Below are 121,428 nucleotides of genomic sequence, written 5' to 3'. Positions count from 1 at the left end.
ATGAGCTCAAAGGTCTGAAACATTTAGTCTGAAAGATGTACTAACATGTTGGCTGTTTCCCCTTTGTGTAGGGGCAGGTAGAGCTCTCATAGCTGCACAGACCCAGGCCCTGCAGGCTTGCTGACTGACCACAGGCTGTTTCTGTGTTTGTACTGTTCCTGTCCCTGCTTGGAAATGAGTCATCTCTCCAGAGCACCTGCTTTTTGTCAGAATAATTTAGAAACCAAAATCTGGGCACTAAACCATTTTATCAGTGAGTTATTGAGTGTGTAACTTCGACTCCTGTTTTTCACTTATGCCAAGAGCACATTGGAAACAGCTGCACTTCATAGCGCACTGGCATAGAGGGGGACAGTGACGACTGCCAAGTGTGATCCTTGTTAATGCGCTCTTAAAGGGATACGGTGTAGTTTAGCAGCATACTAAATTTAAGGGAAAACATGGGTTTTGTTTTTATCCTTTTAAGAGTTTACGAAGCAACTTCTAAATATTGTCAGTGGTTGTGAAATTTAGTACAGAACCAAATGAATGAACAATGACTCAACATACTTCTGAAAAAACTGCAGATTTTTTTTTAAGGGAGATGTCATCCTAATATAATGGCTTCCTACTGTCATTAGCTAATATGCCAGGGTTAATGTTAACACAGGAAGAAGTGACAGGTCAATGACAAAGGTTGGTGTATTTTGCAGGTACTCTTTGTGGTGACTTTTTTTTTCCTGATCAGATTCTCACTGTCTTTTACATTTCCTGTGTTACAATAGAAGGGCCAATTGTGCTATTAACAGTGTTTTCTTTAATTTTCAGTTTATTTGCAGAAATCTTGTCTGTTGCATGAGCATTAAATTAGCCACAAATAGTGAACTTATAGAAAGCCATCTGCTGAAGTAAATGGGTAGACACTGCAAGAGGCTGTGAAGGAGAACAGGCAGAAAGCTGGTCACAGTTCCACCCAGAGGGCTTCCCCCCCGTGGGTGTGTCACACATCGCTGAGTGGGTACTCGATGACTTGAAACCCGATGACATTTGGGACTGAGCGAGAGTGCAGGTGCGAGTCCATATGTCAAATATTAAGAAGGCTTCATGTATTTCTCACTAACGATGCAAGTCATTTTATTTCGACAGAAATTCTCCCCTGTGTGCACCTCATTTAGAAGCCATGGCTCTAGGACCTTCCTAGACAGACAGACAGACAGACAGACAAGCCCTCCCTTCCTTCTGAACAAACAGAAAGGAACTATGTCCCGGATGATGAGAGCCACTTGAGCAGATCTATTCTGCAACGTCCAGGGTTCATTTCCCATGGTGCTCTTTCCTCAGGCCGGATGTTAATGGCAGCCAAGAGTGGTAGTGGGGGAGCAGACCCATTCAGTTCCTTTACAACAGGGAGAGTGAAGGGATTAAGGTGGAGTATGGACCGGGAAAAGGCAAGGTTCCTGTTGCGCATACCGTGAACAGCATGTCTGAAAGCCTGTTTCCAGGGTGGCTTGAAGAGAGCTCGCAGCTGGGCTGAGTACTGGCTGTAGACAGGCAAAATGGTGGTTTTCACGTGTGGACAGCTGTATGTCTTTCCAACTGGAAAACGTGGATCCTAACACAGACACCAGGCCCACTGGTTAAGAATGTGCTCTGAAGTCAGCTTGGGTTGGTGGGTATTCCCGCCCCGTAAGCCTGTAGGCAAATTATTCAGCCTTATTTATAAGACCCAAGCAGCATCTACGTCACAGTGGTGTGGTAAGGCCTAAAGTAAGGCCTGCGAAGAGCTGAGACAGTGCTTGGCCCTCCATGAACACTGGTTCCCGCTGCCCTGGACGCCATGAGTGTTGTTTTTCTGCTGAGAGGGCACAGGTGAGACCCGGTTCTGCTGCAGAGAGCCTGAAGGATACTACATACCCGGGAGAAAATCTTGGGTTTCCACCTCGGATGGGCTGGAAGCTTCTGGATGCTCCTCACTCCTAACCATCCCTCTCTCTTCCCCACTTTTCAGAGTGCCTACAGCTGATCCTTGAGATCATTGCTGGTTTTTCTCTGCACTATCTCATAAGAGACCCTAATCTGATGAATGATTTTTTCATTTTACATATTGAAGATATTATACTTTCCATGTTTAGAATTTTGATTGAGTCATTTTGTCTTTCACATTTTAATATATTTTCGTTCTTTCTGTGACAAAGTTTTTTTGTGTAACCTTGGCTGTCCTGGAATTCACTCTGTCAACTGCCTCTGCCTCTCGAGAGCTGGGATTAAAGGTGTGTGCCACCGCCACCTAGCTTTATATATTTTTTTCTGTCTTTTTGAGCATATGAAATATATTTTAACTATTTGATTTCTTTTACATGCATGCCATGTGTATTGCATGTGTGTACACATCCAGTGTGTGAACCTAAGTGTGTGGTATGGTTCAAGTATATGTGTGTGTGCACCCAAAGTTGAGGGCAGATGTCTTCCTCAATCCATCTCCATTTGTGGAGGCAGAGTCTCTTATTTAACCTGGAGCGCACCAGTTCTGGCTAGTCTAGCTAGCCAGCTTACTACAAGGATTCCGTCTCTCCTTACCAAGTGCTGGGATTCCAGGAAGCCACTCAACCTGCCCAGCATTTATGTAGGTCCTGGGGATTTGAATTCTGGCCCTCACGTTTGCATAGCAAGTAGACTACCCACTAAACCGTCTCTCCAGCCTTTATTAATTATTCCCGTGTCCCAGGCTAGTAATTCTAATAACTTCTCATAATACACTTCATTTTCTGACTCTCAGAATGCTTGGCAATTACTGAGTGACTCCCAAGCTTTATAATATTTGCTTTGTTGAGAGCTGGGAGTTTTTGCATTCCTATAAACAGGCTAGAGCTTTGTTTTAGGGCATGCTTAGGTGTACATAGGATTAGCCATTTGAAGACTCCCCTTTGTTGGGTAGAATTAGAGAAGGGTTTAGTGTAAGCCATCCTGCTGTGGCAGTGGGGTAGCATCTCTTCATTACCCAAAGATCAGTGAGTTCTGAGCCCTCTGCCCAGGCTCAGCCCTGTCTGGGCCTAGGGATAGACCACTCAGTGCTTGATTTGCATGTAGCTGAATGGTTCTGAAGGCCCTTTCTAGCTCTCTAGAGCTCTCTCTCTACGTAGCTCTCTTCTCTTCTAGTTCTGTGCTCTGTTTTTCTAACCCTCATGGCCTCCTATCTCTCTCTTTCAATTCTTCCTCAGCCCCAACCCAACCTTGGGTTTTTCTTCTTCCCTGGGCCAAGGCTAGACATTCTCTGGAGTTAGCATGAACAGTTGTGGAGTTTTAAAAAATAATTTATTTCCTCCTGTCAAGAGTCACTGTCACACTTGCCATGTCTGGTATCTGAAATCAACTTAGCTCCCCACCGGTCATTCTAAAGTGTATTAGCAGCTGAAACAAGAGGATGCATCAGGCCTGATATCATGGCCACAAGCAGAAGTCTAATTGTTGCACTGTTTTAAGTTCTTGTTCCTCTTAACTTTCTTTACTTTGTTATTTTTTACTTTTATTTTATTATTATTTCTTTCTGAGATAGGGTTTCTCTGTATAGTTCTGGCTATCCTGGAACTTGCTCTGTAGACTAGGCTAGCCTGATAGAGATCCACCTGCCTCTACCTCCTAAGTGCTGAGATTAAAGCCTCCTGACTCTTACTCTGCTATTCTTCCTAACAGAAAAACTGTACTTCTTGGATTGACCACTGATGGCTCATATTTTGTCCTCTTTAGTTTTTATTTCTAGGTGATTTATTGAAAACTTTTTTTATATCTAGAATTATGTGTTTAATTTTAAACTTCTCTTGTATTTTTATACACATGCATATGCATGTAGATTTCCCCATTTATTTATGCACTAATATAACATATTTTAAGATTCGTTTTCATGACATTTTCTTCTGTTTCAATAATCTATTTCTTTGAAAGCCAATGGCTCTCTCTCTCTGTCTCTCTCTCTATATATGTGTATATATATATTAATGTGGGCTGTCTCTCTCTTCTTTCTTGTAATCTTTGGGTTCTGATTTGTATTTAAAAGGAGAAGTTTATTTTCATAAGGACAACAATAGCATCATTTTTTGAGGCAGACCTTTTCTCTCCATGTCCCTGGAAGGAGGTAAATGGGTCAGTACCAGAGCTGCACAGTACTGAGACCTGCTGGCACCAGTCCCAGATCAGTTTTTTGTTGTTGTTTTGGAGACAGGGTCTTTCTTGCTTTGTAGCCCAAGCTAGCCTTGAACTTGTGATCTTTTTGTCTCAGCCTTCCTGGTGCTGGGATTAGTATAATTATTTTTTGTGGGGGGAGTAGTTGAGATAGGGCTTCTCTGTGTAGCCCTGACTTCCTGGAACTCTCTCTGTAGACCAGGGTGGCTTTGAACTCAGAGATTTACCTGCCTCTGCCTCCCAAGTGCTGGGATTAAGGGCATTGCCAGCACTGACTGGCTAGAATTAGCTCAATTTTTAAAAAGAACAGATATCACATAAATTTCTTTTTGGACTAAATGTGAAAAACATGAATCCTAATAGAAGAGCAAGGAGTGCAGAAAGCAGAGAGAGAAACAGGAGAACAGTGGCTTCCTGGCATTACCATTCATCTGACAGATAAAACAAACAAACAAACAAACAAACAAAAACAACAAAAAGAAACCTTTAGTTTTTAGGCCTCCATATTCAGCCCTCATCTTTGCACCACTTCAGAGCTGAGAGAAGTTGCTTTTACATATTTTTAGTTACATAGATCTAACAGGGAAGGGGCTTTGATAATGTATTTGAAAGTATGTTTTCAATATATTCATTGATATTTATAATTGAAACATGCATACTAGAACATTATCTTTTGCATGCCACAACTCAGCAAAAATGACAGTTGAAATGGAGCCTTTAAATAGACACCTTACAGCGTTTTTCAAAAGGCATCTAGAAAATACAATTCCTAGTATTTGTTTCCAGGGCATGCCAGTTGCAGCTGGCTTGGAATCCTGGGGTTCCAACAGGCGGGCCCCCTTTGCTCCTGGAAGCACAGCTGACCAGAGACTCCGACTTGCTGTGCTGTCTGTCTCATTTACCGGGTACTGGAGAATCCTTGTGCAGAAACCAGTGGGGAACTCCTGTCCCTGGACCACGGAGCAGAGAGAAGCAGCCTTCCATTCGGGCTCACGAGGAAGCTTAAGCTGAGATCTGTATGTGGATTTGTGATGATCCTCCTTTGAGCTACTATACCTGAATGTGAATGACAATATTAAATTTTACTAAATGAGATATTTTAGTAGAGTTTACAAAAAAATATTAAAATACCTTAGAAACTTAAGTTTTCAAACTAGGATGCATCTTGCAAGATATGTTTGAGAGACTTTGATATGCTCGCCAAGTAGGCGTGGCTTCTATAGCCTCAGGTTGTCTGACAAAATACCACAGACCACAAAACAATAGGAATTTTTTTGTTTTGTTTTGTTTTAATAATTTCTAGTCCAAGATCAAGGCAATAGATTACTCAGTTCCCTGTGAGGCTTTTTCCTGGCTCTCAGATGGCTGCCTTGTTGCTCAGTCCTCACATGGTGGAGGGAGTAAGCTCTCTGATGACTCCCCCAAGTTAACCAATTTTACCAGCCTTATCTCCAAGTGCAGTCGTGCTGAGAATTAGGGTTCGGTACACAGATCTGAGATGGAAGCAGTTCAGTCCACAGTGCTATTCCTTCATGTTTTGTATGGTCCTGAGAATGAGATATGTAGTCATACTTTCGGTTTTGAATGAATAAGCTTGTTAGAAAAGGCAAAGTAAAAGAATGGATAGTAAGAGGGAGGGAGGAAGATAGATGGATAGATGGATAAATAGACAGATGATAGGTAGATAGCTTAGATAGATAGACAAGCAGACAGACAGACATACACACATGCATACATAGCAAAACATCATCTCTCTACTTGGGCATTGAAAAAATCTGCTAGAAATTAACTTGGAAAAGCCCCTGAAGGCAGCCAGCTGGACTTCCGGAGTCCCAGGCAGAGCAGCATGTCCCCATGGGCAAGGCTTCCAAGCAAAAGAACAAACAGCAACAATTAGAAGTGACATCATCAAATTGGGCTCTCACAACATTCAGCAGGAACTGGGAAAGCTGAGGCAGTGCCTGGAATTCTCAAATGAGCTTTCTCTCTGGATTTGCTCCCCAGGGATGACTGTCTTTGCAGATATTCTTTCTGTAGGTGTTTTTATGTCATGGAACGAACAATAGTAACTGCTATTGGAAATGGCTGACCTAGCTGCTCCCAAGGGCAGGGTGCTGTAATCACATCCGCAGAACTTCTTTGCTGCTTCAGGAAGAAAAGAAAATAAACTTTCCACTAAGCAGGGCCTGAATCTTCATTTGCCAATCTGAGGCCCTGGACGAGACACGGTTCCCTGTTCTTGAGTACACCAGCACGGCTGGTGAGCGGCCGATGACTCTGCGATCCTTCATGTCTGTGCGTGTATGATAACTTTTGGTAGGTGCAGGCCAGAAGTTCTTGGAATTGTTATCACCCAGGCCATCCTGTAAGCAGTGACTAACCAGTGGAGGGGAGAAATTCTCTGCCTCATCCTTGGCCAGGATGGCCGAGTCATGTGCTCTGCACGAGCTTCAGGATGTTGCTCACAGGGTTATGAGCTGGCAAGCTCAAGGCCAGGCTTACTGGAGGACTTCCCTTCCCACGTCACCTCCCCTCTGCTCTGCCGCTGTCCCTTCTCCAGGGAAAGCCAGCATTCAGCCCCATCTCAGGAAGGGGGAGTGACACCCTTTTCCCCACTTCCTCACAAAAAGGTCAAGAAGAGGCTCTGGCGAGGAGACACAGATTTCCTCTCTGAGCTTTCTCTAAGGTGCTTTATCCTGCCAACTTGGGTGGCACCCAAAGATTTAGGATGCGGCAGGTCTGTCCTAAGACTGTCGGGCCACAACCCTCACGAGCAGGTGGAGCGCACACACTGCAGCTTCGGTGACAGCTCCTGCCAATGGCTTCACATCTGCTTATCTCTCCCACAACAGGGCGTTTTTATACTACAAAAATAGAGCCCCGGAGGCTCTAACAGACTCAGAATGCACATTTGTCTTCTGCATTCACCAAGGCTGCGGTTCTCATTTATACTCACTAAAACACAGACTAAAATGCAGACCCAGGGTCTTAAGCCAGTCGGTCTGGGATGGAGCCAGAGGGAGCATTTCTAATACAGTTCTGATGGTTCAGAGTTTTCTGGACCAAGGAGCACACTACGAGAAACATCAGTTCAGAGAACCTTGGTCTTTTTCTCACTTAGGTAATTATAATGTGCGTGTGCTCATGTCTATATGCATTCGCATGGGTGCACATGTGTGTTTGGAGGTCAGAAGACACTCTCATGTGCCATTCCTCAGGAGGCAATGTCTACCTTAATTTTTGGGACAGTGTTTCATTGGCCTCGGGCTTGTGAGGTAGGCGAGGCTGCTCATCCAGCACAGCAGAGGAATCAGCCCTCTCCACTTCCCCAGGGCTGAACTTTCTGGCGCGTACTGCCTCACCTGGCATTTTTCTTTTTAGACATGCCTTCTAGAGGTTGAGCTGAGAGCCTCATGCTTCTACAGCAAGGCCCTTTACAGACTGAACCCTCTCTCCAGCCCACACAACTGCGACTCTTGAAGTCACTGCTCCTTTCTTATGTTCTGATGTGACTTACAGTTTTCTAAAATTTATTTAATTTTTATTTTAATGTACATTAGTGTGAAGGTGTCAGATCCCTTGGAATTGGCATTACAGACAGTTGTGAGCTGCCATGTGGGTGCTGGGAATTGAACCCAGGTTCTTTGAAAGAGCAGGTGGTGCTTTTAACCACTGAGCCATCTCTCCAGCCCCTGACACATAGTTTTTGGGTGTCATTCCATTGTAACTTGTAGCTGTCGAACTTTCTCATTAGTGGGGGCTGGAGTTCAATGCCCAGCATCCACAAGGAGGCCTCACAACACCATCTGAAACTCCAGTTCCAGGGAATCCAGTGCCCTCTTCTGGCCACCATGGGCACCAGGCACACACATGGCACACATACATACATGCAGGCAAACCTCTTATACACACAAAATAAATCTCTATATATTAATTCTCATTAGTGCTGGTAGGATATTTAGAATTTTCTTCCTAATTAGGGGACCTAACAAATGGTGGTCACATGAACAACTTCTTTACCTAGTCATAAAATATTTTAACTTTTTCACTTTAAGCAGAAACAGCCATCTTATTCTTTTTAGAAAAACAACAACAAAAAAAAAAACAAAAAAACAACCCACTATGTATCCAAGTGTATGGCGAATACAATGCAGTTCTGTCAAGAGTGGCAAGGCTTGGACTCTTGCAGGATGCTTTAGTGCTGCTCTTACGGCTTGGATGTGGTTTGTGCCCTCAAAGTTCACGTGTTGGAGACATTAGCCTCAATGTGGTGTGGACCTTTAAGAGGCGGGGCCTACTGAAGAAAGCTGTCCTCAGAGGGGTTAGGCTAGTCCTCCTGGGTCCCTGAGCAGGTCTTCTCAGGACAGAGACCTGAATTTGAATCAGAACCCATGGGGAACACCAGGCACAGCTGTGTTTGCCTGGCACTCCAGCCCAGGGAGAGATACAGGCAGGCCCCAAGAGCTCACTGGCCCAGCCAGCTCTGCTGTTAACAGCTCTAACATCTGGCTTCAGGAAAACACCTCCACTCAAGGCAGTAGGGAGAAAGAGGAGGACACTGGATGTCTTAGTTAGGGTTTCTGTTGCTGCAACCATACACCATGACCAAAAGCAAGCTGGGGAGGAAAGGGTTTATTCAGCTTACGCTTCCACATTGCTCTTCATCACCGAAGGCAGTCAGGACAGGCACTCAAGCTGGGCAGGAACCTGGAGGCAGGAGCTGGTGCAGAGCCAATGGAGGGTGCTACTTACTGGCTTGCTCCCCAAGGCTTGCTCAGCCTGCTCTCTTATAGATCTAGGACCACCAGCCCAGGGATGGCACCACCCACAATGGGCTGGGCCCTTCGCCATCAATCACTAATTACAAAAAACGCCTACAGCTGGATCTCATGGAGGCATTTCCTCAACTGAGGTCCTTCTTCTCTAATGACTCTCGCTTACGTCAAGTTGACATAGAACCAGCCAGTACACATAATGTCCTGTTCTGGCCTCCTCCTGTGGGTGCATGGGTGTATACACTCATACAATCACATGAATGCAACACACACACACACACACACACACACACACACACAATCCCCCTTCCCCCCAAAAAATTTGGGCATATGGCTCCCGGGGCATGCACACTAGCAGTGTGAAATTAACATTACTTTGGTAAAGTGTCATGTGCTATTTAAAGTCACTGAGAAGTTGGCTTTGGTAGTGAGCTGCCCCCCATTTCAGACTAAAGCATGTTCGTCTCAAAGTGTCCTATAAGTGTCCTATAAGGCCCTTTGTCTGTGGCTGGGCTGCCTCCACCTTCCCAGGCTTCCTTTACACAGAGCAAAGAGAACAGAAAAAAAAAAAAAAAAAAAGAACAAAAACCAAGAAACTCTCGTGCCTTTGAGAATGGCTAGAGGTTACTATCACTTATCCTATAATACGAAAGTTCTGCAGTGAGAAGGAGAAGCCAGAAGCTGAGCCATGGAGAGAAAGCTCAATGGAGAACTCCAGGTGGCTGCCTCAATTTCCCCAGCCAGTTTCTGAAGAGACAGCTGGCTCTGCCTGAGCTGCTGTCCACCAGGCACTGCAGCTGGCGCTTACATGGGGCTTCCTCTTCCTTGAGTGGTTTCTGATGGACGTCTTGGAGGCTCCCTATGGGATGACATTGACTTCCTGATGTTGTTTGTTTTTGGAGACAGGGTTTCTCTGTGTAGCCCTGGCTGTCCTGGAACCCACTCTGTAGACTAGGCTTGCCTTGAACTCAGAGGTCCACCTGCCTCTGCCTCCTAAGTGCTAGGATTAGAGGCGTGTGCCCCCACCGGCTTCTTATTTGTGCTTCTACTTGGTAGCCTATTTAGGTGGGACACTACCTGCCCAGGACTTTCTCCTGGAAACCCCAGCTGGCTGTCTCCGTGTGACCTTCATGTGACTTTCTCCTGGAAGCCCCAGCTGGCTGTCTCCGTGTGACCTTCCCAGCTAGTTTCTGCAGGGTGCTTTGAACACTGACTTTGATCATAGTTTGCTCTCTCTTGCTCTCTATTTATTTTTAATTTAGTTTGATTTCTTTCCTTGTGACAGGGTCTCACTATGTAGCCCTGGCTTGTGTACAGCTCTCTGTGTAGACCAGGCTGGTCTTGAATTCACAGAGATCCACCTGCTTCTGCCTCCCAAATTCTGGAATTAAAGGCGTATGGCAGCACATGTGGCTCTTGTTATTTTTTCACTGTGGCTTGTTGCCCATTTAATAGTCTCAGCTGTGAAAACTGAAACTGTGGCTACCAGATTGTTCACTGGTCTCCACAGAACATGCAGCCTCAGTGTGTCAGTGGTCGGGGCTGGCTATATGTGCAATTGTGGTGGCGTGGCTTGGCTTTGCCGGGGTTGGGCCACTGTGTGTTTGGCAGCAGGACCAGAACAGGTGTCTGTGGATACTATCAGTTACCAGATGTACAGCAGGTTCCAGGGTGGATGGGGCCAATATCCAAGTTACCGTTGGGCTGGACTTGGGTGTGCCTGGGTGCTGTGGACTGTATACCTCTGTAGCAGGCTCACAAGGGCACTGAGCTGCTATCTGGCTGGCTGTTAGACTAGGTGAAAGTGTGTGACAAGGTTGGCTATTCAGCAAGCTCTCCAAAAAAATAGGGAAGGTTGCCATTTTGCAGGCTGTTGGGCCTCATTTGGGTGTGGTGGGCACTGTGGTTTGGTCAGGTGTGGGATGGTCTTGTTGGTTGGGAGGCAGTGACTTCTGGCTAGCTGTTGGGCTGGCCACAGACACACATGGGCGCGTCAGGCTGCTGGCTGCGTGTCAGCTTCCCCTCTGTGCACATCTGCTGGAGCATAGGAGGTCATACTGGCCGAGCCTGAGGCTTCCCTCTTCCTGCTGGACTTGAGCTCTGAGCAGCTGGGATTGTGGTATTCTGGGCACCTGTATAACATGGTAGAAGAACTGTGGAGTCTCAAGAAGAGAAAGCTACCGTGGATGCCAGCCCCCAGGGCAAGAGACAGTCTAGCAATGGAACTGTTTTCAAGATGGCACCAAGCCATAGTGGCTTAGATCCCAGCGGGAAAGGTGTCTAGTGTGGGCTTCAATGCTGTGGCAGTTCAGCTGTGGCCTCTGGGCTGCTCTGTCAAGTGTGAGGCCTGTGAGGACAATAGGGGTTCCTTTGTAATGGTCTCAAGTGGTAATGGAGACCATTTGGGACTGCCGATGTCTTCAGCCTACCTTTTCCTTGGAAGATGTTTGGCTCAGTGCTGAGCCACCCTGGCAGGAAGCCACCTAGGTGAGACACAGTGGCCTGCACTCTCTGTGGTGCTGCCTTGGGGGTTTTGTGTCTTACAGGGATCCTGCCACCCCTTGCCGCTCTCCAGCTTTGTTCCTCGGTCAGTGGAGCTGGGTGGAGCTGTTTATGGGATTTCATACTTCCTTCGCTGCTGGGGAAGATGACTCTAATCAGATATCTTGCTGGCGTCACTCCTTTGGATTCCCCCATCGTGCCACAGAAGAAAAAAACTTTATCTTAAAGCCATTTAGGAGACCACACTGACACCGGTAGGAGGGTCACATAGACACAGGTCCACCTTGTAGGTCTTAGTAGAGTGTCACAGTTCCTGCCTAGAGCACAGCACTGCTCAGCGGTTTTCTTCAGGTTGAAAATAAGAGGTAGTCTTGAAGATGCCTTCTGGTGAACACAGGCCCGTTCACGAAATGGATCCCCCAGATCAGCATACTGAGGGGACTGTTTAATGACCAGAACCATGTTTACATTGTGAATACCATCCCCTTAGTAGCTTTCTCTACATTTTCACGATTTCAAAAGAACCACAAATGTTTTGCTCACCATCTGAGTAACTGAACGGTAAAGAACCCTCTCGCAGTCTCTCTGTTCACAGGCTGCAGGTTGCACTCACTCACTCCTCACAAGAGATGCCTGGAGGACTGCTTCATTCCTTCTGAAGTACAGTTTGGGCTAGTGTGTGTGATGGTGGCTGAATGAGGGAGATTTCTGCATGCAGGTGCTGAGGGAACTCATTCCCCCTGCCCTGTTCAGATGGTCAATAACACAGCAGATCTCCATCCTCCAGAAGATGCTGGGTGCTCTCTTGACTTAGATCTGCCTGCCCCTCTGAGCGCTCAGTGCTAAGAACTAAGGATGTTGTTTTGAAACCTGCAGATGGAGTCATGTAGAAGTTTGAGTGCCTCTCCAGCCCTCCGTGCTGGAGACCTTCGTCACTGCAAACCTACTGTTTGTAAGGCGCTGTCTTGAGCTACCCTCGGGAACATAATGGCATGATTAAGTCTGGACTCTGGGTTCAGATTCAGCTAGGGTTCAATTCACTTCCTGTTGACTGCAGACTTTGAAGACTTTCTACGTCTCCTTTCCCTCTGCCCCTGAGTGTGTCTACTGTAGCCACCACAGACCCTTTGCTGATCTGGGAGCATTGCAAAGGTTGTTTCCAGAGTGTTTTGGAACCTGTTGTTCCACCTGAGAACGAAGTCCCTTGGATTCACAAATTGTTTTCTTTCACCTCCTTCTGGCCTTTGCTCAAATGTGCCATTCTGACCATGAATGAGAACTCCTGGAAGGAAGCTGTGTCTGCCACGAATAACTGAGTGATGAGAACTAGAGAACTAGAAAGTACTAGAGAGACTGGAATGTTCCAGGCCCAAAGGCTAATTACCTTATCTTCAGCTAGTTTTAGGCAGCCACCTCCCGGTAACCATTCCTTGCTCACCTCTGTGTTGGAGCTAAGATCCTGTGACTAATCAATGGAAAGCCTTTGGAATCTATTAACTTAGCATCTGATGACCTATGAAAACTCATCTCCATCTTGCTGTAACTGCCTCTCTGGTACCCACCAAAATTTTAAAAAGTTGTCTTGATTTATGACTTTCTTTGTTTTGTAATCGGTAAAACCTCATGAAACCGCTTCCACATCAGAATAAGAAATTTGGGGTAACTGAAATCTGTGTTCCTGGGCCACGGTCACTCAAACTGCCTCCAGAATAAACTCTCTTTTTCCCTTTAAGAGGAGAGCCATTGTTTTTGAGTCAATAATACTAAGTCTGCCACCGGTGCTTGCTGCCTTCAGAGTATTAATTTTGTTCTGTTCCATCTTGTCTACATGCAATAAGCATGCTTGTACATGTATGAGCATGTGCCAGAGGAGGACTCAGCGGATGCTTTTCACAGAGAGCACCCTGCAGGCAGTCATTCTGAGAACACATGTTTGGGTCCCATAGCTCTTCAGAAGATCCGTCACCACTGTGATCACAAGTGGAGCTCATCAGCCATCACACATTCTCCCTCTGGCTCTGTCAGCCTTGTCTCGTTCAACCTTAGGTGACCTCCATTCAGTGGGGGACATCTAAATACTTGTTACATAGTCCCCACAGCCACCCAAACTAAAGATAACAAAGAATTAAACATGTTGCTTTGTTTGTTTTTTTGCTCTTATCCTCCCTTCCTTGCTTTATCTATCTATCTATCTATCTATCTATCTATCTATCTATCTATCTATCTATCTATCTATCTATCTATCTATCTATCGAGACAGAGTCTCACTCTAGCCAAGGCTAGCCTTGAACTCCCCACAAACACATCCTCAGCTTCCTCAGTGCTCAGATTAACAGGCATGTGCCACCAGATCTAGTCTAAAACATTTTCCCTCAACAGTATTTGTAAGCATTTCTCAGAGAAGACCCATCCCAGGGATGGGAAGTGAACAACGGCAGTTGTTGCTGAGCATCTAGAATGTTCTAAAAAGGATGCAGCCCATAATGAGCCGATTGTGTATTATTTTGTTGACAGGTATTCATTGCACACAGGAATGGGGCTCGGTATGAGGTCTCCAAACGTGCACACATCTCCAAATGTGTAGAGTCTGACTTACAGCTAGAGGAAGAAAGGTGGCAGGCCTTTTGTTTTGAGAAGGTATTTCGAGAACTGGGAGCCAGTAGGAAACTCTTGACCTGGTGGTTTTGCTTCTGGCTTCCTCTTCAAAGACACTAGTCAGATGGAAACAGACAGGTAGGATAATCATGCTGCTGGGGAAATCAAAGCCGAGACAGGAGAGTGACAGTGGCCACTGTGGGAAGAGCCAGCTGGGCCAGAAGACCTGGTGATACCTGGGTGCCAAGCCACCCAAGGCCCAGAAAGGCCGGGAGAGGAGCTACCTTAGCACCACATTTCCTAGTTTGACTCCTCATGTTTAGACTGCACTAGCCAAAGCTCAGAGAATACTTTTAAATTTAGAGATACTGGAGGGAGGGGGAGATGTGGGTTGAAAACCTACACAGAACTTTATTGCACATGGGTATTCTGAGGCTTCTATCATGCTACTCTGTTCTTTGGATATTTCTTTGATGCCTTTTAAAGGAAAATCAGGTTCACTCTCTCTCTCTCCTTCCCTCCCCTGTCTCTCTCAGATCTCACACTTAGATATACAGATACACTTCCGAGTCACTACATTCAGCTGTGGAAGTATGTAGCTCTTGAATCAGCCTACTTCAGCCCTTGGCAGTTCCCTCCCAGCTTTCTCTCCCATCTCCCTCAGGAAGTTTGGACACAGATATGATGAGTTCGGATCTGCTTGTTTCTTATAGTCCCATGTGTTGGCCTTGGCTCTACCTTGGCATTTTTGGGCATGGTGGGGTTAGTGACAGGCCTTTGAGTGACAATGAGTTGCTCTCAAAATGGATCGAGTCTCTTCATTTTCACTCCTCCTCCCAAACCCAACATGACATGAGCATCTTGGCACACCACACATTTCTACCCTGCTGCTTTTGTAATGGTCCCTAAAACATCGCAACCAAACTGATCATGGGCCAGATGGACGGAAGTCTCCAGAACTGTAAGCCAAAACCATTTTTTCTCTTTCATGTTAATTGTCTCGGGCATTTGTGACAGTCCTTGAAAGCTGACGGGTATATAGGCCTCATCTCCCAGCACTCCACTCCTCTGATGTAAAGCAGGCAGGTGAGCACGCACTCCCGGGCAGGAAGCTCCTGACGCCTGAGGTCTGCCGGCAGAGGTGGCTCACTGAAGAACCGGTAACACAGCCTGGCGAGGGTAGAAGGATTATAGTTCCTTAAACCTTGACAAGAAGCGCCCCTCTGTTTGCCACGAGCACCAAGGTCACCAGCAGGCTGAGGAAGAATGGTAAACCCGAAAGCGGAAGGAGTCTCAGTAAGTAACATCTGGGCACCTTTGTTGTCTCAAGCACTGAGGAGACCAGGGCGAGACTGACCTGGGATCTGACTGCTCTGAGAAATAACCAAGGGGTGAAGGGCTTCGAAAAGATAGCATGTGAAGGGCACTTCAGAAACAGCTGTTGAAAGTCTTAAATGGCTAAGCATACAATTACCACACCAGTCACACATTGAGCTCCTGGATACATGTTTAAGAGAAATGAAAACACGTATCTGCACACAGACCTATCTATGGCATGCTGGGGTGTAGCTCAGTGGTACAGCATTTGCCCAGTATGGACTGACTGAGCCTCCAGGGCTCCTCCCTAGCTCAGAAAAACCAGTGGAGTGTCATGGTAAAGTTACTCATTATGATCTTTTTTTTATAGATTACAAAAAAATCTATCAAGATAAAAAAGGCTGTTGTAAACATTTATGTACTGGTCTTTGTGTACATGCACATTCTAATTTCTTCAGGCCTGGGATCAAAATTAGCCTTTTAATTTGTCCCTTTTTTCCTGTTTAAAAAATTTTTATTAATTACAGTTTATTCACTTTGTATCTCCCCTGTGCCTCCCTCCCTTCTCTCCTCCCACCCTCCCTCTTCCCCACCTGTGTCCCTCTCCCAGTCCACAGATAAGGGGGGTCCTCCTCCCCTTCCCTCTGATCCTAGTCTATCAGGTATCATTAGGACTGGCTGCATTGTCTATAGGAGCCTACCAGAGGGCCTCTGAAAGGCTCTACCCTGCAGGGTATCGAGGCAGATGCTGAGACTCATAGCCAAACTTTGGGCAGAGTGCAGGGAATCTTATGAAAGAAGTGGGAGATAATAAGACCTGGAGAGGACAGGAGCTCCACAAGGAGAGCAACAGATCCAAAAAGTCTGGGCACAGGGGTCTTTTCTGAGACCAATACTTCAGCCAAGGACCACTCATGGAGATGTCCTGGGACCCCTGCACAGAGGTAGCCTATGGCAGTTCAGTATCCAAGTGGGTTCCATAGTAATGGGAACAGGGACTGTCTCTGACATGAACTGATTGGCCTGCTCTTTAATTACCTCCCCCTGAGGGGGGAGCAGCCTTACCAGGCCACAGAAGAAGACAATGCAGCCACTCCTGATGAGGCCTCATCATGATCTTAATCAACAAATGAAAAGAACACCTCCTAGTGAGTCCATAATCAAAAGGAGGTTTTTAAATTTTTTAATTTATTTTTATTTTTTGTGCGTTGCTGTTTTGCCTGCAAGTCTGTCTGTGTGAGGGTATCAGATCTTGGAGTCACAGACCACTGTGAGCTGCCATGTGGGTGCTGGAACCTGGGTCCTCTGGGAGAGCAGCCAGTGCTCTTAACCATTGAGCAGTTTTCAAAAGGAGGTTTATCCGCAAACTGTAATAGTATGCAGCAATGAAGACAAACGAATCATTTGAGACACATTACCGTATAAAGGGCTATAAAAGCCATCTATGGAGGGCTGTCTTTGCTCTATTTACATGAGCTTTCCAGAAGAAGCAAAATCACCAGTGCAGGAAGCAGCTTGGGGTTGCTGCAGTTGAGAAGGGCTGTCAGGGTGTACAGAGCGGTTGCTGAGGGCGAGGGAGCTTCTTCCGGAGGCGGGGGGCTCTGCCATGGGATGGTGGCAGGGGATCCAAACTGACTAAGAACTCTGCACCGCTGAGTCATGTGGCTTTCCAATGATTTCCCAATAAAATAGTGTTGTTTTTTTTCTTTTTCTTTCAAACAATGAAACTGTATTTGTCACAAGCTGCCCAGGCAGGTGTGAGGATGTGACTATTGTAGCTTGAGGGTTGGCAGCAAGCTTCCTCTGTTTAGGCTCCCCAGAGACGGCGGTGTCTGTCATGTGAGGCTGTGACATCATGGTCGGCTGGCTGAAGGCAGGAACCATGTGAAGACAAGGTTTAACAAAAGCAATCTGTTATTTTAAATGGTGTTTTCTAGCCACGAGTTCTATGGATCTCCATGAAGAAAAGGAACAGACTGATTTAAAAAAGAAAAACAAAACACATGATATTCTATAGGAGTTAATCTACCTTTTTTGTAGCTTGTTTTCTTCTTTATCACCTTTGGTGGGAATGAAGTGGCAACAAACGGCTTTGCTGGGTCTCACACAGTAGCTCCTGGTGACCACCTTGGCATTGGCACACCATCTATACCAGAACTCTGAACACTGATCTTTGGGCACAGATCATACCTGGGTACACAGTAACTCCTTAGTTTTAGAAGACATGGTCTCAAGAAGTTTAGACCCAGGTAGTTGGGGATGGCCCTGAACCTCTGACCCTCCTGCCTCTACCTCCAAGAGCTGGGATGACAAGCATACACACCATGCCCAGTGCAGTGCGGGGGGTTGCTAGGAATCAAAGCCAGGGCCTGGTGGGGGTCATGGTGGGAGGGCGCTCTGCCAGGGGAGCTGCATCCCTGATTCCTACATCTGCCTCTGAGGATGGGCAGAGACTGCAAACATCAGATCAAACACCGAATCTAGACTCAGTCTGGAATTATCTAAAGGGACCAAATGCTAAGGGTTTGAAGTTTACTTTTATTACTTTAATAATAAAATAAAGTATTTTATTATTGGTCTTTAAGCTCCAAGATGGCTTCTAAGGATAAAAGAAAAGTTTTCCACTAAGGGCATAATTTTAAAGCCATTTTTCTGCTAGCTAAAACAAAGACTATATTTTAGCAATATGAAAAATAATAAAATATTTTTTTATATTTTTATATGTAAAAATGCTGTAAAATTCTGGGTAACTTGTTACACACAACTGAAATTGAAAAGAAGCTTTAACTCCCCTTTAAGAAGTCAGGGGTCAGCCGGTCTTGGTGGCACACGCCTATAATCCCAGCACTTGGGAAGCAGAGGCAGGAATCTCTGTGAATTGGAGGCCAGCCTGGTCTACAGAGCAAGTTCCAGGACAGCTAGCGCTACACAGAGAAACCTTGTCTCCTCGCCCCCCCTACCCCCAAAGAAAGGAAGTCAGGGCTCCACATGCCCAGGCTATTCTAACAAAACTCTGTAGACTGGGTGATTCTAAACAGAGAAATTTATGGATCTCAGCTCTGCAAGGGAGCATCCAAAATTGAGGTGCAAGCGGACTGGGTGTCCGGCCAGGACCTGTTCTCACTGTTTGTTCTGGGATGGTTAGAGGAGGTTACAGTGACTGTTACAGAGAGACTGGTTCCCGCCACAGCGTTCCGTCTTCCTGACTTAGTCACAGCCTGCAGCAAGCACACTGGGCCTGGATGTCAGCACACGCGCTTTAGAGTGGCAGCAACACGGAGGCCTTGGCATCAAGAGAACCTGTGCCCAGACATCTCTTCTGTTTTATCTGGAGTAGTTTCGCTGCATGTTTTCTTGCCTGTGTATTTTGGTTAACTACATTGTTTTTTTATTCATTCTGCATGTATCAGTCACTTTACTCTGTATGTTTCCTGGCACATACAACGTTGTGCCACGAAGGCTTTAGTTTGCAGCTTTTAAAGACATTGCTCAGAGATGATCAGAGGCCTCTGAAAGGAAGCAGGGTTAACTTCTGATTTCCTGAGCCAGTTCTGAGTACTGAGTGAATCCAGCTAGCTGAGAATTAAAAGCAAAAGTCACCATTTCCCAGAAAAATGCCTGCCCAAGCCCACTGGAGCCAGCCTGAGGCTCCATGGAATGAAAGAAAGAGGCAGCTAGCTAAGGCTGCTTCCGGTGCCATTTATTGGGGGATTTCTGACAAGAATGTGGTCCTGGGTGACAGCAGATTCTCAATTTTGGTTTGCAGGGGTGGGGGTGGGGGTGTTATTTAAAAGTGTCCCAAACTGACTTCATCCAAACCAGACTGTGTCTGGCTTATTGTGAGGCAATACCAAAGGTGAGAAGCACATTCCCGGGATTGACATCACTGACCTGGCCCAAAGGGCAAGCTCCTGGTTAAGTGAGAGACCCTGTGTCAAAGCAGTAAGGCAAAGAGTGACAGACGGCCCCTGCCAGCACCCTGCTGTGGCCTTCACAGAGGTGTGCCCAAGCACACACCCCACTCCAGTGCATACATCACACATACACACACACACACACACACACACACACACACACTTCAGAGCATACATCACACACACACACACACACACACACACACACACACGCACTCCAGTGCACACCTCTCTACACATACTCCACTGTATACATCACACATAGACACACATACACAGGCACACATGAATACAGACACAGGCACACATGCCACACACATGCACACATCATACATACATACACAGGCACTCATGCACACAGACACATGCACACAACATACATGCATGCACACATATACACACATACACACTCCAACGTATACACTACAATACATACACAGACACAGATATGCACACAACACCCCGTGTTTATATCACGAATACACACTCAACACACACGTGAGCGCGCACACACACACACAGGACCACCAAACAGAACAAAACCAAAACAGAACAGAACTATTATTCCCACCGCAGCGACCAGAATAAGCTGGCCACGGTAAGGCAGGGCATTTCCACAACCCACCCCGTGGCTGCGAGGCTGAGACCTCTAGCTGCAGAAGAACAGGCTGCTTTGAAGTGAGTGAAACCAGGAGCAGGCCCCTGTGAGGAAGCGCAGTGAGACCCTGTCAACAAGCCTGGGCTGCCAGGAAGAGGCAGCAACAGAGGTGGGGGGCAGACATGGAGGGGCAGGCTCTCACTGGCCTCGCCGAGGGTCTGTAACCAGGACACACGATTTCGGCTAGGACATCTAACTGCCCAGAAGACACCCTGCTCTGAAGGCCCTCCGGCGCTCAGACAGTCTTTTGCTGATGGGGTTCTTTCTTCCTTCACTTCCTGGCTATGAAGTTAGCGGTTTTGACACCTGATTGCCCACATCCCCTTGGCACAGTCTGCACCAGGCCACCACAAACTCTTTGTGGGGCTGCAAGGGTCCCTTGTCTGGTTGTTACACCATGTGGGGGATTCCTGTAGCAGGGTAAGTGAGGGGAGATGTGGGGCACATTTCCCTCGAGGCCCAGCAAATAACAAGCACTTACTACGTGGCACTGTTAGCAACATCATTTAAAAATATTCAGTCAGGGTGTGACGGGGCACGCCTCTTATTCCTGTTTGGGAGGCTGAGGCAAGGAGACCGAGAGTTCAGGCCAACCTGCGCTACATGAGGAGACTCTACCTCGAAAAGAAAAGGAGTCTTGTGACACCTAACTGCACCTTCCTGTCAGCCTGCACAGGAAATGTTACCCATCAGGAAAACACTGAGATGAGTAGAATGTTAAAACCAAATAGCAGCATCAGCTTGCAAAGCCTGAACAAACTTTTAAAGAGAGTCATTTACCCTTATTTTAACAGCGTTTGCCTGGATGTATGTGTGTACACGTGTGCCTAGTGCCCAAGGAGTCAGAGAAGGTGCTGGACCCCTGGGAGCAAGCAGTTGTGAGCTGCCATGTGGTTGTTGAGAAATGAGCCCAGGTCTTCTGCAAGAGCTGCCGGTGCTCTTGACTGCTGAGCCAGCTCTCTAACCCCAAAAGCCATAAGACGACCATTATTGATTACACACACACACACACATACACACACACACACACCAAAAACAAAAAACAAAAAACAAAAAACAAAAACCACCACCACCGCCATCAAAGACCCACTGCATGTTTAGAATCTATAGGAATCAGATGTGTGTTGGAATGACCATGACCTGTCAACATTTGTGTCTTTTCCCCCTTTATTTTATTATTATTTACATTTTATTAACTCTGTATCCCAGTTGTATCCTGTTCCTGTTCCCTCATTCCCTCCCATACCCTCCCTCCCTCCCTCTCTCATCTCCTCCCAGCCCCTTTCCAAGTCCACTGATTGGGGAGGACCTCCTCCCCTTTCATCCGACCCTGTTTTATCAGGTATCTTCAGGACTGGCTGCAAAGTCCTCCTCTGTGGCCTAGCAGGACTGCTCCTCCCTTGAGGGGGTGGGGAGGTCAAAGAGCCTGCCATTGAGTCCCTGTCAGAAATAGTCCCTGTTCCCCTTACTATGGGAAACCTATTGGTTACTGAGCTACCACGGGCTTCATCCGAGCAAAGGTTCTAGGTTATATCCATACATGGTCTTTGGTTGAATGTCAGTCTCAGAAAAGACCCCTGTGCCCAGATATATTTGGTCCTTGTGGAGCTCCTATCCTTTCCATGTCATACTAACTCCCCTTCTTTCATATGATTCCCTGCACTCTGCCGAAGGTTTGGTTATGAGTCTTAGAATCTGCTTTGATACACTGCTAGGTAGAGTCTTTCAGAGGCCCTCTGCAGTAGACTCCTGTCCTGTTATTTGTTTTCTTCTATGTCAAATGCACATCCTATTTGTCTTTCTAAATGAGGATTGATCATCTTACCCCGGGTCTTCTTTCTTGTTTATCTCCTTTAGGTGTATAGATTTCAGCATGTTTATCATATCTTGTAGGTCTATATAAGCGAGTATATATCATGTGTGTCTTACTCCTTCTGGGATACCTCACTCAGAATGATCTTTTCTAGATCCCACCATTTGCCTGCAAATTTCATGATTTCCTCGTTTTTGATTGCTGAGTAGTATTCCATTGTGTAAAAATACCACAATTTCTGTATCCATTCCTCCGTTGAGGGACATCTGGGTTGTAACATTTGTGTCTTAATTATAGTTTTTCTCCCAACTTTCATTTTGAAAACATTTAAATCTTTAATAGGAGACTCTAATCAACATTGTTGCATGCCCTCATGTACACACACACACGTAGAGGAATTTTAGTTCAGAAATGGCTGCTCTGGCAAGAGATCACATCCACAGACATTTTCTAGGTCTGTGTGATCCGGCTGGAATATAAACAGGCCTTTAATCCAGGAGGCAGAGGCAAGCAGATCTGAGTTCAAGGCCAGCCTGGTATAGGGCGAGTTTCAGGTAAAGAAAAACTTAGATCCAAGTGTGATGGTGGGATGGTACACACCTTTAACCCCAAACAATGAAGTTTGTAGAAGGAAGCACCTGTGTTTGAAAGTGATGTCTAATTGAGTGGCAGAAAAGGTGATGAATCAGAGAAAGACTTGACAGAATAGGATACGCCCAACTCTCACGAGAAGAGAGGAAGGGGAAGCTACTTAAGGGGCAATGCAGAGAGAGGGAGGAGTTTTACCAGTGCAGAAATAGAGAGAAAGGTTGCAGAGAGAGAACTCAGGTGAAGACAGAATGAGCCAGAGAATGATAAGGGGCCGGGAGATTAGAAAAGCTTGCTGAGTTAGTTTAAGGCCAAGCAGAGCAATTCAGGGGCTGAGAGAGAAGCCAGACTGAATAAGTCAAGCTGGGAGAGGAGTTTGAGTCAGAACAGCTGAGTTGAGCCATCCCAGAGCTCAGAAAAAACAAGAAAGGGTGAACTTATTCAGCAGTAAGTCTCAGAGGCTGAAGATATTCCAGGCCTACGTTAGATTGTACGGACGGAGGCCAGAAGCTTCCAGGACTAGGCCTAGGTCAGCAGACGGAGGCAATAAGCCTCCGAGACAACAATTGAACCAGGCCAATAAAAGTTACTTTTACACCACACACACACACACGTGTATTTCCCTGCTGGTAGTGAGGAGTATCTTAGTAGCAACATTTTCTCTCTCCCCAGTTGTTGAAACACTAGTTATTTTATCGCTGATAGGTTTTTCAATAGCCATCAGAATGCTACTGTGTTAGCGCAGGGCTCATCGTCAATGCCACACACAGTTCAGTTATTATCTCCGCAGCAATTAATGTTTTCTTATGACCTTTTATCCCCTTTTATTTTCATCTTTTCTGTATCTTTTTGTATTACATGGGTCTTTTGAAAATGGTTAAAACTTTACCAACATTTAAAAACCAGGGTCTTGCCAAGCAGTGGTGGTATATGTCTTTACCCCTAGCACTTGGGAGGCAGAAGTGGGTGGATCTCTGTAAGTTCTAGGCCAGCCTAGTGTACAGAGCTAGTTCCAGGACAGCCAGGGCTACATAGAGAAATCCTGTCTCAAAAAAAGTATAAGCAAGCAAGCAAGCAAGCAAGCATAAAAACCATGGTCTTTCTGCTGGAGAGATGGCCCAGTGGTTGAGAGCACTGGCTGCTCTTCCAGAGGACCCAGGTTCAATTCCCAGCACCCACACAGTGGCTCACAACTGTCTAGTTCCAGGCCCTCCTCAGAGGCCTCTGCAAGCACCCTGCATGGAGTTGGTGCACATACATGCATGCAGGCAAAACAGCCAAACACATTAAAACAAACATGGTCTGACTATCGTGTCTCTTGTTGGATCATGTAGTCATTTTATTTTTGGATTTATTTACATTTGTTCTGCCTTTTGAGAAAAAAGTCTTCCTTTTCTTCTGTACTGAGTGGTCTCTTCACTGAATAATTGTTTTCAGTCCACTTCCCCCTCTAGAGCGTGGTTTCAACAACCTCCACACTACGGCCATCTCGGACCTGGTGCCTTGTGTGTGTGTGGGCTGCCTTGCATAGTTAGGTAACTAACTGTGAGTGGTGGGCTGCCTTGCAGAGTTAGGTAACTGTGAGTGGTGGGCTGCCTTGCAGAGTTAGGTAACTAACTGTGAGTGGTGGGCTGCCTTGCATAATTGGGGTACTTGGCAGCATCACCAGTTCTGCTCACCAGGTGCCACTAACACCTGTTCAGCTGAGACAGCCAAGTATGTTTCCAGGCATTGCCTGATGTCCCGTGGGGACAAAGCCTCCTCCCACTGAGGAACGCTTCCCTGGTAACAAGGATGCTCCAGAAATTTTACCATATTTAATTCATGTGTGTTTCAGAGAGATCACTTGTAATTATTCTTTTCCTCCCAAACAGCAAGAATTCGGGGATACTTGGGTTTGAATGTTCCCCTTCTGAAAGCCCAAGGGCCTAGAACCGAGACCAAGCACCACAGGCAACTAAGAAATGCTGACAGTGGGAGAACTATTCTTCTCCGTGAACGAGCACAGCACCCGGTTATGCCATACCAAACAGTCAGCTCAGAAAACGCTCAGACAAATAAAATTACACAAACTGAGCAGGTCATATTTAGGAACATATGCATATAAACATATAATGTACATATACACATGTTACATATATATATACATATATAAATACATATATACATGTAACAACAATTTTTTTTAATTTGAAAGAAAGCAAGGCGAGTTATATAGAAGGTTTAGAAAGATGAAAGGAAAGGGAGAAATTATGTAATTGTGTTATAATCTCAAAAAATTTAAAAAGAAAATGATAATATGCAAAATTCCTTTCTTTTAATTTAGTTACTTTAAAAAACTATAATTGTTTGAACTTTTAAAAAATGAACTATTTTTTTAGACAAGTGTTATTATGTAGCCCAGGCTGACCTTTTCCTGAGTGTCTCCTGGGTGGGATTAGACATGGGCTATCATGCCTGAATTTTATTTATCTTTAGTTGCCAAACTTATCTCTATTTATTGCATAAAACATGTTTTTGAAATATGTTTTATTGTGAAAAGCCTAACTCAATTAAATAGGTATTACAAGATAGATTTTTTTTCAGTGTTGAGATGGCTTAAAATTTATTTTCTTAGTGGTTTGCCAAGGTTAGCTCAGGTTTCATAGTCCTCGTTCATGGGAATGTGAAGGTTCCCACTCCATGGCCGCCCTACAGAGGGCGTGTTTGAACCATTGCTGTTTGATATAATAAATCAGATTCTGTTTTGATTGACTAATGCCCTTCCCAGGCTTTTCCTACCCTTTAAACTAGCACCACTCCCATCTGAGGTCAGTTTCCTTCTTCCTAAAATAACCCCTAAGATCTTTAATAAAGGTCTTTTGATATCAAACTCTCTCACCTTTCTTGTCTGAGCCCCTATTGTGTCTCTTTTCCTGGTGTTTTTTTGCTGTGAGTTTCCTGAAAGACAAACATGTATTGGTGTAAACAAGCCCAGGGAGACTGGGTTTGGCGCGTTCGGGTCTTTTGCCCTCCTGGCACTGGTAAGATGATGTTTCCTTTCACGAGAATCTGCTGCCTCTGTTCTCCACGTCCTGCTGTTTCTCTCTCATGTGTTTTCTCCAGTTTTTGCATCTTGGACAGGTCAAGGTTTGAGATTTCTAAGTTGTGGATGGGCCTCTTATTGGCCATTCTCTTTTTGGACATTCACATGCTGCCTTTGCTGACTTCTTTGTCCTCTGTTCCTCTCGACTCTGGTTAGATAGATAACAAAGCTCCTCTCTCTTTTGTTGTCCTGTATCGCAACTGCCTGTAGTTTTCGTCTTTCTGCTCTTCTCCACTGGGCTCTGGAAAGTAAGACACTCTGTGGACAGACAAGGTGCTTTGCCTAGAACACTGCGCATTCTACAATAAAGCTATGCGGTTAAGCTGGGTCTTGCAGTGGGTCCATGCTGACTCCCACAAAGGCGTGAGCCAATTTCCTAAAACAAATGTCCCTGTTTCTTTGGGAAACACTGACTGATGCCTTCCTCTTCCTGCTGGGTTCACAGTTCTCTCTGTTTCTGTCATGAGGTCGATCCTCTGGCCATCTAAACGTAAACTTTTTTAGATTTTTTATTTCTGGATGTCTTCAGGAGGTCTCAATCTCTGATTGTGGTCTGTTCTCACGGCTTTTATGAGAGGTTAAAACCGGAAACACCTTTGAGGTGGAAGGTGGCACTGACAACCTCATTGGGTTTTGTTGGTCTCTGAGTTTGCTTTCTGTCCTAGCTAGGAAACATTGTGAAGGTTGTCTGATAGGCTGGGGTACTAGCTTAACTGGTAGCTGCTTGCCTTGGAAGCACCAGGGACCTGAGTCACCAGAACCCATGTAAACATGCTGGGTGTGGTGGCCAAATGATCAGTGTCCTCTTGCCCAATCACACTGGAGGACTGTCAGATTGTCACTGAAGCGCTGGTACCAAGCTGGATTCTTAAGGAGATGCTATGGTCTGCATGTGCTGGAATCTTCCCCTCAACACGCATTGCAGGAGCGACCTTAGAGAAGTGGAGTCTAAAGGAGCTAACTGGGTCACTGGGGCTCCTCTCTGATTAGACGTTGGCTAAGGTTTTGTGGAAACAGGTCAAGATTTGGGGGACTAAATTACACTGGTGTGGGTTCTTTTAAACCAGGCCAGCACCTCCCCCAAATCTCTCTTCTTCCTGTCCCCCAAACAGTTTTTTTCTACCTCCCATCCTGCCAATAAGATGAAGGAGCCATGACTTGAACTACCAGATCATCAAGCTAAATAGACTCTCTCCCTCCCCCTCCCCCCCTTAAAGGATCCGGCTTTGAACATTTTGTTAGAGTGAGATAGGAGATGTTAAGACAGATGGGGAACATGTTTTTCAGCACTCTGCGTGTGCCCATCCGTGACGGGAGATATGTGATTGTGCAGAATGGAGGTGAGTGGACAAGAACCAGCCTCCCTTTCATGTGGGCAGCCTGCACTTATCCCCTCCTCCCTTTCCCCACAGCGTCTCTGCCGTTCTTGACTGGGCTGTTTGTTCCTAGCCCAGGCTAGCCCATTTCTTGTGCCTCCTCCGTCCCACCAAAGGAAGATGCTTGTCCTTGGTGACTCCCTCGCACTGGGCTGGACTGAGTTTTAGGAATGAGCACTCCCCCAACCCCCCCCACCTCTGAGACCTCACAGACCTAGCTGCAAACACAGACACCAGCTTTAGCTTCCAGAAGCAGATATGCAGAATCTTACTTCAAAATGTATTTTTTTTAATTTATTTTAGGCGTATGGGTGTTTTTGCCTGCATACAGCATGCATTGTAACATCCACAGAGGCCAGAAGCAAGACTCAGAGTCCCCTGGAACTGAGTTATGGCTATGAACTGTCATGTGCATGCTAGGAACCCAACCTGGGTTCTCTTCAAGAACAAGTGCACCCAACGGCCAAGCCTTCTCTCCAGGCCCCAGGGGCAGGCTGTTGATCTGATGGTGGGGTGCTCCCAGAGGCACCCATGGGTGGGAGAAATAATCTTGGGGGTCAAGAGCATGTCCGGACAGGACAGTCTGTTCTGATGCAGTTGCTGAGTCCCCTGGCTGCTTCCTCTTCCCGCTTAAAGCTGGGAAAATGAGCGTGTGGCATTCCAGGCTGTGAAGTGTTCACAGGTGGGAGGAGGAGAGCCTTCACACACGTGAAAGGGCCCAGGCACAAGGTCTCTCCTTTCTCAGACCATGTGCTTCCTCAGAGCATAGGACTTGAGAAAGATCTGGGCAACCCCACACACAGCAGGAGGAGTCTAACAGGAAAGACACGGAATTTCCTCTGCTCTTAGACCAGCTCCAGCTCCAGCGAGCCCTTTAGGGCAATGTCATTCTACTTTTTATTGCTATGACTAAATACCCATCAAAAACTCCCTAGGCTGATTTTGGACCATGGTTTCAAGGGAGTTTCAGCCTATCATGGGGCGGAAGTCATGGCATTGGAGTGTCTTTGTCCGCAGCAGGCCTCTTAGGCAGAGATCAGCAGGCAGAGACTTCAAACTAAAATCACTTAGGTTCCTACCTGACGACTTAACTCTGACAGAGCTCTCCAGCCTCCCAAACTGCACCATCATCTGGGGACCCAAGTGTTGAAACACAGGAGCCTTGGGAGACATTTCACACAAGAACATACCAAGCACTAAAAACGAGAAACACTAAAAATGAGAAACCTTCTCAATCTGGTTGAAAATAACTTTAAAATCCTACGCTGGGTCTGGGGAGAGGGCTCAGGGGTAGGAGAGTTTGCTGCATGAGGCTCTGCTGCCAATTCCCCAGACACAGAAAGAAATCCAGGTATGGCCACACGGGCCTGGGACCACCGTGGGGGTGAAGGACAGGGGGACCATGGGCTTTGCTGGATCAAGCCTAGCTCCGGGTTCAGTGAGAGCTTCAAGGGAATAAGACAGCAAGTGATAGACCAGGAGGGCAGGCACCCCCTTTATCCTCCACATGTGCTCCCAAGAGTGAGCGCCCCATTTATGCACACATCTCACATAGTCACCCACAAAATCATTTTTTAAAAATCCACCAAACTGTTCACTGGATATCAAAAAGTCCAATAAATTCTGACTCCCTGCTCCCCACTTCTCATAAGGCATTATTTTATAGTCTCTAAGAAACATATCTCCCAAATAAAACATTAAAACAGAAAAGTCCCTGATACAAAACATCCAAGAAATCAAGGATACCATGAAAAGAGAAAATCTAACAATAACAGAAACAGAGAAAAAAGAAGATTCTAGGCTCCAAGGTCCAGAAAATATTTTCAAGAAATTCTAAAGAAAGAGATGCCCTTAAACATACAAGAGACTTACAGAGGGCTGGAGAGATGGCTCAGTGGTTAAGAGCATATGTCTGCTCTTCCAAAGGACCTGGGTTCAATTCCCAGCACCCACATGGCAGCCCACAACTATCTGTAGCCCCAATCCCAAGGGATCTGACACCTTCACACTAATGCATATAAAATAAAATTAAATAAATTTAAAAAGAGGTTTACAGAACACCAAACAGGCCAGGCCAGAAAAGAAATTCCTCCTGCCACATAATAATCAAAATACTAAATCTACAGAACAAAGAAAAAAAAATATTAAAAGCAGCAAGGGAAAAAGGCCAAGTATATCTATCAGAATCACACCTGACTTCTCAACAGAAACTATGGAAGCCAGAAGGGCCTGGGCATAAGTCATGCAGATACTAAGAGACCACAGATGGCAACTCAGACTGTTATACCCAGCATAACTTCCAATCACCACAGAGGGAGAAAACAAAGATATTCTATGACAAAACCAAATAAACAATATCTATGCACTCACCCAGCCCCACAGAAGATACTAGAAGGAGAACTCCAACTCAACGAGGTCAACTATACCCAAGAAAACACAACAGTAAAACCAAAAGAAAACAAGCACACAAACACACTATCACCACCAACTCCACAATAAAAGGAACTAACAATCATTGGTCACTACTAATATCTATCAACATGAATAGATTCAACTCTCCAATAAAAAGACAGGCTAACAGAATGGCTGCAGAAACAGTATTCAACATTCTGCTGCATTTAGCAGCATAGACACTACCTCACAGTAAAGGGCTGGAAAAAGGTTTTCTAAGCAAGTGGACCCAAGAAGCAAGCTGGAGTAGACATCCTAATATCTAATAAAATAGACTTTCAACCAAAATTAATCAAAAGAGATAGCGAAGGACACTTTATTCTCATCAAGGAAAAATCCACCAAGAGGACATCACAATCCTGCTTCAATCTATGCCTCAAATACAAGGTCACCTGCATTCTTAAAAGAAACATTATTAAAGCTTAAATCACACATCCATCTCAGCACATTAATAGTGGGAGACTTCAACACTCCACTCTCCCCAATGGACAGATCATTGAGACAGAAACTAAATAAAGAAATAAAGAAGCCAACAGAGGTCATGAATCAAATGGACCTAATAGAACATTTCATCCAAACACAAATGAATATACTTTTTTCTCAGCACCACGTGGAACCTTCTCCAAAACTGACCATATAGTCCAAAGAAAACTTCAACCAATACATGAAAATCGAATTAACCCATTGTTTATCAGATCACCATGGGTTCAAGCTAGACCTCAACAGCATCAGAGACAACAAAAAGTCTACACACTCATGGAAACTGAACAAATCCCTGCTTAATGATCACTGGGGGAGGAAAGAAATAAAGAAGCAAAGACTTCCTAGAATTCAATGAAAATGAGGGCACAATTTACCCAAACTTATGGGACACCATGAAAGCAGTGCTAAGAGGAAAGTTCATAGCACTAAGTTCCTTTGTAAAGAAAGTAGAGAGATCCCATATTAGCAACTTAACAGATCACCTGAAAGCTTTAGAAAAAACAGAAGTAAATACACCTAAGAGGAGTAGATGGCAGGAAAAAATAAAAATCAGGGCTGAAATCAATAAATTAGAAACAAAGAGAGTAAGACAAAAAAAAAAAATCAATGAAACCAAGAGTTGGGTCTTTGGGAAAAATCAACAAAATAGACAAACCCCTAACCAAACTAACTAAAAGATAGAAAAACAGAATCCAAATTAACAAAATCAGAAATGAAAAGGGTGCTATAACAACAGATACTGAGGAAATCCAAAGAATCATTAGGTCTTACCTCAAAAGCCTGTATTTCACCTATCAAAGATAAATCAAGAGCAAGTAAATAGTTTAAACAGCCCTATAACCCCTAAGGAAATAGAAGCTGCCATCAAAAGTCTCCCAAAAAAAAAAAAAAAAAAAAAAAAAAAAAAAGCCCAGGGCCAGATGGTTTTAGCACTTTCAAAGAAAAGCTAACACCAATAGTTCTCAAACGATTCTACAAAATAGAAACAGAAGGAATATTACCAAACTCATTCTATGAAGCCACAGTCCAGACTTTCAAAGAAGAGCTAATACCAATACTCTTCAAACTATTCCACAAAATAGAAACAGAAGCAACAGAAGCCACAGTCACCTTGATACCTACTCCACACAAAGACTCAACAAAGAAAATTTCAGACCAATCTCCCTTATGAACATTAATGCAAAAATACTCAGTAAGATACTTGCAAACCGAATTCAAGAACACATCAAGCACATCATCCACCATGATCAAGCAGGCTTCATCTCAGGGATACAATGCACAGACCCCAAGACGATAAGCCCCATGGGCATCTTAGGCTTCAGGTGGGCCCACTAGTCAGGGCAGTGACCAGTGAGGATGTGTGGAAATCTGTATGGCTTCTGTGATGGCTCTTCTTGGTTGTCAGCTTAACTACTTCTGGAATTAACTAAAATCCAAGCAGCTGGGTACAACCTGTGAGTTTTTTTTTTTTTTTAAAATTAAATCATTTGAGGTGGGAAGACTCACCTGTAATCCAGATCTTTTGTAGTGGGAAGATCCACCTCAAATCTGGGCCACACCTTCTTCTGGAAGCCTAGAGAAGGGGCACAGAAGAAGGAAGCTCTTTGCCTGCTTGTCCTTGCTCTCACTGGCAAGACTATTCCTTCAGTGGCACTGGCAGAGGTTCTGCATGGGGCGTGCCGAATGTGTTCCCCACCGGCGGAAACACCCCTTCCTTATGACACACTCGGGAGGCGAGCCACGCAGAAGCACCAGGGCGCTCCAGGTGGATCTGAATGTTGCAGAGATGTCTCTGCTTGCAGCCCTGAGGGAAAGCGTTCCCTGAGGAGTTAGCTGTCCGTCTGGCCAGACCCTCGGGATGATGCTCTTCCCGAGGCTCTGTTACCCCTTACAGTAAGGGACCTCACCATGTGCACTGAGCTACATGGACTCATGTTCATTAGAGTGAGATGGCAGACCGGAGTAAAATCGCTGTGGATCCTGCAGAGCCCTGACAAGCCTGATGGCATACCCAGACTTGTAGCTACCTTGAGTAATTTCTGCTTTTTGACTCTTGTATGGGGTCTCCAAGGGGCTTGGGTTGACCCTTTTTATGATAGCTGTACAAAAGCTATCAGTCTCTAGTGGTTATAGTATTGATGGTGAAGTCACCAAAATTGGCCAAGCCAAAAAGAGGCCTTACTTCAGTAAGGCCTATGTATTGAGAACTTTAATATGAGGTGATTTCCCTGCAAATAAGAAAGACATTAATTAGGGAAAGATTTACTTTCAAAACCAGGGCATATAGAGGGAATACTATTTTAAGGAGAGGGAAAGAGAAACTCCTCTAAAGAAAAAAGATGTTATAGGAATGGGTTAAAGACACTAGGCAAATATATGGACCTATTCCCAAACTCAGAGGTGGGCAAGGGCCTGCAATTTCAGCAAGGACTGTTGGAGTGTTGATAAGATGGAGTCTGGGTCGTTAAGGGGCACCAGCCAACAGTGCAGAGGCTAACGAGCTATGGAAATTGTGTAGAAAATCTCAATTGTGGGAAACAGTTAGATGGGATTGTGATTTAAGTCCCAGTACTTTAAGAGCTGTCTGCTTACATGCATCTTCAAGGTGTTCCACAGCACCGTTAGCTGGCATGGGGAAGACCCTGAAGAACGTTTGCATTCTCCCAGCGGAAACACATGGAAAATATTACTATAACACCCACAGCAGCCCCATCTCCACCTCTGACTGTGACTGAGAACAGAGATGTGGTTGCAACCACAAACCCTACAGACTCTGTCTTCTGATGGGTTTTGCCTCATTTCTACCCCTGTCATAAAGAATATTTTGTATGTGGGGAAATGATGATTCTGTTGGGAAGGAATTAAAAATGACTCCGTACTGTCATCTGATTTCTTCTGTGATATGACTGTCCATTTACTTCCTCAAACTGGAACTTGGTAGAATCAAGATAATAGGGAAAGTCAAGTGTTTCTGTTTAGGACATTGTCACCATCGGGTTTACTTTGAATCTAACGTTTTCCTTCCTTCCTTCCTCTCTTCCTCCCTCCATCCTTCCTCTCTTCTTCCCTCCCTTCCTTCTTCCTTTGCTCCACATTTCCTTCCTCTCTTCCTGCTCTTTTTCCTTCCCTCCTTTCTTCCTCTTCCTCTTCTTGACAACGTCTCATGTAGCCTAGGCTGGACTTGAACACCTGATGTGTAGTCAAGGCTGGCCTTAACTTCTGGTCCTTTTGCTTCTCCCTTCTGAGAGTTGAGGTTACAGACATGTGCTACTACGTCCACTGGACATTTCTGGGGCTTTCATTTTATGTATTTCTTTGAGGCAAAGTCTTGCTATGTAAGGCTGGTCTTGGACTTGCCATGCTTTCCTGCTCTGGGTGCCGGGACTCCAGGCATGCAGTACCCGTCCCAGCTCTCTGCTGGACCTTTCTGAACATGAAAGTATCTCTGGCGGTCAGGAACCTGCCAAAGTGTTGTGCTCACAGTCCCTAGGGCTGTAGGTCAGCCAGGACAGGGGTTTCTGAATCCCACCCTTGCTCTAGACGGGAACTCCTGAAAGGAGGCTCCCTATGAAGGCTGAGTAAAACTTCTTCTGATTATGGAGTGCTCCAGGCTGACAGTCTAATTAAGATTTCTCTCGGGCTGGGCTGTTTTTGCCCCCAGCAGCCATTCCTTGTCCACAAGTGTGTCAGGCCTAACATCCCGACATGCAGATAAAATCTTAGAGTGCACTATCTTAACAAAACCCTATTTTCCACCAACAGAAAGGCTACGAGCATTATCAGACAGCAAGAGTGACCCACGGGTGAGGGTCACACTTCACATTTTTAAATGTATTGATTTATAACTTTCTTTGTTCTGTTACATCAAAATCTCCATGAAACCGCTCCCACATGTATTTGGAGAGAACTCTGTATCTTGAGTCCTGGTTACTAATATTTTAGCTCAAGAAATAAACTCTCTTTTATTCCTTTTGAGATGGACATTGTGGCTTTTTGAGAGGAACAGCTTTGGGTCTCTGGAATAGAGAGCCAGAGGCGGCCTAATCACTGGCAGATCAGCAGGGCAGGGCGGCCCAGCCAAGAGCCGGAGCCCACTGGCTTCTTCTGAGAGACTGTTTGGCTCTTAAAACAGGCTCTCTTTTCGGGTTTTGTTTTTAAAACAGTGTGTGCGCGTGCATGTGTGAGTGTGTGTTGGTTACTTTTTTGTCAACTTGATGCAAACTAGAGTCATCTGTCAGAATGCCAGAGAAAATGCCCCCATCTGTGGACAAGCCTTCAGACTCCTGCCCTGGCTCCCCCAATGACGGACTGTCACCTGCTGTGAGCCAAATAAACTCTTCCCTTCCCATGTTGCTTTTGGTCATGGCCTGACCACAGACTCCTAGGGTTGTCGGTGGTGGTCAGGGCTTTGCTTGTTGGAGGCAGGTGCACTCACCTGAGCTCCACCCCTGCTCAGTCTCTGCTTTATTGGTGAATACAGTTGGTTATGAAGTGCTGCTGTCTATTATGTGCTGGCCTGGGGGCAGTCACTCTTTACAGTTGTGTCTTTAATCCTCTTGCCCTTTTCACTTCGCAGACAGGTCAAACTGAGAGTCAACGGCTAGCAAAGGTCTGAACAAAGTGCAGAGCTTTTCTGTCCTTGGAGGCATCTTACCACGAGACTAGGAACTCAGCCTTGACAAGCGCTAGCTGCGTGGACAGGGACAAAGAGGAGCCTTTCTCGTGCAGATTTTAACAATTACGCTAGAGCAGTTGTATTAATTCTTGTACGGCGTACATCGGCAATGTCCCCAAATCCCATATGCTAAGCAGTGAGCTAGGGGACAGTAGTGGCCAGCTTGTGGTGCTGTTGGGAGCAGTGCAACCAGACAAAAACAAAGCAAAGCAAAAACACCCCACTCTTGTTTCTTGTAAATTGTTTGTGTCAGGTATTCTTTACAACAGAGGAAAGCTAGCTAACGCAATATACAAATACAGAATATTTACAGAACACCACCAACATACAAAACACAGGCAGGAAAGGACATTTCTTTGATCCTTGAGTATCTGAAATGTTCACGAGTGTCCAGCATGGGGAGTGGGTGGGGAGGGACCACTTTGTGATGAGGGTGATTTACGGGCATTCTTATGATTTTATGGTGTTTCCACTTTTTCTCCCTATTTAAAACACTTCTGCTTCTTACAATTTAAATTGGCTTTTATTTTAGTGAGTGCAAAGGGTTCAAATTACATTCAGTGGTCATTAAAAAAAATAATCATTAAAGTCTCTCTCTCTCTAGACAGGGTCTTTAGTCCAGCTTGGCCCTGAACTCCCTGTGTCCCTTGAGCTTCTGATCCTCCTGCCTCTACCTCCCAAGTGTGGGGCTTCTAGGCAGACAGCACCACCCACCCTGCTTCTGAGGTGCAGGAGATCAAAGCTCATACCTCATGTGTGCCTGGTCAGTCCGAGGGGCTGCACCCTCCGGCCCTCCTTATCAAAGTCTTCATATAGCAGTTCTCCCAAGCAGAGAACTCTGCAGCTGGAGTCTCTGGTCCTGGCTCTCTGGTTGTCTCTACCAGGCCAGCTTCAGGAAGCTCAAGGCTTGGAGTTTTCTGATCACACTTCTGAGGCCGACCTGAGCAGTAAGGGGTCACCAAGCGCAGGCTCGGGGCTTTTATCCTTGGACTCCAGCTCCTGATGTCCTGGTTCACACAGGGTCCCCAGGGCACAGCTGTCTGCGAGAGTCTGCTTGCTGCCTTCGGTGGCTTCTGTGACGACACTCAGTTTGTCAAACACTTCAGGCTCCTCAGTGAGAGGGAAGGAGAAGAGCAGAAGCGTGCTGTGATGGGAGTGGCCCAGAAACTGCAGGGAAATGAGAGGGCTGTTACTCAAACCACCCTGTTCTCCCCTTTTCTGGGCTGACAAGGATTTTATGCAAAACCTTTAGGGGTAGAAAAATGCAACAGTAATGTTATGGTGCCTCCTTGAAAAGGAGTTATCACATGACCACGCACAGGAACAGTCTCACGGGAAGTGAGCAGGCGGCTGAAGAGGATCACACTTCGTGTCAGGAGCATTGCTAACAGCAACCGGACAGCAGGACAAGGGTAAATACGCAAATGTGCTGACACTTCAGTGGAATATTATTCTGTTTTTTTTTTTTTAAAAAGATGCTGGTCCGGCAAAATGGCTCAGCAGGGAAAGGTGCTCCCCACGCACACCTGATTACCCAAGTGTGATCCCCTAACCCCAAGGAGGACAGAGCTAACTCCTGAAAGGTTGTCCTCTGGCCGCCCCTCCCCTACCCACAGTGGCATTGCACACACTGTCACTCACACACAAGCACACACACACACACGAATGTACACATGCACACACATACACACAGACACACCACACACGTGCACAGATGTACACATGCACACACACACACTAATATTTTTAAAGAAAAAAATTCTGACACATTCTACATGGAAGAGCACTGAAGACATTATGTTAAGTGAAATACGCTAGCCACACACACAAAAAAAAATGACAAGGAGGGCCTGGGGATGCAGCTCAGTCGGTGCACTGACTGCCTAGCACACACAAAACCTTGCGTTCTACCCCCAGCACAGTATGTATGTGTACACACACACACACACACACACACACATTACCACACTCTAAAGAGGCAGGACAAGCACTGGCAGTTTCTCTACAGAACGCTCACTGTCACTCCTGTCTTCCTAAGAAACAAGATGGCCGCTTAGCCTGACCTTTAGCTGAGGCACACTCCTGGCTGCCATTTCCTCTGGGAAGCAGGTGTGTAGGGATACGAGGGGGGTGATGCACAGGCTGTAGGTAAATGTGTCATGAGCCTACACGTGATATCTCTCATGTGTCTTGGGCTAAGCTCACCAGCGTCCTCTGTGACCTTTAACCTTGTAATCTCCAGTACAGTGGCCCCAAGCTGCATGTGGCTACTAGCCGCTTAACATGCGGCTGGTTAGAACAGAGGTGTGTTGTGAAACAGACACGTGATGTTGAAGATTTTGTATGAAAAAATGTAAAATATCTTAATAACTTAAAAACACTGGGTTGGATATTGGTTGAGTATTGAAATGGTGGTATTTCAGGTGTTCTGGGTTTCATAAAGTACTGCAAAACTGAAACAGGTGCCAGCCCATCAGCACCATGCTGGGGAGCTCTATCTGGCTTCCGGAGTTCAGTTTACATGTGCCCTGCACCATGAGTCCACCTGGAGAGTGGTTGCCTTTTTAAACAAAATCCCAAATGTTTGATTTTACCACTAAAGACTCGAGAGCCAGATGCTGGGGTGAAAGCCTGATAGCTCAGAGAGACAGAGAGAACACCCAGCTGACCCTCCTACTCAGCCAAACCCATGAAGCTGCCAGGCCCATCCTGCCCTTACTGAGGTCCGAGGATGCCAGGCAGCCACACACCGGCAGGCTCAGCCCACTGTACCTGTCCTGTCTCTGTTCATGCAGTGACCCCATCAGTAGACACAGTGTCATGCCAGATGTGGAAGGCCAGCATTGCTAAAGGGCAAGGAGGCCATGGTATACGAGGATCCTATCGTGGGAGCAAGCCCTTCCCAGACTGCACCTCAGCCTGTGCCTGTGCTCCGGCTTAGTGTGTAAATAAGAAGCCTTACAGTCTTCAGCTGGATGCATTCCCTCTTCTCTCGAAACCTTCAGAAAACAGCCTCCCCCGTTGCCCCCCTTTCCCCCCCGCATCCACGATACACACCCCAGAGCATCAATCACCGTCATATTCCCAAACTGGAAACATACTACACCTCTCCCTCCCTTGACTGTCCCTTTGCCAGCATTCAGTGTGGAGTGTTCTTTCCCATCTCTGTACTAAATTCAGCTCTCTCTCTTCTGCCAGAACCATTACCTTTGAACCCAAGGACTTGATGCTCTGGACAGTGGAGAAGGTGCTAGCCAGGTCCAGGGTGGGGGTAGGGGTGAGGTTGTGGCTTCCTTGGTGCATGGGAATGGGCAGTGCATGAACTTGTACATACTCTTGAAGAACATGCTGCCCGGCACTGGACGGCCTTGACCTTAGAGAAGTCTCTCCTCATTCCACCCCACCTACCTCCTTCAGGTGCTGTGGAAGAGACGTCCCAGAGCAGAAGGTGTACTTGGCCTTCTTGTAAATGAACCACAGCAAGCCAAAGCAGCCAAGGAGAAAGAGGACGACCACAAAGACAGAGGTTATGAGGACAGCGGCCACCATCCAGGAAGGGGTCATTTCTGCTGGGGACAACGGGGCCAGTCAGACTCTTGGCTTGTGCACACAAACAGGTTGAGTCACAGGGTTCATGCGCCCACTGTGATCCAAAACAATTCCTTCAACCAGGCCCATCCGGTCACAGTGGCCCAGGAGCATGGCGGCTGGCTGGAGGGAGGTCCTCCGTGTCTTCCTTGAGTTCCACCCCATTCCTGAATCCTCTTTGCAGTGTGGTTTCCGGCAGGGATGATGGTAAAGGGAAGATTGGTGAGCAAGGACCCCAGTCCACCTGCCTGTCTGTAGAGTGGCAGAGCCTGCCTGCTCTAGGCCTTGCGCTTTGACACTGAGAACAGGGCACAGGGGAGGCACAGGCCTGGGCACCTGTGTTTGGTAATGAGAAGCAGAGCCAGCTTTACACCAGGGAGCACACACAAATCCTTGGGCCTAGGGGCCTGAGTGACCATCACTGACGCCTTGCCCCTGAGGCCATGTTTCCTGGAGGTTCTGACCAGAGCCTGCAGAGTGTGTGCTGCCAACGCATGCCTCTGGTTAGCTTTTCCAGAAAGGCCTGTTCACCTGAGCCCCTCTCTGGCCATCTGGACACACCCATGGTGCTGTGACCCAGGAGTGTCTTCCACAAGGCCCAGTAACCACTCTGTGAAGCTGACAGGAAGGCTGTCTCCATAGATCAGCAGGTTTTGATAACTCAGTTGGCAGAGGGAGAGTGGTAATGGCACTGAACTCAGTTTACTCATCTTCTACTCCCCTGACTCTGTCTATTCTGGCTCCCTCTCTCTCCACTTTCTCCCTTTCAGACATTCAGCTCCTTCCCATTTGAGGTCAGTAGTCACCAAATAAAATCCAGCATTTCCTCTTTAACCAACCTGCTTGGTTTCTGTGGGAGCATCCAGGTCACCTGGTCAGCTATGGCCCCAGCTCCCCTCACTCACAACAGGTCCTTCTCCTGCTGACCTGGCCACTCCCTCCACCCAACCGTTGCCCACAGCACCACCTTCATGACCAAGGGTGGATGGCACCTGATGGGGCTGAGAGAATGCACCCCTGGGAAGAGCCAGTCATCTGAAAAGAAACTGCTGTGCGGAGAAGGCCAAATGTCACATCAGACCAGAGAACCCTGACCAGTATGCCGGGCCTGGCATCCCACTGAGCAGAGACTCTGCTGCTACATGAGTCAACTTGTCATGGTGCCTGGCTCTAACTGTTCGTGGGTAAATGGACGGATGGATGGACAGATAGACAGATGGAGTATTTGTATGGGTGAGAGACTAGGAAGAAACTGTCACAACTCCCTCCCTCCCTCTCTCTCTCCTTCCCTCCCAATCTCCCTTTTCTGTCTCCTTGTGTTAGCGTTCCTCACACACCAATTTCCTCAGCCCACTGAACTAGCTGAGCCGGGTTCTTAAGAATGGGGCATCTCATCTTTTACCCTGAAGCAGACCGGTCAGGTTCGGGGGACCATGCTGAGGAGGGTGAGGCTGATTTCTGTGCTGTGGTAGAGTTTGAGCTGACCGCCACGGTATGCAGGACCTACAGCAGGGGCCACGCAGTCCCGAGAGGGCAGTTACTCACCGTCACTGGTCGCCCGCTCACACACAGGTTTGCTCCATTCTCCGGTTCTGTTCTGGCCTTGAAGAAACCCTTGAACTTGAACGCAGTAAGTTGTCCACGGCTCCAGGCCTCTGATGACCTCAAAGTCATATGGAGAAGTGACTTGAACCTACAAGGGGGACACAGCAGTGTGAAGGGACGTCACCTCTCCTTTATTCCCTGTTCCTGCATGCTACACAACTGTGCTCCAGACTCCTCAGGAAGAGCCACTGGCTAGAACACCTTCCAGCTCCCCACACATGCTGCGTCCTAAGGATGGGACAAGACCAACTGCGAGGCTGCCAAACCATCTCACTGCCTCCATCCTGGAGCATGGGAGACATCTAAACCATCACACTCCCCTTTAAAAAACTACCACAGCCAAACAAGACGGCCAGGCTCCTTTCCTCATGGGGGCCCAGTGTGCAGTGCCTACAAAGAGCAGGTCCCTGGTGGTGGTGGTGTGTGTGTGTGTCTGTGTGTGTGCATCCTGCTGCCTGTACAGATTGCTCCCCTCTATGACTATCTATGCTATTCATTCCCTTTCTGTCATGTTATCCCTACTCGAGGTTCCACACAGGTATGTGAGGTGCCTTTGGGTGCCTCAGGGCACACTGGTCAGGATTCATGTGGTCAGGTCATCATGTACGCTGCAGAGGAGAGCACATGTGGCTGATACTCTCTATAGGACCAGGTTTAAGTTCCACAGATCAAAAAGTGGTGCTTTGCCAAGATGAATACAGACAAACTGAAGACACAGCAGCAGAGGAGCAGCTGATCCTGATGGCTGAGGGCTAAATAATCTCCAGTCTCAGGCCCCGTACGAGTGGCGGGCCATGCCCTCATTTGGGTTTCCACAGTGCTGTTCACTAATGAATACACTCAGAGAGAGAGAGAGAGAGAGAGAGAGAGAGAGAGCGCACCATTAATGGGTTGAACTACATCCCACAAAACTGTATGTATTTGTACCTGTAAGTGTGACCTTATTTTGGAGGAAGGCTCTTTTAAAATTTAAATTTATTTTTGGGCATGGTGGTGCATGCATTTAATCTGAACACACACACACACACACACACACACACATGCACACACATACAAACACTAAAATAAATCTTTAAATATAATATTTTTTAAAAGACTAGAAATTTGGACGTACAGATAGGAACCCAGGGAGAAAGCCATGCAAAGAAAATGGCCAAGTCTGTAGGCTGTCACTTTGTTCTGACAACACTGTTCTTTGCTGGACAGAAACTTTCAGTTTCATGAGGTCCCATTTATTGATTGTTGATTTTAGAGCCTGTGTTATTGGTGTTCTGTTCAGGAAGTTGTCTCCTGTGTCAATGAGTTCAAGGCTCTCTCCCACTTTTCTAACATATTTAGAAAAGTGTGTCTGGTTTTATGTTAAGGTCTTTGATCCACTTGGACTTAACTTTTGTGCAGGGTGATAAATATGGGTCTATTTGCATTTTTTTACATGTAGACATCCAGTTAGACCAACACCATTTGTTGAAGATGCTATCTTTTTTCCATTGTATGGTATTGGCTTCTTTTTCAAAAATCGTGTATCCATAGATGTGTGGGTTTAATTCTGGGTCTTCTATTCAATTCCATTGATCCTCGAGTCTGTTTCTATGACAGTGCCATGCAGTGTTCTTTCAAGTTCTGTAAAGAATTGTGTGGGAATTGCATTGAATCTGTAGGTTGCTTTTGGCAGGATGGCCATTTTTACTATGTTAATCCTACTGATCCATAAGCATGGGAGATCTTTCCATCTTCTGATATTTTCTTCAATTTCTTTCTTCAGAGACTTGAAGTTTTTTTCATACAAGTCTTTCACTTGCTTGGTTAGAGTTACATCAAGGTACTTTATGTCTTTTGTGGCTATTGTGAAGGGTGTTGTTACCCTAATTTCTTTCTCAGCCCATTTGTCTTTTGTATGCAGCAGGGCTACTGTTTTTTTGTTTTTTTTGTTTTTTTTTTTAAGTTAATTTTGTATCCAGCCACTTTGCTGAAGGTATTTATCAGCTGTAGAAGTTCTCTGGTAGAATTTTTGGGGTTACTCATGTATACTATCGTATCATCTGCAATAGTGGTACTCTAACTTCTTCCTTTACAATTTATATCCCCTTGATCTCCTTTAGTTGTCTTATTGCTCTAGCCAGAACTTCAAGTACTCTTTTGAGGAGATATGGAGAGAGTGGGCAGCCTTGCCTTGTCACTGATTTCAGTGGGATTGATTTAAGTTTCTTTCCATTTAGGTTTTTTTTTTGTTGTTGTTGGCTTGCTGCATTTTGCCTTTGGGAGGGTAAGTGAGAAGGAGGAAGGGATCAGGTGAAGCTGAGGGAGGGGGCTACAACTGGGATACAAAGTGCATAAATTGTTAAAAAAATAATAAAAAGAAAATGGCCAAGGTCTGAGGGCGCTCTTTGAAGCCAAACAATCGCCAGCAAGCCTGACGGGGTGCAGGGAGAAGTATGGAGTGAATCCCACACCGTCAGGAGATTTTCCCTGAAGATGTGCTGCTGCTCTTCAACTTTCAGGCTCCAGACACGTCAGACAAGGGATTTCTGTGGCTGAAGCTACCTAATCAGGAATCTCAGCAAGTTAGCAAGAGCCGTGGACGGTGAGACTCAGTGTCCTTCTTCCCTGACCACCAGGTGCGGAGCATGTTTGCTCTCCTGGCTGTTTCAGGTTCCCCATGTGTGTGCCTAGGTGGGCTCCAACTCCCTGGCTCTTACCCTCTTTAGGGCACCCCTGCCTTCCTCCCTGCTGGCTGAAGCCTCTGACTAATGCCATTTGAATTCAAATGCAAGGACATCATAATTAATGATATGCTTCAGCAAAATGAAGGGATTGAATTTTTTAAAAACTTTTTTTTTTAAGTTGGGGTCTTCAAGAGGATACTGGCAAGAGCCCTCATGAATGCCATTAATGGTCTTACCAAAGTGGTACCAGGGAGCTTACCGCCACCTTTTGCCTTCACCTGAGTGATCTAAGCACATGGCATCAGGAGCGGCATCACCTTAGGAGGGAAGTGGGCTAGCCTTCATGAGACCCCGGACCTGAGGCTGTGCCTTGACCTTGGACCCCTCTGCCTCTAGAGTTATCATTCATAAACTATCCATTTTATTACAGCAGTGGGAACAGACCATGACATAGCCCCACTCAGTGGGAGGTTTTTTTTTTTTTTGGTGAAAAAATTAACTTGAGATTTGGGTTTGGCTCTCCAATGTGTGTGTGTGTGTGATTGTATTATCCTAAGACAATGAACATGAGTGATCTTCCTCTCAGACTTTTGGGAAGGAACTGATGAACAAATTTAATATAATTAATTTAATTTATATAGCACATGTCAGTTTAGGACCACAAAAGGCATTCCGCTCAGGAGCACTAAGTTTGACCAAAAATGCATGAATGTCTGCAAATAACGAGAAGGGATCTTCATATTGTTCCAGATAGTGGGAAAGTGTGGCTTTCGTCAGCAAGTCCCCCAGCAGTTCAGTGAACTGGACTGCTCTTCCTGTTTCGTGAGTGAAGCGGGTTCTTGCGTTCACTCTTGACTGGAGGAAGCTAAGGTCATAGATGTGGCCAGAGCAACATGGTGACAGAGGCAATACTCCAACCAGACCTCTTAGCTTCCAGCGTTGATTTCAAAGAGAACTGGCAAAATGACTCATTCTGTAAAGGTCTCTGGAGACCTGATCTCCAGGCCTGTGGCGTGCCCTTTGGTATGAAGAAATAAATGTAAAAAAATTTTCTTTTAAAAAATTGCTCTCTAAAGAAGAGAGCAACAGGGGAAAATTGGATAGGAAGGGTTAAAAGAAAAAGACAGCATGCTTGAACATCTTGGGCGCTGGGAGCTGCTGTCACTGTGGGTGACTGGCTTGTGGTGCGTGGGGGGCTCCGGATGGGAAACTGGCCACCCAGCTGACCATGTGGCAGCTTGCCCCAACTTCCCCTAGCCAAACGCTGACAAGCCCTGCTTCTCCTGCAGCTTCAGCTCAAGGATGGGGAATATGCTGAGTGGACTTTATCCTGAGAGTCTGTTCCATGTCTTCTCTGTGAGAGAGGGGAGTCCAGAAGCTTTTGGTTGGTAGAGGACCAGGCTTCAGACTCTCTGGACAGCAGGTGCTGCCACTTCGCAAGACTGGCTGGCCATGGGTCTCTGCACACACAGGGGTATGTGCAGTAGAGGTGTGGATGGAGTATGTGTTCCTCTGTCTCTGCCCACCTTATTTTTGAGACAGGATCTCTCCCTGAATCTGGATCTCACCAATGGACTGAATGAGCAGGCCAGTGAACTCCCAGGATCCTCCTGTCCCCATCTCTCAGAACTGTGGTCACAGTGTGTATTGCCATGCCCGGCTTTTAACTCGGGTGTTGGGGAAATACTGGCTCTCATGTTTGCACAGCAAGCACTTTACTCAGACAATCCCCAAGCCCCTGACAACCTTTCCTCTCCATTATCATGGCCTAAACAGAGCAACAAACATGGCTGCCTACATCTGAAATGCACAGGACAGCTAAGCTTACCTTCTCATTAGTCCCATTTTTCCAATATTGCACCCTATAAGCCCATGAGATGTAAATGTTCTTCATGGTCCACGTCTCAGGCTCATTCTCAATGTGCGGGGCTGAGAAGCGCATATGTAAAGAATCAGCAAGAAATTCTATGTGCATCTCAGGAGGTCCAATAGTGGCTAAGTACAAGAACACACCAAAATGACAATCAAAAATCACACTGTAACACTGTACTTAAACACGAATTCCTCATACGTGTGCACAGCAGTGGACTGAAAAACAACACCAGTCCTCAACAAACCAGCTACAACATTGTCTAAGGAAGACGAATGTTGTTTTTTTCTTTTTGCCTATTAAAAAAGATCCAATAACCTTTTTCTTTATTAATCAAATTTAATCTACTTATGTTCACAGTGATATATAATACATTTAGGATGATTTCAACTATATTGTTTTTGCATTGTTTGTAAAAATGGCTCTTTTTTGGGGGCGGGGGTTGCCCCTGTACAAAGTCCAGGCTAGCCTCAGACTTGTGGTCTTCCTGCCTAAGTCTTGCCAGTGCTGTTGTTACAGGCATGACAGCATGCCTGAAAAAAGTCCCTTTTTAAATTTCTTATATTAGTTTCCTCTCTCTCTTTGTCTTCTGCCTTCTACTGGCTTGAACTTTTTTATTTTTTTGGCATTAAAGCTACAAATGATATTTCCATTATCTGTAGAGATTACTCGTAAATATTTATCCCCTGCAGCTATCTATAGTTTACAACTTTTCTTTCCCTACCTACTTATATAGCTAGATCCTTCATCCCATCTAGATCCCCATGCAAATGTCACTCTTCGGGCACCTGTGTATTGTGGCTCTGTGGATGAGAGTGGAATTTCTCCCTTTTGCTGGCTGTCAGCTTTGAGGGCCATCGTCCCTCTCTGCCTATTAAGTTCCCAGTCAGTCTTCCTATGGGTCCAGTGTACTCCATGAGGGCAAGGCTTTGTTCTTGCCTCTTGTTGTGGCTCCCATCTGAGAACATTTCCAGCTCACAGCAGGTGCTCAAAATAACCACAGAAGGAAAAGGTCTGGGAAAGCACTCTGCGTTATGTCCTGTGTTTTCCTCTCTGACCACTATTATTTTTGGGGTGTGGGGGGGCTGCTGTTAAGCACAGGGGCCTGTGTTGGCATCTCTGCTCTCTCACTTTCACATAACCTTGGGTCATGTGTTGGGAGTTGGTCTGGTGTTCTACGTATTCAAATGCTGAATTCTGGGCCCCCAAGATCTAGTTGCAGTCCTGGCAAATGCATTTTCACATACACCAATTTAAGTTGTGAAAATTTTGCTCCCCAAATATCTCTGATTGGTTAGTTAAAAAAAAAAAAAGCTGGGCAGCCTGTAACTGGGCAGAAGAGAGGTGGGTAGAGCTTCTGTTCCTGGGCTTGGGGATCTCAGGTAGGGATCATGGGAGAGAAAAGACATGGCCTGATGGAACAGATGCAGCCCAGACAGGACCAGTGTTGGCAAATAACTTGGGGTGTGTGGCTGGGAAGTAGCCAGCCTAGCCTAGAGAATTAGTATAAGGCGTATTTGCCCAGTTATTGTGCTTAAACCTTACTAATAAACATACTAAGTCAGAGTGTTTCATTTGCAAGCTAGACCAGATAAATAATAAGCCCCCTGAAGGGGCTGAAGAGATGGCTCAGAGGTTAAGAGCACTGGCTGTTCTTCCAGAGGTCCTGAGTTCAATTCCCAGCAACCATATGGTGGCTCACAACCATCTATATTGAGTTCTGATGTGCAGGTGTACATGCAGGTAGAACACTGTATGCATAATAAAGAAATAAATCTTTAAAAAAGCCCCAAATTAATAAATTATTCAACAACAGTCTTGGTCCTTGACCTGAGTCTACTGGGAACTGGCTTCGATGGGGCATAATGTAGGATTTAGAACCAGCCAGGTCCACCTAGAAATTATTGGATAGAAGCCTGTCTATCAAATGTAAACCCCAGTTTACATTGGCTTGACTTCCGGTGTGAAAGAGACTGACATTAAGCAGAGATCTTTGAATTGTGGTATTCCCTCAGGCTAAGGACATGTGGTTTGATTTCTTTTTCAATGCAGGGAGATGGCTGTCAGCCATCACCTCCCTGTCAGTCATGGGATCAGGAGGGTGCAGCAGGCTGGCATGTCAAATGCACATTGATTTATGACATCTTCAAGTTATGATGGGTTTATAAGAAAACAACAGCCCTGAAGGTTTTTTTTTGTTGTTGTTGTTGTTTTTGCTTTTGAAGCCTGACTACCATGAACTTTTTTAAACACTCTGGTGGCCCTGGGAGGGAGTTAGGTGAGCTTTGTTTCTGATGTGCTCGCCACTTCTAATCCGCTCTGCTCTATTCTCCCAGTTGCTGTATGGTGGCTTAACTAGTTCTCAATTCCTGATTCTCAGGGCCTCACGGTCCTCACAGCCCTTCACCTCTTACTAGGGCCTATTCAGCCGTTTCCACCCTCAGCCTGCTCCTCTCTTCCATCCTTCTCCAGGCAAGTGGTCTCTCTGCATCTACCTCTCTCCTCCTTTGTCACATGTTAAAACTTATCTTTATTTTTATTTTACGTGTATGGTGCTTTGCCTTTATATATGCTCTGTGTACCAGGTGTGCAAAGAGGCCAGAGCTGGTGCCAAGCCCCTCAGGACTGGAATTATGTAGTGTTGTGAGCTGACGAGTGGGTGCTGGGAATTGGACCTAACTGACTTTCCCTCCGGAAAACTGTCACAGCTCTCTGACTCTTTATTAACAGCACTGGCCCGAACTCACTCATATGAGTAGTGAAGTCACCAAATTTATATTTGTTTATTTTATTAATGACATGTATATATATATTTTCTGGCTTCAACCATGAATTTCTTTAAGATCACAGTTCTTTGCTATATCCTGGGCTTCATTCTTCTGTAGGCCTGCTAAGAATTCTTACTGGTGGCTCATCCTCGTAGACAAAAGCAAGGAAAGATGACTACATGATATAACAAAATAGAAAAGAAATGGCTTACTGTCATCTACAGGGCAGAAGGTGATGTTCACCCAGTCCGAACACTCATCCGCGAACTCAGTCCTGACTCTCAGAGTGTGCACACCATACTTAGAGAGAGTGGAGAAGTCACACTGTGTAGAGACAGTGTTCTTGCAGCGATCTTGGAAATACCTGTAGCTACACAATCAGAAAGACAAAATCAGGAAGGGCTCTGTCTGCGGGCTGACGGCTGCTTTAGTCCCCGTGATATCAAAGATGAATGGCCGATAGTGAAGGCAAAAGAAAGGCGTTCTTATTTCTTCCCTTTGTTGTTTTGTTTCAGTTTTCCGAGTCTCCCCCTGTTGCTCAGGCTGGCCTCTACTTTAAGGTCCTCCTGCCTCAGCACCCCGAATGCTCTGAGTTTTCATGTGTGCACCCCTGTGCCTGGCATTTTCCTGCTCTCTAATTTTGATAAATGCTATGCACAGGAAGTTAATATTTTTCGAATTGTGTGTTTCCTGAGATCTTAATGAACCCCGGGGAACCACAAGGCATTTAAATACAGTCCATTCCACGGCCAAGTCATTTGTGGAGAAAGTGAATTAAACAAAAAAGCGGTATCTTAGCAACAGAGGCTTTACTGTCCCAATAAGCACACAGGGCTCCAAATCCCCGGCCGAGTGTTCAATGCATCAGACTGAGAAGGCTTCCTGCCTGATTGCGCAACTCTCAAAGCACAGGCTCTGACTCGCGAGAGGCTGACACACACCCATTAAGTAGAAAATAATAAGATGACTTCGAAGACTGGCTCACATCTCGAGGATTCTGGAAAACCTATGAAAACAATCCATCCATCCTCATAATGAGAGCAAGAGCAGCCAGCACAGCTAGAGGGTGGCAGATGTAACCGGGGATTCCCTCACCCTCAGAGGCCCGAGGAGCTGTAAGCAGCTACTAAGACAGCACTTCCTCCAGCTGCCTCCCGTCAGTAAGGAGCTGCCTGACTGGTTCTCAGCTCACCTTCCCGTCTAGGTGTGAGCCACCTGGAACACCCTCAATGTCTATTTTGGTTTCTTTTCCTGTTGCTATGACAGAATATTCTGACAAAATCAACTTAAGACAGAAAGTTGGTTCTGGCTCACAGGCCCAGACCGCCACGGCAGGAAGAGAAGGGGCAGGAGCTGGAGTCAACCAGTTATGCTAAGTTAGGAGGGGGCAGCGAATGTGTGTGCGCGCGCGAGGGCTCGGCTCGCACTCACTTTTCTAAAAAACGTTTATTTTATTTTTATTTAGATGTACGTGTGTGTACATGTGCCACAGGAGGCCAGAAAAAGGGCTGTGAATCCTCGGAGCTGGAGTTACAGGTGCCTGTGTGCTACCCCACACAGAACCAAACTCAGTCCTCTGCAGAAGCAGCCTTTACTCCACGCAGGTCCTGCTGCCCGGCCCTCTGTGCGACCTGTTACCAGTCACGGACTGTGGACCAGAGATCACCATACCGAGTGCGAAAGGGCATTCTGTTTTTATGAGACACATCCTGACGCCTATGTGCATGTGGTGATTTTTCGCTGTCAACCTGACGGAATTTAAAATCAGCATGGAAACAAAGGGGAGGGGAGGGGAGGGGGGGAAGGGGAGGGGAGGGGAGGGAAAAAGAACTTTACTTCTACATGTGAGCCTGTGTTTTCAGGAAGGTTACATACCCTGGACGCCTGGATAGGAACAGCACTTCCTTATGAACTGGGGTATCAGGCTGAATAAAGAGCAGGGAGCGAGTTGAGTACCAGCTTTCTGTCTGCGCCCTGACTGGGCGTGTGGCTGGTCTGTGCTCTCCCCACCAGGATGGCTTCAGCACCACCCCCCCCAAAAAAAAAAAAAACCTTTTCCTTCTTCACATCCCTTTTGTCATAGCAATAAGAAATCAATACAGAGAGTTCAGGGAGGAAAAAATAGTAAAAACTAAAAATTGGTAAATCTCAATGTAGGTGTTCTAGCTTTTATTACTATACCTGAAATGTTCAATTTGTATGAAATTACTTCAAACTAAGAAAAAAAGTGAAAAACAACACGTAGGCGAGGGTCGCTCTATCCTCTCCTTGAACTTTGCAGCCTTCCGTCTGTGTTTGTAAAATGATGGCTGCATGCAAGAGAGGGCGGGGCTACGCGGACCTGAAGGGCACTCCCGGAGGCCTGTCTGTCTTCCCACGGTTCTGAGAAGCCAGGGGTGCCGGCTGGAGGGCCTTGGGGTTCTGCTGCTGCAGGCGTGTCACCTGTCAGCCAGCCCGTGTCTAATGCGGAAGGCTGTCAAGGGAACGCTGGCCTGTACCCTTCACCAGATCCAGGGACTTGCAGACCGCTAGGGCGAGTGGAGGGCCCTGCAGCGGGACAGGGGAGGGGGCCAGGTCCCGAAATGTTCTAGAAGGCCTGCAGTGGCGGCTAGGTGGTGCGGAGCAAGTGTCTTCCTGACTGTTCTGCACACCTGGCGTTTTCGGGCAGCCGCTGCCTGCACTGTTTGTTGTTCACAATGCTGTCTGTATAACTCAGCAGCACTTATTTCCGTCCACAGACACGTGGGTTTGAGGGCAGCCGGGGCTAACAGGACGGCTCCCCAGATGGTCACAGACTCTCTGCCTGCTGAGACCCGGCCCAGGGTCACCTTCCTGCAAATAGCCACCAGACTCACCTTTCATACTGAGCTGTGAAAGTCAGGTTCTCTTTGGGGAAAGCAGGTGGATCCCATTGTAGGATGTTCTTGAAATTAACTGAGTTCATCCTGACATTCTCAGGAGGCGGCAGCATTCCTAGAGCTGGGAAGATAGGGGGTGGGGGAGGGGACGGCAATGTTTGTTCTTCCTCAAAAAAAGACCAAAAAAATGACCATATCCCATATTTGGGTCTCCCAGATCCATATCTTTAAATGTTGTGTGTGTAGGTGTGTGTGTGAGTGTGTGTGGAGGGGAGTATGTCGAGGAGGCTGGGTTTTAGCCAGAGTACCAATGCTGAGACTTTCTGGCTGGAGCCCTGGAGCCCTGGTTGGAGCTAGAGCAGGGAACCAGGAGTCTCCAGCCAGCGGCAACAGACCGGATCCTCTCTGGAGACTCAAGCAAGGTTGCCAGGGCGACCTCTGGGTGAGTGAGCCTGGGGTCGCATAGAGGGCAACTCTGGGCTGAAGACAGAAAAAATCCTAAGCCACGAAGCGCCCAACTGCCAGCACTGTGGCAGTAATTACTCAGCAGCAGGCTGCCGGGGACTGTCTCAGGGCAGCCGCGAAGGAAGCTTGGGCTCAGGAGGAGGACGCCGCTCCCCGAGCAGAACCAGTGGGGAATCTAGAGAGCGAAGCCCCAGCTGCCAAGCCCGGTGGGCACACGCTGCTGAGAGTCTCCAGAAGCTCTTCCGGGAGGGGAGGGGCAGACTTCAGGTTTCAGGGTGAGGACGAGTGAAGAGGAAGAGGAAGGCGTGAGGAAGGGGGCTGGCCTTGCAGAGGACGGGGCAGAGGAAAGGTGCCGCGGCGGGGTGTGTCCCGCGGGTCCGGACAGCCACCGCGGGTGCCCGGGGGCTGTCAGCAGCTGTCCCCGCACCCCGCTTTAGTTTGTCGTCTACACAGCCTGTACCCCGCTGTGGGCTGGTGTGTGTGCATGTGTGTGGACCCCACGATCCAGGCAATGGGAGCGTGTGTGTGTGTGTGTGTGTGTGTGTGTGTGTGTGTGTGGCCGGCCGAGGAGAGGGGTTCCCTTCCCCGGCCGGGGCGCCGCACACCGCCCTTTCGGGGCGCCCACTTGGGCACGCCCGCCTCCGAGTTCCCAAGCCTGGGGGGCCGCCCGCCGGGGGCCCTGCCCGCCCGACCTCACCTGGCAGCAGCAGGAAGCCGGCCAGCCAGCTCGCCGAGCCCCGCGCCCTGGCCATGGCCCGCGCCGCAGCCCCGCAGCCGCCGCCGGCGCCCTTCCGGGAACGTCCGCGGGCCAGGCCACTCCCCTCCGCTGCCTCCGCCCGCAGCCTCGCGGGGAGCCGGGCCGAGGCCGCCTCGAGCCAGCCGCGCCAGCCGCACCGAGGCCAGGCCTGAGTCCCAGCGGAGCCCACCCCGGACTCCCCTCCGCCGCCCCCATCCCCAACCGCGGGCTCGCACTAGGGGTTCTTTCTCCCTTGTTTCTGTTTCTCTTCCTCGAGTGGGTGGTTACGGAGACATTTGTCTTTCTGTGTAGCCCAGACTAGGCCTCAATTTGAAGCCATCCTCCTGCCTCAACATCCCGAGAGCTGCGCAGCTACTTTGGATCACTCAGTGTGCCTGCTCCGTTTCTCCCCACCCAAGCATCACTTCTCCAAAGTGTTGTCTCCCAAACCAGTGATGAGACAGAGTACTTCCCAGCAAGCCACGCGTGGGAACGGGTTAGTGCTCCTCCCCACCAGGAGGAGATGGCAAAAGGCCAATTTGTTCATTTCTTGGTAAGTTGTTTCTTGTACAAGACGTCGGAGGAAGTTTTCATTTCTTCTTCTTAAGCGGACCCGGTGGAGAGGTGGGAAAATCCATGGCAGGCCAGCTACATGTTGAGAAATGTCAAAGCAATGTGAGTTGGGAGGTGGTGGATGGGGGAACACGATCCCGGCAAGCCATAGCAGATTGAGAAAAGGCTAGTACAACCTTGAAATGCCAGCAGAACCACAGATACATTCTTGTGAGAAACATTCTGGGGAGAAACGACTCAAAAAGACCACCACAGGCTTGTATAAAAAAGTATTTTTGTATTATTCTCTGACGATCTTCAAACATACAAAATTAAAAAAATATAAGTGCGCGCATTAAAAAGCCAACTCCTAGCAATTATGCAAAGCTTTAAAAAAAAAGGTATTACCAATGAATGAGTCTCTACAGATGATAGATGGGCTCAGAGGGCAGAGAAATGGTTTATGGGTATAGGGTCTTCCTGTGGGATTTTTATTAGGTCTGCCTGACACGGGCTTCTTCTGAATTGCCTTAGAGGAGTTACAGAGGCAGTCCACTGGAAGCCTTTGAGTGAGGACCCGTGTAGTGGTTCCTCTTGGAATGGAAGGAAGATATGAGAAACTGGCTTTTGGGTGAGAGGAGATGAGAGGGTCCTATACCCTTCATGGAAGCACCCTAGGTGTCCAGGGTGTGCGTGAGTCTTTATCCCCCTTTCTGGGCCTCTATGATGATGGAGATTACCTGGTCTGTGTCTAAAAAAGATAAAAAGAAGGCTCCCAAAGGCTCCTGTTAGCAATCAACTGTCTGGCTCCCAAGCTCATTTGAGAACTTCCCTTTTGGTTTCTGTTCTCAGACGCACAGCAGCTGTAAGCCCATGTAGAGAATATGAGGTCGACACACAAGCACTTTAAAAATAGTGAACTGGCTCTAAGACGTGGACCCCTATATATTCTGAAGACCCTGAAATGCTCGCTTTTGCTGTTTCCCCCCTTTTTCTAAACCTTAAAATATGGCAACGAGATTGTTCTCCCCACCCTCTACCAAGCCACATTTCCTTTCTCTCTGAGTGCTTTGATGGATCCTAGAATTATTCATATGGCTGTAGAAGGCTTTGTGGGTGGCTGTGAATGACCTCAGCGTGGAGGAGACAGACCGTGACATCTGAGAAGGGCCCAGACACCGGTGGCTCAAACCTTGCTGGCTCCTTCTGTGCGTACGTCTCCTCTCTCCCCGCGAGCTTGGCATGCCTTCCTGCCCTTTCTCTTCCTCAATTTAATAATTTCCTAGAAATAACGCAGGGATAGGAGGCCTTTGCTGCCTCTGAAAACCACACTGTTCCCTGGGAACATAACACAGATCCGCTCTTAGTGCGTTTGTGGAGAGGGGGTGGACAGGTGTGCTCATGACCTGTGTAAACAATGCCACTGCCCAGACCAGGAATCTGCACAGAGAAGGCCATCAGCAAGGGCCAGAGGGGCTCTACAGTTCCCTTGTTCCTCCCTCAGAGACAGCGCAGACCACCAGGTATCCAGGCTGCGAGGAGAACCTCGTGGGTGGGCGCTCAGCTCCAGTCAATGGACCACTATGGGGTTATCTCATAATGTAGCCATCTCCTAGGTCAGCATCGGAATCCGAAGAAGTGTCAGTTCTTTCAGAGGACCCGTCTTCCGTCCATAGGTCCCGGGAAGAGAGGCTGGGCTGGGGCGGCTGTGTCCTGTCCGCCGCAGCCATCACAAGGCCTGACTCTGACCTGGGGAGAACCTCGTCTAGGATGATGGTATCTTCTGTGAGCGAGAGCAGCTCTGAGGTATCTTCAGAGTCGCCGTGGAGAGCTCTCAAAAACACAGAGTTTAAGTTCACGTTGAAGGTAACTTTGTCTTCAGGCCCGTCCATGTAGCTGCTATCATCCCCGGGAAAGGAGTCTGGAGGCACGTTCTCTGTCCTCTCACCGGGGCCACTGGGGTCTTCTGAAGGCCCAAGGCCCGGCCCCACCTCGGCCTCTGTGGGCAGCTCCAGCTCAGCTCCCGCCCCCGCCCCAGCCTCGTAGGTTTCCTCAGTCCCTGAATCTTCTTCAGGCTGGGGTTCTGGGGGCTGGTCTGGGGAGTCAGAGGCCTGTGACGGAAGCTTGACCATCAGTCCGTGCATGGTGTACCCAGTGGCCCTTGCTTTGGGAACTTCTTCGTCATCACTGTCACTTTCATCTCCGTAATCATAATTCCACAGTTTCTTCTTCTTGTTGGAGGGAATGATCTCCAATGTGCTCACTGCTTCTGACGGTGGCAGTTCAGGGACTATCCATGCTAAAAAGTGACGGAACTTCTACAGAGAGAAGGAGGGAGAGAGGGAGGAAGGGCATGAGGGAGGGGGAGAGACAAAGGCTTTCACTTGTATTAACTCTTTAACAAACAAAACAAACCACAGTATTCAGTGTGAAGTGAAGTGAGTGACATCTACATCCATGTATAATTGCATCCATGTGTAATAACATCCATGTGTAAGCACAAAAGTTGACGGTTGTGTAGCACTTGCTGGTTGCTGGGCACTGCTGTGTTTCATAATAGGACCCTGCAAACTGAAGGATGCTAGGTCCCCTGAATAAAATGTCACAGCATCTGGCATGTCGCTCTGTCATCCTCACGTCTGCCTTCAATCGCCTCCAGACTGCTTGGCACACTCAATTCATACAGTACGAACTCTGTGTGAGACACTGCGCTGCCTGGGGAACACTGCCAAGACAAAGTCCACACAGACGCCCTCTCCACGGCTGCGTGAAGTCTGTGGATGCACACTGTTCTGTGTCTCCTCGCCCTCACAAGCGCTCTGCTTGTTTTACTCTCTCACTCTGTAGTGCATGCGTGCGTGTGTATGTGTGCTGGGTATTGAACTCAGGGCCTTTTGCATGCTCAGCACATCCCATGTCCCTGGACTCCACGCCCAGCCTGCAGGCTTACTCTGCGGCTAGCTGTGTGTGGTGTGAGGCACAGCGGGATCCCACAAGGTTCTCAGGCACGGTGACACTGCCATGGCCGCCCTTCCCCAGCCAGTCTGCTCGGCCACTGCCTCTCAATTGGCTTTCATGCAAGTGCCCGTGTTCCTGGGCTTCAGTGCTGACAGGGTTTTTGTTCCCCTTTTCAGTAAGTTCATTAGATTTATTCCTTAAACTAAAAAAAACAAACAGAAGTCGCTACTCCTGTAATTGCATGGGTTTGGGGGTTATTGAAAATGATCTTCCATTCCTATAAATATTTAAAAAAGAAATAGGAAAATAATCTATGCCACTAGTAATCTAGACCAGTCTTGGTGAGAATCGGTGCCTTGGAAGGTGGCGAGAGAGAGGGTTCTGGGAGAGCTGCTGTGTCTGCTTTCTTGGTCTGGGCATAAGTTACATGGTTGTTCGAGCTGGGCAAAATTCAGTGAGTTTTCCACAGGTGGTTGCTGTACGCTCTTCCCGACGCTGGAAACAGCTTCACCCTTATTTTCTAACTAAACACAGACAATTTAAGTGTGCAATGACCTTGCCAAACCTTCTGATTTTTTTTCTCTGAGATGGTCTCATCGTGCAGCCCTGCCTGGCCCTGCACTCGCTGGGTCGAGGAGATGACTGAAACTAAAATTTAGCTCTAGAGTAATGTTCAGTTTTGAGCTTAGTAATATCAGCTATAAATCATTGCTGTCGGCCCTACTCTTTAAACTAAGCCCCACGGGCAGGGTTTTTGTCGGCCCTGCTCCACGCACCAACACTTGGAACACACCGTCATGCAGTAGAGTCAGCAGGCATTTGCCAAACGCACAACAGGAACTTTACCATCTGAACACTTTACTAGCACGTTCAAGCCCCTGAGCTCTGGTTACAGTGCATCCACAAACACACTAGACCTACAGTGTCAGCCTCCTACTTCTGGAGGGTTTGCTTAAATGGAGAGCAACAGGTATTAAACAGAGAATTAGTAGACAGACCCAAGGTGACGCTGGGCCGAGGTGAGTAAAACCCTCTTGGCTGTGGAGGGGCAGTTGATTCAAGGCTGCGGGGAGAACAGAACAAGGCAGACGAGCTACTGCATGAGAAAGCAATGTAAAGGGTGGGGAGTGGAGTCAAGAAAAGATACATGGTTGGCAGAGGCAGTCGAGGCAAAATACATGTAGTTTAGAAAGACGAAGGCCAATACTTAGACTCTGAAGGGGCTCTGCGCTCTAAGCAGACACATAGAAGAAAGGTATGCAAAGGGCTGTCCTTGTGACTAATGAAAGGAACACATGAAAACGCTGTGAGAAGCCATCACGTACGGGACCGTGAACAGAGCATGGCAAATTAGCTTGTTAGGACATTTTATAAGACAAATCTGCTGTGTGTATGTGGTCCACTGACGTAATCAAAAACAAAGGGATGACCTACATAAAAATTTCCACTGTACTATTCCTAACTGGAACGAGAGAGAGAGAGAGAGAGAGAGAGAGAGAGAGAGAGAAGAAAATCGATCCAAATGCCCCACAGCTGGGAAAAAACAGTGTCTTGATAATAATGTAATTCCATGATCATTAACCATAACAGGTAGAGGGCAGAGGAGGCTTCGGCAGGAGGCGCCCACTGTGCGTGTAATCACGCCCTCGGTCCTCATCCCCGAGCACGGGAGGTGCGGGACAACAGGTGGAGCCCGGCTACGTGCACGGGTCAGCCAGCCTCACTAAACTGCTGGCATCCTAGTTCAGTGAGAGACCTAAAACGATAAGGGGAAACAAAACCTCCCTTCAAGGCTCAGAGGACTTTGCAGAAGAGGGTGTGGAAAGACTGTAAGAGCCAGAGGAACAGGGGGTTTACTGTGAGGTTGTCTCCTGGGAATGTCAGAAGCTGCACCCATAAAGTCTCACCAACATTATCGCCTAAACGTGAGTTGAACAAGACAGGAACGACAGACGTGCAAATGTAGACCTGGAAAGGCCAGGAGGCTTCAACCATTCACTAGGAACTACAGACAACTAAGAAACGCTGGGAGTTAGAGCGGGAAAAATAAATCTCCCAGGGAAGAGCACACCAATTGGTTATCCAATACCAAATGGTCAGCCCTGAAAAAAACACATAAAAGAAACGTTACATAAAGACTGAACAGGTGTCCTCAATGTATTTAGGACTATATATGTATATGTGTGTGTATGTATGCATAGATGTAATAATTAATGAAAAAAGAGGCCATGGGTTTTAAAGGGAGAAAGAGCAAGTATATTGTAGGATTTGGAGGAAGGAAGGAAGGGAAAGGAGAAATGATGTAATTATAACCTCAAAAATTAAAAACGAGTTTTAAAAAAAAACCATTAGCTATATTTTTGAGAAGATATGTGAAGTTGAATAGAAAAAAAATCAAATAATTTTAATAAAAAGAAAACATGTTTTATTCACATAAAAAAAACCAAAACACCAAAGTTTAAAGTGGGAAGGGCTGGCAAGATGGCTGGCAGTAAAAGCGACTGACAGCAAGACTGACCGGCTGAGCTCGGTCTTAATGGGCAGAGCAGAGAGCTGACTCCTCCTTAGAGTTGTCCCCCGACCTCCAAAAACACCGTGGGGAGGTGCTCCCTCCCCAGTCTCAGATAAATAAATGTTAGCTAAGTTTTTTTGTTTTGTTTTTTTAAGAGGGAGAAAGAATATGAAGTTGAGTGGGTAAGGAGGGGAAGGGTCTGGGAAGGGCTTAGATCCAGGAAAGAACTTGATGAAAGATACTGTAGGAAAATATCAAAGACTGAATTAAAAAAAATTAAATAAGAACTTAAGCCTGGGAGCCATTAAGAAAGACACCCGAAGTCACCATATGACTTCCCCATAATGCATACATGAACAAATACCTACCACAGAGGGGAAAGGAGGGGAGGGAAAGCTCACGGGAGAGAGAATACGCAAAGAGAAAGTATAAAATGCCAAACACATTTGAGACTTGGAAGGATGACAAAGAATCTAGAACATCCAGGATAACTGATGCTTTTGAAAGATGAGATTCTTTCCTGCAAACATATGTCTGTAACAAAAATTATTAAGTGAAAATAAAGATAGAAAAACTACATACCAAGGCATTGGGGAAATTGTTTTTTAAGCATATATAACCAATCCGTTTCAGTATTGTGATGGTGCTTATGAAAACCGTCACTATCAAGCACCCAGTAATTATTCCTATAGTGGCAGATTCTGATGAGCCTGTTGATGAAAAGATAAATGACTTTATTCAAAAGAAATGCAGTGCATGGTCACGGGTGGGGCACACTCAGTGGTGTCAGAAGCTAATGAGAGGGAGCAAAAGTGTGAAAAAAAATCACTAAATACCAAAGGATGGAAGCTAATTTAAGCGCATATATTTTAAACAAAATATATTTAGGTTTTCAAAGTAAAAAAAAAATACTTTATGTTTTATAATTGCAATAGAGTAGCTGCTAGCTGTCTGTGGCTTTTTAAATTTTAACAATCAAAACTGGACAGAAGTAGAAAGCCCATGGCAGGCACAGCTTGGGGGGGGGCGGGGCTTCAGACAGAAGCCAGTCTGGAAAGCAGATGGGGCCATCCTGAGGCATGGCTTACCAAACCCTACCCTTGCCTTCCAGGAACTTCTGTAAACCTCTCCTCAAGCTTCGTCTTGGAGTTCTACCTGTGGGGAAAGTAGCTGCTTCCCCAGGTCCGGCTGGGCACAGATGCAGTGAGTCGCTGTGGGCAAAGCTCTCTTAAATTTCCAAAAAGTTCTATGTTAGTATGAGCCCCATACCCAGCGCTTTGGGGAAAAACAGACAGGACAGCAAAAGGGACTAAAAGTGAATCGCATACTGAATGAAGCCTTTGGAAAGGCGAAGGAACAAAGGGCTAGCTCAGAAAGACCCCAGCACTGGCAGTGGGTGCTGATTTTGGAACCCAAGTCTCCTGCCCATGAAGAGCAAATGGTGGGGATCCTCCCATCTGTGAAAGGCCTGGAACCAGGTGTAAGCTCAGAGGCACAGCTTTCAGAAGCACAGTCTTTACACACTTCCTAAGAAGGGAGAGGCAAACCCACATAAGCCCGGCTGAGGCTACGGGGAGACTCGCAGTGCTGCATGGATCCACCCACGTTTCTAGACTAAATGGGGCAGTGTGGGGAAGGCTCAGCAGATGCGCTACAAAGCACATTTTTCAAATTGCGTCAGCAAGCTAGAGCAATGCTTCTCAGACAGTGACAATTGCCGTCAGGGCCAGAGGTTATGACTTGAAGATTTTGTGTTTGGTTTTAGCTTAGTTGTAACTTAAAATACAACCTCTAGGATTGTGGCTGATTATTTGTGAATGTTATCATTGTAGATCATCTTCCTAGAAGAGGGGTTATAGGTTATTTTGGGAAGGGGAAACCAGCTTGGTGGCTTCAAATCTTGGCCTTGGGTGCGCCTTGCATTTCTTATGAAACCCCAGGCAGCGGGGATAGTGTTTTATGCTGGCTGTTCTCCGCAGCAGAGCTTTCTTTCCAGCAAGTCCCCCTGGGTGAGAACCGCTGGGATGGCTGCGGTACCTTGATCCCCACTTTGTGGCACACCTGTGTTCCTCTTACATTCTCAGTCAGATCTGCTCAAGTCCCACCAGGGTCCCCATCCCTCCTCCTGGCTGTTAAAGCCCTACCTCATCTAGATTCCATCTTCTTTGACCTAAACTAGTACGGAACCTCCTTTTCTCACTTCTCTTCTGAAAACCACAGCAGGTAAGTGCTGCTTCCGGGCCTTCCTTAGTCAGAACCCAACAAACAGAATTCCCTCTCTGCTATATCTGTGAGACCTATTTGCTTGGCTCCTGTGATGTTCTTGCCTACAGAAGCAAGGCAGCAAACCCCAGCTCAGCTCAGATTGGCTCACAGTTCCGACGTTTGGGCGTCCAAAATGAGTTTCACTGGGATAAAGATTAGGCTGTTGGCAGGATGGCATCAGAGATTGGTCTCCATGCCTTTTTCTGTGCCGGAGACCCTCCTTCATCCTCAGAGCCAGCTGCTCGGCAGCTCCCAGTCTCTCAGCGTCTGACCTGTGCTCCCATTGTCACTGTCCCCTGCCTCCTTTCCTTGGGCTCCCGGGCACCACCCAGCCCACTGAGAAGGGGCTGGGTGGTGCCATGCTGGGTGCTGGGTGGTGCATGTCGTAGGACGTGCTTGGGTCACCAGGCTCTGCCTTATGCACAGAGTAATGCTGTCATGACAGGAATGGGGAAGATAGTGCGAATGTGGCCTTGGCCTAAAACAGCCTGCCACCTCCCCTCTGCGACCTGTGAGATATCCCACAATGCTATCGAGGGCTCCTCATTTCAGTTTCCAGCCTCCAGGTGTAGGAGAAAGAAATCTCTCTCTTTTTACATATAAAGCTATCTACTTGGGCCATTTCTATTATTGCAGCAGAAAAGGACTAGGGCAGCCATGGTAGCTGGGTCTCTAAGGGAGCAGCAAGACAGCTTCGCAATGAGGGCTGAGCACGGACATGCACTGCCTTCTAGTCTGGCCCTCCTGACTTTACGACATTAAGTCTCCTGCCGTGGCCAAGGACTTGGCTAGTCCTGGGTAATCCCTGGACGTGGGGACTTGCTGCTCCTCCGGGATGGTGGACATACTGACGTTCTCGGGAGGGGATGCGGCTGACATCATCTGCACCTTTATCTTAAACAGTCACAGAAGTCCCCGAGTTCTGTGAAACACATCATCCAATCATTGGACCTGACAGGAATTTTTGGAGTTTTTGATTTTGTAGCCAACCTGGACAGGAGTCCATGTAGGCTGAAGACCTTAAACTTTTGGCTAGCATCTGAAGCGGGGGGATGTCTTGTGGAAACAGACCCTCATCCTGCCCAGTCTGCTCTGACTCCAAGTAACGGGTTGGAGATGAGCTGAAGGACTGGCTACTTGTACCTAAGAGATCTGGCATCAGACACAAAGGAGCCGACCTGTTTGGGGCTTATGTTAACAGTTCTGTAAGAGCTATACCCCACAGAGACTGCAACCCAACCTAAGCTAAGGCTGGCCTTGGGCTTCCTTTAAGTTTGTGCATGTTTAGGCTTTGAGAGACACTAGAGCATGAAGGTTGCACTGCTGTCAGGGGCCCCTTGGTGCCAAGCCCTAGTTAGTGCAGCTTCTAAACACCCCCCAACCCCCAAGTCATTTTTAATAGTTACCCTGGCTACATGTGGCAGACTGCCTAACACAAGAAATTTAAAGTGACAGCATTTGCTTTGGCTCATAGTTTCAGAGAGTGTCCATCCTGACAGGGAGGGCAGGGGGGGAGGAGCACAGCCTGGTGGCTGGAGTGTGTTCTGGAAGCTGTTCAAGTGGTGGACACTTGAACAAGGAAGCAGGGAGCGTGTGCACAGCAGGGCCAGGGGTAGTATGTCCTTCAGAGGCTAGTCCCATTCCCAGTGACCTCCTTCACTCAGTTAGGTCCAACCTCCCAAAGATCAGAAAGACCCAAAATGGCGCCACCATTGGCTGGAGGTCAAGAGCTCAAATCATGAGCCCATCTGTAGAGGATAGTTAAAGTTTGAATCATCTCTTCATTTCCTTGCAAATCCAAACTTAATTTTACTCTAGTGAATGACAATGTTTAGGAGCCTGTCTTTGGGGCTGAGATTTTTAGAAAGCCATCTTTGAAGGGGATTTTTTTGAAGCCTTTCTCTCTTAGTGGCACAGCTGAAGAGCTAGTGACTCTCTGAGAAATAGGGAGATGCCTAAATTCTGCTGCCCTCCTGTCTGCTTCTCTTATCTGAGGTGGTGCCTTGCTGTGTCACCCAGGCTGGCTCAAAACTCACGACACAGCCTCAAACTCATGATGACCCTGCCTTTTCTCCCGAGGGCTGGAGTAGAGAGCCAACCCCATGCTCCCTTGCCAGTGCTCCCTTGTCCTGGCCTCACGGTTCCTCAGAAAAGGGCTGGAGTCACAGGATCGGCTGTTCCAGTGTCTCTGTAACAGGAAGGCTTTCTGCCCTCACCAGTGCCACCTCCTCTCTGCCGACAAGGCCCCCTTCCTATACACGAAGAACCACTATTTTTAGGACTCATGCCCACGGCCACAGTTTCCAACCTGCATCTTCCCAGGCTTTTAGTGCCAGGACTTTCAAGCAACTTCCAGTCTTCCAGCACTTGGCACAAACAATGGCCAAGGGGCACAGAGTACTGTATTTAACCCAGATTTCCTTGGCTGAAAGTGCTGCAGGGTCCGACCTTCTCAGGCAGACACTGACTATTCTTACAGCAGGACGAGACATTAGACAGACCAGTAGAAACAGCTCTGTGACGTGCATTTATTGGAAGAAGTACATTTAGCAGACTAGAACTTGAGATTTTTTTTCCCTCTTTCAAAAGGTTTTCCATCAAAATAAAAGTGCAAATTTTAAAAACCTAGCCATACCTGATTCCTGGCCAGGCTGAAGGAGGGTGCATTTTAAGGGAGACTTTATTGTGGCTTTCTGTCCTGAAACTTCAAAATAAACAGATACACAATAGTTTGTCTTCGGAAGCAAGTCTCTAAGGATGTAGGTGAAGTTCCCAACAACATTATTTATTTTGACCTTGTGCTGTAGAAAGGAAGCACACACAGGAACACAAACAAATCAGTTGAGACTTTGGTGAGAGGTGAGCCCTAAAGATTCCATTTTTAAAAATCCTGACTAGGTTTTAAAATACCAGAGGCTTACCTAGGTTTATGTCACTAGAAGCACACGATTTATCACCAAACCACTTATTTATACGTATGTACACATATTTAAAACCACAACACCTGGCCTACCAGACCAGCTTATGGATCAGAAGAAAAAGGCCCAAAGGGGAATGAAGGTTTCCATGATGTCATTTCTACAATACTATCTTCTTTCCATAGCCCCGCCTGTACCCTAAACAATAATTTTGTAAAAAGCATTATTTTATAATTTCTCAAGTGCATTCTCAGCAGCAGTTTTATAGGCTGGGCCTCCTAGCTGCACAAGCTAGGCCCCCTTCTCAAAAGAAGGAGGGGTCGCTAAACAGATGGGCAAACAGCTCCAAAAAGAACAAGGCATGTCTGGAAGGGAGCAGTGACGAACGAAAGGGGGCAGGGATGGACAGTCCAGCAATGAAGCTCTCAGAGGAAGAGCATGAACCAGGCTCCCTGAGCCTTGCACACACCCAGAACAGCAAAGGACAGTTCCACTGGCAAAGGCCGCCAACAAGTGGTTGCCCTGTTTCTGTCTGGATGAGGCTGAGTTGTCTTCCAGAGGTTCCTGTGCTGAAATGGAGTCCACTGTGTGCTGAATGTTAACTGGGTGTTGAGAGGTGGGGCCTTTGGGAGCTAATTGCGATGAGTTTGGGTCCTCAAAGTGGAGCCCCATAACTAATCCCTGGGGGCTCAAAAAGAAAAATACCTCTGAACACACACACACACACACACACACACACACACACACACACACTCACGTCCTGTTTGCTTCCTGTCATATTCTGTGAGGCCTCAGGACTCAGTCAGTGAGAGGGACATCAATAAATGTCATCTCTTAGCCTTGAGTTCCGAAGCTGAAGTGAAAGTAACCCTTTTCTTGCTAAAGTATGCAGCCACAGGTATTTCCTGACAGTAACAGCAAAAGGACTGAGACACTCTTCTTTCTGTGTCTGTGCTACACTGTCCACTCCCTGTCTCTGGTCCCAGCCAAGGGCACCGTCGTCTATGCTCTTGAAATGGCATGAACGCTCTAAGATGCTCAGCCAAGATTCCACTAACTCTCACCTTCCCTGGAACACTCCCCCTGCAGCTGTGCTCGCTATTGTCTCTCCCATCTTAGCAACTCCCTTCTGCAGCTGCTGCAGCTGTGGAAGAAAGGCTCTGGAGAATGAGCCCAGCAGTGCTTTCCCTGACCCCAGCCAACCAGGCTTCGCCATGACTCACCAAAGCACTGTTTTCAAAGGAGTCTCTCGTTACCTCCAGACATGGGCGCTACACCACCGCCACGGTCTCCTGAACGCCATTCTGGGACCTCACATTTAACATATCCTAACTGAGCTTCATCCAGAGTTCTCATGATTTTGGTTAATGGCAACTGCAACTTTTCTCTACCACAATGTAGAGTCCATTTCTAAAAACACATGTAGCTCTGGAGGGCACATTACCAACTGGCCAGGCCACTCCCCCTGAGGCCTGGGTTACACCAATGGCCTCTTTTATTTCATGATCTAATTTGATTTAAAGATCAGCTGTCTGTAATAAAGAAGATGCCTACTGTCTATAGTTTTCATCCTACAGTGTTGTTATTAGCCTAATAAACACACATCACTTTAGAAACAATGTTGCTACAAAAGGTTTGAACGTGAACAAGCATGGCTGAAATGCATCAGTAGATGACTGACCTCCTTTTCCCTCTTCCCCCTTTCTGTCACTGCCCCCCTCTCTCTGCAATGCTGGGTGCTGAACATGATGGCAAGCACTTTGCCGCTGAGCAACATCCTCATGCAGCCCTTCTCTGGCCTCACATGGTTCTGGAAAAGGTTGAGCAATACACCCACTGCCAGCTGGGCCTAGTTTTGACCTGAACACGAGCGACCACTTATACCTTGTTAATGCCATCCTCCATCTGTTCTTCGATGACAAACGATCTATAACTTGGCATTTCCCATAGGTTATCCCCAAATATCTTGGGAGTAACAGGTGGAAATTTCACCACCACATTTATGTGATCTGTAGAGCCCGCAATCTCAAATTCCGGAGGCTCCAGACGAACTGCGTGGAGACAGAAGGAGAAATGAGTGGCCGTCGGCCCTTACCACGATAGTGTGTACGCTTTCTTCTGCTGTCAGGCGCACTGGCATTGCTTTCAGAGAAGGGCTGATTCTGTCGAATGGGCTTCTAGTTCTGGCGGGAAAGCCTTGCTCGGATTTACTAGTGAAAATGGAGACTACAAAAGTGGAGGGGTCATTCACATTCCCGGGACGTTCAGATGCGTGTCAACAGCATTCCCAATTCTTAAGCTGTATGCTAGACACAAAGCTTCAGGTGGCTTATCTTCGGGATTCAGCAGGACTACATAATAATAATAAACAACCGCTGACGATACAGGCAGAGAATTTGCTTTGACTATAACCAACTTTTCTATGCTAGCACATATAAACATGTACATATTCTTAAGTAGTAACTGGGTATCTACGAAGTTACATACACAGATGCATGTTTACAAACACACACACACTGGAATCAGGTCCTTCCGACCCACAGGGTTTTGTTTTTGTTTATGTTATAATTTCACTTTACCTTTCTTTAAAAAGCAAAATAAAAGTGAGTTTTCCCTGCACAGTCCAGGCTGGCCTTGAACTTACGACCTCCTACGCTGGTTCTTCAGTACTGGGATTATAAGCATGTGCCACCATGCCTGGCTCACTTAACTATATTTCGAAAACAAATTAACACATATGTATCTAGCTTGAGGGTTAGAAAACCAGGCATCATGGGTTAGATTTTGGCACAACCTACAATCTCACATATTTTTTTCTTTTGGATGATTTTGCTTGTTTTTCAGGGATCTCAAAGGAAAACATGAAGAACAACACAGGACAGAGATTGTATGTGGCACATAAAGTCTACAGTGTTTCCTCTCTGGTCTTTACGGAGTACCACTGACCCCTGACTAACTTCATAATTTTCCATGCTGAATTTAAATCCTGTGTTCTTGTGCCCCCAATTGATTCACTATTTTGAACAAATAGATTATCTGCAGTAGTTCTGGACAGAATCAATGCATCATTCAGTCTTCTTGGAGCTAAATCTTTGCATTTGTCCCTAGCCATTATTTTTAAATTATGCATATTTGTATATATTTGTGGAAATATGTGCACATAAGTGCATTTGCCTATAGAGGCCAGAAGGGGGCAGCAGATCCTTGAAGCTGGAATTACAGGTGGTTGTGAGCTGCCCCATGTGGGTGCTGGAACCAAACTCTGACCCTCTGTAGAAGCACTGTGTACTCTTCTGCAGAGTCTCGCTCCAGTCTTCTTGGTCATTTCTTTATAACAAATTATTAAAGAAGAATTTTGGGTTAGAGTGGTCACATGGTAAAGGTTTTAAATTTTGTTCGCTCCATATTTGATGGAAATACGCCTACTACTTTAAAGGATTTTTGCTTTTTGCATTTTACTTTTTTTGTTGTTGTTGCCCTTTGAAACAGGGTTTCTGTATAGCCTTGCCTGTCTTGGGCTCGCTTCATAGACTAGGCTGGCCTTGAACTCATGGAGATCCTGCCTCTGCCTCCCCAAGTACTGGGATTACAGGAAGGTGCCACTCTGCCCAGCTCTGTGTTTTTTTACATTTTTATTTTATTTTATTTTATGTGTGTGCATACATACATATGTCAGGGGCCAATTTTTGGGAATCATCTCTCTCTCTGCCATGTGGGTTCTGAATTTAGGCTGTCAATTCTGGTGGCAAGTGCCTTTACCCGCTGACTTACCTTGCTGGCTTATGTTACCTTTTTTTTTTAACTACATTTCTGGACCCATGCAGAAGAACTGTGTCAAAGCATGATGTCTGTGTGGTTTTTGTTTGTTTGTTTGTGTTTTAGTCCTGAGGGTTTTGTTTTGTGTTGTTGACACAACGTCTTGCTATATGGTCTTGGCTCACTTGCTACTCTCTGCGTAGCCTAGGCTGACCTCAAATCTGTGGCCTTCCTGCCTCAGGCTCATGGGCGCTGGGATTACAGGTGTGCACCACCATACCTGGTGACCTTAGGTTTTAGTATCTTTTTCATATGAATCATTTGGGTCATGAAAAATACTTATTGTTTTAGTATGTATTCTTTATCATGACCTACAAATTGTGCTTCAGTTTCTTTGTGTACATGTACAGATGTGAATGTGGAGCCAAAGCCTGCACATCTCTGGGGTCATCTCCTAAGATCTGAATCCCAGGTCATGGTTCGGGCACATTTATCATTTTTCCAAGTATGTATGTGTGCACACATCTACTTGGTCTGCAAGAGTGTGCTGAAACCAAAGCATTAATGTGGAAACCAGTTAGAAATCTAGAAATTGAGGCGATGGAGAGATGGCTCAGCGGTTAAGAGCACTGGCCGTTCTTTTAAAGGTCCTGAGTTCAATTCCCATCACCACACGGTGGCTCATAACCATCTATTGTGAGAATTGGTACCCTCTTCTGGTGTGTCAGTGTACATGCAGGCAGAATACTGTATACAAAATAAATAAATGAATAAATAAATAAATAAAGCATAAAAAATCCTCCCCACTTTCTGTCTGGCTGTAAATCAAACAGGAAGAAAAAAAAACAAACCCGTGACAGTTAGTGTTGAAAAGCTGCCTTACACAGGTGCTGAACAAAAATCTCACAAGTCTAGGCTATGAACCTACTTTTCAGATCAGAAAGCTGAGGCTCTGGGCAACCGCTCTCAAGCCAAACACCTTCCCTTTTTGTCACGAATCACTGATGAGTTTGGGAGACACAGTCACCCACTCACCGTCTAAGTATGAGACAGAGCCTGAACACTGGCTTGTCACGGAGTCCCCTCTGTACACCAAGATGATGACGGCATAGTTCTCAGTGACGTCACTCCACTCGTCTGTCACATCACACGATGACTCCTTAATATCTGTACAGTTCTTAACAACCTTCACTTCTTCTGGTTTGCTTTGAAGGGAGAAAGAGACGAAAAAGGAAATGCTGATGCATGTGTGATGGGAACTCACGCCTCATTCCTCACTTCCTTTATGGTGTTGCCAGACGCTTCACAACTACGTTATTTAAAATTGAACATGTTAGACTCTCTATGCCCCACACTTTTAATCTCCTCTGGATCTTTTTTCCTTATGGCTCACCTGCAGCTGCTACTGTATCTTTATTTGTTTAATGGTGTCCCCAGCTTCTTTCTGAATATCTGTGCCTCGAGGGGAGGCTCAGGGATTGAATCTACTGCATGCATACAAGCATGGATGGATGGATGGATGAACAACGCTGGGCCTGGGCTTTCCTGGCCTTGGCCCCAGCCCTCCCTCTCTCCCTAGGATAATATGACTGCTTTTCCCTGAGACCTCTCTCTCTGGCTGAAGGTCACATAGTTCAGTCTTAAGGCAGAACTGTGTTAGTTTAGGGATAACCTCAGATTCTCCAAGCTTGGGGAAGGAAGTGAGTTGGTTAGTTTTAACTGTCAACAGGAGGTAGGGAATAGAGCCAAGGGCTGAAGAATTATCTAGATGTCTGCCTCGGGCATGTCTGTAGTGACTATCATGACTGTTAACTGTGGTTGGACGACCCACCCCAAAGTGGGTCCACTATCTCCTGGGCTGGGTGTTGGGCTGGGTGAGTAGGGAAAGCTAGTTCGCTGATTAGCTTAAAGCGAGCAAGCAAGGACTCGTGCGATTATTCTCTGTGCTCATGACTGATGGCTGGAGTTCCTGCCTTGACTTCCCTCAACAATGGACTGTGGTCTGGAACTACAATTCAAATAAAGCCCTTTCTTTCCCAAGCTCCTTTCAGACAGGGCATGAAATTAGAACAGGTAGGCCACAGATATGTGTGGTCATCAAGCAGAGAAAAACTAAGACATGGAAGCAGAAAGCAGAATTCACAAGAGCCCCTTGCCCTCTCCTGGTCACACACACACACACACACACACACACACACACACACACACACACGTCCTTTTCTTGAATATATATATTCAAGAAGGACATTTCAGACCAGGGTACAGTGCTTACATGTACACTCTCTCCAAAGAGCTACTTGAGCAAAGCAGAGACTTAGAAAGGTGGCTGTTGACTGGGGGAGAAGAGGGTCGATTTCTTCTTCACTCCTCATAGCAATCCTTACCCAGAGACAAAAACTCTGAGCTAAATATGAAGCTGTTTGGTGACCAAATGACTTTGGACACAAGCTTGTCAACCAGGGCGTTCTGGAGTATAACTTATCTTCATGAGTAAAGAAACACAGACACAAACCGTCAATACGGTCAACAGACCTTTCAGCCCTATAGGAAGTGGGACCTTTAAAGGTCAGAGTGACTGAAGAGGAAAACTGTAAACTGCAAAGATTTGGCTTTGGTTATAAACACAAGCTTTGCCCCAGAATAGCTTTGGGTTATTAAAGAATTTAAATTAATTATGAAAGGATAGGTGTTTTGACATTGGCCTTTTAAGTTTCCGAATTAAAAAGAAAAAAATTCAAGACAGAGAGCTGGAAGGTGGCTGAGTCAGTAAAGGGCTTGCTTAGCCAGCATGAGGACCCGAGTTTGATTCCCAGCATCCACATGGAAAGAGGGCATAGAGGCTTGTGCCTATAATCCTAGCCCTGAAGAGCCCAAGACTGTCGGATCCCTGGGGCTTGCTGGTCAGCTTAGCTAGCAAAACCCTCAATCCCAGTGAGAGAGCTGTCTCCAAAAATAAGGTGGAGAGGGACTGAAGAAGACGGCTATGCCAACCTCTGGCCTTTGTGCACACGTGCGCATGTAACCACTCGATATACAGCCCCCCAAAACATAAACTGACTGAAAAAATTCTGGGACAGGAAGTATGTATGTTAAGGGGAGAAGTCACATAATAGGAAGAAAGATAAGAACACATTCAGTAAGAGGAAGAAAAAATGCCAACCAACCTCATGATTGTGTAATTAAATGTATAGTGAGTTGCTGGGATGGATTTGTTTTTTAATTCCCACGATAAAATTAGCCGGAAATTTCGAAATGCCAGGTTTGTAGTGCAAAGTTCTTCTGGATACTCTAGAAAGAATAGCAAGTAAAAGGAGAAACCAATGAAATCTGGAGCTCAGGATTGCTCTTTCCCTCAGGAGCTCAGGCCCACATGTCCCCCAGAGAAGCCCTCGGAGAAGCCTTCTGGCGTCTCAAAAATACAGGAAGCCACTGGACATGGGAAATGAAGTAATTCAGCTAATTGGTGGCAACATATTGTCACAGCCCAAAAGCTAACCAACAGGAACTTTGGCAGTCTGTAAACTCTGGACAAAAGGCTTCTCCAAATAAATATCATCAATTGCATAGTTCTCAAAACCAAAATACTAAAGCCCATCCTGAGCCAGGGGTGCCCATCTTCATCCTCTTCCTTTCTCCTCTCCCAACTGGTCTGTAAACTGCCCCAGCAATTTAACCTTTGCTCTCCCTCCCTCTCTCCCTCTCCTCAGCTCAATACCCCACTGCTCTTTTTTTATTCCCCTGCTCACACAAAGGAGGAAGAATTTTAGTTACAGAAATTTATTTTCCTTTACCTGACATCAATATATAGAAGATTAGAAATTAAAGAGAAATTGTATCTGGACCATGTTCTGTTTCTTCAGTCTTTCATTAGTGGGATTAATGCCTTTAAGAGGTTTTCTCAATGATCACTATTGTGTTTTTTCCTTATGATAGTTTTGGGAGTCAAGTAACGAGAGCCACAGTTAAAACAATCTCAGCTCCTCTTAGGGACAAAGGATTCCAATAAACTGGTCAGCATATCTAGGGTCAGAAATCCAACCTTCCCTTTCCCTGTGTGCTAGCCCAACACTTTGATCCTTAAATTAAATTTAGTCAAGATCAGAACAATTCTTACCATCAAAAGCAGATGATGGACCAAACTGTAGGCTTATGTACACTAGGAAGAAGAAAAATGAGTTACAACAAGGTTTGTTCTGGGCTCAAATTATTGACATCACTCTAAATGTAAGAGCCTTTGACACCCACGCATCGAGATTTTCTTGCACTAACAAAAATAAAAAATACCGTGGAGAAAGGTTCTTGGACTATGTTGGCAATGCCAGCACGTGTGGTCTGAAGGTGGCTTTCAGGACAAATGTAAAGTGAGGCCTCTGGAACCTGCCTGGCATGAATAGCAAGGGCTGGGTGGGCTGAGGGAGAGTCTGAGAAGCAGCTGTCTACACGAAAAATTTCCCAGAACACAAACAAGCACGCTTTTAATCAACACACTTTAAAGGTGTTGACAAGAGCAGCAGATGAAGAGAGGCTACTGTGATGGGAATTAGTCAGGGTCATCCCCCTGGAGCAGGTACAGGTAAGAAGGGGCATTTATTTCCTGATGCTGCAAGGGCTGAAGGGGAGTGAGGTTCCAGCACTCTACAGAAGAGGGAGACCACAGGTGGTCTCATCATCCATGGATACCTACACCGAGACAATCGTCCTAATCACGGATTCCCTAAGGACAAATTATGGGACAGATGATATGGTGGAATTAAAAGAGTCACGAGGAAGGAAAAAAAAACAGAATTGTAGAAAAGGGAACGGTTAAAAATAGGCACAATGCATAAACGAAGGTCAGGGATGGATTTCCAGTTTAGCGTCCACGGAAAGAGATGAAGGGTTTGTCTGATCCAATCTCTGCTGCAGACTACACTGGGCGTGGAGGGCTGTCACGCTTTGAATCTGAAGCAAGGCTGCTTCCCTAACATGATGTGCCTCATGTTGCTCTGGCCTAAAATTAACACGCAGACACCCATGGGATGCCTGGTGCTGGTCATGCTGATCTGGGTCCTCCAGCTCCGGATACTGGTATGCTGGCCCCCTTTGAGGCTTGGATAATGATGAAAAGATGCCGATCTGGGTCTTCTACCAGCCTCTGGGAGGTAGCACTTACCCACAAGACACAAGTTAAGTAAAGAGATGGCGGAGGCGGTGCGGGTCGGAAGCATCCTGGTTGTTTTTAAGTCCTTTCTTTGCTCTCACACCTGAAATAAATCAATGTAAGGTGATCAAGATTCGGGCTTACCCAATCAGACTGTGATATATATGATGGACACACAGGTGCTAACAAAAGATGACTAGGAATTGGCCAAATTTAGCTGCAGATGTGGTTCTATTGGTACCTCTGAGTTGGTTAGGGTCAGGGTTAAACTTGCCTAAACTCAGTGTGCTGGTACACACTAAGCACTCAGAGAGGTGTGGGAAGGATCACAAGTTCAAGTTCATCCTCAGCCACACAGGTTTGAAGCCAGCCTGGACTAACCACGACGTCTCAAACAAACAAACCCAAAACAAGCAAAACAACAACAAAACCCTGCCAAATTGCTGGTTTCAGTTTTTCCTTGGTCTTTGGGATTTGCTCAGTTCATGTTCTTTCAGCTTGTGGTATCAATCCCTACTTAAGGAGACTTTTCTAAGCGTATGTTTTGAACAGGAGACAGGAATTTGGTTAATTTATTTTTAAGTATTAAATAATTAATTTTAGCTCTGCATCTGTGTGGGTGGGCGCACGTGAGCGCTGGTGCCTGTGGAGGCCAAGTAGCTGGAGGAGCTCCAGGCAGGTCTGAGCAGGGGTCTGGAGGGTGCTGAGCAGGTCTGCAGGGGTGCTGAGAACTGAACTCGGATTCTTCGGAAGAGCAGTCCATCTCCCCCTCCCATATGTCATGATTAGGTGACACAGGCTATATAGCTTGGGCTGGCTACAACATGAGCAAGCCTCCTGCCTCAGCTTCCCAAATGCTGGGATTACAGGCCAACTGCACTTCCCCTTTCTTTCAGACAAGAAGTAGACTGTACAGCCCCATTCTAATTATTGTTTTTCTACCTAAAAATAAATCTGGGAAGTCTTCCCAGCAAAGAACATGGTCTATCTTTTAACATAGTCGCACAGTTTGCCTCTATGGACAGACCATCACTACTGCACTGCTCTAGCCTCCACTGACTGCCACAGCTTTCCCTCCCACCGTGGCTTAGACCCTCTCAAACTGCGAGCTGAAATAATCCTCTTCTTTGAGATGCTTCTGGTCAGGTATTTGGTTACAAAAGTGAGAATGGTAACTGATCCAGAACACTGGTTAACAACGGCAGCTGTGGCCCAATATGAACTTGACCGGGTTGTTCCTAAGTCGTTGGAGTGGTTTTGGGGAGGAATGCAGAAGATTCTGGAGCTGTTGGTTACAAAGCTTTGAAGTGCCTGTGAAGTGTTTAAACCTTTAAGTCAGAGGCGCTGTGCTGCAGGTTCAGCTTTGCCGCTGAGTGGGCTCCAGTGGCTTCCGTGCAGCTGCTTCGAGCTGTCTCGACATGGAAGAGTGGGCTTTTCTCCTTCCCAGAAGAGTCTCTAAAAGATGTCATGCTGGAGACCTACAAGAACCTCACTGCTATAGGCTGCAACTGGAAAGACCATAGTATTGAAGAACATTGTCAAAGTTCTGGAAGACTTGGAAGACAGGAGCCTAACTTGACTGTCCTCTGGGAGCCTCCAGCCAGCAGTGGACTGAGACAGAGGCTGGGACTTGCCTGCAAGCATCGGGCAGAGCTCCAGGGGTCCTAGTGGGGGAAAGATGGAAGGACATGAACCTCTCAAGAAGAGCAAGAGACAACTACCCCAGACCCATGGGGGCTTACAGGGACTGAGACATCAACTAAGGAGCATGCATGGTCTGGACCTAGGCCGCCTGCACAGATGTGACCGATGGGTGGCTTGGTCTTCACATGGGGTGCCTGCTGAGTGGAGGGGGCCGGCTTCTAATATGGACTGCTTTTGAATCATGCTCCCCTGGCAGCGCTGCCTTGCCTGGCATCAGGGGTAAGGATATGCCCAGTCCTGATGTGACTTGATGTGCTGTGGAGGTTTGATGTGGGGGGAGGGGAGAGTGGGCTCCCCTTTTCTGGGGAGAAAGAAAGAAGGGAAGGTGGAAGGAGAAGGGGGGGTGCTGGGGGGAGAGGAGAGAGGAAGCACCTTGGGTTGTAAAGTAAATAAACTGAAAAAAAAGAAAAAAAAAAACTTTAAGTAGGCATTTGGAAGACCAAAATGCTCTCCGATACTCGAGCAGTAAAGACTGTTCTCTATAATGTCAGAGAGGAGCAAGACTCTGGTTGGGAAGTTGGTTGAAGGTCACTTGTGCTAGAGCCTGGCAAAGAACCTGCCTGTCTTGAGAACCTCAGTGGGGTGGGTTGGAAGTAACGGGCTGATCTGCATGGAGGGGACATCTTAATCAAAGGCAGGTGGGCACGCAGGCGGCCATGGTCTCTCACCGTCTTACCCACGTCTACCTTGAGAGAAAGCAACAAGTGAGGTGAAAACACAGGAAACGCACGCAGTCTGGAAGGAAGGGAGTGAACTGAAAGTTGCCTGCAGGTAAGGGCGGGTGGGTGTGACGCAGTGGTAACTGCTGAAGATGAGAGCGCACTAAAGAGACACCGGGCACACCGCACTAAGATCATAGGAAAGTTACCGTGCAGGCACGATGGCCCGTCGAGGGCTCCAGGCTGTAACAATGCATTTCGTCTGAAAAGAAAGCATCTGAAGTGGTAGGTCTAATGGCACACGTTCCCTCCTCTCCCCGCTTTGGAAAACTGCTGCTTACAACAGCAGCTGTGGGACGGGGAGGCCAGGCTACAGCTCAAATTGGCAGCAGAATCTCGGTGCTCTGTGAGGCTCTGGTTTAGCAGGAATGCAAGACACAGGAGTGAGCACGTTCATGGAGCCTTGCAGCAATGTTTCAGAGAGCTCTTGAAGGGTGTACCATGTATTAATTGCACAGAGCTCCTGCACAGGCTGTGCGGGAAGCCATCCAGGGAAGGCCCACACTGCAATGGAGACCCTAGACTATCAGAGCTGTCAAAAATGTGGGATGTTGACCAAGGAAAGCTGCAGGTAATTGGGGCTGGTCCAAGGGGAAGACTGTATGTACCACAGGCAGCAGGCCTGGAGGGGCAGAGCTACCCAAGGCTGTCGGAGCCTCAACGATGACACCAAGGGCCCTGGATGCCAGATATGGACCTGCAGGACTTGGTGTTGGGATTTAGTCTTGCTTCGGGCCGGTTATTCCTTGCTGTGATCTTGGATACCCCAGTGTTCAGAACTGTAAGCCAAATAAACCTCTGTTTATTAAAAATTACCTAATCCGGAATTTTATGTAAGAAGTGGGAAATAGTAAGAGCTGGAGAGACAGGGTCTCCACAAGGAGAGCAACAGAACAAGAAAATTTGAACACAGGGAACTTCCCAGGGACTCATACTCCAACCAAGGACTATTCATGGAGATAACCTAGAACCCCTGCACAGATGTAGCCCATGGCAGTTCAGTGTCCAAGGGGGTTACATAGTAATGGGAAGAGGGACAGCCTCTGACATAATCTGATTGGCCTGCTCTTTGATCACCTCCCCCTGAGCAGCCTTACCAGGCCACAGAAGAGGACAAAGCAGCCACTCTTGATGAGAACTGATAGACTAAGATCAGAAAGGAGAGGAGAACCTCCCCTATCAGTGGACTTGGGGAGGGGCATGCATGCAGAAAGGGGAGGGAGGGTGGGATCGGCAGGGGAGGAGGAAGGGGCTTATGGGGGGATACAAAATGAATAAAGTGTAATTAATAAAAAATTATAAAAAAAATTACCTAATCCATGCTGAGCTACTATTACCGCACAAAATGAGTGAAGACAGTGGACAGACGGTTATTGGGTTATTGCAGTGGACAGCACTGGCCAGTTAACATGTTTGAGGGAGACTTTAACCAAGTCTAGTTATGAATGTGGATAAAATGCATGTCCACCTTAGGGGACATTCAGGACCTCCTGCTAACAGCTGGGCATTACTGCTATGGCCTTGGAGAGAAGAAGTAAAAGCCAACACAAATTTGTGAGGAGAAAATCCCAAGTAAAGAGTTATGACAGGAAACTAGATGACACTTCCAGGCCACAGTGGCTTTCGGGTGGGAAGGAAGAAAAACATGTCTTTCATTATGTCCAGTTAGCTAAACGCAGCTGCGGGGGTGGTGTGTGCCTGGAAGACAGGAGCCTAGGGAAGAAGAGGCACACACTGGAGAGCCTTGGCAAGGGGGCTCACATTCGAACTTGGATAGAAACGGTCTCACTGCCAGCTTTTACGGCTGTACAGAGGAGATGATTTGCTCTCCATACCTCTGCATCAGCCAACTCTTGTGTTTTTATCAAATTTATAAACAAAAATTCTTTTCTAATGTTAGTTTCTGTCTTTTATTCTGGGTGGGAGTTGGGTATCTTTCCACACATTCTAAGGCTATGTATAATTCTTTTTCTGTCGACTATTTGTTCTACTTCTATTCAAAAGGAAAGGTACAATTGTCCCTCCTTACCTACAGTTTCTGCATTAGTGGATTAGACCAGCTTTTTTTTTTCTTTAATTTTTTTTAATATTCTATTTCTTCTTCTTTTTTTCAAGGATTTATTTTTATTTATTATTTATACAGTCTTTTGTCTGCAGGCATGCCACAGGCTAGAAGCAAGCACCAGATCTCATAGATGGTTGTGAGCCACCATGTGGTTGATGGGAATTGAACTCGACCTCTGGAAGAGCAGCCAGTGCTCTTAACCCCTGGGCCATCTCTCCAGCCCCCTTGACCAGCTTTGTACAGGGTTTGTATACATAAAGAGAACTGTACCTGTATTGAATTGGTATAGGTAATTGTTTCATTTTCATTACTCCCTAAACAATGCAATGGGACCGTTTACATATTATTTGAATCGTAGTAGGTAGTGCATGCAGTTTAAACATGATTCAAGTATGCAACCAGATGTGTAAGCTGGGCAACATTCTTCTTTTCTGGGAACAGGGTCTTGTGAATTCTATGCTGGCCTTGAACTGGTTTTGAAACAGATAACGTTCTTGAATTTCTGGTCCTCCTTCAGGAGTGTGGCACCACAGTTAGCCTGATTTGGCGCTGGGGGTCCAACCGCGAAGGACGACAGACAGGCACTCTACCATTCCGACATATCGCCAGCCTGGGTCTTTAAGTTCTCAATTAGTGGTCCTCTGACACAAGATCTTGCTATGGCTGGAGCCATCCTCTTGCCTACCTACATCATGAATGCTTTTTCCCAGCCTCTGGGGTTTGAGTCTTAGAACGCATTCCCCACTCCAATGCGAGACAGGGAAACTTGAGAGTCTAAAGGGACAGCAGCTGACCTTATTCCTCCTCTCTCACTGAGGCTTTAGAGCTCAGAGAGATTCTTTGGCACCCTCACCCCCAATAAAAACCGTTTGAGACAGAAATCAAAAGGGAAAGGGGCCGTGAAATGGCTGACTCAGCCTAAGCTACAAACAACTTTAAAATCTCCCTTGACTGCCACCTGGCAGGTCCTACCCATGGCATCTTTTAGAGAAGTTTGGAAGATTCCGGGTTAAAATTCACTTCCTTCTGCAGAGGTAACAAATAACCAACCTTCCCTGCAGCTTATCTCAGAGGCCCACTTTGCTGTGTAAGCATCTTGTAGAACAGCCTTGGGGCATGTGCCGTCACCTCCCACCACAGCCCCACGGAGGAGAGGTTGCTCGACGGGGCCCTTGCTGGATGCAGGCACGCTTACATGGCTGTGTCCGAGGTGACCCAATCTGAAAACCTGACCTGCGCCTTGGGCCTCTCTATGCTTTCTTTCTGACAGATCTTTGTTTTCATGATGTACTTGCAGACAGACTCAGTTGCTTCAGTAGTGGGAGCACAGACACACAGACACAGACACACAGACACACACCTTTTTCCCTCTGGGCCAAGAAATACTTCCTCCCCTTGCTTTCTTTGTTCAGGCAAAAGAGGCTCCATTTCAGACGAGATACCTTCTAACTAAATTCTTGTTTGTTGAATCTAGTTTCCAGTTTGGGAGTCGTGCCTGAATTCTTAAGAGAGACCTTTAAAAATCTCTGTGACCCCAAACAGCTCTGTCTTCCTAAAACAGAGCTCTCATTGTCTGTCTCTGAAGTCAACCCCTCTCAGTCTTGGGGCCTTGTATATAGAAGGCTTTATTTTCACATTCTCATCTCTTGGGCTGGAGAGCAAGGTTAAGAGCGCTGGATGCTCTTCCAGAGGTCCTGAGTTCAATTCCCAGTAACCACATGGTAGCTCACAACCATCTATAATGAGGTCTGGTGACCTCTTCTGGCATGTAGACATACATGCAGGCAGAACACTGCATACATAATAAATAAATAAATAACCATTCTCCTGTTTACAATTCCTGTCATCTTTGACTCTGTGGAACCCTTAGCGTCCTCTGACAGGACTGTGGTACATTCAGCTCATAGTTGAGCTGCTCTGCCTTCTGCAGTCCCATAGGCTGACCGGGACTCAGGGATGCTATTGTTCTGAGGCTGGGTACCACCTTGGCCGCACCAGCAGCAGAAGCCCGCTGTGCCACTGAAGCCTTCCCAGTGCAAGTGCTGGGAGGGAGGATTGGGTGCTTGAGCCAAGTAGAGACTTTTACTAACGGGAAGCTGGCTGGAGTTGGGGTGTGGAGGGAACGAGTCTGCAAGTCCCCCAGACAGCAGCAGCTCTGGAACAGAGGTCTACAGACACTTAAGACATGGCCAGTGTGCTATTGGATGCGGGGTCCTTAGAACCCCGAGTGAGGGAGCTCACAGGAGGTCAGGCCAGAGTGCACGCCAAGAGCCCTCACTACGACAGAGGCCCACACTTTACACACCCCAGGATCCTCTGTGCCTACTTCAGTACAGAAAACAAAACAAAACAAAACATCAAAATGGCTACAAAATTGATTGCAAAGAAACCAAGTACCATTCTCTGAACTTGGATCTGCTACCCAAATCCAGATAACATTATGCCAGTAACTTAATCTTCTGGAACAAACCATTTTCAAGAGTCTAACAATACCTTTTAAGGTTTGAGAAATACTGGAATGACAGGCTTTCACCCTCATTTATTCATTTATGTATGTATGTATGTATGTTTCCTGTGTTCGGGTTTGTGTGTGCATGCCTGTGGAGGCCAGCTGTCCATGTTGGGTGCCTTTTTCCATCCTTTTCACCTGATTTATTTATTTTTTTAGCAAAGCAACAGAAGTTTCATTTAGAGAGACAGACACATTTCACGGGAGCAGGGAGCGGGGCAGGCTCTGCCGAGCTAGAAGCCCTCACCTTAGTTTTTAGGCGGGGTGTTTGACTGAACCTGGAACTCAGAGATCCGAGGGGACTGGCTGCCCAGCACACCTCAGGGATCCTCCTTTCCTGTCCAGCCCAGAGCTGGGTTACAGGCACGCCGTCGCCCCTGCTTTTTAATTTTTTTCCAAAGTGGGTTCTAGGAGATTGAACACAGGCGCTCCTGCTTGTGTGGTAGGCTCTTTCTACATTAAGCCGCCCCCTAGGCCTGGGCGTTTCTGACTGAGGACCACCTTGGCTTGTGCCAGTTTCCAGCCCTTCCTGATCTGCTTCCCGCTCCCGCCCCCACTCGCTTGGTTACAAAAGCTCCAGTGACCCTTGGCCACTCGGAGCGCGCCCCTGCATCGAAGTAGGTGGGTTCCTGAGCCACGGAATCCACTCTGCACCAAGAGAAAGCGGCCCAAGCTTTTATTCTGACCTTGTGTATGACAGTTTGCTGTTTTCGGGATTTTATTTACACAGTGGTCCCCTCCTCGAACCCCCACGTTCATGTTTGAGAAATCTGACCACTGACTTTCACCCTGAATGCTGTGCTGGGCAAAATTTGGAATCACTGACCCTGGCAAAATCTGGGATCAGCCTGGGTTTGTTTGTTTGTTTTGTTATTTCCTCCCGAACTTTGTCTTCCCAGATCCGTAGCCCATTCTTCTTCACTGAACTGAAATCCTTTAAGATCTCTTGAGGCAGAGCATTCATGCCATTCTTACTGCTAGCTTTATTTTTCAGGCTGTCACCTCCCCCCTCCCCCGCCCCGCCCCGCTTTTGCCCCAGTGGTATTGGCGCGCATTTTCTGTTGTACTTGCGGCTTTCGCTGCACAAAAGATGCCCACTCTCCTAAACTCTTGACTGTGCTTGTCCGCCTTGTAGGAGACACTTCTAATTGATTTAATGTCTGTCTCTTTCCTCTGCTTTCCTCTGGGCTTAAATCAAGCCTTTCTGCTGTTAAAATATTTTTACTTGGGGGCAGGCAAAATACCCACACATAAATAAAATGAATGAATCTCACAAAAAAATGTAAACACACTTGGTCACTACTCCCCGTTCTCTCCTCTAAAGCCAGGTATACCTGCTCAAACCTAGTAGGCCTCGTGCATGCTAGGCAAGGACTCTAGCAGGAGAGTGAGATCCCGGCTTTTTTACTTTGAAGTAAGACTCCTTGTAAGCTGTCCTGTCCTCCTCTTTCTCCCACTCCTCCCTGCGGATCCGGGTGGCTCCCGTCACTGCTACTGTGATGTAGTGTATTGAAATCCTAATTCTGTTCCTATAACTGAGCCTGATTCGGCTTTGTCAGGGGAGCAAGGCCAGCAAGATTCTTGGTTTTGAGGGAGGAGCCCTTCTGAGTGGGGATGGGAGGAGGGAGAAGGCACACGCTAGCCTGGGCCAGAGCTCTGGGCTTGCTTCTGGTGTGCGGTTAGCTGCTCACCGCCAGTATAGCAGAAAGGGGGGTCAGCCATTCGTCCTGGGGTTTTCTCTTGGAGCACCTTCCCCACTCTCCGGCCTCTGCCCACACAAAGGCCACTCGATGGTCCTCTGTGAGGAAAAGAAAAGGCCACTCTTGGCCACATGCCTCTTTGCTGGTGATTATGAAAAATCTTGAAGATTTTTCTAGAACAGTTTCTAATGCTTGGAGTACAGTTAAAATTTGCAGGCATCTTTTAAAGAACCTTAACAGTTAAAAATGAACAAAAACTAAGATAACGTTTAAGGATATCCAGTTTGTAAACTGCCTTCTAAGCAGACTAATGTGTTCATCTTCCTGTTGGCTCCAGAAAAAGACTTTCCGGTAACTTCCACCCCTTCCTGTACCCCAGCCTTTCTGAACGTTAGGGTGCAGGACTCCTTCTCCCAAGAGGGCCTCCTGCTCTCTGCCTGACTTCATCTGGAGAGTGGCTCAGACACAGATGCCCTAACCACATTTGATACATGAACTCTGACACAGCTCCCTGCTAGCTCTCCCCTCCCGGAACCTATATGATAATTAGGTACTGCGTTTCGTTTCTTATGATAGGAGCCTGCTGTTTAATGCAAACCAAGCATGCTTGAAGTGCCTAGTAATTATGTACAACTATCCTTAGAGCCCCCCCCCCCCACTCCCCAAGGGTATATAGCTGTAATTAAAGTTGAACTAGCTCCTGAACGGTTCCTGGGGTGTGGGATCCCTGGCCATTCCAGGCAGGCTTCCTGTCTCATGCCCCTCCTGACTTTGTGGGCTGGAGGGAGACAGACCCCTGGCAGGAGGCCCACACTTCCCCGCCCCAACTCTTTACCCCTTGGTCCCTTTACCTCTTTTCTCGGCCTCTCACTGTTCTTAAGTCACCTGACGTCCTCTCATAAGGAAATGCTTTTCATGTGCTCTTCCCCAGGTTGCCCATTTTAGTTTAATTATTTTTTGTTGTTTGTTTCCTTTGAGATAGCCTCCTCCTGTGCAGCTCCAGATGGCATGGGATTCACTATAACCAAGGCTGGAATTGAACTCACATAAACCCCCTTCTCAGGTACAGGGATCAAAAGCTTAATTCTTTGAGACTTACCACACCCAGCTTTTCCTAGTTTCACTGAGTGTATGTGTATGTGTTCTAAGTATGTTTGGGTGTGTGTCCCTATGCACAAGCTGAGGCCAGACTGTGTGTGTTCAGAGTATGTTTGGGTATGTGTCCCTATGCACAGGTAAGCTGAGACCAGACGTAGGAAGCCATCAGCAGTCTGTCCTCTATCTCCAACACAGATCTCACCATGAGGCTTACACCTGCCTCTAACCCAAAAACCTTTTGCCTTAGCCTCTGGACTTTTGAGTGAGATTACAGGTTATGGTGGACCACCATGCCAGGCTAGATGGAGATGTTTGGTTTCTGTGCTGGGGGTATAGCTCAGCAGTAGAGTACTTATCCCTTATCTAATACGATTTCAGTCCATGTGGTATCCATCTGTCCCCTCTCCCCTCCCCATTTCCCTCATCCCCCTACCCATGTTCTCCCCCGCCCCATCAACAAACCACAACCACCGAAAAAAAAAAAGTTTCACTTCTACAACAGCACCCCTTAGGCTATGGTCCTCTGAGTTTTTTATTTTTTTTTACTTATTTTATTTTTTGGTCCTCCGAGTTTTTATCACACAGCTCATCACACTTTGCTAAGTAATTCAAACCAAACCTTAACCAGTTAATTAGTTAATGTAACTAACCCAACATTAATACTTAAAACTTGCAGCCCTGAGACTCCAAGCCAGGGCTTTCAAGAACACAAGGAAAGAACTCTGTCGCTAACTCACATCTTCAGCTCCTTTTTATCAGTTAAGTCAACACGGCGTGTGGAGGGACGACACTTCAGAATAGAGTCACATCTGGTCTTTTCTTTTCATGACTTAAAACCGAAAAAAACACCTTTAAACAGCAGCCACTTCCTGAGACAGACCGACGAAACCTCACTAGACGTGCCCAAATCGCTGGTGTGTCTGTGGACCTGATGAAGCCATTTTCGGGGCGACCTGTTACAGCCACTACCACCACCCAGCTCATTAGTCTCCCAACCCTCGTGGCACAAGGCTGATAGCAGGGGACAGGGGAGAGTGGGCAGACTCAGTCTCTGGGCCCAATTTCAGCACCTTTCTTAGATGATACTCAGGCTATTTCCCAAGCTCTCTTGTCAAACAAAACAAGGACATCAAACAAACACCAAAACGCGAAAGTTCATAGGTTATCAAAAGTTTTCCAGTAAAGCCATGTTAACCAAGTAAGTATGACGAGAGAGCCAACTGTTTACCGCACGCAACTATTGGCTGGCCTGGAATAGAAATGTAGGCTACCAATAAGCCCAGTGCCTTTCCAACACACCATCCCTGTCCGCCTTCTGCCTTTGTGGTCCCCCTCCCCCCCACGTTCCCAGGGATGCACCAGTGGGCATATAGGACACTTCCAGCGCCTGCTGCCCTTCAATGACCTCGTGGGCTCGCGAACAAAAGACCCCGGGGCGCACCGTGGGGCTGGGGTGTCAGGCCCAGGGCAGGACCCAGAGGCTGGAAAGGGTAACCAGCCTGTCCAGGCGGGGTGGATCCTGAGCTACGTAGACCCTCTAGGATCCCGTAGTGGCTAGTACTGAGGTGCCCCACGCACCCTCCGTGAGGGGAGCCCACAAAAACCCAGACTTCACCGCAGGAGCGATGTGGGGCCGCCCCGGGACGAAGCAGGGACCACGGGGGTCCCCGGAACGCAGCCTCTGGGGCGCGGGGTCGCAGGAGCCAGAATCGCCCCCGCCCCAGCCACCAGGGAAGAAACGCAGGAAGAGGCGGAGTCCGGAGGAGAAATGAAAAGAGTATTCCGGGAACTGGCACGGGGGGGGGGGGGGGGCGGCCTTTGCCCTACTGTGCGCCGCGCAGGCGGCTCCCACCCCGGTCCCCGCAGTACCTGGGCAGCTGCGTCTCGCAGATCCCCTCGGAGATGTCCCGGGCCACTTCCGAGCTGCTCTGTTGAGGAGCGCGGCGGGGGGGCGGGGGGGGCAGTGGCTGCCGCGGGAGCCGACCCCGGCCGAAAGCGGGAGGGACGGCGGGGTGCTGCCCGGTGCTCCGGACCCGGAAAGTCTCGGCTAGCCCGGGGCCTTCCCCAGAGCTGGAGCTAGACCGGCGCTCGGCCCTGGGTTCCAGGCCACTTAGCCGGCCGCGAGCAGGGGAAGGAGGCAGGAGGCGGGGCCAGGGGCGGAGCGAGGCCGGGACGAGGCCGCCCAACGCAACCTCTCCCACTACAAAGGCAGTCTAGGGAGCCAGGGATGACGGGTTTGGGTGCTGTTTTGTGTCTTGCGGCCTCCCCAGGGGGCAAGGTTAGTGCCTGGTACCTAGAACTAACTCTTTGATACAAAATGTGTTGGATGCCAGGCCTGGAGATGCGGGTGTGTACTCCCAAGCTTCTAGGAAGACCAAGGCAGGGCGATCTCTAATTCAGAGATACGGAGCAAAATCAAGGTCAGCCTGGGCAATATAGGGGCACCCTAACTCAAAAGACAAAGGAATATGGGCTGGGGTGGAACGGGGTGTCACCGGAGCTGGTCAAGGGCTAGGCCTTAGGTCTAGTCAGAAGGCACGGAAGCCTGAACCCCCACCCCCCACCCCGCTTCCCGGGCTTACATGTTTTATAAGCTCTTCTGATTTTAATTTTCCACTCAGGATATAAGCAGAATTATAATTACCATAACCACCCTCCTTGCTTCTCCCTGGGTCTTTGCTTAATGCTGTCCAGAGGCTCCCTACACCCAAGACCAAACTACTTCAGAGTAAGGAGAAACAGTTATGGACAAAGTCCTTTGCCTTCCAAAATAGAATATGCTGCAGCTCTCAGTAGTGTGTGCTCAGTCTAAACATGGACGTTATTGAGGCAAGAAGTGTTAGTGGAAATCTAAAGACAAGGTGTGAGGGGTGACTAGGCTTTCAGACTATTCTGAGCATTTGAATCTCACTTCCAGGTCTCTGAGGAAAGAGAAGGGGAGGGTACTTCACAGATTTTGCACAGAGATTTTTTTTCCATAAAAAAAAAAGCTGTTTTTTTCTTCTTTAAAGACAAGGTGTCTTTATGTATCCAGCTGGCTTGAGATCTCCCTGGCCCATGCACCAGGTGCTGGAATGATAATGGTTTAAGGGAACATTCTCATCCACGATGGCTGACATTGCCGAGGTCCTCTTCATGGGCTGACCCAGAAGACATGTCACAGCCTGGCAGGACTCTTGCCAGCCCATACACCCTAAAGTCTCTTATCTGGAATCCTGATTCTCTACAAAAGACATTCAGCACTGAAGATATTTCCAGCCACAGTTCCAAAGATGTTGCAGAGATGGCCCTAGTAAGTGTGTGGGGGGGGAGATGATACAAAACTGCTACATGTTCCCATTTTTATAAACGTGCACTTGAAATAGAAATACTGCAGGAGATGGGTGGTCCTTGGACATCATTATGCTCTGCATATAAACTAAACTCAGAGCAATAGTATGTTTCTTCCATATGTGTAATGTAGACTTACGTATGTATAAATATGCGGGTTTGCATATAAGCAGTGAAAGTGGAAAGAAGGCTAGGAGAGCAGAGGAAGAGGTCGAAGGGGAGAAGAAGACCCAGAGAGGATACTGGATATTCAAGTTATGGGAGCAGAATGGGGGGGGGGGGTTGGAGGAAGAAGGAGACATCAAGAGGGGGAGGGGCTGACCAGGGAGGACAATGAGGGCACAGGAATGAAGTATAATGGCACAAACACACACACACACACACACACACACACACGGAATTGTTGAAATTTCTATTGATGCCCTTGGAGAAAATTATGATTGCATTAATCATAACAAAGAACAAAATCTGTAAATGTGGGGCTGGAGAGATGGCTCAGAGGTTAAGAACACTGGCTGTTCTTCGAAAGGTCCTGAGTTCAGCTCCCAGCAACCACATGGTGGCTCACAGCCACCCTTAATGAGATCTGGTCCTTTTTCTGGTGTGCAGGCACAAATGCAGGCATAACACTGTATAATAAATAAATAAATGTTTTTTAAAAAAATCTCACAGTGTTAACTATGACTACTTGCATTTGAGCATTCAACCTCACTTTTAGGTTAAATTTGCATGGAAAGCCTAGTAAAAGAACCACACAAACACAGTCACGTGGTCTTTGATGCACTGGCAGACTGTTCCCTAGAAGGAAGACAGTCTTTCTAAGCAACAGCACTGTTACCGTTTGAACAATGTACCCCAGGGTGCATGTGTGAGAGCTCTGGCTCTCATCTGGAAAGTCATGGAACCTTTCCACAGCAGAGCCTGTTGGGAGACTTTGGGCATTAATAGCGTGTTCCTGAAGGGGCTTGTGGGAGTCTAATCTCTTTCTTTTCCTCTTCCTCTTCCCTGTGCTCCTTGCCTTGATTTATTGCTTCACCATGGACCCAAGTGCAAAATAGAGACTTAATCATGGACCCAAACTCTAAAAATGTGAGCCGATTTTATTTTAACTCTTTCTCTTGTTCTATTGATTACCTCAGATATTTGTTACAGTAGCAGAAAGCTGTCTGACACAAACTAGACACACTAAAAAGTGAAACTAGACACAGGCTTTATACTTTTCACAAAAACTAACTCAAAAGCAGCGGTAGACCTCCATGTAAAATCCCAACCTTGAAGGGTCCTACTAATGTCAAGGAAAATCCAGATGATCATGGGTTGGGTGAAATTTTATTAGATGCAACTATGATCCTTGAAAGGAAAAAAATGGACTTTTAAGTTAAAAACATCTGCTTAAATTGTTTTTAGATTTACTTCACTTTGTAAGAGGGGTGTGTTGCCTGCACGGATGTATGTGTGCCACCTGTATGGAATGACAACAGAAGTCAGAAGAGAGCATTAGATCCCCTGCAACTGCAGTCAAGGAGGGTTGTGAGGCACCGTGTGCGTTCCAGGAACCCAAGCCAGGTCCTATGCGATCACTGAGCCATCCCTCCAGCCCATAGATACGAGTTTTTGATTCACTTTGATGACTACTTGGTTGCATGTTATGACATAGACATGTTATAATACAGTGTCATTTTGTACTCCCACCAGCAATGAATGAACGCTCCTGTGTCCCACATCCTTGGGAGCACTTATTATCAGTGTTGGGTTTTAGCTACCTTTGTGTGGCAATTTCCTTCCAGATTGAAACATGGCATCCTCCAGGGAAGCTCCTTAAGATAGAAAGCAAACAACTCAAAATGTCTTCAGGAAGTTCCTGAAGCTGACAAGATTCACTAAGCTCCTCCATCCCAAGAGTAAACAGTGAAGACTGTAAAACAAACAAACAAATAAACAACTCTCAGGGGAACCAAACCGCAAAGAAACTCCAAGACCAGCAGAGCAGCCTGGAAGAAGCAGAACCCAGCCAAGCTGCTTGGAAGGGGCTCTGATCAACTGAACCACTTAGAAAGGACACCTTCCAACCTGTTGAGCTGCCTGCAGCCTGCACAGCATGCTCCAGCTTCTGCGAGCTCTCACCGTGCTGGGGTGGGCTTTGGTGTTGTGTTTGGGTCACTTCTGTTCCTGTGAGTGACCCTGGTAAAGCTCACTGGTGGACTCTGGAGACATTTCTACTTTAGTCTGTCACGGGCTGCCCATCGAGATGAGTAGACATGTGTGTTGCATGTCCCCAGGAAAAGTCTGTCACACAACAGCCATTAAAAAAGACATGTCACTGCTAAGGTGATGTTTTGAAGATGGCAGGTTGTTGGACACGGCCATAGTCTTTTGAGAATGACCCTAGGGAGAGGGGTGTGTGTATAAAGAGAGACACAGACGAGACTGAAGTAGTTGGGATTAGGTGAGGAGAGTCCGGGGATGCAGAGAAGGGCTGACTCTCCGTAGAAGCAGGGACTTGGTTGGCATGCTTTTTAAGGGAGGAAATGAAGATAGGCACCATGTGTATCTGGAAGAGGCAGGTGAGAGAGTCCCCAGTGACAGCTTCTGCTTTTTCCAGGAAGTGTGTGGCAGTGGTTTCCTGCAGAAAAGAAGGCCTGTGGCAAGAATTGTGAAGGAGGTTTGTGGAGAGAGAACCTTCTTGGTATGAAATGCATGTGTGTGTGTGTCAGAGGCTTCACAGAAGAAGGGAATTCAGTGAAATTCTCTGAGCTGCAGCAATATAGGTCTGGTCCTTCTGTTCACGAAACCTCAGACCCAGCAGCTTCCTCTTCCTCAGGGCAGGGGAGAGAGCCACAGAATGTGTTCTGGAGACCTGGGTCTGGTGTGAATGCGCTTGAGGCAAAGCTCCCTTTGAGACCAACTTCTGGACTGTAGCATTCTCGTGGCCAGTCCTGGCTGGTGTTCCAGATGCCTGGGCCTCTGGTGGGCCACAGACTTCCCTCAACCCTGCACGTGTGAGGCGCCTGCGGGCCAGTTCCTCAGTCTCTCGGCTGTGAATTGCAAACCCCACTTGACCGCAGGCGGCCTCGACCCAGCAGATAGAGGAAGTAGAGCAAGTGCTGCAGAGGTCTGTTCACGGGGTGTCGAGATTGTGGCGAGCAGAGCTCTCCGCCGTGCCTGGCCAAGCAACAGGCAGCTGCCACCATTGCCCCAACCTCACCCCGAGTGCTTTCCACATGACCTTTCCCCACCTCAGAGTTTTCAAATGACTCATTTCCTTCTTTCGCTGTTCTTCAAAGTCAGTCCTAGCCTCTGGGGCTCTGTATCCTCACCGGCCAGCCATCCTCTTCTCGCTGAACCAGCTCCCCTCCAGAGCAGATCAACATAAGAGCTTACAGGGTTGCCCTTATGTTCAGAGACTATAAACAGTGTCTTTGCAGGAGGACGATGGCTCTGCTTCCCCTGGGAAACTTCTCCTTCCTCTTTTCCTCTCATCTGTGGTACTCCACCTTTCTACATAATACTGTAAATTCTTTTTCAATTGCCTACTTATTTATCTGCGTGTTCATGTGTGTATGAGCGCACACATGTATGTATGTATGTGAATATGTGAGTAGAGGCCAGAAGACAACCCTGGGTGTCATTCTCTGCCATCCTTTGGATATGTCCTTTGTGACAGGGCCTCCCTCACCGGTCTGGAAGTCACCAACAAGGCTAGAAGGGCTAGCCAGCCAGCCTCCGTGATTGTCCTGTGTCTGCTTCCCCAGGGTCAGGGTTACAAGTACGTACCACCACATCCACAACTGTACATGGGTTCTAGGATTTAACTCAGTTCCTAATGCTTGTAGGGCAGGCCCTTGACTGATGGAGCCATCTCCTCACAACAGGCAGGTGTCTAAAGGGAGACACCACAGTTCTCAGGGAGATGTGAGCTCCTCATCTGGGGGAGACGCAGCAGTGCTGATGACAGCAGGAGTGAATAGGGGAGAATCCTTATCTGGCAGGAGCCAAGAAGCTTGATCGGAACCAGAGCTGGGCGATCGCCTTCGAAGGCCCATCCCTCACGACCTGGGAGGGTGTTTTCTGGTCCTAATGCTTGCATGGCAAATGCTTTATCCACAGTACCGTCTCCTCTATCTTCTCCCTGAACATTTTAAATATAAGGTTGGCTGAGTTTGTGGATTCAGGGCCTGCAGAAGCAGAGGGCTTTGTGGAATCCCTGCAAAACTGCAAGGCCATAGCGCTAGCTCCAATGACCCAAGGGAGCTGCAGTACCAGAACCTAGACATGGGCTCCTCGTGACTTCTCTGAGTATCGGAGTATATGGACCATCTCCAGGACCATTTTGTGCTGTCCAGATTCTTTGTTTATCTCTTAGGCAGGAAAAGAGAGGGTTGCATTTGCTTGCAAATGACAGTTTTGGGTTCAAAGTCCCGATTAATTGATTGATCAGGGAGCAAGGGCTTTCCCCCGAGGATGGGAACTAGGAAGGGAAGAAAGGTGAGCTAATAGAGTCAGAAAAGGAATAGGAGTTAGTTTGTGTTGAGGGGTTCACGATGAATGCGGGAGGTCCACCGCAGCCGGGGTGGGCCTGCTGTGACAACATGGGAGTCCTGGCCCAAGCAATGAGGGGGGTGGGGGTCTGCTATCAGGTAATGATGGAGTCAGGGCTGGAAGGAGGTGGTGGGTGTGAACTACACGCAGAGTCCTCCTTAGGGAAAACCACTTTTGGTGCTGAGACAGAGACATGAACTCGGGTACGTGTGTACATTGTTACGTTGCTATATGACAATATAGTCCAGCACCAAAAACCAGAAACGGGCTCTAAGCTTGAGTAACTACAAGGGGGTTCACCCTCACAGACCTGTCCATGTCTTTGTCATAGAAGACATGGTAAGATCACAGAGTGCTCATCTGCTCATCAAATGCTGGTAGCACTCACCCCATTGTCAAAGTAACCATCGTGGTCCTCCCAGCTTTCTACAGTGTCCTCCATCCCCGGACCAGGGCGATGGCAGTGTGGATGGAGACAAACTTAACCCCCAGCCTCCAGGGTTAGGCATCTGTTAGTAATGGATGAGATTTAATTTAGATGGTGGTACTGTGTCCTAAGGCAGTGTGCTGGTTAGTTCCAACTGTTGACTCACCTGGGAAGAGAGAGTCTCAGTGAGAAGTTATCCAGTTCAGTTCATCTGTAGGCACATCTGGGGCGAGTTGTCTGGATTGCCGATTGATGTAGGAGGATCCTGCCCAGTGTGGGCAGCATCATTCCCTAGTCTGGGCCCTGAACTTTGAAAGAGTGAAGCCAGCAGGCATGAATGAGTAAATGAATGAATAAATGAATAAACAAAAATATTTAAGAAATTAGAAAAACTAGGCAAGGCAGATGGTGCATCTTCTTTCTGCTCTTGACTGTGGCTGTTGTGTGACTAGCTGCTTGAGTTCCTTCCTTCGCTTCCCTGAAATAATGGACTGCAGCCTGGACATGGGAATCAAATAAACCCTTCCCCTCTGTGGCTTCTTGATAGTGTATTTTCTCACCGCTGTAGGAATGAAACTAAGGAAGGTAGTATGTGTGATGGTTAATTTCACCTGTCAGCTTGGCCAGGGCGTGCTTGGACAAACGTCAGCCTAGATGTTTCTGTGAAGGTGATGTTAAGCTAACACAGATGCCTGCGATCCTTGAGTAAAGCAGAATGCGTTCCGTTGCTGGTGTGGGAATTCTGCCTCCGGGCTCCAGCTGTGGCCGGCGGCCTCCCTGGCTCTCCAGCTGCAAGCCCTGACTTCCCACCCTCACAGTAAGAGAGAATCACCCATGGCTGAGTCTCAGTTCTACGCAAAGAAGTAGAACTGCGAGTACCAGGAAGAAAGGTTGAGAAACAGTGGCCTAGGTGATTTGAATGCCTTGGCCCAGCAGGTTAACCATTGACTGGGGGCTCCTGACTCCATTTTCTGATTTTTGGAGTTGTGCCGTTCTGCACACCAGTGTCTGAAGCGTCAGCGTGATCTATTCTCTGTCCTGTATTTACAGCTTCATCTATTTAGGAGGTGGCTTGACAGCTGAAGGAAAGTTAAAATCAATTCCTGCCTCCTCTGTCCTTCTCCTCACTGTGTGCTCCGTTTGATTCAGTTCTGTCCCAGCCCAGCACACGCCACGTTATGTCATTTCTTATTCTTCTAAATCCGTCTGGAAGTCACTGTGATCACCTCCCGGGATCTGTAGAGAACTGACTCCAGGCTCTCGTCTCCATTCCCAGATCCACAGATGCCCGAGTTCTTGACACAAAGGGACAGGTTCCGCGTGTTCCTCGAGCATAGCGCACACCCCCTCTTGTGCACATTTAAGCCACCCACCCCCAGATGACGTCTGCTACCCGATACCTCGTGGCCGCTGCTGGCTCGGTGCTCCTCTGCACTGTCTCTGCTCTGCGAAGGGAGCAGCGGCGAGGAGCTCTGTTCACGTTTAGGACGGACCCAGGGTTTTTCTTGAATACCTGCTGTTTAGGGTTGGTTAACTCTGGGCATTTGGAACCGGCAGATGCAGAGAGCTGACTAAACAGAGTTCATGAGTCAGCTGCAATCTGGAAAAACAATGATTTGGAAACTCTAATGAGGAAACCCCAGAGGGTACTGTGAGCTGAAGAAGCGATACAGACTGTACAAGGGGGCTCCCTGATAGTGTGTACTCTGAGGGCCCCTCCTGCAAGCTCCCTGGCAGGCTGCCCCACTCAGCCTCTCTCACTCTTGGCAGCTGCTGGCGTGAGGACGCCTTCTGTCCTCGCTGGCTCTCTGGCCAGGCTATGCCCAGGAGCAGTCCCTCTGCTTAGCGGTCAAGGGTATACCACAGGCCAAAGATCCCTTTTCACAGAGGCCTGTGGATTTCCTCTGTTTCCCATGGAGTCTGTGTTTTCCAAACTTCTGCTCAAGATCATGAGATTGGTTTAGTGAGCCTGAGAGATTGAGGAGGGAGTGTCAGACACTTACGGACTTGCTCTGCACATGGGCGATGAGTATGGCCCACGTGGTGTGTGAAACCTGGGGTGTCTGTTTTGTGGTGTGTAGTATGTGTTTGTCACGGGGAGAATGTGTCTATGCGGTGTAGTGTGTGGGCATAATACAGGATAGAATGGGAAAATTGGGGTCCCAGGAAGGAACAGAAGGCCCTCCCTTCTGTATCTGCTCTGCTGGCTGAGCCTGGAGGGCGCCAGTGGAAGCAACAGCTGGGAAAGTGTGAAGATTTCCAGCATAAAAACAGCACTTGCCTTTCCAAGGGGCTTTAAGTGTGAAAGTGAAAACAACCTGTGAAACAAGCTTACCTTAAATGGAATGGGTTGTGGGCCTGTGACCCTTGACATTAACCTCATCAGTCTTCCTCCTTCATCCCTAAACTTGAGCAATAGTCTTGTAAATTACCTTGCAATTTCATTTACAAAACTATGAGATGAAAGACTCAAGTAAGACATCTCCTATTTATTATTAAATTTTAAATTTTTGCTTCACTTTGAAACCTGGTGGTCAATAATATCTTTTGGGACAGCATAGTTTCAAAAGCTACAAAATATCTTTAAGATTCTTAGCTACTTAGACAACCCCTCCTCCCCTTTGATAACCTGGCTCTGTTTCAGCTGATGCAGGCTGAAATTATTTTCTGTGTCGTAAGATCCCAGCCAAACTTCAGTTCCCGACAAGGATACACCTCAGATTTCAGCGGACAGCTCTCTCCTGGGGCTGCTGATAGGGGTGTGTGTGTGTGTGTGTGTGTGTGTGTGTGTGTGTGTGTGTTCGCGCGCGCGTGCTGCTGGGTAGGCTGCTGTTGATGCCTGTTCTAAGTCTTACTACCTCAACTCCTCCATTTGGTGTCTCAGGAAGCCTTGGGCCTTCGCAGAGGGTTGCAGCCACCGGGTTCTGGCCTGTCTGATCGCTGTCCTTCTGTTTATTTAGGTTGGTCACCTCACAGGGTCTGGGGCTTGGGGAGCAAATCTCACGTCCCATCCCTCTGAACACCCAGGAATGCAAGTCGGCATGCAGGGAGGAAAAAGCCTTCACCTCACTGAGTCATCGCAAGGCTCAAAACCACGTAGGCAGTATCATTCTAGAAAAATGTGTCTGGGTGATAACCCAGCCTATATAGCACTTACTTTGCAAGATGCTAGCTCAGACCTCAGAAGGCACAAAACAACAACAACAAAACAAAACAAAACAAAAACAAACCTGGGTGTGGTTCCGAACAGCCTGGCACTGTGGGAGCAGATGAGCAGATCGCTCGGGCTTGTTGCTCTACCAGGTTATGCTAATCAGAGAACCTCAGGCTGATGAGATGTCTTATCAACATAGGAAAAAAAGAAAAACCAACAAGCGAGGTTGGCTTCCGGTCTCCACACATGCCAGTACACACACACACACACACACACACACACACACACACGCATGCACATATATACATACACTCACACACACCACACTTTCACTTGCACACACTCACACATCACACACACATTTTCCCACATGCATCACATACACACACACACATGCTCTCACACACAGGTACACACATTCACACATGCACACAGTCGCACACATACAAAGAGGAAACAAAACTAAAAATGTTTTGACACGCAGACGTTTCTTGCTGAGCTCATTGCAAACACAGGAAGCGGGAGGGAAGCTGTTGCTGTGGCCAACCCGCTGCACACCCCAGCTTTGCCGGCCGGTCAGCAGCTCCCGCTTGAACTCACCTCCCCAGGAGCGTGGGAGAGTTAGGCTACGCACGGAGAGCCCGGGTGTGCGCTCTGGCAAGGTCTGCCTGCCTTGAATCAAGCCACTGCAGCTTCGGTGTGTCTGTCCGCGTCTGGGACAGGCCAAGAACACTGAAAACAGGTGCTTCTACGCGCTGAGTCAGGCCCCAACCCCCATTCCTATCCCGCGACCTGCCGTCATCTCAGAGTGTGACTGTATGTGGACATATAATCTCTAACGAGGTTAAATGAGCTTATTCATTTGGACTCTAATATAACATGTTTTAAAGAGACTTGTTTTTTGTGATGATACACGCATGCGAGGAGGCTGGTGCCCGAGGAGGCTGGAAGAGAAGCTGGATCTCCTAGAACCAGAGTTAACCCTTACGTGGGTGCTGGAAACTGAAGCAGAGTCTGAGACTCATGACCATTGCACCTTCTCTCCAGGTCAGGACACAGAAGGACGGAGAGACTCCATCCATTAGCCAATGGCCTCCGGTTAAGAAACCAGCCCTGTGCATTCATTAATTCTAGAGTTTCAGTCCTGGACTTCGAGCAAAAGCGTTTTTGTTGTGTGAGCTGTCCAGCCTGGCTGTGGTTCTTTGTTAAAAACCATCTTGTGGCCATTTTGGGGGGTGGGGGTTGCGGGGAGAGGGTTGGTTTCCTGGCTCCTTTCCTATTAGGTAATAGTGCCCTCTGCTGGCTCTTTATGTTATTGACTCAAAACGAATGAATTTCATGTGTGACTTGCAGAGACATGAGAGCAGGACATGTTTACAAAACTCCTTATTGGGCACTCATAAACAACAGCAGTTTTTTTGCAGAATTGTTTTTACATATGCTTATCTTCCTTTTTGGAGACAGGCTGGTATGTGTAACCTTGGCTGGCCTGGAGCTTGCTATGTAGACTTGGCTGCCTGAGGCTTGCTGTGTAGACTTGGCTGGCCTCAAATTCAGATCTGCCTGAAGTCATGCACCGCCAGGCCCAGCTATTTAGCCATCTTCAGTCAAGGTTAAGATACGATGCTCCCTCTTCCCCTGGGTTCTGCATTGACCAATTTACCAAATCACAGGCAGAACGTATTTGAAAAGAAACTGTATGTCAGGCTGGGGGATGGCAGAGGGGAAAGTACTTGCTATGGAAGCGTGGGCACCCAAGTCCAGAGTCCTAGCGCCCTGTGAAAGCTCTCTGGCATGCGGCTATGGCCCAGGGCTGGGCAGTCTCACCAAAATGGGTGAGTTCTAGATTCACCAGGAGACCCTGTCCCAAACAATATGATGAAGAGTGATTGAGAGAAGACGCCTCACGCCGCCCTCTGACCTCCACGCGCATGTATGCACAGCCTCCCCCTTCCAAACAGACAAACCCCACTCTCCTGACACCAGTCTTTAACCTTGTGTAGCATCAGGGATACAGTGCTGGGCTTTCCAAGCTGGAGATGCTGACCGTGGTTTCCTGGCAACAGCATGTACCGCCCTTTGCCCCTGAAGGTCAGGGCCCAGGTCAAGGCCACGGACAGAACCAGAGCTCACACTCTTGAGCCTCTCACTTAGAATGTTGAACTTTCCTCCAACTTGAGCCTCGTGCTGCTGGTGTGAGCAGGGAGCACCCAAAGCAATTTCCAAAGTCTTTGGTGAAAAAGGAAAACCCAGTCCCTCCGCTGGTGCGAGGGCGTGCCCCACGTGTCCCCCTGGTTTTATTTTAGTTTAATATTTTAGTAAATAGCGATGAAGCAAAACAAAAAGAAAACACTCCCAGCTGGCTTCCAGATGTGGAAGCCATCCAACAGTCCTGACAACCTTGACCAAAGGCCAGTTTTTGTCTCTCGCTCTGGGTTAGGTGTGGCAGTTTGGTGAAGGCAGCAAAGAATGGGTTTTCCTGGACGCACGGAGAAATCTGAGGAAGCAGCGAGGCGGTCAGTCTGTCCAGCCTGGGCCTCAGGGTCTGTCTGAGAGCACAGCATTTGTGCAGGGAGTGTCCTGGCACACCTACGCTGCTTGGAGGGGACACGGTGCTCACCGTTGACTTGAACGTCTCAGGAACTCCAAGTTTGAGGAGGCCATCATGCCACGTGCAGGGATGCGACCGTGAACTGGAACTCACAGACCTTCTATGCATTTCCTTGCACACCTACTATGTGCTGCACCCGAACAGACCAATAGCCCTGGCTAAGCAAGGACCGAAAACACACATGGGCTTCTAAACCGCCTGGACCCAGTTAAATATCTCATCTGCTTTCAAGGAAATGAGGATTTGAGGGAATTCAGGTTCTAAAATGAGGGAACCCCTTCTGAGAACACCCCCCAAGAATAAGAACAAGCAGTTGCGGGGAGCAGCGCCTGGTGGACTTCCACACCACAGAACCGTCTAGTCTGCACTCCCAGCGTCTTACCTGTTATTTTAAGTGCAACAACAACCACGTTTGGTGCTCCATTGTCCCAGCCTCCTACAGATTAGACACTGCGGGGGGGGTGGGGGGTGGCTAGCTGAGGGTGGGGAGGAAAGAAGGAAGAAGAGAAATGAGCAGGTGGAGACGCAGGTGGCTTTGGGATGGCGACGCGGACTGAATCCCGTCATGGCCGCAGAAGGGCTGACTGGCTGCAGTCAGCACGGGCTCACCCGCCTGGCTCCAAGCTCTCAGCACCCTGCTGGAGGTTCTGCTTTTCTACTCTGCTTCACCCTCATTCCCTGGTGTGACCAGCGTGTCCCCACCTTCCCTTCCTTCTTCTCATTCAGCCACAGAGCTGACACACCAGCTCTGAGTATGTGCGAAGCCGGCTAACAACGGCCTGGAGTTTCTTCCTGAGACCTGCATTAGTCGCAGTTCTTCAGCCTTGGGCAAAGTTTCCGCTGAGTGTAAAAACGCTCGCAATTGAGGCGTTTTATGGCTTTATGTGACATGTTGTCCTCATCGTTGTCATCATCATCATCGTTTTGAGACAGGATCCTGTGAAGCCTGGAAGTCTCTGTATAGCCAAAGATGGCTTTCAACTTACCATCCTCCCGGCTGCACCTCTGAGCACTGGCACTGCAGAGGGGTGCCACAGCTCCTGTGTGCCATTGGGACCAACTGCCGGGCTCGTACCTGCCAGTCAAGCACTCAGCCCCTGCTATGTCTCCAGACTGTGCAGTGTGTTGGTTTCCTGGCATCTGCCTTGTGTTTCACATGTGTTCTCTTAACTCCTCCTTCCCCGAAGAGTCGAGTCATCCTGGTGTCTTGTTCAATCTGGCCTTTTCCTGCCTCCACTGAAGGCCCTCAGCACTTCCCCGTTGGGAGCCGGCTCCTTGAGGGCACTTCCCCGCTGGGAGCCGGCTCCTTGAGGGCTTTGTCCCAGAATAGCTTAGCTGTCTGCTATATCTGCACTCCACTTTATGAAGTTCCTGTTTTATGTGTGTGAAATAAATATATATTATGAAACATACGCACATATCCACGCGTATCCATGTCTTAGGGCTTCAATTGCTGTAATAAAGCCACAAAAAGCAGCATGGGGAGGAAAGGCTTTATTTTGTCTTACAGTTCTCCAGCGCAGTCCATTGCTAAGGGAAGTCTGGGCAGGAACTGGAGGCAGGAGCTGAGGCCCTGGAGGGTGCTGCTATACGGGCTCGCTCCTCATAGCTTGCTCATCTGCTTCCTTATAGGTCCTAGGACCACCGGACCACTGGTCTGGGTGGCTCCACCCACAGTAGATTGGGCCCTTTCGAATTTATCATCAGTCAAGGAGATGTCCCACAGGCTTGCCTCCAGGTCAGTCTTCCGGGGAAATTTTCTCAGTTTGGAAGAGGTTCCCTCCTTCAAAATTACTCTCAGGTTGACGTAATATTAGCACAAAATTACATATATGTGCATTTAATTTTTATTCTTAAGATTGTCATACAGATCTATAATGAAATGATTGTACTTACTCCATCTCCTCCGTCTTCAGCTCTTCACATTTCCCCAACAATTCCCGCTCTCAATTTCATGTCTTCCCCATAACCCACCAGGTCCAACTAGTGCTCTACATATGCTCACATGCACACAGTGGGGCCATCCCCTAGAGCATGGGAAATCCACCAGTGGCCGCAGCCTCGGGAGAGAGACTGAGTCTCCCTCCCCCAGAAGCTGTCAGCCGTCATTAGCGCCTCACTAAGGGGTGGGACCTGGGGAATCATCTATCCGGCTGGCCTGGCTAGTTCTGTGATACAAGCTAAAGTTACCCAAGAGGAGCAATTGAAAATAATGCCTCCATAAGATTAGGCTGTGTGCGAGCTTGTGTGTGTGCTTCCTTAATTATTGATTGATGAATTAGAGCCCAGTCCCTTGTGGGTGGTGCCATCCCTGGGCTGCTGGTCCTGGGGTCTATAAAAAGCAGGCTGAGCAAGCCAGTTAGCAGCACCTCCATGGCCTCTGCACCAGCTCCTGCCTCCAGCTTCCTGCCCTGTTTGAGTTCTTACCTTGGCTTCTCTCAATAGACTGTGATTCAGGATCTGTAAGCCAAATAAACCCTTTCCTTTCCACGTTGCTTGGGTCACAGTGTTTCGTCACTGCAATAGAAACTGTAACGATGGCGCTCGTGTATGCTGGGATGTTGGCCGGCTTGATCGTACACAGGCCACATACAGGTAACTGTGGCTCCTGCGAGTTCCTGAGTTTGCTAGCCATGTCTAGATGACAGCATTTTACAGCACGTCTCCCCAGCTCTTACGTTCCTTCTACCTTCTCGTTTGAAAGGCTCCCTGCGTCTTAAGGTGTGTAGGAAGGGGTGGAGCAAAGTCCATTGTTGAGGGCTACATGCCCAGTCTAGCACCCTCAGCGCATTAACCAGTTACACATCTCCCTATTGATTGCTGTGAAAAGAAGCTTCGCTGACCAAGGTTGAGAGCGGCCCACGTCTATGGATATAAACTCCATGCGCTCCTCTTTCTAACCAAGCAGGCCTATGAGTTTGCGGGCTCGGTGAAGGGGGAGTTGTAAGCATTTCCCATCAGGCGTGCAGGAGGAGTCATCCCTCAGAAACAGTGGTGCCTTGAAACAAACCCTGACAGCACAGTCTCAGCCAGCGACTCGGGGTGCGGCTCTGAGCTGGCAAACAGAGCCGTTTTCCACATGCAGATCTCACTTCAGAAAAGCCAGTGGAGCTCTCAGTCCAGCTTTGCCTCCCGAGTGCTGATGGCGACGCTGCGAGAGGGCAGTCCTCGCCCTGGACGCTGCTATGTCTCCCGCGTGGGTGAGCCACAGGGAGCACGCGCGAGCTTGGCTCAGCTCTGCTGACTCTGGGCATGGGTGTCAGGTTGCTACTATTGAAAAGGGTGGAAATTCCCTCCCAAGGAGCGGTGTAAAGTTCAGTAAGACCATTGTGCGTAAATTTGGACTGGTTCTGTTGCCACACTTGACGCCACTACCAAAAGAAACGGAAAAGGTCGATTTGGCTTATAGGTAACATCCCACAGTCAGGGCATGGCAAAGGCAGGAACTCAGGGCGGGACCTGGAGTCAGGAACAGAAGCAGGGAGGAGAGGAGCTTGCGGCTGGCTCCCCGGGGCTTGCGCAGTTTGCTTCCTTAGCCAACCCAGGACCACCTGTTAAGGGTGGTTCGCTCACCTGGGCCAGACCCTCCTGTGCCAATCATCCATTAAGAAAGCGTCCCCATAGAGTTGCCTACAGGGTTAGGCAATCTGGTGTAAAAGATTCTTCAGTTGACTGTCAGTTATTATGGCTATTATAGCCAGAAGGTGGTGCTGTTTCTCAAGGGACAAAAAGCCACTGACAGATGTTATAGCCATTATAGCCAGAAGGTGGTGCTGTTTCTCAAGGGAAAGCTGGAAGCCAGAAAAACTGCTCTGAGGCGGTTTTGGTGGGTGAATTGACTGCAGCAGATGATGGAGCTGTCAACGCCTTCATTTTCCTGGAGAGACACGGAGATCCAGAGATAGAAAGGCAAAACACAAAACAAAACACTTGCACAAAGTCACAGGGACAGATTCCCAACAGCGGCAAAGCTAAACGCAAGAGTCGTGGTTCAGAAATTTCTGCACACAATTATTTCCCCACAGTGAAGGTTTATTCTGATCCTAATGCACTTTCTCTGTTTCTCTCTTTCTCTCTCCCACCCCTCTGACACACACACACAGCACACAACCACACACCAACTAAACAACTTGAAAACAGAGTGAATCATTTGATACCTAAACTGGTGATGTTTTTTTCCGATGAATTAAATTGTTGGATTCCTTGCCTATCTTCAGATGTCTAAAGCCAGGTTCAGGCTGTTATTATAAGTAGAATGTTCCTATATTTGTGCCTTGATGGATAATCTACTTCATATTCTCACACATTTAAGTGAAGAAAATCATGATAGAGGGACTTAGACACTGGATTGCCTTCCTGGAAATGTAGGTCACATTAAAACAGTTAAAGATTCTCTGTAGATACTCACACATGAGGTGGCGTATAAGCTTTAGAAGGGGCTCACGGCCGGCAGCTGGCAGAAATGGCCCTAAGGCAGCCATCTTTGGCCTTGTTCTTCACATAGTGAAGCCCCGCTAGGAATGGTGTAGCTCGTACACCTGCACAGACCTGAGCAGAGACCTGAACTCATCAACTTTTAGGGAGTTTTTACTATGATGTACTTGTTAGGTTTTTTTTTTGCTACAGGATAGACTCATCTGGGAAGAGGGAACCTCAGAAAATGCTCCATCACACTGACCTGTAGGCAAATCTGAGACATTTTCTGGATTAATGCTTGCTGGGGGGGAACCCAGCCCACAGTGGGTGCTGCCACCCCTGGCTGGTTTCCTGGGTTCTGTAAGAAAGCAGGCTGAGCAAGCCAGGGGAGCAGGCCAGTAAGCAGCACCCCTCTGTGGCCTCTGCATCAGCTCCTGCCTCTGGGCCCTGCTTGAGTTCCTGCCCTAGCAGGAACTCTGTGATGGGCTGTGATGGTGACATGTAAGCTGAATCAATCCTTCCCTCTCTAGCTGCCTTTGATCATGGTGTTCCCTCACACCCCTAGAAAGCAAACTAGGATGACTAGAACACACGGTTTTTATTCATTTCAGGAGGCGGTGAGCACTGGGGAATTAGAAATGGCTCCATTTTCTCTTGGTAGAGGAGGTTGAAATACAGTCAGTGGAGCTTGGGGCAGTCTCTGGAGATATTGCCTGCACAGCAGGCATAATCTTAGCCTTACCCCACACAGGTGGTTTTCGCCATCCTTGTGTTGTTTTCCTGCGGAGCTAAGGGAGATCTGTGAGAACTGATAGGTTCCAAGCATGTCCGGTGCAGTAGTCAGGGCGTGTTTACACCAACAGAGTCACCGTTTACCTGGAGTCACACTTCATAGGTGTGCTGCATTTGATTGGGTGGACTCCTGTGTGACGGGGCTCCTGGGCTAGGCCACTGCAATGGAAATGGCCTCAGAGGGGAAACCATTTATTTCTCTTCTTGGTGGCCTAAGACTGGCTCAGAGCCAGTGGTCACCTGTGGCCTTGTTGCCTCTCTCCAGGGAGCTGTCTGGGTTCTGCTCCTGTGCACCCACCATCTATACTTGATAAACTAAATAGACAGCCTGGACGGCCTTTTCTCGTTGATGAAGTGCAGCTGAGGAAACCTTCAGGTGTGCGTGTGAGGCTCGTGTGTGCCACGTACTGAGAAACCCCAGCTGCACGACCCACCCTTCCAGTGTGCCCAGGAGAGATCTGAGAGTGAGTTTGTAGGCCACAGGCTCTGCTTTGATGTGGGATGCAAGGCCTCTCCCACCTCTTCCTGATAGGACCTGTGGCAACGTCTGCATGCTGTGCTTAGAGTCTGGCCATTCACCTCCCAGCTGTAAATGGGCTCGGCTCCTTTTCTATATTGATGATGATGATGATGATGATGATGATTTAGTATTGCAGCAGTGAGGATCACACCCAGGCCCTCACACTGCTAGGCTGGAGCTCCATCACTATTCTGTGTCCATAGCCCTCTGTTACTATTTTTCCTTTTAAACCACACCTAATAGCAAGGTTGTGATGACAGAAATAACAAGCGCCATGTCCCCTTTAGGGGATTATGTCTTGTAGCAACCACGATCCACAGAATGCTCTAGAACACAGTCTTCATGTTTTCTGATTAGAGAAGCGATGGCTTTAACGTTCTGGGCTTCGCAAGGATCGCCTTGGAGTAAGTCTGCCGTCTCCCCTCTGCTCTCAGCATCTGCACTGACACATTAAAAACACCGGGATACCCAAAGCAAAAGGCGACTGCAAACAAGCTCCCCCGACTGGAGGTGTCAGCTGGCTTTGGCTGGAGACCTTCCTATGTGGCGGTGGTGACAGCAAAGACCGTCAGCCTATTGTAGTGTCTATTGTTCCTGCAATGAACGTGAGAACCGACTTAGGGAAGAGCCAGAGCAGACCAAAAAAGAAAGTAGCTTCTGCCAGAAAAAGTCACAAGTCAAAGCAACAATTGTGTTCACAGCTTCAGGCTGTTTTTCTGCCTGGGGTGGTGGTCCCAGCATGGGAAAGCCCGATAGGAGGGTTGCCCTGACACCCAGGCTAACCTCGGCTACCCAGTGAGCTCCAGGCCAGCCTGATCTACAGTGTGAGATCATAAACTAAACAAACAACAACAACACAACAAAACACACCCATTTAGTTTTGAAACAGTTTACTTTTTATTGTTAAAAAAAACCTCTTTCTCTTTATCAAAGAATAATTGACAAAATGACATCCTTCAGGCACAGAAAGTGTGTTGATAGAACATACATTGTGAATAAATCCAATTAACAGGGACATTATCTCATGTGTTACCGTGCACTCGCGTACGTGCGTGCGTGTGTGCATGTGCGTGTGATTTTTTTGGAAGGGGTCGGTTACCTAAGATACACCTTCTTAGCAAACTTCAGGGTTGTCACGCTGCTCACAAGTCTCGAGACAAGACGTTCCCAATCCACAGGTCCTAAAATACCATTGCCACGGACAATTTTATCTCCCAGGCAATTAGCCACGTACCTGATCTTTGTTTCTTAGGCCTTATTTTCAGTAAAAAGCAAAAAGGCACATTCAATTGCTATATAAATTAAAATGTAGCTCAGACAGAGGCTTTGGACTGCCTTTCTGCTCTGCTCTGGTCCAATAGAAGCTTATTTGCTCAATTAGTTGTGCCAAAATTTTAAGGCCTATTTTGAAAATTTGGGTAATGAAACAAATTATAGTGTATGTTGCACTTTCATTTCTTACATCCTGCATATGCTCTTGTTCATTAGTTATGATTTATTACTCATGTGTTACTGATGCTCTGTCTTAGACATCTGAGATGATAATAAATGCTCAACAATGATAATAATTACTGTAATATCAATAACCTCCCTTTCAAAGCACAAACTAGCAAGAAACCAAAGCAGCTGTATTTGAATATCTCCCTAAAAGGTGAAAAACTTTAAAAAAATTGGGCAGGAAAGTGAGTTCTTTAAGCATAAAATATAAAGGTGAATGTTAATGGTGACTTTATTTTTTGTTTATTGAATTTCAATATACAAGGGGGATTGTGTATATAATTTACATGTGAGGGATAGAAGTGTGGCATTTATTTTTAGCAGCTGTATTAAAAAAATACCTGATTGCAAATCTTGTTTCCAAACTTAACTGTGTCCACTGCAGATTTACGGCATGGAGATAAGCCAGAGAAAGTAAAATCTACAGGCTGCAAAACAGAGAGCTGCTCACTGTCTGCCTCAACTACTTTTTTCTTCTTATAGAGCTTTTAAAAATATATCACTTAAGTTTTTTCTTTTTAAATTATCATGAGGGAGCCAGAGTGGAGAGGAAGGCAGCAAGCTTTTGTAAGCACTGTGACATCAATGCCCCACACAAAGAAAGTGGAATTGAAATTGTCTTCAGCAGTTTTTAATCATGCCAAGGAACCAGCCCGGGATCCCTGGAAGCTTCAACATCAGAGGTGCACATTTGTGTGTGTGACTTAAAAACACCCTTCCAACTTTCTTAGGCCTGAGAGAGGTTAGCTTCTCTCTCTTTTCAGCTGTGACTGTTCTCAGCACATGTTTGGAATTTTTATCTCCCACATGTGTGAACTTTGCAGCCCACAGAAGACCACGTCTCTGGTTTGAGTCCAGATGAAAGCTGTTAAACTTGAAACCTCCTCAGAAGGCAGAATGGAGCTGACAGCTGAGATCCGCACCCCATCCTGAGGCCGCCCACAAGCCGGCTTGGGTCCCAAACCAGCTTGAAAGCCAACGTCCAGCAAAAGGAGAGAGAACCCCTGCATTTGCACAGTCTCCGAAAACCATGGAAACGTGAGGAGCCAGGTAACAAATACACTCAGGCTCCATTTTCAGAGGCTTTCTGGGGAGGAGCCAGCCTGAAGACAATAAGAACAGAAATAGCTGTGTGCTGCAGCCGGGCCTGTTACCATATTGCACTCAACATGAGGTTATTAATTTCACAGTTTTTACAGATAAGTTTAAACATAGGAACATGTCACAAATAAGCCCCAATCTCAGGGAGGCTACCCCAGCTGGGATTTCACAGACTGCAATTTTTAAATTCAGCTGAGTCCCCAGGGGCCAATCAATATTGGTGACAATTATTCTTAGCACAGGGCCCAAATGCAATGGGTGTGTTTTTGTCCGTGGTATCAAGGTGGGAGAGCGTGATAGAGAAATAAGCAAATTCCCTGGTGGCCGGCGGTGGCTCCTGACAGCTGTGGCGAGGCCGCTGTGGGGTCTCTGTGGCCTGTTTCTCCAGAATAGGCCCATAATGACCCCATTATTTTAACCCTTGAACATGAGCAACGTTTGATAGCCAGCTAGAAAAAGCCTAGTGTCAAACAAAGAGAGAATGGGGAAAAACATGTAAACAAATGAGAGCCTGAAGCAGCTGTGGGGAGCATTGCATGAACACAGGGTTTATTTACTCTGGTTTCCAAGCCACAGCCTCTCAGGGGCCAGTCCTGGGGACACAGGGCTGTCCTCACGAGGCAGAGTACCTCTACATTCTAGGAGAGGGAATAAAAATATTTTTTTTCCTCCACTTATTATTTTTTTTTTCTGAAGAAAGATACTGGTTTATGCAAACTTCTATTTTTTTTTCTTTGAAGAGTTTTGCTTAAACATTTGTTTTACTTTTGAGGGAGTTGAAGAAACAGTGAAAGTGGGGAATAAGAAATAGACAATCAGAGGAGCTCAAAAAACAACAGGTAAGTTTTTTCACTTGGTGGGACCCAGGTTTAAGTGAGTCTTGGTCCTAACCTTGAGGGATTTGGCTGGCCACACCAACAAGGCTGGAGTTAGCCAGGGAAATAAGGGTTAAATGGCACACTCTGATACGACAAATTAGAAAAGAGACGTGTTTGAGTTTCCTGATCCTCGATGGAGAGGCTCTTTTTGTCTTCTCTGGAACCTAATTCTGGCTTTCCACCCACTTTCATGTCCAGCTAATTAGTCATTTAAAATGTCTGATTGCCAGAGAGCTAAAATTATCTAACGCCGTTTACAGTAATGAATAGCAAACTGAAGCAGGCCGATACCGTGTGCTCTGTTTCCGTCTGTGCTTTCATGCTTGCGGTTTCCTGAAGTAAACGACATCGAAATGGAAGATTCTAGAATGGAACCAAAGGCACAAGCAGGAAAGTCTCTGATAAAAACACTGTCTGCTCTTCCAAAGGAGCTGGGTTCATTTCCCAACACCCACATGGCAGCTTACAACTGTCTATAATACCAATTCCAAGGGATCTGACAACCTTCACATAATGCACATAAAATAAAATTAAAATAAATTATTAAAAAACCAACCAAACAAAAAAACACTAACCTCTTGGATTTGTTACCAAACAATTCAGCAGCCGTCTTGAAATTAGGAAATTTTTTATGTGCCTTTCTTTCTCTCCTCTCTCTCTGCACTTTGAAAGGAAACCCACAATGAATGAGCTGAGGAGAAACACTAGAAGACTTTTCAGGTCATAAAAATCAGTTTGCTTCTTTGAGAGCTCTGGGTTCCTGTGGGCCCTCCCCAGTAAGAGAAGAATGAATAGAACTGCCTTTTAGATGGTATTAATGAGGCCTTGCTTACCACCCAGTCTGGAGCCTGGTGTGGAAGCCTAGACCTCTAGTCCCAGCTCTTGGAAGGCTGAGGCAGGAGGATCAGGAGTTTGAAGGCAACCTGGGATGGATACATGTTTGAGTCCAAGACCAGACTGACTGAGCTATGTACACAGCAACATCCTGTCTCCAGAACAGGAGGGCCTGGCGGGTAAACGTGGCGGCTGCATAAGCCTCCCACCTGTACCCCAGCTCTTCTGCCCTGAGGTATGAGGCAGAAGCTTGAAGGCCAGTTAGCCTGGGGCCCGGAGCCCAGAGACTGAACCAAGGGACACCCTGCCTCAAAAGGGAGAGGACAGACTCCTGAAAGTTGTCCTCTCACCTCCACATTGGAGCTCTGGCAATAAATAGATCATAAATAAATAAGAAATAAGTGGGCGCTGAGGAAGTGGGGAGACGGCTCCATTGGTAGAGGGTCTTGCAAGCTCAAGGAGTTTGCTCCCCAGAACCCGCATTGAAAACAAAAACTGGGGCACATTTGCAAACCTATTGCTGGAAAGGCAGAGACGGAAGGACGCCTGGGGCTCTCTGCACCCCCCCTTTTACTCTACTTGGTAATGTGCAGGCCAGTGAGACACACAGGAGGAGGAGGCACGGATGAAGTGACCATTCAACTATGGCTCTGCACGGCCTTGTAGTCACAGTTCTTTTTACATTTCCTTGACACTGTGGATCAAAGTTTGCTGGAACTGGTGGTTGAACGTCAGCACTTAAAAGCTTAAAAAAACTTTGTCCTCCTCTGTTTTGAAGGTGAGCGAAGATAAAGGTTCCAGGTTGCCATGTTGACTTGTGGTTAATGTTATTAGACTTCTGGTTTGGATTATGGCTGCTAATTAGTTTCAGCCCTTAACTTTTCCAATTAAAGCACCGAGGTCTTGGTGCTAAACACCTGGGCAGATTACCTAATTAGATGAAAGAAACATACACAGTCATTCACAGGTAATTATTTTACCGTTGGCTTCTGGCCTCTGGTGAAGCATGAGAGGAGGAGGTGGCAGTTTCTGCACCCGTGGTTCAGGCTCCTGGGTGAGGAAGCTGGTGCCAGCAAGGCCTTCCACAAGGCATACAGACGGTTTCCTGTGCTTGCATGTTCATGTGTAAGGAAGGTCTTCTCCCTGTGGAGATCCTGCTCGTCGTGTCCCTGCCATGAGCCTGTAGAGCTCAGTGCCATTGGTTGGACGGTGGACGGTGGGAGCATTCCTGGAGACCTGCTGTTTGTCCTGCTCCCTGGCAACCCTGGAGGTGGGGTGCGGAGTCTTGTGGCTCTGAGAGCGGGCACCTCTTCTTTACAGTTCAGAACTGCAAACCCAATCTCTACATTCTACATTCTTTGAAAGGAAAGGAAAACAAAGTCATTGGGGACCCTTTGGCCACCAGGGTGATAGCACAGAACAGCCCAGCGAACATGGAAAGCACAGGGCAGTCATTGCCGGTGACCCATAGGTGTCTGTAATGAATGAGAATCTACCCAGGGCTTGGGAACTAAGCGTGTGCAGGATGACAGTACCAATGGCCATCTCGGCTCACCCAGAAGCACCCCAGCCACTTTCTAAGCACACTCCCGCCTTGGCTCACACTCTCCCTTCAGCCACATCCTCCACTGTGTGTCTGTCCTCTTCCTTTAAGAGGCCTGTCCCCCTTTAGCTCCATCACTAAAACCTTTTCTTGAAGGGACGCCATGGCAGGAAGTCCCGTGGCTCCATTTGTATGTCTCAGTGAACCTCTTTGCTCACTGTCCTATCTCAGCTCGCAGCTTATGAACAACCTCTTCATTTAGTGCTAGGTACTAACCGATGACGCTGAAGAACCGCTGATGATGAGCAAATGCCCTCTCTCCACCCAGCTTCCAACCCAACCAGAAAGGGAGGACAGCCTGTCAGAGAACACATACACGCACGTGTGGAAGCCATGGTGTGATCCTGGCACTGAAAGAGTGAGTCAGGTAAGAGATGAGGTGTGAATGCAGAAAATAACAAATCCCCCATGTCTGTCACTTCTAGTGGTGACCCAAGACGCCTCTCCACCTCCAAATCACGAGCAAGGGATCCCTGGTGAGTGGCACCCGCTGTAGGGGAAGAAGTTGAAGCTCAGACTGGCCAACAGGACGCAGCTGGCCATTCGCAGTCGGCAGCCTGAGAGTGTGAGCCAAGGCTGGAGTACGCTTAGGAGGTGGCCAGGGTGCTTCCCCTTTGCTCTTTAGAGACTGGATGGGTCTGGCATGAGCCTGAGTGACTGAACTATTATATTGTCACCTGCATGTTCTTAGTCCCCAAGCCCTGGGCAGATTCTAACTCACTAATTCTAATCCCAGCTCGGGTCCTTCTGGATGGCCTTGCTACCTTTGTTCCTTCTCGGGGCTATAACGCCGGCTTAGAAGCACAGATCAGATAAATGCAGAGGATCAAGGAAGGCCGGCATGACTGATGTGCCGAGTCTAGACCTGAGGGCCCAGAGCCTAGGGGAGCACCCATGGGGGACATCGTGGCCAGAGGATCACCACATAGAGCTCACTGGAGACTGCTGAGTGTTGGGGACTGATAACACTATGCTTTGGATTCGCTTCAAGGTTCTCCAGGTACTGAGACCCAGGTCAGCTGGTGGGAAATGAATCTTGCGACATTTGACGAAGCTGTGATACAGATTCCCTCAAACAGATTTTGGCTCAACAGACAAATTGTCCTAAGATTGATGTGAAAGTTGAATAATTTTAGCAACACTTAACTTTGAACCTGAACACGATACATATTACAAACTAACAACAATTATCATTAATAATATTATTAATATTGTATTATAATATAATTGTATATCATTAATGTATAACATACAATATATTATATCACTTATAATGCATAATATGATTATAATAGTTGTATATTATATAGATAATAATATTTGTTATTTACCATCATCATCATCAATTTGTGTTTGAGACAGGGTCTTGCTATGTAGCCCTGCGTGGCTTGGAACTTGCTGGCCTGCCTTTCTCCACCCTCCTCCCCCTTCCTGCCCCAGGGCAGGGGTTAAGGGTGTGGGCCACCACACTTGACAGGATGCCAGTTCTCTGCATCTAGCTTGTCAAAGGGAAGCCCTGTTTCCATCCTGCTCCGATTTAAACTGCCTCTGCTGAAGTTTCCATTGAAATGCCCTCTCGGCGCCACAGCACCTGGAGCTGTGGCTCCATAAACAACACAGCGGAGTGCTTCTTGGATGGGGCTGAAAGCTTGATGCGCGGAGCTTGTCCCCCTTTGACCTTCTGTCTTTGGCCACATGGGGACAAGTCATGCCTCCCCTCAGTAGGATGCGGCACGTGGGGTGTTGATCTTGGAAGCAGAGAGACCAAGTTCTAGTGTTTGGCCCCTTGATCATGGACTGCTCGGCCGCTGGAGCCAGGGAACAAATTTATGTTTCTCAATTGCTCGGCCTCGGGTATTTTGCTATAGCAGCACAATACCCTCCGCAGTATTTCTTTCCCTGACAGCATTCATTTCATAAATTTTTTCATGTCCCAGACACCGGGGGAATAATGGTGCCTCCAGTCCCTGTTTCCTTGGCAATGCCCAAACCAGCTGTGTATCCTAATGAGTAGCACCGTCCGTGACCAGAGAGACACTGCAAACTCGAGGTGTGTGACGCTGACGCCATGCACAGCAGCATATTGTCATGTAGTGACTGTCTTAATGTTCTTGTTTTACGCCACACGGGGAAAACGTTCCTTCCCTGCCTAGAACCCACAGTGTCACATGGGAAGCCCAGGATCCTCCTCCAGTGACTAGGTCAGAGGTCATCTAAGAGACTCTGGATACGGTAAGGGCGATTGCTACTGCTCTTGGCTGCCTGCTAGAGCCTGAGAAGACTTTGCTGCTGAGGCACCAGACGCTTCAGCACAGGACTTGGGAAAATCAAGCTGTGCTGACTTGAGTGCCTCCTCTATGGTGACCAGCTCTCATGTGTTAGAAGGTGTTATGACAACTTCTGGACAAGAAGGGTTACCAACAGTTCTGTCCATCTGTAATCCTGCTAATTACACCGATGACCACTGGGCGAATGCTCCAATAGTGGCATCGATATTTTATGTGTAACCAACAGCTGTCTGGGTAATCCTGAGGCCTGCTCCATAAGAGGTAACTCATTTATGGTACTGAATCTAGCTCCAAATCCATGGCTGGAGACATCATACACCCTGGAGGGGAGAACATACTACTACCATTTTGTTAAACTGAGGCAACAGCCAACTGTCTTCTTAATCCTTACCCTTACACCCACAGGCAAGTGTAACTCTTGTCTGATGTCAATGAAGTAGGCTATTGCAGAGAATCGCAACTGTTCAAACTCACAGAATGACTGTGGAGGGCCTATCCCCAAGTTGCACACCTTTAACACAACCTCTATCACACACTGGAAAGACCGCAGGAGCCAGAAGGTCGGAAGGAGCACTGTGACAGCTGGCGAAGACAGGCGCGCAGTACCCATGAACTCTCAATAGCTATGGTTACCTGCACAAGAACGAAGCCATGCCAGTCGACATTCCAGCTCAGGTAGAGAGGTCCTCACAAGACCTCAGAGGAACCGAGGAGCCTCCTTGCCAGCTAGGTGTGGCCTTGGAAGGGTTTCGGTCTGATACCGTGGCAGAGTAAAGAATTCAGTAAGCTGTATTACTGGTTCTTAGGAAGAGACTAGGTTTCCCCGTAGATTCCATCTTTGTTACTCTTGAGCTGCTTAGATGCCCTAAATGTTATTTGAATGGATTCGGGGTCCTAGGATAAAAGTTGCTCACAAGTAGACCAGCTTTGGGATCAGAGGACTGAGGCTCTGTGGCAGCCGTCCTCTAGAAAGGCTGCAGACACCCTAGTCTGAGCTGTCACATAGCCAATGGCTCAGCCAATCATGCTACTGCAAGAACTGGAGCCTGAGACTTGTGGAGTTCTGGGCTAGTGGCCACACCATGTATCTGAGGGCGACATACCTGGTCTCCATGGAGACACCAAAGTTCTGCCTTCCGTGTGCACATGATGACTCCTGCCTTCTGAAGTTTGCTGCTGATCATGGAAACCTTGAAGGCATCAGAGGGGCAGGTCTGGTGTCTGTAGTAAGAGCGATCCTGTGGGTCCCAGACCTCTCGGGCTGGGCTCACTCTGGTGGCAAGTGCTGCAGGACACCAGTGGGCATCAGGATAGTTACAAGAAAAAACACTGAAGCTGTGTGCTTTCAGATTCCTAGGAACTGGGAACTTTGGGAAACTGAGGCAGGAAAAACCTTTCTCCCTGTGCTGAGGGCAGGGAGCATCCTTGACAAAAGTCTGCATTCATTGTTGACTTCTTAGTCTAATGGTTTGGGGGAAAGTTCTGACCTATCACTTTCATCCAGTATATTAGGGCTTCTTTATTTTTTCACATCAACTTCTTTTTCATAAAGATGAGAGATCGGAGAGATTCTTGAAAGGCTGATATTTAGCTTGTATCTTTCCTGATCTTGCATCCATTCACCTACTTATTAATTTATTCACACTGTGCCTGGTGCTAACCCTCTGGGGGACGTCAACATTCCTGCCTCAATGTCCCACTGTGTATGGGAGGCAGGAGAGACTGTCTAAGTGTTATACGCATGAAGAACTTGCTATTGTAGCAACAAAAGAGATCACTGATGTGTAGGCAGGAAGTTTGAAAGTAGTATGGGGAGCTGGGGGGGGTTCAACTTTAAGCAGGGAAGTAGAGGCACAGCCCATTGAGAAGGTGACATCTGAGCAAAGACGTCACGGGAGGTGAGGGAGAGCCGTGAGAAACGGTGTGTATAGCCCAGTGATCCAGCTACCCAAGAGGCTAGATGCTACTGTGTGACCAGTCTGCAACTCTGAGATCCTCAAAAAATAAAGAGGGATGGCTGGCTAGAGGCTGTAGCCTGGTTGTAGAGCATCTGCCTAGTGCGCAAGGCCTGCATCACCAGAAGAGGATGTAGGATATAGGGTATGGGTGAAGGCAGATCCTACAGGGCCACGGAGCCTAGGGAACATTGAATGCTGGAGAGGAGTTCTGGACAGTTGGCGGACAGACGGCAAACGTGGTCTGACTTAGGTTTTGAGAGAACCTGTTTGTTGCAGGGTGTTAAAAGAATTTCATTGGGAAACTTGAGAGCCAGCAAGGCCACCGGGAGGACCACAGCAATGGCCCTAGCGGAGGAGGCAGTGTAGCCTAAGAAGTGGTCATAGTCTCCATATTTTTAAAAATTTAGGACTTTCTACAAGGTCAGCTCTGTGGTGAGAGAGCAGAGTCAACGATGCCTCCAGGGTGCGGGCTGACCGCTGGGGAAGGTTTCAGCTGCAGGATCGACAGCATCACCTGTCTGCTCAGCACAGAAGAAGCTTATTGCTTTTCCTTCTAAAACAGCCCTGTGTGTCCCAGGTTTGGCAGAGCTTCCCACTGCGACTCTGCCTTTAATTTTTTAAATTATTTTTATTTTGCATGTATGGGCGTTTGCCTGCATTTATGACCGTGCACCAAGGGTGTGCAGTGTCCACAGAGGCCAGAAGCATCAGAGCCTTCGGGACGGGAGTTATGGATGTTTGTGAACCAGTGGGTGCTGGGAATCGAACTATGCCCTGTGGAAGAGCAGCAAATCCCTCCGAGCCATCTCTCTAGTCACCTCTGGCTTTAATCTTCCCGGTGGATGAGCTGCATCTGTGCAAAGGCCTGAAACCAGGCCTGGCAGATACCAGCAGCTGGCCGCAAACTCGGGGTGGACAGGGCAGAGCCACATGCTCTGTGGAATGATTTGTGTAGTTAACCTGGTCAGAAGAGCATGTCACACAGTTACTTTGTGTGCCTGAGGATGAGAACTCTCAAGATGGTTTTAACAATGTATTATTTTTGACTGTTGTTACAATGTTGTGTATTTGGGCTCTGGAGGAGGTTGATCATGTAGTCACAAGTTTTCACTCTCTGAACCTCTGACCCTGTAAAACCACTCCGCTGTTCTCTGCTTCTATTCCTGTGGACTTGACCCGCTTTCACACAGAAGTGGCATCACATGCCCAGATAGTCACTGTTTTGCAAACAGCAAGATATTTTTTTTCTGTTTTTTTTTTTTTTTTTTTTGGGGGGGGGGACACGGTTGCACTATGCGGTCCTAGCTGGCCTAGAACTCACTACACCAAGGTGGCTCCAGATTCATAGATACTGCCTGCCTCTGATACTCCTGAGTGCTATCGTTAGAGGCTTATGTCACCCTCTGGTAGTGATGATGTGTTCCATATGCTGTATATAAGAGCATATAACACAATTAGTAGGAAGTAGCGCTGGAAAGGCTTAGACTGCAGGCCCATCTTTTGGAGTTGAGCCCTCACTTCCCTTCTCACCTGTCTCGGTGGTAAAACATACGCACGTGCTGTTTTCTCCAGAGTCCAGCTATTTCCCTTCAAAACTGCTCAGTTCATTGCACTGAGTTTCCAAGGTCACTTGAGAGTCGCTTGGAAATGCATCCTCGGCATTGACTGTGCTTGCTCAAGTCCCAGGCTGGGGACAGTTACAGTGCAGTTCTCTTCCTTTTGGTCACCTACTCATGATCTCTTTGATGGAACAACCTGGGCTTCTGGCTGGCACTAGGGAGTCCATTAAAGGTTCCAAATACACTAACTCATTTTGCCTTCAGAAGAATAGTGCTTTCTGAAATAATTGGATGTCTTTGAATTTGGAACCAAGGATTACAACCCAAGGACTATAACTCACTTTTATATCTGGAATTTCAAAGTGCATAAGGAAGACACAAAGCAGAGAGTTTTAGAATTGGTCAAAGTTGAGAGTCCAGCTCCCTCTATCCTTCCCCTGACTCTTCCACCAGGCTCCCCGAGTTCCACCTAATGTTTGGCTGTGGGTCTCTCCATCTGTTTCCATTATCTGCTGGTGGAGCCTCTCAGATGACAGTTATGCTAGGCTCCTATCTGCAAGCACAGCAGAGCATCATAAATAGTGTCAGGGGTTGGGTCTCCCCCATGGGGTGAGTCTCAAGCTGGGCCAGTCATTCGTTGGCCATTTCCTCAATCTCTGCTCCATCTTTTATCCCTGCACATCTCATAGGCAGGACAAATTTTGGGTCAAGGGTTTTGTGGTTTTGTGTGTGTGTGTGAAGACCTACATAGCCAACTAACCTGGGCCCGTGGGAGACTGAGACACCAATCAAAGAACATGTCTGGATTGATCCTAGGTCCCCTACGCTTGTAAAGCTGATGAACTGCTTGGTCAAGTGGGTCCCCACAATTGGAGCGGGGGCTGTCTCTGACTTGGACTCTGTTGCCTCCTTCTGGATCCCATTTCCCTAGCAGGGCTTCCTTAAAAGAGGAGGCACTTAGTCCTGATTCAACTTGATGTGCCAAGGTGGGTTGGTACCTGGGGGGTGGGGGTGGGGCATCATGGGGAAAGTGGATGGGAATTTGGGACTGAGAGGAGAGGAGAGAATATGGTTGTGATTGGGAGGTAAAATGAACGAATAAATAAATTAATGAAGGAAAAAAATTTGAGAGTCTTACAAACCCAAACATAAGACATGTTCTTTCCATGTGTGTATGTGTGTGTGGGCAAGTACCCATGCATGTGTTTGGGCCTGAGGTATGTTTTGAAACAAATAGTTTATATCTTCATCCACACACCTTAGAAAATGAGAAAAAGCAACAGGAGCTGGAAAGATGGATTAAGGGTGTGTAAAATTGCTCTTGTAGAGAGGTCTGTTTCTACTCCTATCAGGCAGCTCACAACTCCCTGTAACTCCAGTTCCAGGGCATCTGATGCTGCTTCTGGCCTCCAAGGACACCTGTGCACATACGGCACACACAAACTCACACAGGCACACACGCAGACACATTAAAAAACTAACAACAACAAAAAACCTTCACCAAATCACCATTGTGCCTTAAACACACACACACTCCCAATATAGAATAAATACATCCCAAAATACAATAAATGGCTGTGGAAAGGACCTAATTCCAGAATTATTTTGTCACCAGGGCTTGCTTCTAGGAGCTCTGGCTGTATCCAGCAGAACAGAGTTGTGCAGATGGCTCAGCTGGTAAACTGAGGCATGAGGACCTGACCCCAACCCTCTGTACCTTTGTAAAGGCCGGGCATGTGTGCCTGTCATCCTAGAGCTGGAGACGGGGACATGGGCTGCCGGGGTCTTCCTGGCCAGCTGGCCTAGTCAAACTGGCGAGCCCCAGGTTCAGTGGGAGAGCTGGCTTCTAAAAAGAAGTAGCACGATATTGAAGAGGATGCCTGGGGCTGGCCTCTGGCCTTCACACACATTTTACATGTATGTGTACCTCACCCTTGTGTACACACATGAATATAGAAACATACGAAATAGCATGCATAGTTGGGCATGGTGGCACATGTGTTTAATCTCAGCACTTGGGAGGCAGAGGCAGGTGGATCTTTTGAGTTCGAGGCCAGAATGGTCTACAGAGGGTCCTAGGACACCCAGGGCTAGACAGAGAAACCCCCAAAGAACATCCGTACATTAGCTGTTCTGTTTCTATGTCCTGGGATTGTATTTGAGAGGAGAACTGATTTCTTCAGCAAATATTTACTAGTGTTTCATGTGACATGCATGGGGCTTTCAGAGAGGAAACCCTCCTAGCTGGGAGGGCACCAGGATGTCACCTCGATCAAACACAAACGCAGGGCTGAGCTGCAGGAGGGCGGTCCTTGCCAAGCATGTTCAAGGCCCTGGCTACAACTGTGCAAAAGCAAACACACACTCGGGTACAAATGCTACTCCAGTCCCCTGTGGCAGAGGTGTGGATGGCTGATTTGTGTCAGGACACTATTTCTTGCTTAAAACACCATGCACTGGCCGTGTTCAGTGGCAGGGCCCTCGTCTATCTCGCAAGGCTCTGGTTTCCATCCCTGGTATACCACACCACACTCTCATACTTGTACATATGTACTCTCACAGACACACATGCATACACACTCAAATGCACATGCGCACACTTTCTCACATACACAGACACGCACACACAGTCTGGGAGTTTCACATGTGCCTGGGGCAGGGTGTGGCAGCAAGCTCCTTATGAGGAGTCCTTCATTCATTCCTTGTGCTCCTTTTCCTCGGATCCCCTGTAGGGCCCTGGACCTTGCAGTATGACCGCTGCTTTTTCATGGCAGTTTCTGGGCCTGGATGGAGAGATGGTAGTCCCGGAGTGGCCCCTCTCCCTCCAGCCTTGTCTCGGGGCTGAGCTCTTCAGCTTAGCCGGCTGGCTTGGGGAGCCAGTGTGGAGCCATGTGTGCTCAGCCCCTGGAGGCTGTGGGTACTACCTGGGGCCCAGGCCCCGAGCTGCTGAAAGTCTTAATTAGCCCTGGTACCCAAAAAGCCCCATCTGTTCCCACACTCGTGCTGCTCCAGTCTCTCTGCCTCCTTGCCATCCCTCAAGATGGTCCTGCCCTGAGAGCCTTGTCATGGAGCCACAAGCCAGTTGTCACAGGTCTAGGTAAATCCTGCTCTGTAACTCTGCTTGACAGACAGACAAGGACAGATGGCAGGGAGGGGAAGGGGCAGGACAGCTTCTGTTGGCTACTGGTGGCTCTCCCATCACTGGCCACCGAGCCTGGCGCTGCTTTCCTCCCTGACACAGATAAGCCTAGGGTCTTGGGTGTAAAGTGTTTATCCAGGGGACTCCAAGAGGCAGGAGATGGGAAGGAGCAGACTAGAAACAAGAAAGGGAGAGGCAAAGTCCACTGCTGAGGTTGCCGCTGGGGGAGGCAGGGGGCTGACAGGCCAGAGTGTTCTTAGGGTTCTGATGTGTAAGGCCTTGGTGGGTGCACCCGTCCCCCTTCAAGCTGCTGGTGGCTGTTGTGAGAAGAGCAACCAGTTCAGCACTGCGCCTGGAGCATTAGCCGCAGAATGTCTCTGGTCCTTGTCACTGTGTCGCTTCCTTATCCACCTGCTGCACACCAATTCGAAACGGGTAGCCCAAGCAACTGCTGTTTTCTTACCTCCTGTGTCTGTGACGCTTTGATTCAGGAAGCTCTGAGCTGAGGATTAAGTCTTGGTTCTCTGGTATAACTGCAGTCAGATGGTGGCCTGGACTAGAAAGCAGAGACCCAGGTCCTCTGAAGCTGGCTGCATCTGTGCTTGCAGGCCTTTCTAGAAGGCCTTTCTACATGGGACTGTGTGGGCATCTGCCTAAGACACCAAGACCATAAGCAGCCTGGGGAGGAAAGGATTTAGGTCAGCTTTCAGCTTGTAAGTCCATCCCTGAGGGAAGCTAGGACCGGAACGCAGGGCAGGGACCTGAAGGCAGCAGCTGAAGCAGAGACACAGAGGATCGCTCCTTACTGGCTTGTCCCGTGGATGCTCAGTCTGCCTTTTCTATAGCACTCAGGACCACCAGCCCAGGGATGCCAGGGCCCACAGTGGGCTTTGCCTTCCACATCAATCATCAGCCAAGCCCGTCTGCTGGGGACATTCTCTCACCTGAGGTTCCCTCTTCCAAAACGATTGTAGCGTGTGTCAAGTTGACACGAAACTAGTCATTTCAGCTTCCTTATAGCATGGCTGCCTCTCAGCCCATTCAGAGTATGAGGTTTCTGGGCCTGCACAAATGGCCCAGGGGCCAGTGTGGAAGCTACAGCAACTTTTTATGATTTTGCTCCGAGACTCCTGCAACCCATTCCCATCTCGGACTGTTGGTTGCAAGGGAGTTAAAAGTCTTGATAAAAGCTTTCAGGGTGGATGAGCATCGACACCTCTCTCAGTGGAAGAAGTATGAGTAGCTCAGGTAATGGAGGGCATTCCTGTGACCATCTTTGTCAATTACACATGCATCTATAATGATATGCCATGTTTATGCATGCCAATAATTTCATGGATGAATAGTTATGTATGGTTATACATGGTTATATGGCTAACCGTTTAACCTGTGGTGATGAGTCTGTGGGTGGTGAGCGGAGCTCCCTTCCTCCTGACCACTCTCAAGGAGTGGAATGTTTCCTGTGGGACCCTGGGAGGCCTCTTCTGACACCTGTCTGCTGATTTTGAGGGGTGAGCCATAAAGTGCTGTTCTTTTTGCTATTACTTAACAGCATTGGCTGATGTGTGGGTGTGGACATAATCCTTTCTTCCCATCTTATTGATGGGGAAACTGAGGCTCTGAGAAAACCTCCAAGACCCAGCATATAACAGAACTAAGCAGGAGTCCGCAATAACAGAACTAAGCAGGAGTCCGCATTTGCGGTTTCTGAACTGAAGCGTCCCTCAGGGATCCCTGTGGGAGTGGAACCCTCAGGATTCTGGTGGGTCCTCAGGACTCTCCTATAATTCCTAGATGTTGGTGTTGGTCCAGGGGCTGGCCCGAGGACCTGCAGGGGCTCTCCAGAACCAGCAAGAACAGACCTGAGCTTGCAGGATGCTCAGGGCCCTACCTGGTGGGATCTGTGTACATGAGCCCACACGCGCGCGCGCGTGCGTACACACACGCACACACACACACACACACACACACACATTATACAAGTGAACACACCACTCCACAAAGTTGAGCCAGCTCTGCTGGAGGCCTATAGGCATTTGGCAGAGATAATGCCTTCTGGACAGGCCACACGCCCCCCTACCCCCAACTCCACCCTGTCCCCTGAAGAGCTCTCTGGAGTTGTAACAAAGGAGAGAGAGCAGGCTGTGAAATTTTCTTTGTTCGCGGGAAGCTGAAAGACAACAATGGCTGCACTGGCCTGGCTGACAGGAAGAATGATGGGTGCAGACACAGGCTGCCGAGGGGCCGGAGAAGTCTTGGGGAAGTTTCCATATGCGAGCAGTTTCTGGAAAGACTTGGATCAAACTGTGCTCTTTTGGACCTAGCTCGTTCCTTGCCGATCCAATAGGTCTCAAGTGGCCCATAAAATTTTTACTACATTTTGTCCACCCGTGGATACTGTGACCTAACGTGACCCAGTCAGGGAGATGTTTGGCAATGTTTTCAGAGGAGACCAGCCTGGCCCGGGCCGTGGCCGAGTTGACAGTGTTTGCTTTAATCAGGAATGATGGCTTCTGGTGGGAATCCGAGGCAGGTGGCGCAGGGAGCCGTGAACTTTGTCACAGCGCAGTGACTTCTGTAAAATTCACAGCAGTTCCTCCCAACTCTTTCTGGATGAGCAGGGAAGGGGGGCTCCAAAGGTCTGGTGAGCTGCACAGGATGACGGGAACAGTGTCTCATTTCAGTCTTGAACTCAGGCAGGAACATTTACTTGGGTGAAACGGATTGCTGCAGTTGTTTGAAACTATTCTACTGTTATTTTGATTGAATAACTCAGATAAGAAAGCAGAAATAAATTAAAAAAAAAGATTATTTCTTTGCTCTTTTTGCTGTAACAGAGTCTTTGAGACTGGATAACTGATGAAAAAGAGATTGGTTTTGACTCATGGTCACAGAAGCTAAGAAGTTCAAGGTCAGGAGGCCATGTCTCGTGTGTGATTCACGTTGCTTTTCACACAGAGTGGGGTGAAAAGGCAAGTGGCTGCATGCCAAACAGAAGAGAGGGGGCTGGCTCTTCTGGTTCATCCATGACCAGAGAAAACAGGACCACATCTTAAATGCTCCACTTCTCTCCAGACCTCACCTCTCAACACTCTGCACTGAGGAATTAAACCTCAGTAGAGTCTCAGACAGGGATCAACCATGTCCAAGCCACAGCAGCTTCGACTTTCTAGGTTTAGCAGGGCATGACTTTCCCAGACATCCCCCCCGCGTCCCCCTCCCCCTGCAAGGAACAGGGTCCATGAAAAAAACCTAGTTTCCAGAGTGGCACTTATCTCCTAGTCAGTCTCCAGAAGCACGGAGCTTTCTCTCACTGTTGCTAAGAATGGGGGTGCATCCCCGTCCCTGGGTTCCTTGGGGACAGTATTCAATTGACTCAACCCTGGGATGGGCCCTGAGTCCCCATCTGAGGATCTGGTTCCACAACAGCCTGATGCTTAGTTACTGCCGAAGGCCATGGTTCTTTGTTCTTTTCTCTCTTTGTTGGAGGCAGGTTGGTTGATCTCTAGCCAAGGTTGGCCTGGAGCACTCTTTGTAGCTGGCCTGAAACTTGCGGCAGTCCTCCTGCTTCCACCTCTGGAATGCTGGGATTCCAAGTGCGTGCCACCATGGCTGAAAAATTCATGTTTACACTTTGTCTCTTTCTTGTTAGCCGTCAGTCAGAGCCCAGGGGTCAACAAGGGTCAGCAACAGCGAAGGTCTCCGTCCTAGCTAGAGAGGTGGTTGTTTCTGAAGAACGTTTTGTGTAAGACAAGGCTCAGCAGAGTCTCTTATAGCTCTCGCTGTCAGGAACACGTACACTAGACTCTTCCATCATAACACCGGCACCCAGCTGTTTTTATTTCCTTATTTAGGGTTTGGGTCAAGCAGCTCTGTTGTGATATCAATGCCTTTTATGACAGTCTTGCCCTGGCTTTTTGACCTGTCACGTCTTTACATTTCCTTGTGTAGTACCTGCTGCCCTCTCCCTACTCCTTCTTCCCACTACTGTCCAAGGACAGAGGTGCCACTTCCATTTCTCAGACACCATTAGCAAATTTGTCTTGGTTTATTTTTCTGTTTCTATGATAGAATACCATGACAAAAAAAACAAAAACAACAACAAAAAAACCTTAAGGATTTGTTCTGCCTCATGCTTGGAGAGCAGAGTCCATTTTGGAGGATTAATTAAGGCATCAGGGGGTTGATGGTCACATCCTACCCAATGTCAGGAAGCAGAGAGTGATGACGGCAGGAATGCTGCCGCTCAGCTTCCTTTCTTCACTTACATAGCACAGGGTCCCTGCCAGGAAATGGCGCTGCCCTCAGAAGGCAGGCTTCCTACCTCAGTGAACTCAAAGACATTCCCACAGGCTCATCTCATAGATGATTCTAGACCCTGTCAAGTTGATAATTACTATTAGCCATCACAATGTTGCTAATGAATATTTACTGTATGGTAAAGGTGTGTGTACATGTGTGTATGTGTGTTTCCTTTTCAGTTGAAAGCGTGGGAATTCCAGAGAGATTAAAAACATAACTAGGCTTCCACTGTCACTGTCATTGAGGTCCTCATTTATATGCAGTGAGTGTTGGCTACAGAAGACTGACTGGAATGAGCTGTCATCACCTGAGAAGCCGCTCTCACAGGTTTGCCGTTTGTCCCTGCTGTGGCTTGAGATCTTAGCTGGGGCTGTCGGCTGGACAGTGCCGCACGCTTTGGGCTTTGAGGGTGAGACAGGCAAAGGTTGTGCTATTTACGCCTTACTGTTCATAATCAGACAAAATGTTCAGCAAAACGCTAAACCATTTAGCCCTCTTTGTCCCACTCATGTGTAACTGTGCCTTTGATCTTACCATTCATAACTCAGGCACGTTTTGTGACTATAAGACTATAGAAATCATTGCATATTTTTCCAGGCGTATTTTGTTTTCATCATACATATGCATGTGTATCTGTGTGTGGGGAATGTTCACATGATACAGTTGCCCACAGAAGCCTGAAGAAGGAGCTGGAGAACAGGCAAGTTGCATGTTACTTCAAGAGGGTGCTGGGGGCCCACCTGCAGTTTTCAGGTCCTCCCTAAGAGCAGTGTGTGCTCTCAGCAGCAGGGCTACCTCTCCAGCCACATTGTAAGACGCCTACAGACTAGTTACTTTTGAAAATAAAATTAATTCTATAGTTATTTCTCTTATCACCATTGCCAGTCATTTTCCATAAGAAGGGTGTTACACTAATGCTCTGGGGATACAGTCTCCCATATGAGGAAGGGATAGTGGTGGGAGTTCCCAGCTCTGGCACTGTGGAGGGCAGCTGGTTACATTACACTGGAATTCAGGAAGCCGAGAGCAAAGCTAGGACTGGAACCAGGCTACAATCTATTAGCTTTTCCCCCTCAGACACATGCTTCTTTCTAAAAGTTCTAGAATCTTCCAAAGCATCATCGCCAGCTAGGAATCAAGAGGTGACATTTTGTATTCTAACTATAACATGAATAATCAGCAGACAATAGAGAATGAATGTTTTTACATTTTTATACAGAGCTTCCCCTTTTAGGGCTGAGCTCTACGGAGCCAATGGTTCATAGCAGGTGATGGAGAAGAGCAAAAGGTTCAGGGATCAGAGCAAGTGAGTTTGCTGTGAATTAGCTGATGCGGAAGTGAATGTGGTACTCATGAGGAGACCTGGCGAGAATGGAAGATTCCGGTAAGCCTGAGGAGTAGGTAAGAGAATTGTAGAATGTTCCAAAGCTGTTAATGTGCAATAAATCCCCAAAGAGGTGATAGTTCAAAAGCCTGCTGATGACCTTTATCACCGGGGAACATGTCCTAGCACAGGGCGGATCTCGCTATGAATCTGGCTTCCTGGTGTTTAAGCACAGCTTAGGGGAGGGTGCAGTCTGTAGGACAGCGTCCCTGATCCATAACTTACAGGCAGGTCCCCCGCCCGGACGGAGCTTGGCCTGT

General features: G+C 47.5%; 2 protein-coding genes and 2 long non-coding RNA genes across 7 annotated transcripts; 1 reads left to right on the top strand and 3 right to left on the bottom strand.

The window, feature by feature from the left end:
* Positions 1-2,442: 2,442 nt before the first annotated feature.
* Positions 2,443-51,043, bottom strand: Il10rb (interleukin 10 receptor subunit beta). 4 transcript variants are annotated; one of them, XR_009587038.1, is made up of 9 exons: positions 50,902-51,043; positions 49,737-49,860; positions 47,094-47,251; positions 44,072-44,238; positions 39,521-39,668; positions 37,796-37,953; positions 35,137-35,554; positions 31,219-31,285; positions 2,443-5,211 (listed from the first exon to the last, which is right to left on the bottom strand). XR_009587038.1 is itself a non-coding variant. In XM_021628592.2 (7 exons), exons 1-7 carry the CDS (start codon positions 50,954-50,956, stop codon positions 35,309-35,311), a joined length of 1,056 nt encoding a protein of 351 aa, XP_021484267.1. In that variant the 5' UTR covers positions 50,957-51,043; the 3' UTR covers positions 34,612-35,308. The 4 variants fall into 4 exon arrangements, 1 of the variants encoding a protein (XP_021484267.1); XR_009587037.1 differs by lacking the exon at positions 2,443-5,211 and adding an exon at positions 16,528-17,320; XR_009587036.1 differs by lacking the exon at positions 2,443-5,211 and adding an exon at positions 16,528-17,211.
* Positions 51,044-51,770: 727 nt separating this feature from the next.
* On the bottom strand, positions 51,771-82,957 carry Ifnar2 (interferon alpha and beta receptor subunit 2). Its single transcript, XM_021628583.2, has 9 exons — positions 82,706-82,957; positions 71,054-71,144; positions 70,016-70,057; positions 69,066-69,189; positions 66,937-67,106; positions 64,030-64,196; positions 61,863-62,028; positions 57,545-57,672; positions 51,771-53,810 (listed from the first exon to the last, which is right to left on the bottom strand). The coding sequence occupies exons 2-9, from the start codon at positions 71,106-71,108 to the stop codon at positions 53,082-53,084; spliced, it is 1,581 nt and encodes a 526-aa protein (XP_021484258.1). The 5' UTR covers positions 71,109-71,144; positions 82,706-82,957; the 3' UTR covers positions 51,771-53,081.
* Positions 82,958-83,118: 161 nt separating this feature from the next.
* On the top strand, positions 83,119-86,511 carry LOC110541898 (uncharacterized). The gene is made up of 3 exons (XR_002476028.2): positions 83,119-83,256; positions 83,848-84,128; positions 85,574-86,511. It is a non-coding gene; the product is annotated as an uncharacterized LOC110541898 (long non-coding RNA).
* LOC132648603 (uncharacterized) lies at positions 85,480-92,966 on the bottom strand. Its single transcript, XR_009587039.1, has 3 exons — positions 92,363-92,966; positions 89,299-90,732; positions 85,480-89,214 (listed from the first exon to the last, which is right to left on the bottom strand). It is a non-coding gene; the product is annotated as an uncharacterized LOC132648603 (long non-coding RNA).
* Positions 92,967-121,428: the final 28,462 nt, after the last annotated feature.

Source organism: Meriones unguiculatus, chromosome 17, assembly GCF_030254825.1.
Source record: "Meriones unguiculatus strain TT.TT164.6M chromosome 17, Bangor_MerUng_6.1, whole genome shotgun sequence".
Taxonomy (NCBI): domain Eukaryota; kingdom Metazoa; phylum Chordata; class Mammalia; order Rodentia; family Muridae; genus Meriones; species Meriones unguiculatus.
Note: the sequence above shows the minus strand (reverse complement) of the source record. Positions and strands in the feature narration are given on the sequence as shown.

Coding starts and splice junctions, on each gene's coding strand:
- Il10rb (XM_021628592.2), bottom strand. CDS start 50,956: ATGGCCAGGGCGCGGGGCTCGGCGAGCTGGCTGGCCGGCTTCCTGCTG. Junction 47,252..49,736: donor TTCACAGCTCAGTATGAAAG/GTGAGTCTGGTG, acceptor CTGATTGTGTAG/CTACAGGTATTTCCAAGATC. Junction 44,239..47,093: donor CTTCTGCCCTGTAGATGACA/GTAAGCCATTTC, acceptor TCTTGTACTTAG/CCACTATTGGACCTCCTGAG.
- Ifnar2 (XM_021628583.2), bottom strand. CDS start 71,108: ATGCTTCCGACCCGCACCGCCTCCGCCATCTCTTTACTTAACTTGTGT. Junction 69,190..70,015: donor TCCATCATCTGCTTTTGATG/GTAAGAATTGTT, acceptor TATTCTTTCTAG/AGTATCCAGAAGAACTTTGC. Junction 64,197..66,936: donor CTCTGTCTCATACTTAGACG/GTGAGTGGGTGA, acceptor GTCTCCACGCAG/TTCGTCTGGAGCCTCCGGAA.